This window comes from Salvia miltiorrhiza, chromosome 4 (genome assembly GCF_028751815.1).
Source record: "Salvia miltiorrhiza cultivar Shanhuang (shh) chromosome 4, IMPLAD_Smil_shh, whole genome shotgun sequence".
Taxonomy (NCBI): Eukaryota; Viridiplantae; Streptophyta; class Magnoliopsida; order Lamiales; family Lamiaceae; genus Salvia; species Salvia miltiorrhiza.
The window spans coordinates 4,626,001-4,741,971 of NC_080390.1; the positions used below are offsets into that span (position 1 = coordinate 4,626,001).

At 34.8% G+C, this 115,971-nt stretch overlaps 7 protein-coding genes and 1 long non-coding RNA gene across 16 annotated transcripts; 4 read left to right on the forward strand and 4 right to left on the reverse strand.

Annotated features, from left to right (window-relative positions):
- Nucleotides 1-2,033: 2,033 nt before the first annotated feature.
- Nucleotides 2,034-43,251, forward strand: LOC131022324 (probable glycosyltransferase STELLO1). The gene is made up of 4 exons (XM_057951773.1): nt 2,034-3,887; nt 4,442-4,520; nt 41,169-41,216; nt 41,284-43,251. The coding sequence occupies exons 1-4, from the start codon at nt 2,194-2,196 to the stop codon at nt 41,293-41,295; spliced, it is 1,833 nt and encodes a 610-aa protein (XP_057807756.1). The 5' UTR covers nt 2,034-2,193; the 3' UTR covers nt 41,296-43,251.
- LOC131022323 (uncharacterized) lies at nt 4,559-9,547 on the forward strand. 3 transcript variants are annotated; one of them, XM_057951772.1, is made up of 6 exons: nt 4,559-5,019; nt 5,092-5,241; nt 5,673-5,746; nt 5,858-7,636; nt 8,302-8,452; nt 8,546-9,547. In XM_057951772.1, exons 2-6 carry the CDS (start codon nt 5,100-5,102, stop codon nt 9,262-9,264), a joined length of 2,865 nt encoding a protein of 954 aa, XP_057807755.1. In that variant the 5' UTR covers nt 4,559-5,019; nt 5,092-5,099; the 3' UTR covers nt 9,265-9,547. The 3 variants fall into 3 exon arrangements, with proteins under 3 accessions (XP_057807755.1, XP_057807753.1, XP_057807754.1); XM_057951770.1 differs by having other exon boundaries at nt 4,559-4,997; nt 5,077-5,241; XM_057951771.1 differs by having other exon boundaries at nt 4,559-4,997.
- On the forward strand, nt 21,974-33,034 carry LOC131022325 (uncharacterized). Of its 3 annotated transcripts, none has more exons than XM_057951776.1 (3): nt 21,974-22,151; nt 31,524-32,341; nt 32,816-33,034. In XM_057951776.1, the coding sequence occupies exon 2, from the start codon at nt 31,598-31,600 to the stop codon at nt 32,333-32,335; it is 738 nt and encodes a 245-aa protein (XP_057807759.1). In that variant the 5' UTR covers nt 21,974-22,151; nt 31,524-31,597; the 3' UTR covers nt 32,336-32,341; nt 32,816-33,034. The 3 variants fall into 3 exon arrangements, with proteins under 3 accessions (XP_057807759.1, XP_057807758.1, XP_057807757.1); XM_057951775.1 differs by lacking the exon at nt 21,974-22,151 and adding an exon at nt 29,351-29,494; XM_057951774.1 differs by lacking the exon at nt 21,974-22,151 and adding an exon at nt 30,472-30,846.
- On the reverse strand, nt 41,808-43,683 carry LOC131022326 (thioredoxin-like protein Clot). Its single transcript, XM_057951777.1, has 3 exons — nt 43,586-43,683; nt 43,388-43,554; nt 41,808-42,249 (listed from the first exon to the last, which is right to left on the reverse strand). Exons 2-3 carry the CDS (start codon nt 43,530-43,532, stop codon nt 41,996-41,998), a joined length of 399 nt encoding a protein of 132 aa, XP_057807760.1. The 5' UTR covers nt 43,533-43,554; nt 43,586-43,683; the 3' UTR covers nt 41,808-41,995.
- Nucleotides 43,684-45,485: 1,802 nt separating this feature from the next.
- On the reverse strand, nt 45,486-56,367 carry LOC131022883 (alpha-N-acetylglucosaminidase). Its single transcript, XM_057952428.1, has 17 exons — nt 56,140-56,367; nt 54,750-54,990; nt 53,599-53,720; nt 52,922-53,007; nt 51,823-51,917; nt 51,530-51,611; nt 51,036-51,142; nt 49,939-49,969; nt 48,876-48,993; nt 48,257-48,307; nt 48,040-48,149; nt 47,773-47,875; nt 47,129-47,227; nt 46,890-47,000; nt 46,535-46,782; nt 46,213-46,450; nt 45,486-46,144 (listed from the first exon to the last, which is right to left on the reverse strand). Exons 1-17 carry the CDS (start codon nt 56,365-56,367, stop codon nt 45,740-45,742), a joined length of 2,475 nt encoding a protein of 824 aa, XP_057808411.1. The 3' UTR covers nt 45,486-45,739.
- Nucleotides 56,368-65,259: 8,892 nt separating this feature from the next.
- Nucleotides 65,260-75,141, reverse strand: LOC131022328 (phenylacetaldehyde reductase-like). 5 transcript variants are annotated; one of them, XM_057951783.1, is made up of 7 exons: nt 74,986-75,141; nt 71,953-72,086; nt 67,867-68,036; nt 67,538-67,729; nt 67,015-67,177; nt 66,747-66,930; nt 65,260-65,536 (listed from the first exon to the last, which is right to left on the reverse strand). In XM_057951783.1, the coding sequence occupies exons 2-7, from the start codon at nt 72,071-72,073 to the stop codon at nt 65,404-65,406; spliced, it is 963 nt and encodes a 320-aa protein (XP_057807766.1). In that variant the 5' UTR covers nt 72,074-72,086; nt 74,986-75,141; the 3' UTR covers nt 65,260-65,403. The 5 variants fall into 5 exon arrangements, with proteins under 5 accessions (XP_057807766.1, XP_057807763.1, XP_057807762.1 ...); XM_057951780.1 differs by having other exon boundaries at nt 67,867-68,046; nt 74,986-75,131; XM_057951779.1 differs by lacking the exon at nt 74,986-75,141 and adding an exon at nt 74,296-74,327 and having other exon boundaries at nt 71,953-72,286.
- An 11,432-nt stretch (nt 75,142-86,573) lies between these two features.
- LOC131022332 (phenylacetaldehyde reductase-like) lies at nt 86,574-113,143 on the reverse strand. Its single transcript, XM_057951788.1, has 6 exons — nt 112,997-113,143; nt 109,233-109,402; nt 93,350-93,541; nt 92,905-93,067; nt 92,330-92,513; nt 86,574-86,909 (listed from the first exon to the last, which is right to left on the reverse strand). The coding sequence occupies exons 1-6, from the start codon at nt 113,112-113,114 to the stop codon at nt 86,777-86,779; spliced, it is 960 nt and encodes a 319-aa protein (XP_057807771.1). The 5' UTR covers nt 113,115-113,143; the 3' UTR covers nt 86,574-86,776.
- Nucleotides 88,488-91,381, forward strand: LOC131022333 (uncharacterized). Its single transcript, XR_009101236.1, has 3 exons — nt 88,488-88,616; nt 90,472-90,538; nt 91,142-91,381. It is a non-coding gene; the product is annotated as an uncharacterized LOC131022333 (long non-coding RNA).
- Nucleotides 113,144-115,971: the final 2,828 nt, after the last annotated feature.

Consider the following 115,971-nt stretch of genomic DNA (forward strand, 5'->3'; position numbering starts at 1 on the left):
TTAATGTGGAAGGGTATTTTGGTAACAGTGGCCATTTTTTTATGTTTTTATCTTAGTGGACAATTTTTAAGTTTACTATTTCAAAGTGGCTATTTTCAAAATCCACTCTTCCAACAAAGTATAGAAAATTCATAGTTCAACAATTCAAACTTCAAATTACATTCCAAATCATATTTGAATAACTAACACAATTTCAAAATATTCAAAATTAAACAAGTCTATAATAAACCATCAAACTTGATCATTACTCAACGTTGAACACCTTCAACGAGTATGACCTACTTGATGACAAATACCATAACTTTTACGTCGACGAGATCCAGGAATTGGTAAAGTTTTAGTGCAACTAACCCGATAATGTCAGTTCCTATTACATCTTGAACACACTAATTTGAGAGATCTTGATGATGACTGTGATAAAGAAGCAACTCTAGGATTTTGTGCCACATTGACATTATCATTGAGAATACAACCTTGTTCCACATTGACCTTGTAAGCAGCATGTTGCATAGCATATGGATACACTTGTGAGTTAGCATTTTGAGCAGTTAATAAATGCACAAAACCATGATCCATCATAGGTTGATACATAACACGAGTTGAAGACTCTGCCAATCTAGGAATGATACTAGCAAAGATTTTTGGGACTTCAAACGAATCCATTATAAACTTAACATCACCATCATCCATTATATTCGTTTTTAAATTTTCACCTTCAGGAGACTTAACCACAGAGCGCAATACATAAGAATACATGTTCCTATCTGCACGAACAATGCCTTCAATTTTTCTTAAAATAGTAATATACGTGTAACCAATCGTTGGGACCCGCACAAATCTTCGTTCCCCACCTTCATACTTGTCATTCATCCATGATCCTCCATAGGATAGAACGATGCATACCGGACTCATCTATAATACATACAAAATTTTCATATTATAAACCACATATTCCAAATTAATTAAAACATGATTGAATTTAAAAAAATAAACGTATTTACATGCATTTTACACACAATTTTGCCCGCAAATATGTGTAATAATATAAAATTCGCATGTTACACACGTTATCATCCGAAAATGTGTGTAACAATATAAATTTTGTATGTTACACACATTATCGCCCGAAAATGTATGTAACAATGCAAATTACACTGTTACAAACATTATCGTCTAAAAATCATGTACCAGGATAACATTTACTGTTACACACATTTTGTCTAAGAAAATTTTAAAAAAATCATGTAGAGGTGAATTTTGTGTGTATGGTCAAAATTTGTGTGTAAGTATAAAATTTTATGTGTAAACATGCATATTTTCGTGTAACCAAGAACAACAAATCTTAAATCAATAATTATAATAAAACAATGTACTTCACAAATACTATAACATCTCTAATAAATCTACCGAATTAAACATTAAAAACATATTAATACATTTTCCTATCATCTAGTTTTGCCCAAATTTTTCATAAACTTCATCTTCAAAACATTTCAACATAAAAACTGAAAAATATAGGAGATCAAGAGGAAGAGACTCAACGGAAAGAGGGAGGGAAGGGCAAGTGATGGACGAGTCTCGCCGAAAAAGGGTGCAAGTGGATGACGATTCTCGCCAGAATCAGTCCGCTAGAAACGGGTCGCTAGAATTGGCAAGTGATGTTAGGAAAGAAGAATATGGTTGAAAGTGAGTGAAGAGTTTAACGCTAAATCTTTGTTTTTTTTTTTTAATTCTTATAATTAATTTTTAAGTTTTTTTTTTTCTTAGTATTTTTTTTATTCCAAAAATAAAAAAATTAATTAATTAAAAGAAATTACTCATCAAAATTTACCCTAGTTGAAATTTTGCATTTGATGCCTATTTTAACAAACAAAATTGTGTTCCCAAGGGGACACCAAACGGTGCGACTTCCTATATGTGAACAGTGAGGTCTCCGGTTGGGTTCAAACCTCACTGCTCTCCTCTCCAACTCTCCCGGTCAAAGAAAAAAAAAAACAAAACTGTCGGCTGTCGGCGACAAAACCGATACAGATTCCTCTTCATGATCACTTGCTGCCAATTGTTGTTGCAGCTCAAGCTCCAAAACCTACATCCTACACCAATTCACCACTTCACTCTGCGCGTGTGTGTGTGTGAGAAAAAAAGAAAGAATTACAGTGGTTGAATTGAATCCTCATAACTGATATTAATCAAATGATCGTCCAAGATCACCCCTCCACTAAATCCTCAAAACCCCATTATTACCCTCTCAATCTCAAAACTTCCAACAAAATCCCACTCTTCTCCCATACCAAAAGTCTCGATTTCTCCACATGGGCTTCCGACAACTCCTTCAAATTGTTCATAATCACCATCTTCACCTTCACAGTTGCAGCATTTTTCTTCTTCTTCCACACCTCCACTCCCCTCTTCTGCTCCCAGAATTCCCAAATTCCGCACAAACTCAAAATCCCTAAACCTAATTTCAATTCTATACACCCTATTCTGGATAAGTCCTCTCCCTACTCCTCATTCCACTCAGAGCTGTGGATTATAGTCTCCGTCTCCGATTATCCCTCAATTCCACTCCAAAATCTCGTCAGAACTAAAGGCTGGCAAGTTTTAGCTGTGGGGAACTCGAAAACCCCTAAAGATTGGAGCTTGAAGGGTGCAATATTCTTGTCATTGGATCAACAAGCGGATTTAGGGTTTAGAGTGGTGGATTATTTGCCCTATGATTCTTACGTGAGGAAGAGTGTAGGGTATCTTTTCGCGATCCAGCACGGTGCAAAGAGGATTTTTGATGCGGACGATCGTGGTGAAGTGATTGGTGGCGATCTTGGGAAGCACTTTGATCTTGATTTAGGGAGTGCAGTGGTGAAGCAGCAGAGGATTTTGCAGTATAGTGATGGGAATTCGAACAGGACCGTTGTGAATCCGTATGTGCATTTTGGGCAGAGGTCGGTTTGGCCGAGAGGGCTGCCATTGGAGAATGTAGGTCAAGTTGGCCATGAGGAGTTCTACTCTGAGGTCTCTGGAGGGAAGCAGTACATACAGCAGGGTATATCTAATGGGTTGCCGAATGTGGATTCGATCTTTTATGCAACTAGGAAGGGGGGACCGGAGGCGTTTGACATAAGGTTCGATGAGCATGCTCCAAAAGTGGCCACGTCTGCAGGTATAATGGTGCCGTTGAATTCTTTCAATACATTGTTTCATTATGATGCATTTTGGGGTTTGATGCTTCCTGTGTCTGTGAGTACAATGGCGTCTGATGTGTTGAGAGGGTATTGGGGGCAGAGGGTGTTGTGGGAGATTGGTGGTTATGTCGTAGTTTATCCCCCGACTGTTCATAGGCAAGATAGGACTGAATCATTCCCTTTCGTAGAAGAGAAAGATCTTCATGTGAACGTAGGACGGTTGATAAAGTTTTTGGTTGATTGGAGATGTGAAAAGAAAACACTGTTTGGGAAATTAGTAAACTTGAGTTATTCCATGGAGAAAGAAGGGTTTTGGAATGAGAATGATGTGAAATTAACCCTGTCGTGGCTGGAAGACTTGATTGCAATCGGGTATCAGCCCCCGGAGTTGATGGAGGTGGAGATGCATAAGCAGAATATGGTCGCGAGTGTTGCTGATAGAAAGGAATTTGTGCCTCGGAAACTGACTTCTATGCATCTTGGAGTTGAGGAATCGGGGACAGTAAATTATGAGATTGGGAATCTTATTCGATGGAGGAGGAATTTGGGTGATGTTGTGCTGATTATGTTTGTTAGTGGACCTGTTCAGCAAACTGCCTTGGAATGGAGATTGCTTTATGGTAGAATATTCAAAACAGTGGTTATTTTGTCAACACAAGCTGATGCAGATCTTGCAGTCGAGGAAGGGCAGTTGGATCGAACATACAAGTATGTCTCAATTTACGACTTGTTTGATTTGCATATTTATGAGTTGCTGCAAGGTTTGCATTATATACTACTTGCATAGGATATAATATGATCTATTCATGTGGCATCCTATATAGATCAACTGTCACTTAATGAGGATATATCTTGTTTCGTATAGTTTGATAAACACACATATTTTGCAGGATCAAGCTTTTTGTCTTTAATCATAAGTTCTTGAAAATTTGTTTGGATGAGAGAAAGATTTAAAATAATTTAAAATAAGTAAAACCATTTGACTTTGTTTCAAGTGATTTCCTTTCTCAACCGTGGCCTTCTTTAATTTTGTGACCATGACATGAGTTCATCAACCACAACCAGAGTGATCTCTTTTTCTTAATGGGAATCGTATTGACCCACCAAAATGCATAGTGTCCATTTACTTAGAACAATATTGAATAGCACGATGAATTCTGATTTCCGTTAAACCAAAGCGATATGAAATATCTCCCAATATTGTTGTCAACGATCTGATCTTTGAGCATGCGTCTACTCACACTTCACTTCTTCTGCAACAGGTATCTTCCCAAAATTTTCAATAGGTTCAACAACACACGAGGCTTCCTCTTCCTACACGACAACACAATTTTAAACTACTGGAGCAAATTGATCTTCTTAGTTTCATAGCCTTAAAGAATGCGGCTTATTTTTCGTATTTGAAGTTCCTTTTTTGGTTACATTTTTCTTTTTCTTTTTTTCTTTTTGTGTGGGTGGAAAAGTGGAGTTTGTTCACTGATGCAGCCTATTGATGTGAAGTTTAGTGTTAACATTTCGTAGTTTTCTGTTTCAGAGCAATGAGCTTTATTTTGTTTCCTTTATCACCCTCAATTTGTGCTTCTTTCTCTTTAACATTGCCAATTTGGGTGTTCTAGATTTGGTCCTTTCAAGGCAAATCTTTTAATTTCCGTTCGTTTGCTTGCCATTTTTTTTTTCACAATTATACTTTTCTGGGTGATGGGGGGTTTCTCTAGCGGCGGTGGTTAATTTTTTTCTAAAGTTGCTTTTCTGCTTTCAGATTGAAAGCTGCAGATTCCTGAAGTCCTTTCCTTGCTGGATATCTACCTTTTCTTCTGGGTATTGCTTTCTTGCTTTTGAGGTACTGTGATATACAGAGGAATCCGCCTTTTTTCTTATCTAATACTCCATGGTTTAGATATTATTTTTACAGGTATTGAGATGAATGGTACTTCAAACAATCACAAAAGTCGCAACTTTGAAAAGACATATCCAGGATGCTTGGGAAGAATGGTAAACCTGTTCGAGTTGAACATTGGGATATCTGCAGACAGGCTTCTCACTGATAAACCGCACCGAGATGGTGTACACTCGTTCCACTTGAAATTTCTTTTACGTTTTATATTTTCCTTACTGAATTCTAGAGTTCTCATCACTGGATGAATTATTTCTGTTGCAGAATTATCTTTTAAGGGTTTTTTGGCCCCTAAATGTAATTTTCCTGTGACTTTTATTCTGATCGATTGTATGTTTTTGAATCTTACCTAATTATTTTGGAAACGGTTGCTGGGTTTTAAATTTGTTGCTGATATGAATCACAATTTTAGCATCCAATTCTTAGTTGCTCTATTTTGAACATCTAAAATTCTGGGCGATATGCCTTTCTTTAGGGCCTCCCTCAACTTATTTATCTTCTTTCCTAAACGGCCCATTGAAGCTACATTTTTAGTAGCATTTCTTTAGTAGACCATAATGTGATCTTTGCTAACTTACATAGTTTCCATTTATTTGCAGGTTCGCCTGTCTCAAGGAGCAGATCAGATGTATCAAGTATGGGCCCTTCCCTTGATCAAATTGAAGAAAAAGTGGTAACTGAACTGTCTCTATGTCTGAATTAGAGAACTTTATGGATAATTATCCCCATATGTTTTCCAGATTTTGCATGGACGATATATTTTATTCTGGCGTGTGGATTGCAGATTGTATCTGAATATCCAGAAACTTTTTTAAACAAAAGAACAAATGTGACGCCTGTGAAGATGCTCATTGCGCAAGAGATGTGTAAAGAAGTGGATTCCAGACGTAGTCCACCTAATTTAGTTGCGAAGTTGATGGGGCTTGATTCCCTTCCACAACAGGAACCTGGCTCAGCAACGCAAAGAAACCATTCTAAAGGAGGTCATCCTCGACGTCATTCAGAGATACCTATGAGTAACTGGGAACAACAGAATGGATTTTTTCATTATGTGGAGCCAGATGAATTCAAGGATGTTTATGAAATATGGCAGCAATCAAAAAAACCAACACGTAAGGGAAGATATGATGAAACTACAAAGGACAGAAAGATGGCTTTTGTTCGTCAGAAATTTGTTGAAGCAAAACGCCTGTCTATGGATGAAAAACTTCGCCAATCTAAGCAATTTCAAGACGCGTTAGAAGTTTTGAATTCCAATAAAGACTTATTTCTTAAGTGTCTGCAAGAACCAAATTCCGCGTTTTCACAGCAACTTTACAATCTGCAGTCCATCCCTCCTCCGCCCGAGACAAAGCGTATCACTGTTCTTAGACCTTCAAAGATGGCTGGGAGTCTTGATGCTGCTGGAGCTGGGAATAGAGAAGAAAAACAAATGGAAAAGTGTGCCTTTGTTCAGCTGAATGGCTTGGAAAAAGGCCATCTGGGAAATTCCCCTTCTGCAAGTTGGAAGAATTATGAAAATCCTACTCAACCGACTCGAATAGTTGTTCTGAAACCAAGCCTGGGAAAAATACTTGATGATAAGGCTGTGGGCTCTCCACAATCCCAGTCAGCAAGGGTGCATGGTGAAGAGTTTTTCGGGGACGAAGAAGACAATGAAAATCAAGAATCGAGAGAAGTTGCAAAAGCAATTACCCAGCAAATGCGTGAAAAACTTGGTAGGCACCACAGAGATGAAACCTTGATTTCGTCAGTGTTTTCTAATGGCTACGTCGCTGATGAAAGCTCATTCAATAGATCAGAAATTGAGTATCCAGCTGGTAATCTCAGTGATTCAGAAGCTGTGTCACCTGTATCTAGGCACTCCTGGGATTATGTCAATAGGCTTGGCAGTCCATATTCATCGTCCTCTTTTAGTAGAGCATCTTATTCTCCAGAGTCGTCAGTTTGCAGAGAAGCAAAGAAACGTCTTTCTGAAAGGTGGGCCATGATGGCATCTAGTGGGAGCTGTCAAGAACAAAGACATGTTCGGAGAAGCTCCAGTACATTGGGTGAAATGCTTGCTCTTTCGGAGACAAAGAAGGTATCTTCACCTGGGGAAGAAGGCAGTTCCAATCAAGAATCCAAGGATGTAAATTCTCTCTTATTCAGTGAACAGAGGACAAACAGAAATGTGGATAGTTCAACGATAAATCTCACGAGGTCAAAGTCTCTGCCTGTATCATCTAATAAGTTAGGAACTGGGCTACATGCTGATGTTTCAGTTTCTCAGAAGGATAAAATAGAAGTTTCGAAGGAGGACAGAAAGGTAAGAAGTCCCAAATCATCATTCAAAGGGAAAGTTTCAAGCTTTTTCTCCTCAAGGAACAAAAAGGCTAGTAAAGAAAATTTCCTTGCATTTGATACCAAAGATGAATGCCGCTCTTGTCCTGGAGACATTGTCAGTGGTAAAACTGAAAGTCTTATTGACAAGGGTCATGACTCTGTACCAGCTGATCTGCTTGAGCCATCAATTAAATCATCTTCAAATCTAATTTTCAAGCAGGGCCTGATATCTCCGGAGGTAATTTCATCATGTAATATGCATGACTGCTTCAACTGTTTATCTTCTTGATGCATACTATGTGTGTGTTACAGGTGCAAAATTAGTTACATGAAATAAGTTACAGGATGCCTAGCTGTATCAATCACTTGCACCTAAGTGCTTCTTCACTCGCACCTAAGTGCTTCTTTGGACTTTCTACACCCATTTTCTTTAAGATTCTCTTAAATCCTGAAGAAAATTCTTATGGCTTCCATCAAGATGATAATTGTACTGTTTTCATGGGAGAACATATAGAGTTTTTGCAAAAATCGAGAACTGGCTTGGCTATTTGGTGATCATTAAGAAGTTATAGGATCATGGGTGGGACCAATGACAGGGAAGAATTGCTTAGAGAGTCTATCAAGATGATAAATAGTAGAGATGTAGCTAGTGAGGAAAGAAATATATAGAGTCCCTAAGTAACTTGTGATGTATGTTTATTAATTTTGCCTAAAGCTTTGCCTTACTACCTTACTGGTCATATGCAAATCTGTTGGTATTTGTCAAAAGTGGCTTTTTTCTTGCTATTTTTGAGTACTTAGTATTGCAGGATGCTACTCTTCTTTTTATAAGTTTTGATTACCAATATATTTAGTTTATTTAAACTGTCAGTGTAGACTTATCATGTGTTCCAACATTTGCAGGCAGAGTTTTCTGTGTCAGAACCAAATGTATCTGGAAATCTCACTGAAAATCAGGACCAGCCTAGTCCAATATCCGTTTTAGATCCACCCTTTGAGGAGTGTGATCGCACGATGAAAGTGTTTCCCCATTATGGCAAGCCTGATCAACATGGTACAATTGATGTTGCCTGAATTTTGCAATTGCTGCATTTTCCCTTCCCGACAGTATTCGTTGTTAATTATTTTGTCCGACCATCTTTTTCAGGATATGAGATGCCACTTAATGCAATTAGTTCGAACTTGATTGACAAGTCACCACCTATTGGTTCCATTGCTCGCACACTATCATGGGACGATTCGTGCATGGACACAGCTTCATCATACCCCATGAAGGAATCCTCAATTGCCCAAGGAACAGAAGAAGGAGCAAGAGAGTGGGTTCTCCTAGTCGAGACATTACTATCTGTAGCTGGGCTACAGGGTGAGGTGCTGTCGAACTCATTTTTGGCAAGATGGCACTCACCTGAAAGCCCTCTGAACCCATTGTTAAGAGACAAGTACATTGATCTAAATGACAAGGATACAGTGCATGAGGCGAAAAGGAGGCAAAAGAGATCAATGCAAAAGCTTGTGTTTGATTGCGTAAATGCAGTGCTAGTGGAGGTAGCAGGATACGGGCCGGGTACCGCCCAACGAGCCATTCCATGTATGGAGTCCCACACAAACATATTGGACAGTGCATCATCAACAATGTTGGAGGAGGTGTGGGCTCGGATGAGTGCTTGGTTTTCTAGTGAGGTGAAATGCGATGGTGGGGACGACAACAGCCTGGTGGTTGAGAGGGTGGTGAGGAAGGAGGTGGTGGGCAGTGGGTGGGTGGATCATTTGAGATTGGAGGTGGATAATTTAGGTAAGGAAATTGAAGTGAAATTGGTGGAAGAGCTTGTGCAGGAGGCAGTCATTGAATTGACAGGTAGAGAGTGACGAGGCATATATTTTTATTCTTTTAGCAATATGTATTTATACTCACCTTTTATTGTTTTTTGTATTGTGTTTCACACGACAATGGTCCCCCCCACCCCATCTCCAATTGTTCAGTTAAGTGATGCAACTTGCCCCAAATATGCATATCCCATATTGTGACCTCTTCTGTATATTATTTGTATAACTTGTTTAATAGTGATAGACATATGATATGATGTGTTTGTTTTTATCTCTGGATATTACCACACACTTTAGAAACTATAAATGTGGGATTGGATCCTCACCTGTTATCTTGTTATGTAAACTTTCATAAATCAAACAACTCGACCACTTAACGTCTCTCTCTACCTCTACGATGTGAGAGTGGGGGCCTATTTTAAAGTTTTAAGATTTGAAAAATGAAGAGAAGAGACAAGAATAGATATAGGTTGTCTTGGGTTTGAACCTGATAGATCACGTGAGGGTTTGCTACAAATTAATAGAAGCCGAAACACAATGCATTAAAGGAAGCAACGATTTGAATGTATACCTTTTTTCGGAAATGTCTTACCTACACCCTTCGCACTACACATCGCCTCTAGGATGCGGACACGTCGGCCCTTGAACAAACCATTCGGGTTACCGCTTTGAGCTTAGGAATTGGTGTGTGGCTTGGATGAAGACATGTCAAACTATGGACTATATAGGTATGAAATAGCCAAATAGCTTTGAGGTATTTTTTAAAAACTTTTTCGTCTGAAGGATTATTTTGTACTAGTTTACTTAATTTGTTTCACATTTTTTATTTTTCTGAAGAATCCATATTGAATATTTGTGTCCTCTTTCTTCAGTGCGGGAACATCAACCTTGAACACACGTCGGCCATCGGCTCACCGCGGTAGTCTCACGGGCGGTGGAGGGGAGGTTGGAGAGAAGAAATCCCTCGAAGGGATCCCATATATCGAGGCAGAATGGATTGCAGATGTTGTTGCGGCAGCTGCCGAAGAAGCTCAGAATCACTAGACATTTTTCGCTTTCTATTTTGGTTGTTAATGAATCTTCAGCCAAGACGAGGAAGGAAGAGCTGGGTGGGTGGAGGTTGAAGGGGGAAATACTGTACAGGCGACAGCGAGAGTAATCGGACGGCAGGGGACACGGGTCAGCGAAGTTACAGGATGAAGAAGAGAAAGAGAGAGAGATTTACAGAAGAGAGAGAAAGAAAGAGAGATTTACAGAATAGAGAGAGTTCACGTCTCTGTAGTGGAGAGGAGAGGAGAGAGAGTATTTAAAATCTATTTTTTAAATAAAATATTATTGGGATAATTGCATGAAAATACACAAATTTTGTCAAAAATTCATATTTGACGCGAAGTTAGAATTTTACATTTTAATACACAAACTTTCGTTGTTGTCTAAATTTGACATGACTTAATTCTTAAAAATTCAAAAAGTAACCCTTTTTTGTAAATAAATATACAAAGACCCACTTATGTTATTGTTTGGGACATTTAAACCAAAACAAGATATTTCCTTATGATGTTTTCTTTTAATCTTTGATCCGCGCCTAAAATGGTTTAAAAGAAAACATCATAAGGAAATATCTTGTTTTGGTTTAAATGTCTCAAATTATAACATAAGTGAGTCTTTGTATAATTATTTACAAAAAGGGTTTTTTTTTGAATTTTTAAGAATTAAGTCGTGTCAAATTTGGACAACAACGAAAGTTGGTGTATTAAAATGTAAAATCCTAACTTCGCGTCAAATATGAATTTTTAGCAATGTTTGTGTATTTAGGTGCAATTTTTCCAATATTATTAATACTAAACTATAGGATTTATGTAAATTAATGGTAATGTATATATATGTACATACGAGTATATCTATAATAATTATTCTCTTATATTTCTAATGATTTATACTTACATCAGATTTAGCATATATTTTAATTATTAATTAATCCTATTTATTATGAAATTTTATTATACGTATATAATATATACCTTGAATAACTAGTTTGTTTTTTAAGCAATTCATGAAAATTTAAATTTATGTAGTTATTTAGAAATTTCATCAATGCAATAAAATTTGAATGAAATGGTATGAATGAGTTCGAAGTTAATGGTACTCAATTAATTTAGACTATATATCTTAAGTTGCAATTAAATTATTTCAAACAGATAACAAGAAAACAAAAATTATTGATAAAAAAAAATAATAAAAATTGTTGGGAACCTTGTGGAATATTCTAACCCTTGTTTTGATGATACCAAAATTCATAGGACTTATTTGTAATAGACTAGAATCGTTTTAGAACTCAAGTGTTAGAGTTCGTTTCTAGTTTAGTTGCGGTGTCGAAGACTGAAGACTGAAGACTGAAGAACGAAGACTGAAGACCGCAGATACCAACTGAAGTATCAGTTGAAGAATTAGTTGAAGACTGATTATTTAATGCGCACAATGGACTGATACTAAAGTCAAGTATCAGTTGAACATTCCTCCTAGGACTGATCTTCCAACGTTCAGAGGAATCCACGTACGCACAAGTACAGCCGCATTAAATGCAGAGATCTCAATATCTTATCTCTGCAGAGGTCATTCCTATATGGTGGTTACTTTTCAGAGATGTCACATCTCTTGTCCATCAAAGAGAGTCGTTTCCACACAGACAAGGAACCTCGAAGATTGAAGCCTCAGCCCAAATTCGAATTGCTCTCCAACGGAAGAAATCTTGAGGACGATTTACGCCAACGGATCTATTCAAGAGTTCTCCTACAAATAACGCTCGAGGATCACTTCAATCTTCACCGATTCAACGACATAAGCTGAAGCTCTGCCGAAATTGCTACTCAGCCTAAAGCTTAAACGCCCAAAGCTTGAATCGAAGAAGAGAATTCCAAAGCCAAAATCAGTCACTGCTGATTACATACATTCTCTTAGACCCTAGGCATATATCTGTTTACCCAGAAGCCAAAGGTCAAACTTGCTTCAAAGAACTTGTTCTTTGTAAGTATAGTTGGCACTCGTTTAAAACCTCTCCCCCATAAGAGTGTTTGAGTGATTCGGAGTTCAGGAAGGTACTCTGAACTCTGAGTGAAAAGTCTGAGCACGAGGTGTGCTTAGCAGGGAAATCCTACGCGAGGTGTGTGGGTGCTGAAGAGGGGTTATCTTCAGTTTACGGTTGTGTGCACCAGGCAAGCACACGGGTACGGTTTGCAGTGCACCAGGCAAGCACTTGCGGAGTGGATTGTTGGTCTGATCAACCAGCCGTGGATGTAGGAAAGGGTTTTTCCGAACCACGTAAAAGTCTCTGTGTTATTTACACCTTTCAGTTTTACATTCTTACTTGTGCTATTTCAATTGATAAAACTGAACACTGACTAACAGCAAAGAGAAACCTTAATCCAACAACTTGCTCTAGCGAGGCTATTGCGAAACTAAGTTTAATTTCCGCTGCGTATGATATCAATCTGACTGAACTATCCTCTGATAGTAAGGAAGAGCGATATCATCTCTATCTTTGCAAACACGACTGAAGCCCTTATTTGAATCAGTTAAGTTCCAGCAACTTAACTGATAACTCATTACTGAAGAGCTTTCAGTATCAGTCGTCAACCCTGTTGGTCAAAACTGATTTCAGTAAAACAGGAGTCTTAGTTTGCGTGTAAAGTTTCGTTTTAATCTCTGACTGAGATCCCTCTGATTGAGGTCAGTAGATAGTTAGAAAAATAGCCTATAGGTGTATTTCCCCCCCCCCCCCATACACCTATTCGAGACCCCCCGGACCGATAAAAATCATGTGTCCGGTCGGTAAATTATGTGTCCGGCCGGTAAAATCATGTGTCCGGCCACCCACCGATCATATGTACTCTTGACTGATAGCTGTCAAATCGTTAACTTTTATGATTGATAGCTGTCAAATCGGTCAAATGTGTAAGACTTTCACAAAAAATCAAGCAAATCCATCAAATCAAAGGGTACTTAAAGAATAGGGCATAGAAGCATTGTATAATAAGAGAGGACATTTTTACAAAAAAAGATGAGGAAGTAGGCATTTTAAATTTTTACTCATATATATATGTGACTAACTCTATTTTCCCAATATAATTCTAATTAAAAAAAAAACTTAATTAGCTACTCATTCCCCCAATTCGTCCGCATCTCTCCCCATCTCTTCACTCTGCATCTCGCCGCCTCTATCCTCCGCCATTTCCCTCTCGTCGCCGCAGCGCCACCCGTCTCTAAGGTAAGCCAGCTCGAAAAATAAGAAACTGGAGAGCCTCTTCATTCTTCTTCTACCTGTTCCCAGCTCTCTTAGTCCTATAATTAACTCATTTCTTCTCCTTAGTCTGCCTCTTTAATTGTTAGTCTGCATTAGGCCTCGCAACTCAGATATCTCCAGAATTTTTTACATTTAACAAAATACAAAAAAAAGCATACCTACAAATGAAATGCGACCATATGGAGATAGAATTAAGGGTTTTTATATTTTCAACTGTTGATGCCTAACCCTACCTCAATTTGCTGCTTTCTTCCTAATATTTGGATTTTCTCTTTCTATTTTGGAATTGCTGAGAGCATATTGCAACATTGCTTTTAGATAATGGTGAAAGATGTTTCGTGAATGGTGTGTAAAGTGGTAATCCATAGGTTCTAATGGATGAGATCCCACTTATGTGAATAGTCTAATGCTACAGTCAATTGATTTGGTTCATGAACAGAGTCTCGATTGCATCGACTGATTTCTACATAGGTCTTTGTTGAAGATTGCACTTAATCTTCCAGTGAGCTATTGGCGCCCGTTTATACATATATATAAATATGAGATATTGGGGAAAATATTGAGATTTTAGGTGCACTATTGAGGCCCTAATTTAGTATTTGTGGATATGTCAGGACAAGTTACAAGTCATGGTTGAATTGTAGTTCTTTATAATATGATTATGGAATCAAGTTTGTGTCTATGCTCATCGTTGGAGCATATCTGAATTTCTATGGGTGGATTGTGCTGAGTATCTTTTGATTATGGATTACCACTTTGGGTGGCTAGATTATGTGTCCGGCCGGCCGGACACATGATTTTATCGGTCGGACACATGATCGGACCGATAAAATCATGTGTCCGACCGGTAAATTATGTGTCCGGCCGGTAAAATCATGTGTCCGGCCACCCACCGGTCATATGTACTCTTGACTGATAGCTGTCAAATCGTTGACTTTTATGATTGATAGCTGTCAAATCGGTCAAATGTGTAAGACTTTCACAAAAAATCAAGCAAATCCATCAAATCAAAGGGTACTTAAACAATAGGGCATAGAAGCTTTGTATAATAAGAGAGGGCATTTTTACAAAAAAAGATAAGGAAGTGGGCATTTTAAATTTTTACTCATATATATATGTGACTAACTCTATTTTCCCAATATAATTCTAATTAAAAAAAAAAAACTTAATTAGCTACCCATTCCCCCAATTCGTCCGCATCTCTCCCCATCTCTTCACTCTGCATCTCGCCGCCTCTATTCTCCGCCCTCTCCCTCTCGCCGCCGCAGCGCCACCCGTCTCTAAGGTAAGCCAGCTCGAAAAATAAGAAACTGGAGAGCCTCTTCATTCTTCTTCTACCTGTTCCCAGCTCTCTTAGTCCTATAATTAGCTCATTTCTTCTCCTTAGTCTGCCTCTTTAATTGTTAGTCTGCATTAGGCCTCGCAACTCAGATATCTCCAGAATTTTTTACATTTAACAAAATACGAAAAAAAGCATACCTACAAATGAAATGCGACCATATGGAGATAGAATTAAGGGTTTTTATATTTTCAACTGTTGATGCCTAACCCTACCTCAATTTGCTGCTTTCTTCCTAATATTTGGATTTTCTCTTTCTATTTTGGAATTGCTGAGAGCATATTGCAACATTGCTTTTAGATAATGGTGAAAGATGTTTCGTGAATGGTGTGTAAAGTGGTAATCCATAGGTTCTAATGGATGAGATCCCACTTATGGGAATAGTCTAATGCTACAGTCAATTGATTTGGTTCATGAACAGAGTTTCGATTGCATCGACTGATTTCTACATAGGTCTTTGTTGAAGATTGCACTTAATCTTCCAGTGAGCTATTGGCGCCCGTTTATACATATATATAAATATGAGATATTGGGGAAAATATTGAGATTTTAGGAGCACTATTGAGGCCCTAATTTAGTATTTGTGGATATGTCAGGACAAGTTACAAGTCATGGTTGAATTGTAGTTCTTTATAATATGATTATTGATTGGGCGTATTTATACGCATTTATTTGGGAGATTTTAGTATGTTTTCTATGCTTAATTTGTGTTAAATATCATCTTTTGGATATGATTATGATCTTATATGAATTTTGATGGTATTTGATAGATTTTGAAGAAAAGATTTTGGTTTTGAGAAGAATTTTGAAAGCTTGAAGTTATGAAGGATGGAGGTTTTGCTGAGAACACTTACAAGCTGAAATTTGAGCTATTTGGAATTGCTAAAGTGGCGAATATAATTGAGAGATGTTGAAATACCTTAAGCTTGTTTTGTGAGCTATGCAGCGTCATATTTTTTGGTTTAAGTTAATTGGACAAGTGAGTTAATTAGCTAGTGGGCCCATGCGCCACTTTTCTTTTCTTTTTCTTTAGTTAGTCAAGTTTTAATTTTATTAGTTAAGGGCTTACACACCATTTTTTTTATTTCCTTAGATTAGGTTAGTCTATCTTTACATATATATTAGTTATAGATTTTTGATATAAAACACAATTTCAGCCGCAACTTTTCGGGAGGAGCAGACATTGGACGAAACTTTGAAGCAATTAATCAGTTTATTTCTTTCATTCTTTTCGTTAATTTCTTTATTTATTTGTTTTGTTTAATTATTATGAGTTCTAACTAAATTCGTTTATTCCGGCAACGATTAGGGAAGCACTAGCGAAATTATTCTGTGAGATCTAATTGTTCTTATACTTTATTTTATGCTTGCATCTGCAATTCTCCATGTTTAATGTTATTAATTGTTTTAATCCATTAGATAGTTGCAAATATTTATTGGGTTAGAATTAATTATATAGCCAATTGAACCGGCCATCCGTAATTGTGGTTTAGGTTTGATTAGTGGTAAATTGACACATCAGGGTCAAGGGAAAAGCAGTCTTAATTCAATAATCCTGCGTCAGAGTTTATTGGTTTTGAATCGGGTTTCTCTAGATATTAATGCTGTCGGCTCATTAAACCTATAGAGCGTCTCTTACGGTTGTCAGTCGATTAGGGTAGTAATTAGTGAAGCGTCTTCCTGGTTACCGAATAATTAAGGAGAAATAAGATCACGTCAGAAGCGTCTTCGGTGGTTATAACTGGTTTGTTTGCATGAATTAAAGTTATTTTTGCATCGATGATCGGAATAATTGAGCTAGGGTGGACTTAATTGATTGCTGGAATCTTTTATTAATTGTTGGAATTTTCTATTTATTTATTTATTTATTTATTTATTTAATATTAGAACCATTGCAATTCTTATAGGTTTTATTTATTTATTTTTAGATTTAGTATTTTCTCATATTTTCCCCATAAATCTCGTTTCTGGAGTTTCTTTGCAGGTTGGATTTTAGGAGAATTCTCACCGATCCCTTGGGAGACGATTTTGCTTACTGCTGTCTGCGCAGTGTGGGCATACTGGCTGACTGTCGGATATTTTTGGTGTAAAACGACACACCAAATTTTGGCGCCGTTGCCGGGGATCGGTTTTTAAGTAGTAATTTTCCTATTATTTCGATTTGCCTTTTTATTTTATTTTATTTTTGTTTGATGTTGATCTAGAGCTGAAGCTGAAATATGTCTGAAGATGGGGACGATGACCGTGATGATTTTCCGCCACCACCACCATTGATAAGAGAGTTGGGCCGCCACAGGAGAAATCATCCTCTATGCATTGTGTTGCCCACAATTAATCAAAATGCTGAAATCAAGCCCGATTTCATTCAAGTGCTACCTAAGTTTGGTGATCTACCTCGAGAGAGTGCACACAAGCATCTGGCTGAATTTGATTTAGTTTGCACTACTTTACGCCCTCAAGGTTTTACTGAAGATCATTTAAGATTACTAACTTTTCCTCATACATTGCAGGGTAGAGCTCGAGATTGGTTGTTTGATCTATCGCCTGGATCAATCAGAACTTGGGACGACTTAGAGGAGCAGTTCTTGCGTAAATTCTTTCCAGAATCAAAGGCTGCAAATCTAAGAATAGCTATTAGTAGCATCAAGCAGAGGCAACAAGAGTGTTTGTCTGATTATTGGGAGAGATTTCAACAATTATGTCATAGATGTCCTAACCACGGATTTTCTGATTATCAGTTGCTCATTAATTATTTTTATCGTGGTATGTCTTCTTTTGACAGGAGGATTGTTGATGCTGCTTGTGGAGGAAGTTTGACCAACAAGACGATGGATGAAGCAAAACAACTGATTTTTGATATGGTCTCAAATGGTCAACAATATGAGGATGAGAATGATGATAGGTACAGGCTAGTCAACAGAGCAGAAGATGCACGTGTGAATGAGAAACTCGATGCTCTAACTTCCTTAGTTAGAGGCTTTGTTGGAGCTCAAATTCAGAAAGATAATCATCCAAATTTCAGCTGGAGTCATTCGCCTGAATTTTTCACCAGCGCACAGCCGCAGGCTGGGCGGTATGCCCATACCGACCGCCCAGAGCCTAGTATGAGTGATATTCTTCAGAGTCTGGCACAGAGCAGCCAGATTATTAACAATCTGGTGCAAAGTCAGCAAGCTTTCCAGCAAGAGACGCAAGCTGCGTTGGGTAGTATGGGCGCACAGATCACTCAACTCACCACTCAAGTGAACAAGTTGCAAGCCAATCATGGAAAACTTCCATCTCAAGAAGTACATCCCAAGGAATATGTTTATGCTGTGAATTTCATGAGTGAGGAAGACTTCTTCGATCCAAAGCCCATGGAAGATGAAAAAGAGAAGGAAGAGCAAGAAAATGCTCAAAATGATGAAGTTGTCAAAGAGGCACAACAATATGAAAATATCTCTTCTTCCGAGGTAAGTGTTGAATCTAAAATTTCTAATTCTAAAGCACTAATTCCTTTCCCTTTTCCTTTCAGGTTGGCCCAAAACAAGGAAACAGAATGTGGCAGGGAGATTCTGGAAATATTCACGATGAATAAAGAACCACCAGAATGTTATGATGAAATTCAAGGGTGTAAAGTGCAGTCGAACTCCACCAATGAAGTTCGCACTTGGCATCGGTCGCGCGGTATGCCCATACCGACCAGCACTGGACAGATTGTGCCTTCAATTGTGAAACTGCCAAAGCGGAAATTGAAACCACCTGATGATTGATTCAGTTTCAGGGAAGTTCTTTTTAGTTTTCTTTCGTTTTTATTTTATTTTAGTTTTTTTTCCTTATCTTTTATGCTTTCTTTGTTTTTGTGTCTTTGTTCTTAGTTTTTCTCCACACAATGAGGACATTGTGTTGTCTAAGTGTGGGGGGATGTCTTTGTTTTGTTTGTCCTTGTTTTGTTGCTCTGTTGGTTTTCGAGTCAGTTTCGAGTTCTTTGGCAATTTTTATGATGGATGATGTGAAGAGTTGAGATTAAGATATTGAATTGGTATGATAGGCTGTTGCTCTTGTGATGGAATTGTGCATATGTTCGTAGGTATTCTTGTATGAGAAAAATGTGCAAAATTTGATCAAAATTACTTGAAGCCTACTAAATTGTGAGGATTGAGCCTTAATGAGCACACATGAATAGCTCTTATTGTTTCTTTGATGAGTGTTGATTCGAACTTTAATGCCGAATTTCTGGTTTGCCCTGTTGCCATAGTCAAGACTGAGTTTGAGAACTTAATGCATGAAAATGATTAAGGCATTTAGGAATAACCATTGTTTGGCCTGAACATATTATCCGAACCTTCACTTTTCCCTTAGTGAGCCCGTTTGTGCCTAATTTGCTCCTGTTTTGTTGGATTAAAAACTCACATATATTAAGCCTAAGCCTATTTTAGCCTGCTTTTGTCCCTTGAAAACATGTGAATGCACTAGATTATGACGAGATGAGAAGATGAGTGCTCCTATCATTTTAGTATGTGAGTGATGATTCATTGATGCTATGGGATATATATATGTTGTTGAAAAAAAAAAGAAAAAAAAGAAAAAAGAAAAAAAAAAGAACAGAAAACAGAAAAAAAGATAAAGAAAGAAAAAGTGCAAAGAGAATAAAGGGCCTATTGTGTATACATTCATTCATGTTTATGCCCTATATGTATATGTTAGAGTTGATGCATATTTTTTGAGGATATTTTGAGGAGCTACTCTAGAGTTTTATTGATGGACGGTTTAGTGTGTTTGCATGTTTTCAATCATATTGAGCCTCTTTGATTCCCTTTTCTTGTTTATCCCACCTATACGTACCCTAGCCCCATTACAACCAAATTGCAAGACCTTTTGATTTGTGCATTGGTTCCATATTTTGGTGGAGATAGTGACATAAGGGCAAGCTGTGTTTGAAGGCATAAAGTTGTGAATTGTGTGAATCTATTCTGTCCATATTTGTCTTTTGAGAGAAATTGAGTGAACTTGGTGAGGCAGGATTGAATTTGCATAATTTTGACTTGAATGAAGAACATGGCATGATTTTTGAGCAAGAGCATGGTTAGCGGTTTGTGGATGATTAAGACTTTGAATATTATCTAGCATATTGTTGCCAAAGCTTTGTTTTTGCTGTTTTGAGTCTTCTTTTGTTCCTTCCCTGTCGTTTTGTTCTTTTTGGTGCTCGAGGGCGAGCTTTGTTTAAGTGTGGGGGGATTTGATTGGGCGTATTTATACGCATTTATTTGGGAGATTTTAGTATGTTTTCTATGCTTAATTTGTGTTAAATATCATCTTTTGGATATGATTATGATCTTATATGAATTTTGATGGTATTTGATAGATTTTGAAGAAAAGATTTTGGTTTTGAGAAGAATTTTGAAAGCTTGAAGTTATGAAGGATGGAGGTTTTGCTGAGAACACTTACAAGCTGAAATTTGAGCTATTTGGAATTGCTAAAGTGGCGAATATAATTGAGAGATGTTGAAATACCTTAAGCTTGTTTTGTGAGCTATGCAGCGTCATATTTTTTGGTTTAAGTTAATTGGACAAGTTAGTTAATTAGCTAGTGGGCCCATGCGCCACTTTTCTTTTCTTTTTCTTTAGTTAGTCAAGTTTTAATTTTATTAGTTAAGGGCTTACACGCCATTTTTTTATTTCCTTAGATTAGGTTAGTCTATCTTTACATATATATTAGTTATAGATTTTTGATATAAAACACAATTTCAGCCGCAACTTTTCGGGAGGAGCAGACATTGGACGAAACTTTGAAGCAATTAATCAGTTTATTTCTTTCATTCTTTTCGTTAATTTCTTTATTTATTTGTTTTGTTTAATTATTATGAATTCTAACTAAATTCGTTTATTCCGGCAACGATTAGGGAAGCACTAGCGAAATTATTCTGTGAGATCTAATTGTTCTTATACTTTATTTTATGCTTGCATCTGCAATTCTCCATGTTTAATGTTATTAATTGTTTTAATCCATTAGATAGTTGCAAATATTTATTGGGTTAGAATTAATTATATAGCCAATTGAACCGGCCATCCGTAATTGTGGTTTAAGTTTGATTAGTGGTAAATTGACACATCAGGGTCAAGGGAAAAGCAGTCTTAATTCAATAATCCTGCATCAGAGTTTATTGGTTTTGAATCGGGTTTCTCTAGATATTAATGCTGTCGGCTCATTAAACCTATAGAGCGTCTCTTACGGTTGTCAGTCGATTAGGGTAGTAATTAGTGAAGCGTCTTCCTGGTTACCGAATAATTAAGGAGAAATAAGATCACGTCAGAAGCGTCTTCGGTGGTTATAACTGGTTTGTTTGCATGAATTAAAGTTATTTTTGCATCGATGATCGGAATAATTGAGCTAGGGTGGACTTAATTGATTGCTGGAATCTTTTATTAATTGTTGGAATTTTCTATTTATTTATTTATTTAATATTAGAACCATTGCAATTCTTATAGGTTTTATTTATTTATTTTTAGATTTAGTATTTTCTCATATTTTCCCCATAAATCTCGTTTCTGGAGTTTCTTTGCAGGTTGGATTTTAGGAGAATTCTCACCGATCCCTTGGGAGACGATTTTGCTTACTGCTATCTGCGCAGTGTGGGCATACCGACTGACTGCCGGATATTTTTGGTGTAAAACGACACACCAATTATGGAATCAAGTTTGTGTCTATGCTCATCGTTGGAGCATATATGAATTTCTATGGGTGGATTGTGCTGAGTATCTTTTGATTATGGATTACCACTTTGGGTGGCTAGATTATGTGTCCGGCCGGCCGGACACATGATTTTATCGGTCGGACACATGATCGGACCGATAAAATCATGTGTCCGACCGGTAAATTATGTGTCCGGCCGGTAAAATCATGTGTCCGGCCACCCACCGGTCATATGTACTCTTGACTGATAGCTGTCAAATCGTTGACTTTTATGATTGATAGCTGTCAAATCGGTCAAATGTGTAAGACTTTCACAAAAAATCAAGCAAATCCATCAAATCAAAGGGTACTTAAACAATAGGGCATAGAAGCTTTGTATAATAAGAGAGGGCATTTTTACAAAAAAAGATAAGGAAGTGGGCATTTTAAATTTTTACTCATATATATATGTGACTAACTCTATTTTCCCAATATAATTCTAATTAAAAAAAAAAAACTTAATTAGCTACCCATTCCCCCAATTCGTCCGCATCTCTCCCCATCTCTTCACTCTGCATCTCGCCGCCTCTATCCTCCGCCCTCTCCCTCTCGCCGCCGCAGCGCCACCCGTCTCTAAGGTAAGCCAGCTCGAAAAATAAGAAACTGGAGAGCCTCTTCATTCTTCTTCTACCTGTTCCCAGCTCTCTTAGTCCTATAATTAGCTCATTTCTTCTCCTTAGTCTGCCTCTTTAATTGTTAGTCTGCATTAGGCCTCGCAACTCAGATATCTCCAGAATTTTTTACATTTAACAAAATACGAAAAAAAGCATACCTACAAATGAAATGCGACCATATGGAGATAGAATTAAGGGTTTTTATATTTTCAACTGTTGATGCCTAACCCTACCTCAATTTGCTGCTTTCTTCCTAATATTTGGATTTTCTCTTTCTATTTTGGAATTGCTGAGAGCATATTGCAACATTGCTTTTAGATAATGGTGAAAGATGTTTCGTGAATGGTGTGTAAAGTGGTAATCCATAGGTTCTAATGGATGAGATCCCACTTATGGGAATAGTCTAATGCTACAGTCAATTGATTTGGTTCATGAACAGAGTTTCGATTGCATCGACTGATTTCTACATAGGTCTTTGTTGAAGATTGCACTTAATCTTCCAGTGAGCTATTGGCGCCCGTTTATACATATATATAAATATGAGATATTGGGGAAAATATTGAGATTTTAGGAGCACTATTGAGGCCCTAATTTAGTATTTGTGGATATGTCAGGACAAGTTACAAGTCATGGTTGAATTGTAGTTCTTTATAATATGATTATTGATTGGGCGTATTTATACGCATTTATTTGGGAGATTTTAGTATGTTTTCTATGCTTAATTTGTGTTAAATATCATCTTTTGGATATGATTATGATCTTATATGAATTTTGATGGTATTTGATAGATTTTGAAGAAAAGATTTTGGTTTTGAGAAGAATTTTGAAAGCTTGAAGTTATGAAGGATGGAGGTTTTGCTGAGAACACTTACAAGCTGAAATTTGAGCTATTTGGAATTGCTAAAGTGGCGAATATAATTGAGAGATGTTGAAATACCTTAAGCTTGTTTTGTGAGCTATGCAGCGTCATATTTTTTGGTTTAAGTTAATTGGACAAGTGAGTTAATTAGCTAGTGGGCCCATGCGCCACTTTTCTTTTCTTTTTCTTTAGTTAGTCAAGTTTTAATTTTATTAGTTAAGGGCTTACACACCATTTTTTTTATTTCCTTAGATTAGGTTAGTCTATCTTTACATATATATTAGTTATAGATTTTTGATATAAAACACAATTTCAGCCGCAACTTTTCGGGAGGAGCAGACATTGGACGAAACTTTGAAGCAATTAATCAGTTTATTTCTTTCATTCTTTTCGTTAATTTCTTTATTTATTTGTTTTGTTTAATTATTATGAGTTCTAACTAAATTCGTTTATTCCGGCAACGATTAGGGAAGCACTAGCGAAATTATTCTGTGAGATCTAATTGTTCTTATACTTTATTTTATGCTTGCATCTGCAATTCTCCATGTTTAATGTTATTAATTGTTTTAATCCATTAGATAGTTGCAAATATTTATTGGGTTAGAATTAATTATATAGCCAATTGAACCGGCCATCCGTAATTGTGGTTTAGGTTTGATTAGTGGTAAATTGACACATCAGGGTCAAGGGAAAAGCAGTCTTAATTCAATAATCCTGCGTCAGAGTTTATTGGTTTTGAATCGGGTTTCTCTAGATATTAATGCTGTCGGCTCATTAAACCTATAGAGCGTCTCTTACGGTTGTCAGTCGATTAGGGTAGTAATTAGTGAAGCGTCTTCCTGGTTACCGAATAATTAAGGAGAAATAAGATCACGTCAGAAGCGTCTTCGGTGGTTATAACTGGTTTGTTTGCATGAATTAAAGTTATTTTTGCATCGATGATCGGAATAATTGAGCTAGGGTGGACTTAATTGATTGCTGGAATCTTTTATTAATTGTTGGAATTTTCTATTTATTTATTTATTTATTTATTTATTTAATATTAGAACCATTGCAATTCTTATAGGTTTTATTTATTTATTTTTAGATTTAGTATTTTCTCATATTTTCCCCATAAATCTCGTTTCTGGAGTTTCTTTGCAGGTTGGATTTTAGGAGAATTCTCACCGATCCCTTGGGAGACGATTTTGCTTACTGCTGTCTGCGCAGTGTGGGCATACTGGCTGACTGTCGGATATTTTTGGTGTAAAACGACACACCAAATTTTGGCGCCGTTGCCGGGGATCGGTTTTTAAGTAGTAATTTTCCTATTATTTCGATTTGCCTTTTTATTTTATTTTATTTTTGTTTGATGTTGATCTAGAGCTGAAGCTGAAATATGTCTGAAGATGGGGACGATGACCGTGATGATTTTCCGCCACCACCACCATTGATAAGAGAGTTGGGCCGCCACAGGAGAAATCATCCTCTATGCATTGTGTTGCCCACAATTAATCAAAATGCTGAAATCAAGCCCGATTTCATTCAAGTGCTACCTAAGTTTGGTGATCTACCTCGAGAGAGTGCACACAAGCATCTGGCTGAATTTGATTTAGTTTGCACTACTTTACGCCCTCAAGGTTTTACTGAAGATCATTTAAGATTACTAACTTTTCCTCATACATTGCAGGGTAGAGCTCGAGATTGGTTGTTTGATCTATCGCCTGGATCAATCAGAACTTGGGACGACTTAGAGGAGCAGTTCTTGCGTAAATTCTTTCCAGAATCAAAGGCTGCAAATCTAAGAATAGCTATTAGTAGCATCAAGCAGAGGCAACAAGAGTGTTTGTCTGATTATTGGGAGAGATTTCAACAATTATGTCATAGATGTCCTAACCACGGATTTTCTGATTATCAGTTGCTCATTAATTATTTTTATCGTGGTATGTCTTCTTTTGACAGGAGGATTGTTGATGCTGCTTGTGGAGGAAGTTTGACCAACAAGACGATGGATGAAGCAAAACAACTGATTTTTGATATGGTCTCAAATGGTCAACAATATGAGGATGAGAATGATGATAGGTACAGGCTAGTCAACAGAGCAGAAGATGCACGTGTGAATGAGAAACTCGATGCTCTAACTTCCTTAGTTAGAGGCTTTGTTGGAGCTCAAATTCAGAAAGATAATCATCCAAATTTCAGCTGGAGTCATTCGCCTGAATTTTTCACCAGCGCACAGCCGCAGGCTGGGCGGTATGCCCATACCGACCGCCCAGAGCCTAGTATGAGTGATATTCTTCAGAGTCTGGCACAGAGCAGCCAGATTATTAACAATCTGGTGCAAAGTCAGCAAGCTTTCCAGCAAGAGACGCAAGCTGCGTTGGGTAGTATGGGCGCACAGATCACTCAACTCACCACTCAAGTGAACAAGTTGCAAGCCAATCATGGAAAACTTCCATCTCAAGAAGTACATCCCAAGGAATATGTTTATGCTGTGAATTTCATGAGTGAGGAAGACTTCTTCGATCCAAAGCCCATGGAAGATGAAAAAGAGAAGGAAGAGCAAGAAAATGCTCAAAATGATGAAGTTGTCAAAGAGGCACAACAATATGAAAATATCTCTTCTTCCGAGGTAAGTGTTGAATCTAAAATTTCTAATTCTAAAGCACTAATTCCTTTCCCTTTTCCTTTCAGGTTGGCCCAAAACAAGGAAACAGAATGTGGCAGGGAGATTCTGGAAATATTCACGATGAATAAAGAACCACCAGAATGTTATGATGAAATTCAAGGGTGTAAAGTGCAGTCGAACTCCACCAATGAAGTTCGCACTTGGCATCGGTCGCGCGGTATGCCCATACCGACCAGCACTGGACAGATTGTGCCTTCAATTGTGAAACTGCCAAAGCGGAAATTGAAACCACCTGATGATTGATTCAGTTTCAGGGAAGTTCTTTTTAGTTTTCTTTCGTTTTTATTTTATTTTAGTTTTTTTTCCTTATCTTTTATGCTTTCTTTGTTTTTGTGTCTTTGTTCTTAGTTTTTCTCCACACAATGAGGACATTGTGTTGTCTAAGTGTGGGGGGATGTCTTTGTTTTGTTTGTCCTTGTTTTGTTGCTCTGTTGGTTTTCGAGTCAGTTTCGAGTTCTTTGGCAATTTTTATGATGGATGATGTGAAGAGTTGAGATTAAGATATTGAATTGGTATGATAGGCTGTTGCTCTTGTGATGGAATTGTGCATATGTTCGTAGGTATTCTTGTATGAGAAAAATGTGCAAAATTTGATCAAAATTACTTGAAGCCTACTAAATTGTGAGGATTGAGCCTTAATGAGCACACATGAATAGCTCTTATTGTTTCTTTGATGAGTGTTGATTCGAACTTTAATGCCGAATTTCTGGTTTGCCCTGTTGCCATAGTCAAGACTGAGTTTGAGAACTTAATGCATGAAAATGATTAAGGCATTTAGGAATAACCATTGTTTGGCCTGAACATATTATCCGAACCTTCACTTTTCCCTTAGTGAGCCCGTTTGTGCCTAATTTGCTCCTGTTTTGTTGGATTAAAAACTCACATATATTAAGCCTAAGCCTATTTTAGCCTGCTTTTGTCCCTTGAAAACATGTGAATGCACTAGATTATGACGAGATGAGAAGATGAGTGCTCCTATCATTTTAGTATGTGAGTGATGATTCATTGATGCTATGGGATATATATATGTTGTTGAAAAAAAAAAGAAAAAAAGAAAAAAGAAAAAAAAAAGAACAGAAAACAGAAAAAAAGATAAAGAAAGAAAAAGTGCAAAGAGAATAAAGGGCCTATTGTGTATACATTCATTCATGTTTATGCCCTATATGTATATGTTAGAGTTGATGCATATTTTTTGAGGATATTTTGAGGAGCTACTCTAGAGTTTTATTGATGGACGGTTTAGTGTGTTTGCATGTTTTCAATCATATTGAGCCTCTTTGATTCCCTTTTCTTGTTTATCCCACCTATACGTACCCTAGCCCCATTACAACCAAATTGCAAGACCTTTTGATTTGTGCATTGGTTCCATATTTTGGTGGAGATAGTGACATAAGGGCAAGCTGTGTTTGAAGGCATAAAGTTGTGAATTGTGTGAATCTATTCTGTCCATATTTGTCTTTTGAGAGAAATTGAGTGAACTTGGTGAGGCAGGATTGAATTTGCATAATTTTGACTTGAATGAAGAACATGGCATGATTTTTGAGCAAGAGCATGGTTAGCGGTTTGTGGATGATTAAGACTTTGAATATTATCTAGCATATTGTTGCCAAAGCTTTGTTTTTGCTGTTTTGAGTCTTCTTTTGTTCCTTCCCTGTCGTTTTGTTCTTTTTGGTGCTCGAGGGCGAGCTTTGTTTAAGTGTGGGGGGATTTGATTGGGCGTATTTATACGCATTTATTTGGGAGATTTTAGTATGTTTTCTATGCTTAATTTGTGTTAAATATCATCTTTTGGATATGATTATGATCTTATATGAATTTTGATGGTATTTGATAGATTTTGAAGAAAAGATTTTGGTTTTGAGAAGAATTTTGAAAGCTTGAAGTTATGAAGGATGGAGGTTTTGCTGAGAACACTTACAAGCTGAAATTTGAGCTATTTGGAATTGCTAAAGTGGCGAATATAATTGAGAGATGTTGAAATACCTTAAGCTTGTTTTGTGAGCTATGCAGCGTCATATTTTTTGGTTTAAGTTAATTGGACAAGTTAGTTAATTAGCTAGTGGGCCCATGCGCCACTTTTCTTTTCTTTTTCTTTAGTTAGTCAAGTTTTAATTTTATTAGTTAAGGGCTTACACGCCATTTTTTTATTTCCTTAGATTAGGTTAGTCTATCTTTACATATATATTAGTTATAGATTTTTGATATAAAACACAATTTCAGCCGCAACTTTTCGGGAGGAGCAGACATTGGACGAAACTTTGAAGCAATTAATCAGTTTATTTCTTTCATTCTTTTCGTTAATTTCTTTATTTATTTGTTTTGTTTAATTATTATGAATTCTAACTAAATTCGTTTATTCCGGCAACGATTAGGGAAGCACTAGCGAAATTATTCTGTGAGATCTAATTGTTCTTATACTTTATTTTATGCTTGCATCTGCAATTCTCCATGTTTAATGTTATTAATTGTTTTAATCCATTAGATAGTTGCAAATATTTATTGGGTTAGAATTAATTATATAGCCAATTGAACCGGCCATCCGTAATTGTGGTTTAAGTTTGATTAGTGGTAAATTGACACATCAGGGTCAAGGGAAAAGCAGTCTTAATTCAATAATCCTGCATCAGAGTTTATTGGTTTTGAATCGGGTTTCTCTAGATATTAATGCTGTCGGCTCATTAAACCTATAGAGCGTCTCTTACGGTTGTCAGTCGATTAGGGTAGTAATTAGTGAAGCGTCTTCCTGGTTACCGAATAATTAAGGAGAAATAAGATCACGTCAGAAGCGTCTTCGGTGGTTATAACTGGTTTGTTTGCATGAATTAAAGTTATTTTTGCATCGATGATCGGAATAATTGAGCTAGGGTGGACTTAATTGATTGCTGGAATCTTTTATTAATTGTTGGAATTTTCTATTTATTTATTTATTTAATATTAGAACCATTGCAATTCTTATAGGTTTTATTTATTTATTTTTAGATTTAGTATTTTCTCATATTTTCCCCATAAATCTCGTTTCTGGAGTTTCTTTGCAGGTTGGATTTTAGGAGAATTCTCACCGATCCCTTGGGAGACGATTTTGCTTACTGCTGTCTGCGCAGTGTGGGCATACCGACTGACTGCCGGATATTTTTGGTGTAAAACGACACACCAATTATGGAATCAAGTTTGTGTCTATGCTCATCGTTGGAGCATATATGAATTTCTATGGGTGGATTGTGCTGAGTATCTTTTGATTATGGATTACCACTTTGGGTGGCTAGATTATGTGTCCGGCCGGCCGGACACATGATTTTATCGGTCGGACACATGATCGGACCGATAAAATCATGTGTCCGACCGGTAAATTATGTGTCCGGCCGGTAAAATCATGTGTCCGGCCACCCACCGGTCATATGTACTCTTGACTGATAGCTGTCAAATCGTTGACTTTTATGATTGATAGCTGTCAAATCGGTCAAATGTGTAAGACTTTCACAAAAAATCAAGCAAATCCATCAAATCAAAGGGTACTTAAACAATAGGGCATAGAAGCTTTGTATAATAAGAGAGGGCATTTTTACAAAAAAAGATAAGGAAGTGGGCATTTTAAATTTTTACTCATATATATATGTGACTAACTCTATTTTCCCAATATAATTCTAATTAAAAAAAAAAAACTTAATTAGCTACCCATTCCCCCAATTCGTCCGCATCTCTCCCCATCTCTTCACTCTGCATCTCGCCGCCTCTATTCTCTGCCCTCTCCCTCTCGCCGCCGCAGCGCCACCCGTCTCTAAGGTAAGCCAGCTCGAAAAATAAGAAACTGGAGAGCCTCTTCATTCTTCTTCTACCTGTTCCCAGCTCTCTTAGTCCTATAATTAGCTCATTTCTTCTCCTTAGTCTGCCTCTTTAATTGTTAGTCTGCATTAGGCCTCGCAACTCAGATATCTCCAGAATTTTTTACATTTAACAAAATACGAAAAAAAGCATACCTACAAATGAAATGCGACCATATGGAGATAGAATTAAGGGTTTTTATATTTTCAACTGTTGATGCCTAACCCTACCTCAATTTGCTGCTTTCTTCCTAATATTTGGATTTTCTCTTTCTATTTTGGAATTGCTGAGAGCATATTGCAACATTGCTTTTAGATAATGGTGAAAGATGTTTCGTGAATGGTGTGTAAAGTGGTAATCCATAGGTTCTAATGGATGAGATCCCATTTATGGGAATAGTCTAATGCTACAGTCAATTGATTTGGTTCATGAACAGAGTCTCGATTGCATCGACTGATTTCTACATAGGTCTTTGTTGAAGATTGCACTTAATCTTCCAATGAGCTATTGGCGCCCGTTTATACATATATATAAATATGAGATATTGGGGAAAATATTGAGATTTTAGGTGCACTATTGAGGCCCTAATTTAGTATTTGTGGATATGTCAGGACAAGTTACAAGTCATGGTTGAATTGTAGTTCTTTATAATATGATTATGGAGTCAAGTTTGTGTCTATGCTCATCATTGGAGCATATCTGAATTTCTATGGGTGGATTGTGCTTAGAGATGGCAGTGGATCCTGGACCCGGTCCAGATCCGTGGATTCAGATCCGATTTTACGGATCTGGATTTCATTTTCTAAAACGGATCTGGATCTGGCTCTTAAAATTTGAGATCCGGATCTGACCCGTGGATCCGATTTTATTTAAAATATATTATTTATTTTTTATATTTATTTTATTAATAGTATTAGATATATTAAAAATAATAGAAAAAATAGAATAACTATCAAAATTGAAACCCTAGATTTCTAATTCTCTCTAACCTATCATCTCTCGTTCATCTCCAAGTCTCCCTCACTCTCCCGCCGCCTCAGTCACTCTCTCTCACTCCCTCGCCCAGCCGCCGCCCGCCGCCCCACCAGTTCGCCCGCCCGCTGCCGGCGAAGGCGAGGACAGCAGCAGCTGCAGAAGACGCGGCACACCGCACACGCCCTTCCTCCTCCAGTTCGCTCGCCGCCCCTCTTTCCCTTCTCGGACCACTCCAGCTCCAGCTCGCCGGCCACCTTCTCGGAGCACTCCAATTCGTCGGCGGTCGGCCTCACCGTGCCAGCCTCCCTCTCAGTTCGCCGGCGAAGGCGGAGTTACAGGTCGGCGACTCCCTCTTTCACACTCTCTCTTTTACTCTCTGCCCAACTCTCTTTCACACTCTCTCTTTTACAGCTCTCTCGACGCACGCACGCACCGGTCGCCGCTGCGCCGCACCATTTTGATTTTGTTAGATAAATTGTTGATTTCAGCCATTTTTGAGAGATTGAGTTTGTTAGATTCAGTCATTTCAGCCATTAAATTTGTTGATTTCGGCCATTGATTTGGCAGCCATTTTGTTAGATTAGATTATGGTTTTTGATTGAGTTTGTTAGATTCAGCCATTTCAGATTGGTTTTTGATTGAGTTTGTTAGATTCAGCCATTTCAGATTGGATTTATCGAAATTTTATGGTTTTTAAATTGAATTTGGCAGCCATTTTGATTTATCATGTTGACAGATTGGTTTTGGCAGCCATGTATTTATCATGTTGACAAATTGATTTTTGATTTGGCAGCCATTTTGGCATATTGGATTATGGGAATTTAAAAACTGCAGATCCATGGATCTGGATCCGCGGATCTGGCGGATCTGGATCTCATAGATAAAAACGGATCTGGATCTGGTATTGATGAGATCCGGTCCAGATCCGGCCCGTTGCCATCCCTAATTGTGCTGAGTATCTTTTGATATGGCGCGAAACTAATGAACAGTTGTTGTGCATTGAACTTTGGAATAGGTCTCGTTGTATTCGCTGAACAAGTGAAAAGGAGGTTTGCTATTGATTACACTAGTGAATCGGTGTGTTGCACGATGCTGAGCTCGACTGTTGTCAAGAAATTGAAGCCTTCAAACTCATCCTTGGATTCTCTAAGCTACCAGTTCCTGCAGAGATGCTCTGTCAGTGGCACAGCGAAGGGGAAAGGTAAGATCAAAACCGGGCAGCCTTTGAAGCGATCAAAGGTCACTACGAAAAAGGGGTCAGCATCCGATCCATCTGCGAAAGAAGGGCCGAGGAAGAAGAGCAATTTTGATGAAATGGTTGAGCAATGTCTGACTTCCACTGCACCACTGAGGTTCTTGAAGACCAAAGAAAAGGAGAGAGAAGCCGAGCGAGAGATGATGGGGCTCATAAGCAAGGCGAACGAGCAGGCAAAAGAGAAGCTAAAGAAACAAAAGGACGAATTCACTTCACCTTGGATCATAGGAACTTCGGGTTTGGATTATATTACTTTAGGGTTAGTCGATGCCGATAAGATCCCAAAGTACGAACTGACTGTGGAGGACGGACGGAGGCTTGCAAAGGAGTACAGTAGGACCTTGATGAGGAAACATAGAGCAAGGCAGGCGGCAGAGACAGCACTATTGCAGTGTAAGAAGGAAGCTATTGAGGCATTGCCCGAGCATCTCAAAGCGGCTGCTTTAGTCCCGGATTTGACTCCTTTTCCAGCGAACCGATTTATGGCAGCACTGACCCCACCAATCGAAGGCTATAGCGAGAAGATCAATGAGGCAGCACGGAAGAGTGTTGAAGGGAAGAAGCGCAGATGATAAGAGGTTAGAATGCTATTTCATAATTCTTTCACAATCAAATGCTATCATGTTTGAAGTGTTGTGAAGGGGAGTATTTACTTTGGGTGTTAGCTTACATAGATAACAATAATATAGGCTAATCCACTGCATACAGTTTGATGGGTTGAATAATTTTGAGCTTGTTTGAAAGTCCAATTCTTCAAATTCGCAATCATGTATTGTGAATCTCTTCCATCACCCATAGTAAACGCCCTCTTAAAGAATAATCGTAATCCCATTAGAGCTTTTAACTACATACATTTTGACCTTTAATTGCTAAAGAATATCTACTGTAGCTTAATAAACCTGCTGCTTGTAAGTGGCATTCAAAAAGCAAGACAAAGACTTATTAAGAAATCAAATAATTCTCAATTGTCTTTTACCGTGGTGAACTTTCTACTATATTTTTTTGGCCTATTCTTTATGTAGAAATGATTGAAGAATTTCTATTGTCACCAGGCGACGCCTCAGCGTGGGTTTGCAACTTCAATTTGCAGTTATCTTGGGCTTACGATGACTAATTTTCTTGCAATGGTTCGTTTCTATGTAGCTTTGGTTAGTTAAGTCACTATGCATTGCTGCAAATAAGAATTTAGCAGTAGTCATATTAGCATTCTTCAGTGGCTGTTTTGACTTGCTACTCTTTTTTGAATGGTAATTGCGAATCATTGTGGATCATTTTATTGCCTTCTTGGATCTTGTCATCTCATATTTAACATATTAATTATGAAACTATACATGAAATTCTAGGACACCAAAAATTTCTTTATTTGATTTGAGCTAGCGGTTCATGTTTGAAAAGGCAAAAAGAAGTATATTTTGTGTATAGTTGAGGGTTTTGCTTACATGTATATGCCCAAATAATAATAATTAATTTTAACATAATCGTCTTTAATTTACATTTATCAATGAGTAATTGGGTTTTGTAACATAATGCTACAAGCCTTATTTCGTGAAAATGTGACATGGCTTAAATCTATTCAGTATAAAGACTCTAGTATACTGGTGGATGGCTTGTGCAATGATGATCAATACATTTTCCATGTTGCATATGATGAAAGATAAAAGGTGTCATTTCAAACATTACTTGTAGTATTATTCTTATTGAGGGATTATGTAATGATAAAGTCACACAAGGAAAGGATTTGTTGGACGGACATATTGAGGCTAAAAATTTGATGATGCAAATTGCAAATAACAACTGCTTGTCTGATCGTGTGATGTACAATGTTTTTGTTCAATGTCTTTTCCAATCGAATAAGATAAAGACACCATTCTAGACACAATAACTTATACTATCCTCATCGAGGGATTATGCAATGACAATAAAGTCACATAAACAAAGGATCTATTTGACAAGCTTCCATCCAAAGGTATACAACATGATGCCATAGCATATACAATTCTTCTCGGTGCACTTTGCGCACATGGGCAGATAAAGGAGGCTAAGGATTTGATGATGCAAATGGTAAACACCACTTGTTTGCCTGGTAGTGTGACATATAATGTTTTTGTTCAAGATCTTCTCAAAATGAACAAGACGTGTGATGCAATCCCACTATTAGAAAAGATGGATGCAAGGGGTTTCACACTTTACGAAATTATTTTTTCGATGTTGATTGAACCTGTGGTAAGGGAAGGTAGAGATAGTGTTCTATTTGAAAAGATTAAGAAACTTGTATCAAAGGACCTCTATTCTAAATAGGTGTTCTTTTGTGTTAAAAGTTGAAGAATTATTCTATTTACTATGTTGATTGTCATCTGGTTTAACTGTAATATTCTAAATAGGTGTTATTTTGTGTTAAAAGTTGAAGAATTATTCTATTTATTATGTTGATTATCATCTGGTTTAACTGTAATTTGTCTTAACTTATGTTGTCCAATTAGTTATAACGATTTGACTTTCAATTTGATTACTAAAATTCTTTTAGCACCATCTAAATTATTGAAAGAGATTTGATAAGTGATTGTGAAATTCAAATGTCGAGCAATTGTTTATTTTGTGTATATATATATATATATATATATATATATATATAAGCAAAATAAATCATATCCTACGTGGCATCCTATAATCACTCTATTCTAATTGGCAAAATCTTGTGTACACCCGGGTGTACCGTACACCCGGGTTGTACCCTGCCCAAATTTGTAAATTGTCTGACCCGATTTTGTTAAGAAATAAGCGCATTTGTTTGGCTTCACCCCCTTTAGCGCATTTCCACTTTCTTATTCTTTTCTTAGTTTCTTTTCCTTCTTTACATAGCTTCTTTCTTAATTCAGTGCATTTCTACTTCATATTCTTCTTTTCTTAGTTTCTTTTCCTTCTTTACATAGTTTCTTTCTTAGTTTCTTTTCCTTCTTTTCTTAGTTTCTTTCTTAATTTTTTTTATTTTCAGTTTTTTTATTAAATGATACTATTATATTTTTATTTGAATTACACTTTTAATTATGTATAACAATACTAATTCTATTATTAAATTATACTATCTACATTAATTATTGATACTATATTTATATATGAATGACACTTTTAATATATCTAAATAATATTAATAAATAATACTATATTTATATTTAAATGATACTTTTAATATATGTATATAAATGACACTACTACTACGACATAGAAATGACATTATAAGATGGGAAAATGTGCAAATTGGCCCCCGAAGTAGTAGCCCCTATAGCGTATAACCCCTCTTACTCACTGTGTGTGCAACTAAACCCCTGAACTCCGAGAAAAGGGTGCAAATTCCCCCCTCTGACTAACGGCTGTTAACGACGTTAGGTCAGAGGGGGGAATTTGCACCCTTTTCTCGGAGTTCAGGGGTTTAGTTGCACACACAGTGACTAAAGGGGGTTTTACGCTATAGGGGCTACTACTTCAGGGGTTAATCTGCACATTTTCCCTTTTTTAATTAACTCTCATCTCTCTCACTCAGCCCTCTTTCTCTCTCGGCCACTGTACCGTCGCTAACGGTGGTTGAATCACCAAGTTGTAGGATCATCTTTTATCAGCAACACAAACGATTAATCCATCAAATCGACATTATATAGAAATAGCGAAAATGAGAAGGTTATGATCGTTACATTGTGAGAGGCGTCAAATTTGGCGATGGCGACGACGCCTTGCCAAACATCACAAACTTGCGAAGCTTCGAGGCGGCAAGCTTGCTTCTGCGGCGTGATTTGGGGGCGACCTTCGCGCTGTCTTTTGTTCAAGCAAAGCACAGAGGACGACCGCAAGTTTGCTAGAGAGCAGCCAGTGGTGATGGAGAGCGTGCGCTGCGCTCTTCGTTCGAAATTCGAGCGGTGGAGGCAGGTCGGTGCTAAGGTTCAATCCTTCGTCCTCTTCAGAGGATAATCGAGCAGGAGACGGCTCTCCGGCTGGGTGCGACTGCACTGGAGCCATGGATTGGCTGCTTGCCGGCCTTTTAGCAGCGGTGGAAATCGTATTTGAGAGAAAGAGGCGACTCCTCATCGAGAAAAGCTAGGGTTCGCGATCTGTCACAGATTGAGATAGAGAGCATGTGGTGGGTGTCATTGGCAGTAGGCGGCCGGTTTGCCGGATATCGCGGCGGCGATTTCGGACGGAAGGGGGGAATTAGGGCTCGCCCTTGACGTTGAGCGTGTGCAGCCGAGAGAGCTCCGGGGTTTAGGGCCCAGGAGAGAGGGAAAGGGGCAGCGCCCTCGGCCAGCCTTGTCGGAGCTTAAATCAGCGGCGGTGGCGATCAGATTTTGGAGGAGGAGGGCTCCCTGTTTGCACCATTTTCTCGGAAAATGTGCAGATTAGCCCCTGAAGTAGTAGCCCATATAGCGTAAAACCCCCTTTAGTCACTGTGTGTGCAACTAAACCCCTGAACTCCGAGAAAAGGGTGCAAATTCCCCCCTCTGACCTAACGTCGTTAACAGCCGTTAGTCAGAGGGGGGAATTTGCACCCTTTTCTCGGAGTTCAGGGGTTTAGTTGCACACACAGTGAGTAAGAGGGGTTATACGCTATAGGGGCTACTACTTCGGGGGCCAATTTGCACATTTTCCCTTTTTTTTTTTCGTTCTTTATCCTTTTTTTTTTCATTTTTTATCCTTTTTCTTTCGTTCTTTCCACTTCTCTTTTTTCGTTTTTTGTCTTTTTCTTTTCTGTTCTTTTCTTATTATGAATAATGATACTTTTGTTGTTAGTAAATTACACTATCTATATTATTAAATGATACTATTATATTTTTATTTGAATTACACTTTTAATTATGTATAACAATACTAGTTATATTATGAAATTATACTATCTACATTAATTATTGATACTATATTTATAGTGTCATTCGAAATCATGTAGTGTCATTCGGAATGTTAAAGTGTCTTTCAAAATGTTATAGTGTCATTCGAAATATTATAGTGTCATTCGAAATCATGTAGTGTCATTTGAAATCTCATAGTGTCATTCGAAACGTTATAGTGTCATTTCAAATCTTATAGTGTCATTCGAAATCATCTAGTTTCATTCGAAATGATCATCTAGTTTCATTCAAAATGTTATAGTGTCATTCAAAATTTCATAGTGTCATTCAAAATCATGTAATGTCATTCGAAGTCTCATAGTGTTATCTCAAAATCTTGAAGTGTAATTTTGAAATGTTAAAGTGTTATTTCAAATGTTGAAGTTTCATTATGAATGACATAGTGTCATTTCAAAATCTCATAGTGTCATTTTGAAATGTTAAAGTATCGTTACTAATCTTATAGTGTTGTTTGAAATCTTATAGTGTCACTCGAAATAATGTAGTGTCATTCGAAACGTTATAATGTTCTTTATAATAGTGTTAGTGTCATTTGTAGAACATAAAATTGTTCTTTATATATAATAATGTTAGTGTCATTTATATATAGTATTATTTGTATAACACGATAGTATTATTTATATAACATGATGATATTAGTGTCATTTTCATATAGTGTTATTTACTAAGAAAAATAGTGTCATTTAGATATATTAAAAGTAAATGTAAAATAATAAAATAAAAAAAGAATGTAAACTGAAAATTAAAAAAAAAATGAAAAAACTGTAATTGTGATAAAAAAAATTTGAAAAAGTTATAAATTGAAACTAAAAATAATAAAATAAAAAAAGAATGTAAACTGAAAATAAAAAAAATTTGAAAAAAACTGTAATTGTGATAGATTGATCCCAAGACCTTGTGCTTTAAATACACACAAGTTACCAACTCAGCTAAATGATAGATTACTACTCTATCTATCCATTAAATATATATCAACGTGAGTTTCAGATCCGGGTTTTGGGTGACCCGGGTGCACCGTGCACCTGGGTGCACCCAAGAGTGCCTCATTTTCTTCAATTCTCATTCATTATTATTTTTTTCTAAATTTTAATCAATTTCTATATCTAAAAACCATTAAAATCTAAAAAATCATGATATATTTAAAAACTAAATATCTAACAAATCATTATATAAATATTCCAACAAAATAAATTCTATCCTACGTGGCGTCGTACAATCACTCCATTCTAATTTTTCTCAATTCTCATTCATTTTTACTTTGTACTTTTTATTTTTTAATCAATTTCCATATCCAAAAACCATTAAATATCTAAAAATCATTATATATCTAAAAACTATTAAATGTCTAAAAATCTTTATATTAGTATTCCACTGATCAATAAAATTTATTTATATTCATACACGAAAAATAGAAAATATATATATTTGTAATTTTGAGGTTGTAATGATTATTGTAATATTATACTTCACAATATCCAACTCTCCAATTTCAATTTAAAAACGTACTTGATTTACTTTAATATATATGACTTTGATGTTATTAATTATATTTATATTCCCTAAAAAATTATCTTCGACCTCATGGGCAGACCAATTCAGGTTCCAACGTATATAATACTTTAATTGGGTTAAAATAAAAAACCACCCTTAAGATAAGAATGTAGAACTAATCTATACCCTCAATCAATAATACTTTAATGGACACGATTTAAAATTTATTATATTTTAATTTGCCTCTAATACTTATTTTATATTAGGAATAAATTTATTTATATTCATACACGAAAAATAGAAAATACATATATTTGTAATGTTGAGGTCGCAATGATTATTGTAATATTATACTTCATGATATCCAACTCTCCAATTTCAATTTAAAAACATACTTGATTTACTTTAATATATACCGCTTTGATGTTATTAATTCTATTTATATTCCCTAAAAAATTATCTTCGACCTCATGGGCAGACCAATTCAGGTTCCAACGTATATAATACTTTAATTGGGTTAAAATAAAAATCACCCTTAAGATAAGAATGTAGAACTAATCTATACCCTTAATCAATTATACTTTAATGGACACGATTTAAAATTTATTACTATAAAAAGAGATTCTAGATCCCTTAAAAATCATAACAAAGTTGATCTTAAAATGCGAAATTACATAAGTATCCTTAATAGGTATTTGGTTAAATCTATAAGCTTTAAAAATAATTTGTAAATTATTTAGGAGCTAATAAGTTCTTGTAATATAAACAATTTATAGGCGGTAAACTATAAGTTTCAATAATTTTTTAAATTTTCAAAAAATAAATTTTTTGATCCCAATTTATTTTTTCATAATTTTATAAAAAAAATAGTTATTATAAAAAAATTACCATACTATCATTCGTTATTTATTCTGTTCTTTCATCCTAACTAGATTTTCTATCTCAAATTCTAGTCCTGAGTAATCATAACATTTCCAAGTTCCTGAGTTTCTAACTGCAGATAGAGAAAATATGGCTTTAAAGGAGCACAAGCAGAGAATGATCAAAATTGGATGAAAAAGCTAATAAATAATCAAAATTATCCTACACAACTGCCACCACCCACAATAGAAGTCATGCCTGCTTGCTTTTGGATATGTTTGAATTATTGGAAAAGTGTAAGATAGAAATTAAGGATAAAAATATGAATAGATTCTAGCGGGAGGAAGGCCATATATGACAAGATAGGCACCATAAGATGTATCTGAAAAGGATTACAATATCACAGGATGACAACCACCATAACATGCATAAACCTGTAGTGGAGAAGGATTCCAATTTAGCCCACGTTTGGTTAAGTGTTTTTAGAGATTAGAAAGGGATTCAATTAATTGAATCCATTACTTGTTGTTTAGTTTGAGTAATGAGTTAACCATTACCCTTACTTGAGGGTAACTCAATCACCCAATTTGTTACCCCTCTATTTACAAAAGAAATAGAATCCCTAATATATAATTCATTTACATTGTTAAACCAAACAATCAATAAAAGTAATGATTATTGTTATTATTCCACTCTTTTATTTTATTTCATTCCCTTTCCATTCCTCTACTTGAACCAAACGAGCACTTAATATATGTAAAATCCTTGAAAAACTCTATTTTACATAGCACCATGCAAAATGAAGCATTTACCAATTTAATTAGTGTGCTTTCAAGAGCTGATAAATTTCTAGGTTATGTGAAGAAGTATCAGAGGTTAAACTATATCCTAATTGAGATGGACCCATATTTGAAAGTAACAATGTAACACATTCATAAGCACCTCAGACTTGCACTTCGTTACGTATTTTTATGATCCAAGAATAACTAAGATAACTCTAAAGTAATTGATTTTCATGCCACTCGAAGATTCTCTAGAAAGTAGACACTTGATATAGAATAAAAGAGTACATTCATAATTATTAATTATCATCACTTTAAATAAGGGTTATAGAGTAAAATTGGGACTATGAATAAAATCACCCGTCTAATATATAGGTTTGCAACACTGGCGGTTGTTGGGCTACTATGGGCCTCCATTCCACTGACTGAAGGTTGGGCTTTGGCCCATCTCAGTGTATAGATAACACCGCTTCATTGCTTTATCAATGCCACCTTGCCGCATTCCCTCATTAATTTTTTAACATGTCAATCAACTGAATCAAGCATATTTTGTTTCTTATAAAATTTAATCAACGTTCTATTTAAATATTCAATTTAATAAGATTAATATCCAAATTCGACAATGTGAATGTCTTATCAATAAGTCTAATTCTCTTTAAAAAAGTCTAATTAATATTTTTAATTACAATTTATCATTTATACATATCATATAAATTTCAAAAAAGTGCATGAAAAAACAAAAAAAGAAAAATCACTACTACTTACGAAAATCTGTAATCGTCTTACTTTATATATTATACACATATAAGAAAATTATATATATACACACAAATAATTAAGAAAATGTAGTTTATACTGACAAAAATGATGCATGTTTGATATTCATGTTTAAAAATGGTCATATTAATAAAATTAAAATAAATAATATACCTCCAAACAAAAAAAGGACCAGCAATCTCGTCATGTCGTGAGAAAGAAGCCCATATGAGGGCGTCAAGATAAATAATCCCACGAGCTTTGAGCTATTAATTTTGGATGTGGAACAATGAAATAAAATCGAACTTATCTGCTATTATAAGTTGACTTGTTAAATAAATTTCATCCGTCCATTGATAATGACTCGTTACTGTTCGACACGATTATTAAAAAAAGAGTGATTAAATGATAAAAATAATAATAAATGATGGAATTAAAAAAAAAATTGTAAAGTATTTTTTTCTAAAACAGAAAACTATTAATGAGACAAATGAATAAAAAAATTGAATCATTATGAATAAAGAAATATGTGCGGCCAAACGTCCACATAAGACTACATTATTTAATTATGTTACCGCACGCAAACATTATGATGAAATAATGTACATATGCGGATGGTATAGTGGAGCCTGTTGCAAGCCGACATGTCTAAGTTGTGGATTGCCAACAAGGTATCATGAATTAATGTATATCCAACACCTGCTATTCTCACTTGTCTAACAAGATCAATACACATAGGTGCCTAGTTGATGGTAAGGATTCGGCATGGTTTGCAAAACAAGCCGACATGGTAAAAGGAGTTGTCAGTACGATGCCAGCTCATCTACAGGTCAACTACAAAGAAAGCAGTCCAAGTCAGCAAAGTTTGGCTCTGTGTGGTTCTGAGGTATTCTATATTCCTCAGCAATTTGTTTCAGACTTTGTCGATTTAGTGGGCGAACTTGATATCCATCACAAGATTGTTGTGCCCATGTTCTGAATAATATGATCTACAAGGCAAACATTAGTTTCTACTCAGCTCAGGTACCGGCTGTATACCCACTTAACGTAAGGTTGATAGAGCTCATGGCAGCAGCCGATCCTCTTCTTATGGAACTCTTTTAGGATAATATTCATCTCTTCAAATTCCATATTTTCACTCTTCTTTGTTGGGTTACGAGTTTCAAGGAAAGCAATTTTTTCTAAATTCATCGCGTGTGTAAGTGTATTTCCTTTGAACAATTCATTTCACCTTAAATGTAAATGTATATCAATAACAATTCTTTGGTATGCAATGTCATATTATCATTCATGAAAGCACAATTGCACAAAGTAATCTGTAAATCTGAAAGAGCCAACTATAGATAGATATATGGCAGATGAGAGTTCTTGACTATAACCAGTGGAGGTTAGGTTATTTATTACTACTAGGCAACACAACTTTTGCTCAGCCATAATAAAGCAAGACTATCTAATCCTCAGATACAAGGGTGTCGATCTTTCTCTCGAGATGGGCCTCATGATCTTCGAGACGGGCCTTTACTGAGCCATTTTCCCATCGGATCAGTGTAGGAACTCCCGTAAGCTTGAACCTAGGGTCGACCCTCCACGGGTGCTGAGGGTTCCTCCATGTAGGCCTATCTCCAACGTAGGCCTTCAACAATGCCACATTACCTGAAGCCGCTTCTAGCTTCTTGTATATCACTGGTTCAGCTCTAACACAATCTGAAGTAGAAAACCAATGAAATAATTACCCAAGAGAAGAAAATACCTGATAACCTCAGAAAGTAGGAAACTCCACAAGCTGAGTAGATAGAAATTTTGATAAACACAAGCATCAATAGATTAAATCAAATATGGGGAAACAAGCTTATGGTTGTCTGGCTATAATGAAACAAATTGTGGAATGAAGATGTAGCAAGCACATGCTCTGCTCAGACTACAATGGGGAAAGGAGTCTGGAACCAGAGAACTCTGCTAACAAAAAGAGACTAGAAAACAACACTTTACACACACTCACACATAAATATTGAAACAAAGCAAGCAGAAGAGGTGGTGGTATCATCCAAGCCTAAGCAGCATAGAATATGTTTCTTCAAGTATAGAGATGTAATAATCTTTGAACAGAAATTGCACTATGAAATAAATATGACAGCAGACGGTTGAATTGATAACACTCTATGTAATAGTATTTTCTTCCTCTAAGTTGTGTGTGGAGATATGGAGTTTACTTTGCATAAACTGTTTGAAGTTTTAAGGAAAGTGAGAACAAAAATTTACATTTGGCTGTAATTAGATCATACGACAAAAACTTTCATCATGTAACACCGAAGGCCAGATAATCAAACAAAATGGAGCAGTGTAGTATGTCTATGATATAAATTCAAAGCTTCAGGCCGAAGTAGAAAACAACTAAACTTCATATTTACCAGACATTCAACTCAAGATGAACAAGAGAATATACAAGAGATGTAGTTTGATAAGACACAGAATGCTATAGTGATCCCCCAATCCTCCCTTAAAAGCAAAACTCTGCATATTTATAGAATAATTTTAGAAAGTGAATTGAACTCAAAAGAACCACTGCATAATATCCTACTAAATATGAATTTATCCACCCAAAGAAATCCATTAATTCATGCGGCATGTGTGAACTGACTTAGTTACTACATTTCTGTCAAATCATCTTCAGTCATCAGTAAACAAACCAATAGTTCAAAGAAAAAACCTTCAATAGATTGAATTGTGATAAATCAACTGCAATAATCTGAATAATACCAATCATCTCTTTCAAGCGTGTCTCGATAATATGTCATCACAAACACAAAGATGGAGATAAAGAGTAATCAGTAAAGCTGTGTACCAGGGCACCAACTAAGATTGGTGGACGGTTCGTTGTCAGCCAAGAAAAGGATAAAATTCGCCTTGTTATTGGCGGCTTCAGCCGTAAATTGCTGAAACACGCCATCAAATGTCGACAATGTTGCTTCCAACGCCTTCATCGGCATTTCTTTGCCCTCTGCTCCTGCAAAATTTAGGGGTTTTGCTATGTATAGTTTCTAATTGAAAATGAATATTTAGGCTTTAAATGCCGCCAAACTACTCGTGCACATTACGCAATCAAAGATAAAAACGATAATGGAAAAAACATCTGTCAAAATCGGCGTTTTCAACGTGGGCCTAAATAAATAGGCAATAGCTCACCGTGACGGCTCAAATAGTTAATCAAGGTTCTATAAGGGTAAACTGTTTTTTCTTAATTAAGTAGGCTTTATTAATTATTGTCTATAAACTATTCAGTCGCAATCTATACTATATTAAAACAGCAGTTTTCAATTAGAAATTGATTTCAAATCAATTTGAAATTGATTTGAATGGCAATTTTGATAATACTTTTAATATGAAGGTTAAAAAAAAATTATTAACACCACTAACTCATTTCACACGTTCACACTAATTCAACAAAATATATTAATTACTTAGAAAACACTATTCAAATATATTTATTCAATTTGATTTTCTTTTAAATTCATCAACTTTAATTTATAAAAAAATATTAAATATGGATGTTAAATTAAAGATAATGACGATATCTTTAATTTGATGTAAAAATTATAAAAAATAAATTTAAAACCAATAAGTTATTATAGTTTAAAGTCACCAAATTATTTTTTCTCTCTCCTCTCTCTTCTCTCCTCTATCATCTCCTCTCTCATTTCTCATTTTTTAAAATTCACGGTTCTTTCATTCCTTTTTCCATATTTTTTTATTTTATTTTTTATGTTTTTACTATAGATCAGTATTTTTTATATTTTACTATTTATATTTTTATTATATCAGTTTAATGCAATTACAATGATGAAACTTATATTTGTTCATTTTAGAAATCTTTAGCTTAAAAATATTTTTTTAAAGGTCAACTTTATATTAATATAAATTTGTAGATAAATAACTAATATATAGTATATCTTAAAAATCGAATTTTTAAGCTTCAAAATTACTCATTGGAAAATCAGTAATTAGAGAACCATTATCGATTTTCTTTAAAAATAAAAAATAAAAGTAAATTGAAGAGTTTAATTTCTTAGTAGCACATTTATTTAAATTTACTGAAATTGTATACATTTTATTTTGGAAAATGAACGACACATATCTCATGTTAAACCCTTTATTTTTTCACTTTCCAATTGAAAAAAAAAATGTATACATTGTAACTTTATTTTAAAATTTGAGCATAAACAAAATGACCTCATAAATATGCATTCGAAAACTATATTAAACTACAGTTATACTATATGTAAATAAATAGTTTTGTACATCTTAGAATATTATATGATCCATAATGATACTCATTATCATCTATACTTGCTTTTGATATTTCATAATTTATTTATTTATAAATTTATACACATTATCAATTAAATCAATTAATTGCTATTTCAATAATTGAAAATTCGAATGTTTTCAGATTGATATTTTTATTGAGATTATATTGTGAATAATTTATTTTTTATTGAGATCATTTATGTTTATGTTTACTTATATATATATATATATATATATATTATGTTTAACATTTTTATTTATTTATTTAAATTATCGTTCAATTTCGATGATGGTCGTGCATCGCACGAGCGGGCACATACTAGTTAAAATTTAATAATCACAAAGATATTTTAATTAGGATGAATGTAAAAGTGTACCTCAAATAAATATTGCTCGCCCCAAAATGGCAAATGGTTCCGGAATTTTCAAAGGTCTTTTTTTTTTTTTTTGTTATCTGCAAAAAGTAATGGAAAAAAGTAAATCGAATCAGCCCACCAAGTTTTAGACTAGACCTCTCGAATTGCGATCTATTCGATTATAATACCATCCTATGAAATACATGTGTAATTACAATTTTTTTTTTTGGTAAATTAATAATATTAAATAAAAAATTTAAAAATTAAGTCACGGTGAACTTGAACTCAAGAACCACTCTACCACCCGACCAATACGGTATAATTACAATGTTACTAGTAAGTGCAGACTTAAAATCAAAGCCTTACACTAATGGAGAAACATCACACTTCTCATCATTCAATGTAGATGGAAAAAATCACCATTTTGGCTTTGTCGCAACCAACAATTTATTCGCTGCACATTGATACAGTATAAGAAAAAATATGCAGCTGCGTTTGGAGATGCTCGTCGCCGGCGCCTCGATATCCGTGCCCTAGGCGAAGTATCTGTGGTAGAGCTCCTCCGCTACAGCAAGAGCATCGCCCTGCGCCTTCACGGGGTAAGCCTCGACTCCGGCCTGCCACTCGTTCGAGTATGCAATCCACTCTTTCCTCCACTCCAACAACTCGAATTTCTTGTTCTCGTTCAAGCTCCTCAACAGACGCGTAAAATACATGGATGCTCGTGGAAGATAGTACTTCTCCAACAGCCCGCTCCAAAACTTGTTTGCTGAGGTCCACAATTTAAAAAAAATAAGTGGTGATCGAGTTTTCACAAACACAAAAAGCTCGAGCAAACGAAGAAGGAAACCCGGCTCACCATAATCGTGAAGCTGGCTCTGCTCGTACTCAGTGTTGTCATACCACATTGTTACTTGCGTCCTTGCATTCCACTCGTACTAAATCAATCACAGACAATGGATAAGCGATTAGTTCATCAAAGGAAGGAAATTATCTGTCTCCTAACCTGTTTCCTCTCATCTGCATTGAGGGACAGCCCTTTTGCACTTTCGAGCCAAGGCCCGAGTAGGAAATTATCGTCCGTTGCAAGAAGTTTGTCGATGTCTTTGATGAGTTGGATGAACTTCAGAGAGTGGGAACTTAAAGCTTGCGCATCCTTATGCCGGAAAGCATATATTGCATTCAGATATACCTCGTTCGCAAGCTTTGAGAGCGACTGCCTAGTTAAGTCGACCAAATCATACCTGCAACGAATGCAATATTCAGCAATCTCGACGTAGCAAAATGCAATATTATTGAAGGGGTTTTGAGCAAATTAAAAAGTTCACCTGTACGTCGGGATGCCAGCAAGTTCGTCTCCAGCATCAAGGAATAACTTCAATGCGCTGATAGAGTCCCGATTGTCATACCATAAATGGGGCTGAGGCAAAGAAGGACTTGTTTCATGGAGAAGGAACCTTCTGTTTGGTTGCATACCAACGAGCCCGTGCCTCTTAACAAACTCACGTGCATCACGTTGTTTATTTATCAATGGATCCCAATCTGGAAATTTTACTATGTAATCTGTGTTATGGTCCTGCATCGGGAGATTTTGCGAAACAAACAGGAACTTAGTTATACACTGATGAAAGTGAAAGAACTGTCAAAACACATCAGAAGTGAATAGTCCGAGAAAAAACGTACTGCAATTCCATCCGTGCAGTTATATATAGAGCGATGAAGAATTTTCCATGCAGTCTCGACTTGCTTAACAGATTTACCATATCGTCTCCGGGAGTACTCTGTCAACCATTCCTGCAAGAGTGAAGATTGTAGAACAGCTGATTCTAGTTTTAGTAGCATAATCACTTTCAATCAAAAGGCATATGTTTCATTTATTTAGACAATCATACAAACTGCTAAAATAGGGATACTTGTTTTACCTGCAGGTCAAGTCGATCACCTCGAAACGCCATTTCCGACATCAGCTCATACACGACAGGATTGTGTTCTATCCCTTCCATGCACATGCCTACACCAATCTATGAGGAAAATATCAATGAATTACTATCTTAAGTAATCAGGAGGCACAATGAGTTTATAAGGATTTAAGGATCCAATTTCTACTTGTGATTTAACAATGGTAGCAATAGTTCCTAAACACAAAATGAAAGGTCACTGCAACATGCATAAGAATGTTCACTTCATATTTTAGGACTTCACACTTTATAGAATATACTCAAAACTGCAAACAAACTTTTGATTGTCCAAGTTCAACGTCATCGTCTACAAAATAAAAAGGAACTGCTTTTTCAAGATTAGGAAAAGGATATGAATAACAAGCAATACAATTTGGAATTAAAGCAATGGAAATTTGATGCAGCTTAATGTCTAGAAAATATCATAAAGTAAAGTTCTGAATTTTCCCTTTTCTTTTACGATTTAAACACTGATATTGGTTCGATAGAAAAAACAAAGAAATCCCGAGATTAGTGGTTTCCACAAGGCACATAACACAACTTGGGCTAACACAAACTGTGGTATAAAAGCATGTCGAAGGCACAAAATCTTGAGGAACAAAGCCTACCATGGTCGAATTCTTGCTAACACGAGCATCAATTGGGCCCGATGCCACTGCATCTAGAATGCCATACATCTCAATATTTCCACCAAAGTTATGCAACATGCACCTGTTATATACATAATAGATGTCATTAGATGATAAACATAAATTAGATCGAATCTAAGCAACTAGGAAGTTGATGGATGACAAAAAATCAGAAAAAAATAAAAATAAAAATCATAGCTTTGTCCAAGTAAAAGATAGATAAAGAATATTGAACAAGTTACATGCCATATATAAGGAGTGTCGTAAAATTGGGACGACGATTTCCAAATTGGTTTGACCTCCGCAAATAGATCAAGCACTATCATTTTCCCAAATGGAACAGAATGTAGGAGTGCCTGCAATGAATGGATTAGGTTCAGCACGATATGAGCAGATGGCTGCAATCTGGTGACAGAGAGATGAGAAGGTGGACATACTTTTCTAACTCAAGAGTAGCTCATACCTTCATTTGTGGGGGCTTCCAAAATGATGAATCTGAATAAAAGAGCCAACCCTAGAAGGACATCAAATGGTAATAATTAAGCCGTAGACCTGGAAAAGCAGAGATAAATACAGACATGAATAAATAAGCAACTACTTTCTCTTTTCTTTTCTTTCTTTTTTTCTTTGGAAGGAGGATGAAAAATGCTTAGCAACAAATCGTAAGATGAAAGAAAATACTCCCCCACTCTTTCTGATAAAGTATAAAAAATTGTGCAATTGTGGTCAATTATAATCACCAGCTAATTTCCAGTAGGGTTATAAGTAACAGTCATGATGCTGGCAACTTAAATGAGTAAAATAAATAATAATGAAAAAAAAAAAACACCAAAAAATCTACTATCTGCATTCTATTGATTCTTGGGAATCTAAATTTTGTTTATACAGAAAAAGGCTTTATTGGCTCCACCCATGAACTGACCTAGGAAATCCATGAACTCAATTCAACTCGTAGGAAATCCATGAACTCAATTAATTCGAGTATCGAATTAGAGAACTACAAAGGATCAATGAAAAAACCACCAAGGATATACAAAGTACAAACAAACCGGAGATTAAGTCAAAGCATGACTAAAGCATACCTGCATTAGCCACACTGCATCTTTGTCGGCTTTAGACATTGCCTTATATACTGCAGAACCAAGGGACGAGATGTACATTGGGTCATTGGTAGGTGGAGAGTTCTCATTAAATGTATCACTGCAACCAATAATTCGTTGTTCAAAACTAGGGATGCACCCTGGGGGGGGGGAGGCAGAATAAAACTTTTTGGACATCAAATAACAAGGAGATCTAATACATTTCTTTTTATAACATAAATTACTAAACACCAATACTGTATAAATACCACTGTCACCCCCCGCCCCAAAAAAAAAACACCACTATGAGATTTATGGATGCTGGAGACTGTTTTCACTTTGTCAGAGCCAGGTCAGGAAGAGCTGGTTCTATATTAACAAAGAGAAACAATAAACTTTTCACATTACCTAGAAATTAATTTAACCAGTGCTGCATGAATAAAAAAATGAATTCAGCAACTTATTGATCACCTGGTATTAGCTTCGGCAAATTAACTTAGTTTTACCCTTACAAAAGCCTGAGCAAAGTCTGGCGGTGTACCCTACTAGAGCCAATCAAATACTCAGTAATAGTTGCACCAATATCCCACAACTACTCAGAAGGTCAAGGTCATATGTTAAAAAATACTGCCATTAGGTGCTAAATTGATCATACAAACCCTATCAAACATCTAAACCAGTACCATACCATATATTCTCCAAATATTTCATGCAATGCCTCAGAAAAGGAAGCTATATTAATTGTGATGACTATGTAATGCAAACGATTGATATAGTTGTAATTAATATAAGTTATTTTATTATATCTAGACATTTGTGTGTGCTTTCCTATCTGGTTCTACTCTTTCCATGAACTAACTATGCCTTTTCAATATTAGGGTAAACAAAGAGTGAAAACACTAGCACAATTTACTATGGATACATGCCTCTTTTAGATAACAAATAATTGAGATAGATACCAAAATAAAAGCTGAGTCAAATAGGTAGGTCTAAAAGCCTCTCCACATTATTCATGCCAAAGAAAAAAAAATAAACAACAACAACTAGAAAATTGCAAGAGAAGTACCAGCTATAAATGTCAGTGACATCTCCATATTCTGCAGAATATGCAACCCATATAAGTCATTTTATGGATGTTAACAAGACATATTAGAGAATACAATACGAAGAAAATTGATAGAGCGAGGTACCAACAAAAAGAACCTATATGATCAAGCAGCTAGTGATAGGCATGATCCATCAATGAGTTATGACAATAGAAGGAGAATACCTTCATTTTACTAGGCTATGCCTTAGATCCATCTGCAAGACTATTTGTTGGAATACATATACAATTAAAAAAAAAAAATCTTATTAAAACATAGATCTCTTTTTCACCATAAAAATCAATTAATTTAATTTTTGTTAGCTTCTTTGCATTGATTCTTTGATAAAGAGGTACAGGTTGAAGTAAATAACAAAATGTAAATGCTAGAAATACACATTTGTGGAAATACCCAAAGAATATGAAAAATGAAGTACCATATAAAAATCGACATAATGCAATTAATGTATAAAACATTTAAGAACACTTATACTAGGCTCAAGTGTTCAACTTAAATCTATCCTTAAAGTTTGATAAACCTAAGCACCAGAAAATGTCATTTTACTCTACTTAACTTGCAAACAGTAACAGCAAGATCTATTATAGTTGCATGTGGAAGAAAGGATAAGATCAAGATTCAGATGATAGACCAAAACCCTGAAATGATAAAAATGTCAAAGTGACAAAAAGTAATAAATAACTTATAATAAATTTATGTAGCTAATAATGTTTCACAATCTTGACTAGTTATCTACAAATGTGAGCGATATAAAACTTGAGCACTCTACTCTACATCCAAGAATTGCCAGCAAAGCCAATTGCTATGGGCTCATCACATAAGATGCATCTCTTTTTCTTGCAACAATAGATCCACTATTTACTAGAAATTTAAATAACAGCTCTTCTGTACAGGTTTAAAAAATCGACAAGTTGAAATTCAAAAACACTTTGATATAATTTCAAACCACCAACGAAATCCAGACAAATTATCATTCATATTTATTATTACTGACACGAAATTATTGCACAGGGGCATAACATTTAGAACAAGTAACAAGAATAAGTAATACGTAAATTACCTTTAATCTGTTGTAACATGAACGCTTCTCCAATTTCTACAAATAAAGGATCAGAAGGATCTAAAAGATAAGTACAACACCATTGTGGATTGCCATTAACAGTGTTCCTGTAATTAAACAGAAAAATGACTTTCCATACTAAATATAATGAGCCGACATGTACAGAGTTTCTCTATATAGCATGTCTGACACAAATACAACGACCAAAGAAAGCAACACTAGAAAGAATTATAGCATGCTTTGAGAAATTCATCTCAAATTCAAAAGTATCATGTACAGTCCAAATATAGAACCATTTTTTTTTAGGTAGTTATCTTCCAAAAAGTACAATAAAGGTAGGTCCAAATATAATAACTAAAATCTACATTAATTGGAATCAATTTTATACATGTGGCTATAAAAGTAGTATTTGCAACGAAGGCAGTGAAACAAAACAAGTGATAAAAGGTAACATAATAACTCCCATGAAGAAGGGTGAAAAGAAAAGGAAATACCAGTCCCCTAGTCTGCTTATGTTTGCCGAGGGGAATATGGTTTTTAATGCAGCTGGAACATTCCCAGAAAATGACGGAAGAACTATCAAGACAACATTGTATGGATTGATCAGTGTAGGTTAACGTAAATAGAGAGGAAAATTGTGAACTGTCATCTTCAATTCTTTAGATACTGGTTTAAGCATAAAGACCCCACAGTGACTGTACACAAAGTGAAAAAAGAAAAAAAAAAAAAAAAAAAAAGAAGAAGAAGAAGAGGAAAAGGCATACAGGAGAGTGAAGTTGAAGCATACCTGGGGTCATCCCAAGCGCTAGCATTCGAAATAATATTTTCTTTTGCAACATTAACTGTTTATCTAACCAATTCTGAGTCAAGGGGCCACCCCATCTGCAATACAACAGTATGGAGCTAAACCTCTTGAACTAATAAAACCAAAATCTAGAGATAAAAATAAATTAAGTATAGTTGTTAACAATGTGATAGAACATTTATATTTCATCACTTCCTGACAAATCCGTGGAGAGAGAGAGAGAGAGGCCAATATATAGCAGCCAAAATTGCAAAGGTTGTGAAACAAAAACTCATTCCTGAAGAAAGAGATCTACAAGATATAACAATCAGCACAAACTTTCCCATAGGAATATTGCACAAGGTTCTAAAAAATAAACAATATTTTGTATTTATTACAACTTGCAACCAAACCAAGGAGTAACACAAGGAGTGATGTGTACAGAAAAAAAATATCGGTGCTGAAATTACCACTTCAACGATCCTCCACTGTTTCAAACTCTTTACCCATATATGAAATTGTAGATAGATCATAGAAACCGATATGAATATCTGCTAAGCGCAGGTAGAAACTTTTATTATATAAACTAATATCATCCCTGTAGTGTTATTCCATGGGCTCTATTTGTTTTTCTTTCTTATGTTTACTATTACTAGGATAACCAATCATGTTGTTCCTTTCTGGTACCCTCATTTCGTTTCTCCAAAATGATCAGTTTTCATAAGGTGTAAGATGCACAATATTCTAAACTTGTGCGATATATAACTCATTCAAGTATGAATATATAAGCTTAAGGACTGTACATATTTCAAGTGTTAAGACAGAGAAATTAACTAAATACCACTACAACTTTGATAACAAACTGCATCGTACTCCCCTAAGAGGGATTTCACCAATTACATAGGTCATAGAAAATGAAAATGGTAGGATATGCCTAATATCACCTCATTTAGTTATTTGACAATCATCTTATGTCCCTACATATAGAAGCAAAGCATTCGAAACAGGCCCAAGATAAAATAAGAATAAGAATAAAAATAAAAATAACAACAACAATAACAATAAAATCAATGAAAGCTAGAAATGCAAAAGAAAGAAATACCCATGTAAGTTGCCCATACGTGCCCAAGCAAGAAATGCAGGTCCCCCAAAGAAATCATTTAAATGATTCTTCGTAATATTAAACTCCTGCAATCAGAAAACAAAATCAGAACTTCTAGAATAAAATATAAGCATAGACTAATGCAGCCAAGTAATACATGGGGAAGCTTCACACAAGCAGTCACGAGCACTCAGATTGGTATCACTCACCAAGTTGTGAACTGGCCTTTTTTTTTTCTTTCTTATTCTATGGGTTGAGGGGGAGCAAAGACTGGACAAAACAACACATAGGTTCACCAGACCAGTAATAACGTGGGACGTTGAAACAATATAAACTAGTGAAGTCCATCACTAGTATCAATAAACATAATTGGGTTTACAGTGTGTACTTCATGTGACATTATTAATTTATGTACATAAAGCAAGGAATTAGTATAATCAATAGAAAAATCAGAGAATGCAAAACCCATGAACGAGGATAGAAGGTAAGCAACTCTCAAACAGAGTACATAAGTGACAGTCCGAGAAGCAAACTAACACACAGACATAATATCTCAGTAAGTTAGAAGGTCATCTTTCAATCAACTCCGTGAAATTGAAGGTGTATATGACTAGGTCAGTAAGTGAGAAACTTGAATGATAAGATAAATGGATTGAAAAAAATTGCCAAAAACATACTGCAAAAACTTTTTGCCAAATAGCTTCCTGTCCTGTGAATGCCAGAGGAAGGTTAACTCCTTGAAGTGCCATCCAATCGATCTCTTTCTCCCACCTTTCCCAATCCCACCAAACATAGGAATCTGTGGACAAAATCAAATCTGCTAAGCTATTGACAGCAGCAATTTTATGCATACACGGACACACAGAGATAAATAGATAAATCAACATATTACAAACTATGGCCTAACAACTCCGACATCCAAAAAGGCAAAAACTGTAAAGAAAAGTCCTTAAAGTACCAGATACTTGGCAACCTTTCAGAAAGAATAAAGGATGAAATACTCAGAGTGATTGAGCAAAGACCAAGAAAACATTATTACGGCAGCAACTTAATCTATTATTTCGCAGTAAAGACTACCCAAAACACATGTTCATCAATCATAGACACTATTCTACTTTAAATCTTAATTACTAATGATCAGGCTGAGAAGGAAGTATTATCCAGTTGACATGTCTCATGTATACAATATTCTACCACGTATTACATGAGCTTGCTGTTTTTCTCCACGAACCACGATGATTCTTAGGAGTTATAATAGGCGGAAAGTTGAAGTTGGAAAAACCAAACAGCTTAATAAATGTGAACCCACAGACAGCAGAAAACTTAGACCAACAACAAGCAAAAAACAATGACAAAAATATGACTTAATGACTGAAGAATTAGTCTGTACTGAGAAAGAATAAAATTACTAAACAAAAAAAAAAAAATCATATTTATTGCTCCAAGTAAGGGAATTCAAATACCCTGTATCTGAACTATAGAACCACCTTGGTTTTTCATGTGGATTCTTACTGAAATTGTAGATTATATTCAAACTTCCTAAACCTTGTTATTGCCTACTGGGAGTAGTGTAATGATTAAATGTGAAGGGTACAGTTTTCAAGATTACATTGGGATTTCTTTATAAATGAACATAAAAAGTTATATCAAATACAAAAAAGAATTATATATCTAGGACATCTCAAAAATGAACTATATGATTGGGATGGAGGCACGCTGCAGGATTAATGCATCTATCTGATACAGGTCAACCAAAATATCACTGATCAGGAAACTTAGAAAGTAATTGGTAATCGGATAATAATAATAAATAAATAAATAATCATACAGCTAGAAGTGACAACATTTTGGTAGTAGTTCCACGGCACCGGACGTTGAATCATCACACCCTCATCTTTCACGAGAGGGAGTGATCCTGGTGAGGGAACTGAACCAAGCTGTACGCCACCAGTCTTGTCCCAAGATACATGAGCACCACACCAGTATTTTAGATACCAGTGCAGTCCTGATGTGATATCAACTGCTGTAGTTCCTTTTATCCTGGATTGGCCATTAGAATGTATGAAGCACAAACACAATTAATCAAAGAAGTCTGATCATTTTATCTTTTTAGCAATGTAAAAGAAAACATGAATGCTTTGTTAAGACAATGTTTTTCTCCATTATCTTTTAGTCTCCGAGCAAGATCATAGTCTGTTGTCTAAATCTGAAGTGACATGTTAGAGAGATTTACGTAAGTATATATTGCTCATGCGTGATAGTTAGAACTTTAGGATAAATTTTAACTTCTGCACAAAAGTCTAAGACACAAAGGTTGACATCAATAAATTTTGTACAAGAAATCTTACCAAATCTGCAGTGAGTTCTTGTATGAACCAATATTACTGTTAGCTATTTTTACCAATCATATTTCATAATTTTTATTATTTTGATCATCAGCAAGAATGAGGAATACTCAAAGCGATAAAATGTCAATCCCCATTTCTTAAGAAGGTAATTATAGAAAAATTGAACCACACCAATTTATGAATATGAAGAGTGCTCAAATGGAATGAACCTCAACAAAAAAATTGTAAATAATCAGACTGTACCTACATTATTTCAGGTCAAATCTCTATTCGAGCTCTTGCAATTGCTAAGTTGGAAGCAGCTATTTCCATCACAGGCATCCTAGAATTATAGATGAATACATAAAATATCAAATATAGTTAAAACATGAAATACACAAAAGAAAAAAAAATCTTTTAAACACGGGTAAAACGACTCAAGAAAGTTTGTAAGTAGCTTGACAAAACCAATAACAAAAGAATCAAATCCTAAAAAACAAAAACAAGAAAAAGAAAGGACACATCCATCATTTCACAATCTATACCTGCACTAGAAACCAATCCTCCATATGAATTTTAACTAGCTTTTCAAGGGCTTAGTTTGAACAAATCGACTTTGAAATCACTTTCAACACAAGAAGTTGCAGCAGCATTGTTACACTAAAATAATCAATCACGACTACAATAGTTTCCACACGAGTGTTTAGTAACCAACACAATTCACAATAATTTTTAGACACTCCGTTATCAAAGAGACCAACAACTTTTATTTTTATTTCTGAATTATGATAGCGAAGCTATAAAGTTTATTTCTTTTTTTGTCTTTAGTAAACAAACAAAAATTCCCACTATGAGTAATTAGAATTCCAAGAAAGTTATACACAATCATACCTTTGCAATAATCTTGAAGGCAAAACTGGATAAATGAGTGGGAAGCAGTCTCTGAAGAACACCTCTGGCGGCAGATTCTTGCTCTGTTGGAGACGGCTTCTTGCTGTCCAAACGCTTCAGAATAGACTGTATAGCTTCGGATTCATGAACTGAATGCGAGTAACATAGCAATACTAAGTGTAGTAAAGTTGTCGCAAACAAGAAGTTGAAATTCTTGTTGGATTTCATGATTCTTGATTATCTCTGTGTTCTCTTGTTATTTTGATGTCATGGAAATTTTGATCTCTGCGAATTTCTACTTAAAATAAAAGAGGATCTTCCGATAAATTCGATACGGCAAATGTCACGCTGTCGTTTTCTTTTTGTTTTTTGTTTCTTTATTTCCTTCGTGTGTTAGTTTGATAAATAAATTTATGATGGGAAAATGAAAGATGACAAAAATTTATATCTTAAATGATTCCTTTATGTTTTCATATTTATATATATAAAAAAAAATTTATCATTTTTTCTTCTTATTTTATCTTCAATGAAGAATAATATTAAAAATGATGATTTTTTTTTGTATAAAATTGAAAGGATAATATTATCACTCCTTGAAGTGAAAATAAGGTTAAAAAAATGATGAATTTCTCTTTTATATAAAATGTGGGAAAATAAATGAGACATTTAAAGGCATAAATTTTTATTATCCCTCATTTCTCCATGATAAATTTATTTATCAAAGTAAACGTACCCTAAATTGATTTTGTGTGAAATCAAATGTATGGAAAAGACGAGTCTGGTCAGAGCTGGGGGCACAGGTTGGGCACGTGCTTGGCGAGCTTGGCTCAGACAGGCTGGACGCGGGCTGAAAAATAATTATTGTTATGATAAAAGTAATAATCAATCATATTACATTTCTTAAAATCAATGATTATTTTTTCTTACGATAATAATTACTTGCACCAAATAACTACAAAATAATAGAATTTTGTCTTCTTCTTCTTTTTTTTTTTTTTCAACATTTTATTTGTTTTATTTTTTTATATTTATTTCTACTTTTGTAAGTACATTACATTTCTTTTTTGTTTTCTTCTCTTTTATTGATTGGGTTTTTATTTATTTATTTATTTATTTCTACTTTTGTAAGAACATTACACTTTTTCCTACATTTTAGTTATTTTTTTATATTTATTTCTACTTTTATAAGAACATTACATTCCTTCATATCAATGGTTATTTTTTCTTACAACAATAATTATTTAATTAAATAACTAAAGAACTAAAAGTACAAGTTCTCGTAAAAAAATAACAATTATCGTAAAAAAAAACAAAAGATTGAAATATTACATTTCTTTATGTCAATAGTTACATTTTCATATGACAATAATTACTTGACCAAGTATTTAAAAATATAAATTTCCGCGAGTAAAATAACATTATTTCTCTTCATATCAATAATTACTTTTCTTACAACAATAATTATTTGACCAAATAACTAAAAGTACAATTTTTCATGAATAAACGTAATAATTATTGTGAATATAATAATTTTGAAACATTACTTTTCCTTCATACCAATAATTACTTGTTATTACGATAATAATTACTAGACCAAATAACTAAAAGTAACACATTTTTCACGAGAATTTGTATTTTAATCATGAACCAACTTTTGAGATAGTCATATTGAGCAATGGAACTCAATACTTTGTCATCTATATTAAAAACACAAAATTTGACAATTTTTTGCAATTTCGGACTGTATTGCCCTTAATTTGGGCGGATCAGATCGGGTTGGGCGCGCGGGTTAGGGTGATACTTTTGGCACTAATATTATAATTTGTACCAAAAGTACCAACATAAAGCAAAATATATAAATATATATATATATATATAGGGAGAAGTTCAATTGAGAAGACTATATATTGTGAGAATTGAGAAGAAATCTTAGGCGCTCATTTGCATTGATCTCACGATCCATCTTTTTTTTTTTTTTTCCTTTGATTTAGCCGAAAAGGATACAAAGGTAATTCCTCTTTATATGATAACGTGTAACGCCTATGAATATGCGCAACGAAATCTCTATTTATTTGGTAGAAAATAACGGTTGACATCAGATCTTTCATTAACCTATTTAGACATGAATAAAGTATTATGCATATTCAAAACAAGATTTATCAATAGTTTTATTTCTTGTACGATTAAATATAATATGCAATTCAACACTATTTTAGAAGCAAACAATTTTTTATGTTTATATAATTCTGTTAAAACTTTAGTTACATCTTCTCCAAAATTAATGTTTAATTACTTTTAAACAAAATAACTAAAATTAATGTTTATACATATGAACTTATTGGAACTTATCAATATCCATAACATTTTTCCGCATTGGAATTTCACAATTTGAATGAACTTATTATATATTTCTAATGAACTTATTGGAACTTACCAATCTCCATAACATTTTCCTGCATTGGAATTTCACAATTTGGGATGAACTTATTATATATTTCTAATGAACTTATTGAACTTATCAATCTCCAAAACACTTTCGTGCATTGGAATTTCACAATTTGAATGAACTTATTAGTTATTTCTAATGAACTTATTGAACTTATCAATCTCCATAACATTTTCATGCATTGGAATTTCACAATTTGAATGAACTTATTAGTTATTTCTAATTAACTTATTGAACTTATCAATCTCCATAACATTTTCGTGCATTGGAATTTCACAATTTGAATGAACTTATTAGTTATTTCTAATGAACTTATAACCAAATGGAGATTTATACTGTTAGTTTTCAAGTTGTCATTTATAAAAAACAACAAAAATGGAGAGTACAATTTATTAGAATATCTGGAGTAAAAAAAACTCGTATAAAAAATCCAATCAGAATACACAGACAATTCCACAATTCTCTGAACATAATCGAGCTTCGACACCTTCTCGGAAGGCTCGGCTGGAAAATCTTTTGCCGCCACTACTCCAATCAGGTTCCTCAGCCATGTCGCAGCTTCGTATCTTTTTATAAACATAAGAAAAAAAAATACAAGTCATAAAAACGCACATCAAATAATAACACAATTGTTTAATGCACATAAGACTACATTTCAATTAACAATATATAATTCTTTAATGTACATGCCAATTTCCTTCTCCTGCTTTGAAAGCGGCTTCCTAGTGCAAATTTCCAGTTGAATGTCGGTAGTTCGGAATTTTGAGATTTTCAGCATCTAAATCTTTGAATGGTTTCTACGAACTTGGACACCTTCTCGAACAACATTAAATGTTATAAAAAAACATTAGTAGATTGCTCAAACAACCACAAACTCCAAATATGTAAAATACAATATGAACATATAAAACATTCAATATAGAGTCATAGACATATGTTCTGGTCTAATGTGCTTAATGCCCCGTGCTCACCCTGTCCTTGTATTTGCACCTGTTCATAAATAAATAAATTCTTATAAAACCCAATTTTTTTAATTTTTAATATCATACAAGCTAAATTAATTACAATACGAAACAATATAAACCATATTGTTGCATTATCGAACATAACAACTAACACACACACAATAAGTTTCTCAACTATTGAAATCTTGTAGACTGAAATCTTAAAAACCCATATCCCTAGAGCAAAGAATTCATGCCAATAAACACATGGAAACTCAGGTTCACTAAACTCGGAGTTATGTTCATAAACGAACAGATAATAGTTCATCATCAACAACACAATAGACTTTTTAACAATTGTTACAAAGAAAATACACACAGTCTGAAGAACAATATAGCAAATCTTTAAATATGCATATACCTAAGAAAAAAAACCGTTCAAAGAAACACCACTTACAAATCAAAGACTACTAATTTATTTGCACGCTATAAGGTAAAGTCATTAAAACACTAAAAGAATTTAAAGAACAATTTACAGGAAAAGCTGGACGAATTTTACCAGATGAAAGTAAAACACAACAGCCGACGAATTGGTGAATAACAAGATTAACAAATTGAACCCAAAACAATCGAAAGGAAAAAACAATCAACGAACCCCAAATCCCAAAACCAGTATAGTGCCAAGCGAGATAAGATATTGTATGTAGAATATGGAAAATTTACTAAATCGAATCGCCATTTGTTGTGGAAAGCTCGAAATCTACGGGATTTGATTGTTAATCTAGTTTCTCTCTGCAAACAAAATGACGAACGAGCCCTTATCGCATGTAAATTAGAGACAAAATCAGAATTTGTCATTTAATAAACCCATATCTCCAATTGATCTTGGCCGTTCAGCGTATTAAAATCAATGGAGGTGATTTGTTCTTACTTCTTAATCTAAGAGGGTTTTTTCTATAGAATTAGACCCTATCTATATATATATATATATATATACACACACACACACACACTAAGTACATAATTTGGTACTTTTGGCACTAATGTTATAATTTGTGCCAAAAGTACCAAATTACTTAGAATAAATGAAAATATTAGTGTCAAAAATACCAACAGAAAAAAAATTACTTTTGGCACAAATGATAATATTAGTGTCAAAATTACCAAATTACTTGATATTTTTTTGCTCTAAGTAATTTGGTACTTTTGGCACAAATTATAACATTAGTGCCAAAAGTATCACCCAAACTCGCGCCCAACCGATCCGGTCGGCCTAAATTAAGGGCAATACAGTCCAAAATTGTAAAAAATTGTCAAAATTTATGTTTTTAAGATGGCTATATGAGTGCATATTCTCTTTAAACAAAGATTAATTTACAAATAAATATATCTTAAAGTCTTATTTAATTTTATGTAAAGTCTTATTTCTTGTTAAAAAAATATAAATGCCACAACTAGGAACTGAACCTAGTATCTCTAAATTTATAAATCAAGACATTGTATGATTATTGTTATAGACTTTATTTATAAAGTAAAGAGATAAATTATAAAAAAATATATGATAAAAAGTACAAAAATAACATAAAAAAATTATGCTACCATTGGGGCTCTGACAAAGCCGTCGTTTGAGCTTCAATCTTGTGCCCACAACTAGGTTAGCTAGTAGTAAGTCCAGAGTTGAATCCACAGGGAACTGAGTGTAATCTCTCCTGCAAGGGGTGTCACTAAATTAAAAAGGGTTTTGTTTCTGATAGTTCTGACCACAACTTGCTTATGGGCAGAACAGGGTTTCGGACTAAACTGAAATAATAAAAGTAACTTGATCGAATAACAAAAACAATTTTGATTTGGGTTTGATTCACTAAACATGAACTAGCTAGGCACTCGGTCATTGGTTCAAAGTTATTTCACTATACTTATATACCGGTTGGTTATAGGCAAAAGACAGCTACGCCCCCAATTGTCACGTGTCACGCACGTAGGGTTGTAATCGAATCGAATCGAAGCGAATATCAACATATTCGATTCGTATTCGTGAAATGAGACTAATATTCGATTCGTGATTCGATTCGATTTCGAATATTAAATTCGATTCGGTATTCGATTCGTTGATATTTTCGAATTATTCGATTCGATTCGAGTATTCGATTCGTCTTATAAAAGTACCTTAATTTTTTTTCGAATACTCGATTCGAATATTCGATTCGAGTATTCGACTTGTATTCTATATTATTCGATTCGAAAATATTCGATTCGATTCGAGTATTCTATATTATTCGATCTGTGATACTGTTTCTTCTCTGGCAACAGCGCCGCCGCCAGCGACATCGTCGAAAAACAGAGCCCAAAATCGCACACACGAAAACTGAAAAATAAACCCCATATCGAAAAATGCAGATCCCAAATGTAAATTGCAAACCAAATCTGCACAAAATATGACAACCGATTCAAGAAGATGCAGAGGAAAACTACCAAATCACTCAGTTCAAAACCCTAATTACGATTACAAACTCCAGCGGCGTAATAAATAGGGATCTCTGTACAGAAGGAGGAGGCGGCCATGGGGTCGCGGGAGATAACTGCGATTGCAGACCGGAGAGGCGGCCATGGGGTCGCGGCACAGACCAGAGAGGCGGCAACCATGGAATCGCGGCGCAGACAGAGGGAGATGCGAGAGGCCAGAGAACCCAAACCGGAGTCGGATTTGACGGCGGGGAGAAGACCTGCGCTACTCGAGAAGGAAAGTAGACCTAGCGAGGTCGAGGCGAGCGAGGATGGAAGCGGCGTGGGTGGAGACGACGAGCGACTGGGCGGCGCGGCGGCGAGCGATGCAGGCGACGAGCGACCGATGCAGGCGAGGCAGCGGGTTGCTAGCGGCCGGTAACGAGCGCTGCAGGTGGCGCAGAGAGCGATGGAGGCGACGATCGACAGGGAGAAGAGTGGCGCAGAGAGCGATGGAGGCTTGATTTTTTTCAAACCCTCAATTGTAATTTGGAAATGGGGAAGAAGAGGCGGCAGGCTGCAGCTAATTAGATTTAGGGCTACACTCTTTTTTTACTATTTTTTTTAAAGAGAGGGTTAAAAAATAAAAATAATACTTTAAATGTTAATATTCTATATATATAGTAGATATATACAATAAGAGTAAGAATTAAACATTATAAAATTTTAATTAAAATTATATATATATATATATATATATATATCGAATCGAATATCTACGAATATCGAATCGAATATCAAAATTTCAAATACGTATTTGAATAATAATCGAATCGAATCGAATATTTGTTATTGAATACGAATCGAATAATTTCGAATACGAATCAGGCAATTTCGAATCGAATCTCGAATCGAGCAAAAATATTCGATTCATTTACAACCCTACATGCACGTAACAACCCTCTGCCCAATCTATCCTTTCAGAACATAACCCCTTAGAAGTTATCAGCTAATGAAAGTTAACTATCCCAGGCAACATCCACTCCCTATGTTGGCCTCTCGCTTGAGAGTGCTTTGCCCAAGATGTATTAGGATTTAGATAAACCCAACTTGACTATTGCATGACATATTTCACACAGTCACGGCTCCAACACTCGTTGTACTCTCCGGAGGTCGATGGCGTTTCGCCTTTGCCCAGAGGTTACTTGTGGCCAAAACACTCTAGTTAACTAGTGATCAATTAATTAACCAAGTTGCCCAAACCATATTTTAATCAAACCTAGTGTATCGGGAATATACGCATGTTGTTATTATGCCCAAATTAGACCTCTCGAGTTAAGTGTTCATGCTTAGATCATCTCGCCCAAATCAGAATACAAAATTAGCTAGACATAGAGTAAAGATCAAAGACAAAAATAATATTAAATGACATGAAGGAAAAGTACTGAATTGAAATTACTTAAAGTAAATAAGTACTTACGGCCAAAAAGTGTCATTCCAAACATAAGCAAAATAAAACTATCTACGCCCACAGTCTGGGCAAAGCTTAAACTCCAGCAAAATAAAAACACTTGCGCAACAGCCGGTGTCTGAATGGATTACTCTCCAGGCGGAGCCCTTCGAGTATTACTATAGGCGATTAGGGCTAGGGAAGGCCCAACCCATGATGTTGCGGCTGGATCCAGAATCTTAGAAATGCGACCAAATCTTCAGGCCTAATCTTGAAGAGATTTCTTTCCTTATATGGACGGAGTGCTGGTTAGACCCCGTCGGCCTCTTTTTGGTCGTTGCCACCTTCTGCCCATATCAAGCCTCCACACTGAGTTCCTACCTCGTCTGTCTGCTGCGCTACTCTGACCTTCCTTCTTCCTCCTTCTCCTCTATGCCTGCTGGATCCCACGCGGTACTTATGGGCAAAGGATGGGTTTGCCCAACTTGCTGTTTTTAGGACTTTTGATCCTAGCTGATTATGCTCTCCCAAATCCCCTTGCATCAAAACTGTGCCACTTTCGTGGAATGCAGCAGCATCATGCCCCAAAATCACATCTTGCCCAAAGAGCGGGCTTGCCTTGAAACTACGCCCTCCCAGGCGACACGACGCTAACTAAACAAGGAAAAAGACTCTATCTAGACCTAGAACAAACACAAAAACATAGAACAAACTTGGGCTCATCAGACTCAAACCTAAATCAATGGGAAAAAGGTATCACAATCTATCCGCTAAGTCACAACCTCATTCACATATTCTAGCATGAAAATTATTTTTATATAAGTTGTTTCGTGTGATTGGTCTCATATATGAAATCATTTGCATGCAAGTATTTATCGTAATTTTAAAAATCGTATGACAACAAACTTAAAATATTTGTTTGAACATTAATCCTTTATTATTCCATCAACACATGCAAACAAAAGTGAATTAAGTGTTGGTGAAATTGAAGGATTAAGTTATTTTTACGCATATTATTCTGTTAAATTGAGATCTCAAAACATATTAAAATATAATAATAGACAAAAATTGATAGAATGTAATGAAAGCTAAATATTGGGTTAGCTATGTAGGATGATGGAAAACTTTTCAATTTTTTCAAAAGTGGGGGGGATTAAGGTTGAAAGCTAAATATTGTTTTAGCTATGTAGGATGGTGGAAAACTTTCCAGTTTTTTTTCAAAGTTGGGGGATTAAGATTCTATATTTCTTTAGCTTGAATTAAAATGCCCAATATTGATGGAGTATATGTTAAAAAAGTACCCATCTTTATAAAACCATATCAAAAATATTTATATTAACTATTATAATTCTAATGTCACTATCTTTCATAGTTGGAAATGATAAAAAAATTGACCAAAAGTGAATCCTCAAAATTATTGCTAATACATATCAATTAGTGGGACCCAATTCGACTGAGTGTTATAGTTTAGAAGGATAATCCGACTAGTGATGAATAATTTGACCATCGAGAATCAAATTATCCTTAAAAGTTGATCAAATTTCCAGTGATTATCATATGCATTGTATTCGATAGCTTTTAGGTCCTTTAGCGATCACTGGGGCGGAGCTACCTTATAGGTTAGCGGGGCAATTTGCCCCTCCTAAACTTTTTTTAGTATATGTATATATGGATAATTATAAAAATATGTATATTTTTGCCCCACCAAAAATTTGAGGAAAAAGAGGCAATCACTGTGATTGGCAAATGGACTTAACAAAATTTGATTCCATTATTTTTTTTTTGGTCATATATCTAATGGAGAGAGAAGATACAAATAAATAAATAAAAGATATATAGAAAGAGAAATTGTGGTTATCTTTTTCCACAAGTTTCCTTTTATCAAAAGAAAATATGAAACGATATTTTCTTCTTATAAATTATCGTAATTTTACTCTAGGTAATGACTTATATTCCACAGAATCTATATTACACAGAATCTATCAGAAATTGAGGAAGTTCTTCTCCTTCAAGCTTTCAACAGTATCCTTGAGGCTCACCTCCATAGCCATGAAACTCACTCCCAAACTTTTTGCTTTCTTCTTTGATACCACACCTATTGAATTCTCCTCCATGCTGCATTTTTGGAATTACAATTACATTTAACATTGAGCACTAATTACAATTTGTGCAATTTATAACATTTATATGACTCTAGGTATGACTGTCCTAGAAGGACAAGTGAACTAGCTACCAGACCACCACAAACAACATTGCTTCATAATTGCATAAAAATATGATGCACTTTACACATTAGTTTGTTTTTTAACAATAATTTTAAGGAAAAATATACAGATTGGCCCTCGAAATAGTAGCCCCTATAGCGTATAACCCCTCTTACTCACTGTGTGTGCAACTAAACCCCTGAACTCCGAGAAAATGGTGCAAATTCCCCCCTCTGACCTAACGCCGTTAAGTGTCCGTTAACGTTTGGGTTTAATTGCATCCTCTACTTCAGGGGTGGATCTGCACCTTATTTTTTATTTTTATTTTTTTATAATTTCAGCAACCCACCTCCGGCATCAACTTAACCGCCTCCGTACTCATCGATTCTGACTTGCACCTTGTCAGCTCGCACGCGTCCAATCTTTTTAAAAGAGAAAAAAGAATGGATCCGGGTTAGGACTCGAGACCCTGTGAATCTAATGGATCTGGACATGAATCTCATTTTTTTGGACCTAATGGATTTGGACCGGATCCTGACCTAAGTAAAAAAATACGGATATGGATTTGGACCAAGCAAGATTCGATCCAGGTCCACATCTGGAGTTGGTGATGCTGCTGCATGTCGGCGGTAAGTAGTCGATGATCAAAAGATTGAGCGCGTGCGAGCTGACAAAGTGTAAGTTGGAGCCGATGAGTACGGGGGGCGGTTAGTTGATGTCGGAGGTGGGTTGCTGAAATAAAAAAAAATTAAGGTGCAGATCCACCCCTGAAGTAGAGGGTGCAATTAAACCCAAACGTTAACGGACACTTAACGGCGTTAGGTCAGAGGGGGGAATTTACACCCTTTTCTCGGAGTTCAGAGGTTTAGTTGCACACACAGTGAGTAAGAGGGGTTATACGCTATAGGGGCTACTACTCTGGGGGCCAATCTGCACCTTTTCCCTAATTTTAAATAGACTATATTTAATATCATGAGTTTTACAATTTATTGGGTGACATTTTAGTTCTTTATCCCAATCTCAAATATATAATATACTTTAATACTCTAGTAGTCGTCATGGATATAGTATATGAGACATTAATTCTAAAACAATGAGAAGAAGAAAAAAAGTTGAATTACCTTGTTGGAGCATCGACGATTGATGGATAGAGTTTATGCAAGAGCTGCAGAAGTTGATGGTGAGTAAATGATTCTCCCACCAGAACGTACCTACCACTAGCCGAAGATTTCTCAAAACCCATAATATGTGCATGAGCCACATCTCTAACATCCACACATTGATAAAAGGGAAATCCAGACTTTCCTGATCAAATATCAAAAATTGGTCATACTTATAAATAAAGATGAATATGACTGGCAAGAACATCAATTTTCAAAATGTATATACCTTTAATAAGGTCCACAACAAACTGAGAAGTAAGATTGAGAGTTGGCTGAAGGAGAGGGCCTAACACAAGCCCAGGATTCATTACTACCAAATCAATGCCATTTTCATTTGCAAAATTCCATGCCGCTTGCTCTGCCAATGTCTTTGAAAGTATATACCATTCCTACAAACATGTTAACTTTCTTCACTACAAAATACCCATAATTTGCCACCTTAAAAGTGTTTAATTTTTTCTTTCCTTATCTGAATTGAAGGACAATTAAAAAAAAAAAAAACTTATAAAATCTTTTTCTCACTAAACCTCTGACAACTGCAGAAGGACGCCCACTACCACCATCCAATTTATTGGATAAAATAATTTGTCTGGATCTCAACTCCAACAGTATCACAGAGAAAAAAGTGAGCTTCACTTAAAAATGCATATATGAATAGTTCAAAGCTATCTCCACAATTTATTCACTTTGTTCGGATGCATTTTAAAAAGCTCAATAAAATCATTGTACAAACATAAACGAAATAGGACCTTATTTTCCTGGCAAAAAGCAGGATCAGAATGCCAGGTTTCATCGACAACAACATCGGGGCCAATAGCTTTTCCGTTGTAGACGACTGCAGCTGTAGACGATGTCAACACAACCCGTCTAACAGATTTTGTTTCGTGGCATGATTTCAACACGTTCAGAGTTCCCTTCACTGCCGGATCAATTAGGTCTGCCTGTAATATATTGAATGCAAATTACACTTTAAATTTCACATTGGAAGACTAACCAAAGGAGAAAGAGAAAAGCAACGGCAAATGCCACACACACATTCCATAAATTAAACAATTACTGATAGTATGCTTGAACTAACCTGAGGGTTTGTTGTGACAATGATAACAGGTGATGCTGTATGAAAGACGCCGACGCAGCCATGAATTATGGAATCAAATGAACCTTCCTCGACTAAATCAGCTTCCAATAACTCTAACCTCTCCTCGGCTCCTTCCATTGCCTTCAAATGCTCAGTTTTACTCGGATCACCTGTTTTGTACTATCGAAAATTATGCTAAGAAGGTTGGGATTTTTCTTACATTTTTTTTTTCAAACTTATATTTCTGAAAAAATTGATCAATTTTTCAAAAAAAAATATCAATGTTATGGACATAAATTATACCAGAAGTAGTCGAAAAATTACATGAAAGTTGATGTTATGAAACTCTGCCTTTTTCTTCCTTTTTTTTTCGATCACTTTCGGTGACTAAAAACTAACAATATTAATATCATTAGCTAGAGAGTTATTATCAAAAGGTTTTCAATGGTACTTTCGAATTATCCATTGGCCAGCGAACTTTTGGAGTCAGGCCAAATTCCAAATAATTAAAATTTATGTATTTTTTGACCAAAAAATAAATTTGGTTAAAATACCAAAATTTGGATATAATTAGTATATTAATAAAGAATTAATCCTTTAAAAAATAAATATAAAGTAAGGGTATTTTTCAAAATATCAGAAAAGTTCGAAAAACAAAATAATTAATAGTAATAGTGTTTGCTTTCCTTTTCTTTAAATGTTATTAATCCATTAAAATAAATTTCATATATAACAATGTGTACTATACATCTTGTACGCGGTGATAAATGTTTTACACCAAAAGTGTGTATGATGTCATTTTGGATTTTGGTGCCACGCCAAAATAGTACTCCATTTTTTTAAAAGTCACATTAATCCTATTTCAATATGCCAATACTTCAATAAAAATTTAATACTCATTTCGTTCACATTTTAGTATTTATATTTTCATTTTATTTTGTTCCTCAATTTAGTATCACTTTTAAATTTTAGTAAAACTATTCCCCACAACTCTTTAAAATATGATCTCCTTACTCTATTAATCACGTACTTTAACACTTTCATAAAGATGAAAAAGCTTTCTTTCACTCACAACACACTCAATCACTTTATTAAAACCCGTATGATTCTCAAATGATTATTAAATTGGAAGACAAATGAAGTATACAAAAAATATTTTAATATATAATTCATTATTTACATTATAACTCATAATACTCCATCAGTCCTATTTCAATACATCAGTATTTAATTAAATTTAATATATTACAAATATTTTAATATTTAATTCATTATTTACATTATAACCCATAATAATTATTTAGTCTCACCCACAATTAATTTATAAATTTAATAGCCCAGTAATCCCAAAATTTCTCACACTTACTTTATTGATTGAAATTATTAGAGCATTCACAGTGATGAGGACGAGAATACTCATCAGCGCTGCGCTTAGTAGTTTAAGTCTACTCTACCTGATTATTGCTATTATATTATCACAGGAACTAATGAGCACAGGTCTAACTAAAAAGACTTGCTAATAAATGAATGTGAAGAGTCAATCAGCCTTGACCAAAGTGCAGAGATGCTGTCTTGCTAAAGTGCAACACCACCAGCGCAGACCAGAGCGCAGAGCTGGCCTTGCTAGAGCCGGAGTTACCGGCTTCACCAAAGAAGGACAACGCAGATGGGTCAAATCAAGACTAAAGTTAAATGCATTAAGGCATTAAAGGGCCTAAATCCAATTATTATAGTTCATGGGCCTAAGGCCTTTAGGGCTCACTCTCACATCTATAAATAGAAGGTTAGCATTAGGATCATAGTTTATTTGGGAGCAACACACTTGTAAAATGTAATTATCTCGAAGTATAGTGGAAGAACTCGAAGATCTCCCGTAAACGTAGGTCTTAACGACCGAACCACGTAAATCCTATCTCAATTACTGCTTTTTAGATTAGGCGTTGATTTCATGCTTCACCACACAGCGCCTCCCTCATCGTGCCGGACCGAGTCGAGAGTGTTGGTGTGCCGCGCGCCCGCGAACTCCAATTTTTGCAATTCTCTCTTCAATTTCGTCAAATCTATCCCTTCAATTTTTATTCTCTCAAATTTATTTCAAGCAATTGATCACCAATTCGACGATTACATGCAGAAATACGCCGAAATGATGGGGGTTCGTACATTTCTCTCAAGCCTCCAATATTTTTGCTCCAGGCTCTCTTCCAACCTCGGCAACGCTACCGCCCGTTGTTGAAGTCAAAGAGGTGAAGCTAAAGTCTTCGAAGCACCGCACCGGGTACACGAGCGTCGAGACGGAGCTCATATGCATGTTGTGGGCGGAGGCTACCAACAATTCAGTTTTGGGAACGTCCCAAAAGGCTCACCAATATTGGGGAGCTATCACTAAGAGATTCAACACACTCAAACCAGAGGGAGCTCATGTTCATAAGAATAGGTATCAAATCTCACTTTCAACGCATCCAAAAAGACATTAGAGTGTGGGAAGCGATATTGAGGTAGCCGGATGAGTGATGACCAAATTATTGAACAGGCGCAAGAAATGTACGAGGCCAACCATGGAACCAAATTCAAGTATTTCAAAGTTTGGATGATGTTGCGCGACTGTTAGAGATTTGCATCTCAGGGCAAGGATGTACACTCTTCGAAAAAGTCAAAGGGCTCCAAGGGTATGATGCCCGAGGACGAAGTATGGTGTGATCGCCGGTGCAAAGAGGCACGGACAAGGAGCGGCTCCGATTAAGACTTCCAAGCGGAGGGGCGCAGGGATGAACCGGAACACACCCGAACGAGAGGGATTCCGAGAATATGTTCGAGGAGAGCTTAAATGATATGATAGGTGCTACTCATATCAACAAGGTGCATCTTTTTTCCTGGTGCCCACATGAAAGAAACTTCAAGGTTAAGCGTACTTGGCTTGAAGCAATTTCAGGATGGGTGACCCCCTGAGAAATTTCTCGGGAAGCGTGCGAGTGTGGACAAAGCACGCTAGAAGGTCTGTGGGGACAACCGTCAAATCTGGAATCGGGCTGTTACAAAGGGGCAAGCCATAACAACATCTTTGGAACCAAGTATCGCGATGAGGCCCCAAGGCCAAAAAGCGACAAAGCGCGATAAAGGCAAGGGGAAGAAGGAGAAATCCTCGACGGAGAAGGCGTAATACTTCAATAATACTTCAAAGCACTGGACCGTGTCAGAGCATCAATTAAAAAACATGCCATCCACACTGGTACCATCGCCGAAGCCAAAATAAAGGTTCAATAGTTGAAAAGGGAGGCGATTAATGTCAAAATCTTCAATGCAGACACGTCGAAGATGTCGGAGGCTCAATTGGCATTGCACAAGAGCATGCTCCAAGATTCACTCAAGCGTAGAGGATTGATGTAGGTAGATTTAAATTATTGTAATTTTTTAAATTAATGTTGAATTTCAAATTTTAGGAATTTAAATTATTATAATTTTTATTTTAATTAATGTAATGTTGAATTTTTTATTTTAATGAAAAACAGATTTTTAAAATGCAAGAGTAAAAATGAGATTAAATGAAAAAGAAGATTATAGCGCCACTTATAGAGCCAATGCATTTGAGATGTGAGGCGCTAAGGTGGGACCACCAATTAGCACATCTCCTTAGCTCCTCCCACTATGGATGCTCTTATTTTATTATAAACTACTCGTTTCTTAACATTCATATCTAAATTTTGAAGCCTATATAAAGAGGACGAACGAAGTATAATTTCTAATATCATTCTTTTTTTTCATCCAACCTAAATATTTGCATCAAATACCATGTCAAAATGAGTCTTTTATCTCATTCACAACTAATTATCAATATGCAAATCAAATAATATTCTCTAGAATATTACTTTCTTACTAATACCAAATTTGGTGTAAATCTAGAATGTCGTAATGCCTTTCGAATAAAAAAAACACACTTTAAACTCTGGATTTTCTGTTTATGGAACCCGCGATGCGAAATTAATTTTAATTCTAGTATGGTTCTTTCTTTTCCTGTGAGAATATTATTTACATATACACACACATATATATATATATATATATATATAGAAAGAGAGAGAGAGAACTGACTGAGGTTGCGAACGGTGGCTTTAACAGTGTAACCTCGGTGGAGCAGAAGTTTAACCAGCCATGATGCAACATATCCAGATGCTCCTGTCACGCACACCACTTCTTTTCCTCCTCTACTCATCTTCTCTCTCTCACTCTGCTTTGTTTTAATTTGAACACAAATAAGTGTGATATATATTCACAAAGGCTGTGTGAAACACACGTGTCTGATGCAATATCACAAATAAGTGGTTCAGAAGATTATATGCTTTGGCAAACTTTCGTTATTTTCAGTTTTTTTTTTTTTTTTTTTTTTTTTTTGAAACCGCTATTTTCAGTTGTTAATTGAGTGATGCTATTCATACATATTATGTATATACATAATAGGACATTTTAGTCATTTTCTTTATATAATTATTAATACTTAATTAATGCTAATTAACTGATATAATGTTTTACATACATACCCTAATCGTTTGTTTAGGTAAAAATGAGTAAAGTCAAACTTCTATCTTTACACAATAATTAAAGAACTTTTTACCATAAATATAATCTACTAATTAATTAACTTTTTACCATAAATATATTGTACTAATTAATTAACTAACTCACTAAGTTTAATTATGTTTTACTAATTATTTTAGTTTCATTTTTCCTTTTGATTGAAAGATTTCGATCAAGAAATTAAATTTTACTTATTTTGATTATTTCAATTTTTTAGTTACATTTATTTGATTAAAAAATTAATAAAAATAAAAGAAAGATAAAACCTAGCAAAAACCATGATAAATTACTAAAGTTATAAGGAAAAAGATAAAGTAATGACAATGTTGGGAAAAAAATTAAACTAATTTAATCGTATATGATTAATCTATTTTCTCTTCTTCTACGAGCTTCTATGTTGGTTTTGGTCCTAAAGCCAAAATGATTTTGATATATTTTTTTTATCTTAAATAATAAATCACATGATTTCATTATAAATGTTTCCAACAATTTAATCAATAATCTTGATTTATTTCTTTTTTTCACCTATAAATAATAGTTTATTCATATGAAATATAATTTTATGTAAGACATAATATGTTTGAATTATTAATAAAAAACTTACTTAATGTCACTATCATCTATAGTTAACTATTTTTAATATTATTTAAAAATTTCCATAAATTTATTAATTAATTAATAATAATAATAATAATAATAATAATAATAATAATAATAATAATAATAATAATAATAATAATAATAATTACATTATTCTAATCGTAGAGATACAAAATACAAAATTATAGTTGAAAAGGAAAAAATATAACTATAAAAAATTAAATTATAAAATATTAGGGACATGGATGTTCGCGGTTTGGTTTGGTGCGGGTTGACATCAAAACCAAACCAAAGCATAAAATACGGTTTGATATATTTTTTTTAAATCAAACCAAACTATATTAGTATCAAAACCATTTCAAACCAAACTGTATTAATGTGATTTGGTTTTCGATTTTTTATATATTTTTTACTTTCTTGTTTCAAAGTAATCAAATAACCTTCAAAAATAATAAAAATAAAATACGGTTGAATATATAGCCGAAACACACTAGAAACTATTCTAATACATAAATGAAATGACTTTATGTGTATTTTAAGAATAAGAATAAAATAACACCTTTTGCAAAAAATCAAGAAGTTGTATAAACTTCACATCTTCAACTTATGTGATAGAATCCACAATCCAACATGAACATTGTATGAAACAAAATATGACAATAATTAATAGCATATAATGAGTAATATCTATTTATGTACACCATTCCTTGCATCTTTCATTTTTAACATAGCAAAACATAACTACATATATAAGTGTGCAACAAATAATAATAATAATAATAATAATAATAATAATAATAATAATAATAATAATAATAATAATAATAATAATAATAATAATAATAATAATAATAAATGGTTTATGCTTTGGTTTTGTCTATAATTTTTAAAAACTAAACCTAAACCGTAAATCATATTTTTTTTTTAAATTATAAACCAAAACAAATCGCACAAAAACAAACCGTAAATCAATATGTATTTAAATATTGCTGAAAATCAAGATATTAAACAGAGTACATAGTAGAACTAATTAATTTTCTCATGACGTATGGTGTAGAACGAAGTGATGTAGATTTAGTTGGTAATTTAGGAATTAGGATTTGATCATGGAAATATTTAATTAGGATTTGATTTGGATGGAAAATTTTATTTACCATAATATTGAATAAGGGTAGAAAGGGAATACTTTAAAATATTAATTTTTAGGGGTATTATGTATATACATATTATGTATAGATAGATTAATTGTTGTTAATTTACTTGGTTTGAACATTGCTTAGAAACGTAATTGGTCTCTTATCTTATCTCTCAAAAGTAGACATCATTTAATAAAAGTATAGGAAGGACCGATGCTGACATATTGACCAATGTTCGGAGTATCCAAAGAAAAAAATGATTAAAGTTGTTAAACTTAATTAAGGGAGACTACAAAGCAAAAGAGCGCTAGATTAGCCGTCCAAGCGCTACTAATTATAATTAATAGATTCTAATTAAGATTGTGGATCTCAACTAAGTTCTCATCAATCATCATGTGTCGACAAAATCAAGAAATTTTCATTTTGAACTTGTCACTCCCCAATTCAACCACCACCACCCTCTCTCTCTCTCTCTCTCTCTCCTCGAAGTCTGGCAACTGCACAGCCATGAGGCTGCCGCCACCGACCACTGCTACCACCACGCACAGCAGTTTCCGCCACCACGACTCGACTCACACAACTCAACATACAACAGCCAACAAAGCCAAGACTCAAGCTCGATTTCTAGTTCGACAGCTTTGTTTTAAAACATTGTCTGTTCTTACTTAAATCTTTGTGAAGAAAATGGTATATGCAATATAAAGTTCATATCTTTACAATCTTTGCAAAAAAATTGTACTCATAGGTTAGTTTACCGGAATAAATCTTAATGACTGCAAATGCAAAACGAGTAAAGGAGTCCGAAAAATAAAACCTTGTGATGTTCAGTGGTTGTTTGGCTGGCGTCTGTAATCTCTTAAGCTTGAGCTCTTTTTTTTCTTCTAGCAAGGATGATTTGGGTGAAAAGAGAGAGAGAGAGAGAGGATTTTGGTGTAGTAAACTTTGAATTGGTTTAATGGTTTGAATTGATGTTAAGTGTCAAAGGTATGGCTACCATATATGGACTATGGAGGTGGTAGGGATTAGTTGAAAATGATGTGGTGGAATGATATGACAAATAAAAATCTTTTTGATCAACAAATAGATCGGTAAAAATCTATCAAGATTTTAGCTAAATAAATAACTCGATCGTCATTTTTTAATACTCAAATTTAAATAAATATACAATGCATAAGAATTTAAATAATTAAAATTTATAAAAGATTTTAATAAATATTTTTGTTGGAATTAAAATAATTTCACTTTCAGTTTCTGGTCGTGAATCATTTTAAACTTTCAAGTTCAAAATATTCTAAATTTAGTGAGAAAAGAACGGGATACTACAAAACTCAATTTTAAAATTGAGTGGAAATTTTGTGATTACAATAAAATTAAAGGTTTATTAGTGAACTAGTATTTTCCCTCGTACGATGCAAGAAAATAATTTTGTATATATATTATAAATATTAAATCAATTATAATAGTTATAAATATTTGAAAAATAATAGTTATATAATTTTTTATAATTAAAATATTTGTAGTAGAATATATGATCAAATATGTAATTTTCACAACGCTCATATTTTAGATTTTGTAGAGCATTTTCATATAAATATTAAAGCATAACAAAAATAACAATAATATTATATAAAAATTGCATCCGAATTTCATAAGTTCTAAAAGACTTCTTTGCATGCAACGTTGATAGTAGTCGTATTACCACTATCTTTATCAGAAATGAGGATTGTTAACCATTACAACTACGAACTCTTGAAATAGCAATATACAACTGATCATGTGTGAAAATAGGTAACATACGAAATAGATTGGCCTCGACTTTTGTTGGAAGTAATTTCTCTCATATGCGCAAAAACTTGGGTGAGGTCAACCTCACCGTACGAGACGGGTTTGACCCGTTTGACCCGACCCGCGTGAATTAATATAGATAGCAGTGTTTAACAAATATATATAAAAATGAGAGTTGGTGCAATGGGAATAGTCGCCTGCTTTTTCTTATCCCAAAGGTCTACAGTTCGAAGCTCTTTGCTCTCTCATTTTGTTCTTCTTTTTTACGTTTTTTTGGGTTTTATTTTGCTGATTTTGTTTCTTTTTTTTTCTTTTTCTGTTTTTTTTGGAATTTTATTTTTTGCATTTTTTTGTACATTTTCCTTTTCTTTTCAGTATATTTTTTTTTCCTTTTTAGCATTTCTTTTTATTTTGTTTCTATTTTGTTTTTCATTTTCTTTTGCATTTTTTTATATAATTTGGTTTTTTTTCTTTCAGTATTTTCTTTATTTTTTTATTTATTATTTTTCTTTTGTATTTTTTATATATTAATTTAATACTTTTAAAATATTATATTTCTTCATAACAATAATTACTTTAAAATATTATATTTCTTCATAACAACTATTTAGGGTTTAGTATTCAGTATTCAGGTAATTACAAAATATAGAATGACAGGAAATACTTATAGAAACATAAGTATACATCTGTACAAAGAAATGTATATGTTAGACTACATAAAAGTAAATATTTCCATTAGGGTTTAGCATTCAAGGATTAGGGTTTAGTATTCAAGGTTTAGGGTTTAGTATTCAGTGTTCAGTTAATTACAAAATATAGAATGACAGGAAATACTTATAGAAACATAAGTATACATTTGTACAAAGATATGTATATATTAAACTACATAAAAGTAAATATTTTCATTAGGGTTTAGTATTCAAGGTTTAGGGTTTAGTATTCAATGTTCAAGTAATTACAAAATATATAGAAACATAAGTATACATTTGTACAAAGAAATGTATATGTTAGACTACATAAAAGTAAATATTTCCATTAGGGTTTAGCATTCAAGGATTATGGTTTAGTATTCAAGGTTTAGGGCTTAGTATTCAGTGTTCAGTTAATTACAAAATAAAGAATGACAGGAAATACTTATAGAAACATAAGTATACATTTGTACAAAGAAATGTGTATATATTAAACTACATAAAAGTAAATATTTCCATTAGGGTTTAGTATTCAAGGTTTAGGGTTTAGTATTCAATGTTCAAGTAATTACAAAATATATAGAAACATAAGTATACATTTGTACAAAGAAATGTGTATGTTAGACTACATAAAAGTAAATATTTCCATTAGGGTTTAGTATTCAAGGATTAGGGTTTAGTATTCATTATTTAGGGTTTAGTATTCAAGGTTTAGGGTTTGTATTCAGTGTTCAGTTAATTACAAAATATAGAATGACAAGAAATACTTATAGAAACATAAGTATACATTTGTATAAAGAAATGTATATGTTAGACTGCATAAAAGTAAATATTTCCATTAGGGTTTAGTATTCAAGGTGTAGGGTTTAGTATTCACTATTTAGGGTTTAGTATTCAGTGTTAAGGTAATTACAAAATATAGAATGACCGAAAATACTTATATTAACATAAGTATATATTTGTGATAAGTGCTAACAAATGTATATTTTATACTTATTAATGATTGTTCTTGTTTCTTGAAGATGAACATGAATGCTATACAAACTGTCGTTTAGAGAGCCTTTTGTTATTTAGTTATTTAGTCGAGTAAATATTGTCTTAATATAAAGTAATTATTGATACGATGAAGAGTAATGTTTTAAAAATATTGCATTTTTTCACATTAATGTTTATTTTTATTCATGAGAACATTTACTTTTAGTAATTTACTTAAGTAATTATTTTTGTAAATAAAAATAATTATTAATATGAAAAAAAGTGATGTTATTACCACTCATAAAACTTTTTTTTTAACAATTTGGTCAAGTAATTATTATCATAATAAAAGGTAATTATTATTACAATGAAAAATAATGTTTCTAAATTATTACATTTGTTCACAACAACTGTTACTTTTATTCTTGAGAATTTATACTTTTCGTTATTTGATCAAATAATTTTTATTTTAAGAAAAAATAATTATTGATATGTATAAAAGTAATATTATTTTTACTCGTTAGAACTTATAATTTTGTATATTTGATCTAGTAATTCGTAATAAAAAGTAACTATTGATGTGATGAAAAATATGTTTCAAAAATGTAAAATTTTAAAATTATTACATTTGTTGTAATTATTATTGTAATTAAAAATTTAAAAGTAATTATTGTTGTAATAAAAAGTGATTATTATTATAAAGAAATGTAATGTTTACATTTGTGGGAACAAATGTATACAATTGTGGGAACAAATATATACCTTATAACTAATTAAAAGTAAATATTCCTATTGGGATTCATGATTTTAAAAGTAAATATTCCTATTATGATTCATGATTTAATATTTAGGGTTTAATATTCATGGTTTATGTTTAGTTTTCAGGGTTTAGAGTTTAAATAATATAATACTTTATATTGAATGAAAGGTAAATTATATTAACATAAATATACATTAATTGTAGTAACAAATGTATGTATTTTATACTTATTAAAAGTAAATATTCCTATTAGAGTTTAGGATTTAGTGTTTAGAGTTCAGTGTTCAGGGTTTAAGGTTTAGAAAATATACTAATATTTTATATTAAATGAAGATAAATACTTATATTAACATAAATCTACATTTGTGATAACAAATGTATATTTTATACTTATATTTAAATAAGTATACATTTGTGCGAACAAATGTATATCTTATGCTTATTAAAAGTAAATATTTCTATTAAAGTTTAGTGTACATGGTTTAGGGTTTAGAAAATATAATATTTTATATTAAATGAAGGTAAAATACTTACATTAATTAACATAAGTCTATATTTGTGCTAACAAATGTATATTTTATACTTATATTTAAATAAGTATACATTTGTGCGAACAAATGTATATCTTATGCTTATTAAAAGTAAATATTTCCATTAGGGTTATTAAAAGTTTGTGCTAAGTGCTAATAAATGTATATTTTATACTTATTAAAAGTAACTATTGTCTTAATAAAAAGTAATTATTCATATGAAGAAATGTAACATTTCAAAATTATTACTTTTTTCACGAAAAATGTTATTTACACTTACGAAAACTTGTAATTTTAATGACTTGGTCAAGTAATTATAGTTGTTTGAAAAAATAACCATTGATATGAATAAATGTATTTTTTTTAAAAATAAAATAAATGAAAAAGAAAAAATATATAAAAAATTTTGAAAATAAAAAATTAAACGAAAAAATAAAAGAAAATAAATAAAAATAATTATTATTGTAATAAAAAGTAACCATTGATATGACAAAAATGAAAAAAAAATATAGTATAAACGTAATTATAGAAGAAGAAAAAAAGAGGAAACAAAATGCAATAAGAAACACAAAAAACGTAATGAAAAAAGAGAAACGGAAACAATGAAAAAAAATATGCAAAAAAAAAAACACAAATAGAAAAAAAGAAAAAATAACGCAAAAAGATAAAAAAAAAAAAAAACAGAACAAAAGGGAAAAAACAAAAAAATGTAATAGACAAGAATCGAACTCTGGTGGTTGATGAATGGGAACTTTCTCCAACCACTGAACCAAACTCGATATTGTTAACAAAGAAACAGTTTTCCTATATTAACATGCAATTCCAGATCAGCCCATCCCACACCCTGACCCGCCAGACCCGCGCCCAAACCCACCCGACCCGCGTCCCGACCCGTCTCATGGGGTGAGGTTGACCTCACCCAAGACCAACTCTTTCATATGAAATAATAAGAGAAAATTGACGCTGGTGGAACTTAAATGGCAATCTTGGATATGTTGGAGTGAGCGTCATTCTTGAAATTTTAACATTACAATATGCTTGTATTTAAAAATTATAATAAAGAATGTATAACTTTATCAAATTTTCTTCAAATATATATGCCAAATTATCAGTATCGAATGAATCAACATGTGATATTCGTGCAGTTTCAATATTGTCACATCTTTCTATGAATGAATTTGAAAAGATTAACATAAAATTCATAAAAAATAAATAAAGATTATTTTACTAAACCAAACACATACATTAAAAGAATAAAAATTAATTGTAAGCTAGTAATAAACTTATCACCTAGATTTTGCATACCGAAAAAGCCTCATCAACAGTTATACAAAAATTACATTTAATTGCATGTTATAGAAAAAGTGCAATAAAAAATAAATATTGTACCGATTTCAATATTTATGTCGAATAACAAATTACTATCTATACGACTCCTCCAATGTTGAATCAACATTTCCATCAATATAATTGATGAAATTGAGGCTTGAAATAATTCCGTCAATATAATTGATTTCTTTAATATTGAGTGGACAAAATGTGCATCTAAAATTAAATAAATAAATAAATAAACATTAATATGTATAGTGTACCCAACTAAACGTCATTATTTTTTTTTTGAATATGTACGTTAGTTAATGCATCAGCTAGCATCTAAAACTTGCAAATTACTCATTTCACATTAATTTTTAAGATTTGTATTAAAAATGGATCAACAAATTCAAGTAAAAATATATAAAAAAATAATTTTGTAATGTTTATGCAATACCCTTGTTATATCAATAAGTCCATCATCTTCGAACGAAAAGTTTCTATCCGCTTCGGCATTTGCTTAAATTAATATCAAATAATTGTGTTCATGTGAAATTAATCATACATAAAAATCAATAAAGTAACATAAGAACTAAAGCGAATAAATTATTTGAAATTATTTATGTAATTACTTGCCACACATACATTTTAGTAGTTGTTATTCAGTAATTCATAACTAAATATGCTGATGGGTATGACATGGACATCATTGTTCATGTGTTTTTTGTTTATGAACAAATACATAAAACACATGAACAAAAAATAGTAAGACACATGAACATCTTTTTACATGTGTTTTTTTATATATGAACAAATACATAAAAAAACCATAGGTTATATGAACAAAAACATGAAAGCTCGTGAACAATAACACAATTCACATAAACAAAAATAGAAAAGCATGAACAAAAAATATAAATTACACGAACTATGAATATGAAAGAATGAACATTTCCACTTCTCCATGAATCCTTGCATCATCCTCATAGCTGCTCCGTTATGTGCACCAAAAAATCAGAAAACAAATTGTTAATGCATATGTTCAAATTGTTCATGTGAATATTCTAAAATTTCAAATAGTATTAATCTACAAAAAGAATTTAAATTAAATGCATTATTCCTGTGAAATAATAACACTACTTGCTCATTGGAATCCCATAAAAGAATTTGTAAGATGTGTGTAAACACATCAAACTTGGAATTATGATTAAACTAATCACAATTGATGCATTGTTCATGAACTAATAAATGTGTAGTGGTCCACGAATACCAATTACCACCACACAAATTCTTTTGAATCATATTCGTGACTACAAAATTTATTCAGAATTCTATTTGACAATATGGGGTAAATGCCTATTAAAATAATGATGGTTCATTGTTCATACCTTTTTTTCCACAAAATCACCGGCGATTATCTCAAACTCGTTGCATATTATAATTATCTTCTTGCGTTTTTCATGAATTGATATGAGCAAAGTGATGATTCTGTACTATTTCTCATATTTATGGCTACTGCAATTTTTTTGGAAAGCGAAATTATAGGGATTTGAGGTTATTAGGGTGTTGATCGGCTGAGAGTGAAAGTAAATGCTACCCTTTTCTTATTTAATTGCTAATGTCATATTTATTCATATGTTTTTTAATGTTTTAACAACCATTTGATCTCAACCATCTATTTAGTGTATATCTAGGGTAGATATTAGTTTTTAGTTCTCATATTTATTGAAATTCTTACTTGAATCTAACCATATATATATAGGAGAGCGCTCCAATGAGACCCCCTATTTTTAGTGAGATCTTAGACACGATCTTGTGCGTTTATTTTATCAATCCTATGGTTGATATTGTACCTAGAAGACGAATTTTTCTCAGGGTTCGAATCTTGGAGAGAGTGAAATATTTTAAGTTTCGTTATTCATCATTATATACTACAGTGTTCATCAGTATATACTTCCTTGTTCATTAGTATATATGTCTTATTCATTATCAATTTTTTAAATTTCGTTATTCATCAGTATACTGTCTTGTTCATCGGTATATATGTCTTATTCATTGAAAAATAAGGGTCTCATTGGAGCGCACCCCTATATATATATATATATATATATATATATATAGGGGAGGGCTACCGTGAGAGCACCTCTTAAAATAAGAAATAAGAATTAGGAAAAGTGTATGAATTTTACGTAGAACACATATGAATTCGTTGTATAAAGGGTATGAATTGTGAAAAATAAATTTTTGCTACCTTTGAGATTCGAACTCAGGACCATGAATTCATCCAACAGATGATGAATCAACCGTAGATCTTGATGATCTAAGGGCTGCAAATGATTCTTATTTTATAACTTAAGAAGTGTACTTATTTTAGCCTTTCCCTATATATATATATATATATATATATATATATATACTAAGAATGCTATCTTTTGTGAAAAATCAAAATGAATCAACATGAAATATTAAAATCTTATGGCTGATATTTATTCAAATTTATCGTGTAAAATGAAATTAATGAACAAGTCAATAATATCTACAAATAAATCAATCTAACACACGAATAGCATGGGTTTGAATCCTGAAAAGAACAAAAATTTCACCGTATTAACTAAATACAGTTGTTCGTGCATTAAATTAATTTATTTGTAAATTTTATTGACTTATTCGTTATTCTCATTTCTTACAATAGATAACATTTTCGGGCTGCCGCCGCCTTTGATGGCTTCCTCTCAGTCCGGTGATTCTTCAGCCGGCGACAGGTCCGGGCTGAACCTGCCTCCGGTGTCTTCCAACTTCCAGCCACTGACTTCTCCTTTGTCCAGCGTCGGGGTTCCTCATTCGGACAGTTTTGGGTTGAAGCCACCACAGATGAAGTATCCTCTGTCCGTCAAGCCGTCTTCCATGTTACAGTCTCCGTTTATTGATGGCGGTCACGTTTCTGCTTCAGCCAGATGACCTTCGCTAAACCCTAATCCTAATAGGGAAGCAAATGACGTCGGAGATGTTTCGGTTACCAGTTTCGGCAGTCCATCTAATGCCGGTGGTTCTATTTCGGTTAGAGGTATCGGCTCTTGCTTCGGTTTGGGTCAGGATATATTACCTCCCAATCGAGTATTGGCATCTGGAGCTTTTAACGGGTATTGGCCATGCTATTGGATATCCGATAAAATTCGATGGACCTACTGCTCATCGTGAAGTAGGGAATTTTGCTCGCATGTTATTTGAAATTGACATGTCTTTGCCGCTTCGCGATTATTTACTCATTGATGGTGAGGATTATGCTTTCAATGTTGAAATTAGTTATGAGAGTTTGCCTCTTTTCTGCTCGAAGTGTATAAAATGTCGCAGAAGATTGATTAAGGACAAAGGCAAGAAGGCTATTGTTCCTGAGAAGGCTTGGCAGGCTGTAGTTTCTGCTAAGCAACTGAGTCTTCAGGCTCAAGACAATGCAGCGGTCACATCACGAGACTCGATTTCTCCTCCAAGGGTTTCGCGTCAAGTGCAGAATTCTGGGGGGGGGCTGAAACCTTAGTGCCTGTGATAGCTTTTGTGCCCGATAGGGAAGATTCAGAGGATGGGACGAACATTGAATGTGATCAGCCAGTCGTTGAGGCTGATTCCACAGTTACGAGCATGAAGACTCAGACGGGGGTACAAGACGTCGATTCGAAGGATTCAGGGGCTGCCAATGCGGATGCTAGCAAGAATTCCCTGGTTCCAGAGGATATTGCTAGTCGTATTAGTCGGTTAGAGGAGCAGGTTAGTCAAGGGATGAAAATGCTCGTTGATCAAGCGCCGACTAAGCGTGCTTGGGGCCGCCCTCCGAAGGGTATGGAGCATCCACGTGTACCACAGGCTTCGGAGGATAGCATAGAAAGTCATCTTTGAAATGCAGAGGAAATGGGTTATAAGTCGAGGAACTTTATTGTTGTTGATTCTAGTAGAAATGCTAGTTTGTGTGCTATGAATAATGTTGCCAACGGTCGTTGGTTGCATGATATGGAGTTGGATGATTTCCATGCCGCTATGGGTTTTCCTTATGGTTAGATGTTTGTGCGTATGGGTTTTTAGTTTGAGTTTTTTTGTTTTGATGTTGTTTGAATGAGCTCATTTTCGAGTTTCGGGCCTTTAGTCTGTGTTTTTGTGCTTTCATGGGCTTTTATTTTTCTTTTTTCCTCTTTTTATACAATAGATAACATTTTCAATAAATCTCAATCTTATAGATATCGGAAAAGTGCTATGAAATTGTGTGATTTCACGTCACTATGAGAATTTTGCTTAAATATTGTTGCAGCTTTCTGTTATGTGTAAAAGACATAGAGGGATTCATCAATCCAAGTCTGTTTCTCTTTTATATTTCCTTCATTTATCCTTTTGTTTTTATGTCTAGTTTATTCTAAGTTAAGATTTTATCAACCTTTAGTTTAATTCAAGTTTACCAAAAATCAACCAATTGATTTAATGTTTTATTTGATTTTAGTTTTCAAGTAGTTCTTAAATTGTTTGTTTCCTTGTAGTTGAGATAGTTTAAGTTCTATTTTGCATTCCCTGTGGAGACGATCTTGGAATATTTTTGTTTATTACTTGTTCGTGTACTAAATTATGTTAATCCGATTCTTATTGAACAAGTTTTTGATCATGTACGTATGTGAAAATCTTTCAACTACATCATTCCTTACTACAACGAAAAGAATTCAAAAAAAAACATCGGATCAAAATTTGAAGAAGACTCTATCCAATGGCTAGATTCAATCTTCAGTCTATATATATAATATATCGAAAGAAACATACGCGTGGTGGCGGTGGACCGGTGGTGGAAAACAGTAAGTTGTTATGTAGGTTTAAGATACATCCTTAGAAACTAGCAAACTATCATGACTAGGAACTAGTTCTTCATTGTAAATTCCAGGTGAATAATTTGTTAATACATTTGTAGTTTCTAGACTAGGCGTTTTCATTGTAAACATTCTAAGTCTAGCATTGAACACCCTGATCTTTAGATATTGTTCTTCATTATAACAATGTGTTCATAAAGCTGTAAAGACAAAGTGAAAAAGTAAGAAGAAGTTGACGAGTAAGCTTCAAGTGTGAAGTCTCAAAGTTAGCAAAGAACGGGATCATAACTGTGAAAATTGTCAAGTAACATCATCGCAACCACATAAATTTCCTACGGGACTGCAACCGTGAAAATTGCTAAGTTCGGGAATGCAACTGTGTAAATTGCTAAGCAATGTGATCACAACCACGAAAATTGCCAAGTTAAGGTTAAGGGATTACTCTGTGGACTCGGGTCGTGGATGTAGGAGGAACCACGTAAAAATATTTGTAAGTTGTATTTACGTTTTCTTTTCTTGTTTTGTTGCCTGCTTGTTTATGTTGCCAAACTTACTGAGGTCTAAGTTGTCAAGACTTAGGGAAAAGAAAACTGATTGAAGGTTCACAATCTGTACATGGGTTTCAAACTTGCCTTACATGCAAAACCTTTCAGCTACCTGACTCCATGCATCACAAATTGCACATGCTCAAACTGTTTATCAAAACCACATCGAACTGATCCCAGTCCTTTGATGTGAGAATTGAAAGAAAAGATTTTCTACTAAGCGAGTCTCGTAGTCCACCGAATTTCACATGATCAATTGAACATGAACTATTGCTTGTCTAAACTGATTGCAGTCAACTTGCTTGATGCACCGGTAAGCTTTCCTATAATCAGGAGACTATTTCTTTCACTTACTGACTCATAATTAGTAAGTTGTTCAATACTTTGAGGAAATGAGAAAATAACAAAAAGCTACAATTATACTCGTCCTAGGACCAACATAATTGGTGTATTCCCCCCCCATACACCGGTATATACTTGTCCTGGGACCAACATTAACAATTATAATCATAATGTCATCATCTTGCTTACACACTGTCATAAGAAATTTTTTGAAACGATAAATAATTGGCCCAAAGTGAATCCTTAAAATTATTGCTCATATGTACCAAATAGTGTGACCCAATTTGATTGAGTGTAGTTTACAAGGATAATTCGATCAGTAATGAATAATTCGATCGTCGATAATTATATTATCCTCAAAAGTAGTTGATCGATTTTTTTAGTGATTATCATATACGTTGTATTCAATATCTTTTGGGAAATTATCGAATCGGTGGAAATCCGACAATCAGATTATCCTTTAACATGCATGTCTAACTAGATTTTGGAGGATAATCCAATCGACATACATTAATTGGGTTTAGCACACATGTATGATTGGATTATCCTCCAAACTGCTTATTTGATTTTAGTAATTCACTTGTGACGTGAAAATACATTAATTGGGACAAACTCATTGTGATACGAATATGCATTAGAATCCATATTTTAATGACATATTTGCAATTGCATGTATTAGTATTTATAATTACAACTACATCATTAAATATAGTTTGTAATTTTGACCTGTAAAATAGCATAACACAAATTTTATTTAAATATCAATTATGATCTATTTGGTTCGACTTTAGGTAATGACTTATATTCCACATAATCAATTATTACATCTATCAGAAATTGAGGAAGTTCTTCTCCTTCAAGCTTTCAACAATATCCTTGAGGCTCACCTCCACGGGCATAAAACTCACTCCCAAACTTGCTGCTTTCTTCTTCGATACTTCGCCTATTGGATTCTCCTCCACGCTGCATTTTTGGAATTACAATTACATTTAACATATTTGTTCAATTTATAGCATTCATATGACTCTAGGAGCACAGTGAAATTAACTAATATGACTGCCCCAGAAATACATGTGAACTAGCTATCCGACCACCCAAACAACATTGCTTCTTAATTGTATGCAATTTACACATGAGTTTGGTTATCTTAACAAGACTTTTAAATGGACTATATATAATATCATGAGTTATACAAATTTTTCTCGAAATTCAGTGACATTTTAGTTCTTTATCCTAATCTCAAATATATAATATACATTAATTTTATGAGTCGTTTATTTTGTATGATTGATAAGATGCATGATAGAATATTTTTATTTTTAAGATTAGGATTTCTCTAATCTCACTCTTTTATTATGAGTAACTAAGTTTATATACCTGATATGGGCTAAGTTGTTGGATATGGGGGTAATAATCCGTGAGGTCTAAATTGGACTTAATAACTGTGCAAGCATGTTTCTGAAGCATTAGGCCTGAATCAAAAATAACTTAACAATACTCGGAATATTATTAGGCTGATAACGTCTGGGCAAAATTAAGTTACAAACAGTACGCAGGCAAAAGTGTGGAGATCATCCGTATAGTGTGGCTAATATGGGTCGTGGTAGTATGCCTTTGGGCATGCCTGTGACCATTTAGGTCTGCTATTCAACAATACGTTCTCGGCATACCGGCATAACACAAATTTTGTTGCGGGGAATCTACCAGTGCAGAGGGAGGAAAGTACACCACTTCCACCCAATACAAAGGGCACAGATGAGGGCTGGATGAGCTTGTGTTCTTGACATCACAGAAAAAGCCTGCCGTGTAATACCCGGGCTTTTGATGACGTGTTAATTGCTTGAGTTTGAGTAATTAGGGTTTAGATCCCTTGTTTGATTTACTTTGTAAAGAGATGAGGAGTTATATGAAGTTTTCTTGTTATTTTTTTTAAGATGTTGAGATGTTCTTTCGATGATGTGAGAATGATGTGGGATTTTATATCCGTATTTGAGTTTGAGTATTTGAATAATTCGAGATAATTATTTGAATGAGAACGATGAACTCGGAAGTGAGATCTGAGTCCGTTAAGACGTTTTTCAAAATTTTGACTTTTTGACGATGAATAGTAAAATACTGCTATTTCGTCTTTTTGTCGACTTTCAAAATCTTACGTGCACGTCGTCGAGAAATATTCTTAGTTTTTCGATACGAGTCCAATAATGAAAGTTTTTATTTTTGGACGACGAGTGAATAGTAAATCGGGATTTCTCGATAAACGAAATGAGCTCGTTTATCAGAATTTCGAGAACGAGCTTGTGTTTTCTATATTTATATAGAATTACGAGTGCAATGAAAGTGAGTAGAGGTTGAGAGGGCGAGTAACAAAGAGTATGGATTGTTAGTTGTTAAAATGAGACGAGACGAGATATTTAACGACTAACGGGTTAATATCTTAAATATCTAACCTACCCTACCCCTAACCACCCCCAAACCTCCCAAAGCCCCTTTCCCTATTAAAGTGTTGGCTGCTACAACCAAACACTCTAAACTCACGCACAACACACAAACTCACACACACAACACCCAAAACACACACTATATTCAACGTTAATACCATTTAAGCTTTTGACCTCCGATTTGAGCACCGAGACGAGCGCCGATCATCTTTTCGATCACGTATCTAAGTAGGTAAGATCTCTACCTACGTTTTGATGGTTTTCTTTTCGATTTTCGTCGACGTCGAAAAACGTCGATTCTCGACTTTATTTTGAAACGACGTCGGATCGTCGTGAAATTTTAGTATGTTGTTCTTGGGTAGATGTTGAGCATGTTTAATGAAGGGAGTAAGAACGGAACGAACCGTAGCTATGAAACCCATGAGGGCAGCCCCGTTTTTCACATATTAGCTTGTCTTTCGATTTTTGTTTGATCGTTTTGACTTGATATTTGTGCTTAAGGGTATGCTAGAATCGATATATATTAAATTCGTATTTTTCCAAGCACGAAAATTGTATAAGTTTTTAGAGTATGATTATTTAAATTCGTGAAGTTTGGGACGTTGCATAATGAATATTATTGCGTATATGTGTTCTACGATATCACATGAGCATGCTAATTGATTTACAATTTATGGATGATAATTGTTGAACGAAATTAAAACTGGAATTCTGTCAAAATTTTACAGCAGTTTCAAGCTTATGTTTCGATGAGTTTTCATTGCTTGATGGCTCTGAAATTTTAGTATGTTTATCTATGATATGTGTATTTCGTCGCTGCAAAATTTCATGTCTTTTGGATGATGTTTGGTATTTTAAAGATATTTTGAAACAATCCTTGACAGAATCTGTCAACTGTTGGTAGACTTCACAAAAACGTTTATATCTATTAATCCATGAAGGATTTTGCATCACCGTTTTTTTTAAACGAAACTAGACTTCAATACTTTTCTAAAAACATACGATTTCGATTTTTATGACCTCTGAAACAGAGCAGTTTATTATTTCAAAAATGCCCTGTTCTGCTGTCATATTTTTCCAACAGTAAATGTGTATGAGTTTCATTGTTTATTTGGCAGATCATATGAACGTTTTCTCTTGTGAAATTTTAACCAAATCTTCAAGGATACCTTTAGTTTTGGCTGATTAAATTTGATGGAATTTTATTAAGGTTTGCCTTGGTTTCTAATGGCCTAAACAAAATTGGCAGAAACTGTCAATCTTTGACAGCCTGCACTAAAAGAGCAATATCTCCAAAAACCTTTAACCTTTTTGGTTAACTACCATTTTTAGAGTGAACTACACTTCATGGAGTTTTTGAGATCAATTGGTATGAGAGTTTATGATGATTGAGTTGGTTGTTATGAATTTTTTAAAGATGACACAAAAACAGCAAAACTTTCTAGAAAACAACTTGATTATATTTGTTTTGATGGATGATACGATATGACTAAATGGTGTGAGTTGTGAGAGTTATGATTAACGCACATAAATGTTGGTATCTGACACTCGAACAATTGGTGTCGAGTATAAATGATAGTTTACTGATAAAGAGTTTTGATGATTTTGAATTGTTTGGTTTGCGTTGAAAAGATGTCAAGATGTTAAGTTTTGAGTCGAGAGACGAGTTCACGTAGTGAGATTCACGCGTTGAAATCTCGTGGCTGACATTATATATGAATAGGTCATGTCGAAATTTTTAGTGAAATTAGAATTTGAGCATAGTCAATTCTTGTTGACCTGTGACTCAAATACATACCTAATGGAAAATTTAACTTTCTAATTGGTTAATTAGACGAGATGAGAGCGAATAGATCTGCTAAGAAAGTGGACTTTTCGATGTGTTAAATATTTCTTTTAATTGAAGCGCTGCTAATTATAACATAAGGATGTTATAATTAATGAGTAATGACGAGAGATAATAATTGTTATATTGATTAACAATCAAGAGAGATGAACATTAGAGATACTAATGTTTCATAAAAGAGATTAGATTATTAATCGAGGTTTCTTTTATAACTTCTCACCAATTCTTCATAACGATGAAGGTCCTTTTGGGAAGTAACGACTTGAGGGAGAGAGTGACGTTACTCATTGATACAGAGACACAACGAGGTGGGCATTACTTTTACTATACGTATATAGAGATCCCCTGCGTGTCGTAGGCCTCTTATACGAATGAATGCATGAGATGATTTAACTGTTAATTTCAGTTTTATATATCTATCAAACGAGTTTAATGCTACCTTTGAACAAGTTATTTCGTTACAAATCTTTGAACTGAAAAATATTACAACTGTTGTCTTGCCATAAAATGTTTAAATTTTAGTATGATATCTATCTGCTTTGGCTTTGCCAATGATGCAATCGAATTCGGGTCCTGAGCAGTTGATAGCTATCCTGCCAGGGCTAGTGTACACCAGTGACCGTGAGTCATCTAGCGGGTTGGCCGGTCAAGTGACCGTGAGAGGTGGCCACCTCTCCGGCACACAGTTTCAGATATGATAGATTACAAAAGAACTTAGTCTGATCAGACGAACTTTAAGAATCACAAATGAACTTAGTAAGCTTGGGCCTTTTTAGCGAAAAAATCCCTTGCTGTACTGTTTATGATGGCATGACAATTTACAGTTTTGAAGCATGTATTTTTATACCTAGGCATACGTGCCCACTGAGTGCTTTTGTACTCAGCCCTGCATATGTTTTCTAAATGTGCAGGTTGAGCTGATGTGATGATGGTGCTGCAATGAGCAGAGTCTCCAGGGTTGTTAATAAATAGTTAACCTGTCTAGAATATGTCTTCATACATATGTCTAGCTACTTTCCGCTGCAAGATGTTGTTGATGTTATAGTATGTTATGTCATACTTTGAGTCTTAAGAGAATGGTTTCATACGATGTATAACTTGATTAATGATATTAATTAAGTTTTATGCTGTCTTTCATAGACTGTTTTCAATTGAGTATTAATGAATAAAAATGACGAGTTTTATTAAGATGAGTAAGTTTTACGGCTATAAATGACGCCCCTTTTCTTCCCCTTCTTCTTTAACCCCATCCCTAGTCGTGGATCACTCGGCCTAACTATCCATAGTTAGGGCGGGCTGTGACATGCCGCCACTGATGCCCACTAAAACACCCTTGCCTCTCCCCCGAGCCGATGTCGCTGCCGACCCAACCTTCTTCAAAGAATCCCACAGCAAAGCCACCTTCGACGCCCACTAAAACACCCTTCTCCCTCCCTCCCCCACACTGATGCCCCCTACCCCACCGCCGGTGCCCCTTCCCCCCCAACCACCCACACTGAAACACCCCCCACGGCCCAAAATATCAATATCAATATAAAAAAAAAAAACTCAACACCGTCTAAGAAATAAATTCTTGAAAAAAAAAATACTCATATCCCTCTTCTTTCTTGAAAATCCAAATGACCCAAAACAAAAAAAAATCCAAAAAACCCAGAAATTCTTGTTGTCGTCCAACAAGTTCTAGTGTTCTTGAAAACACAGAACACCAATATATATATAAAGAAGGCGAGATTCTAATCAAGGTAACTTTGAGAAATATAAATGTTATCTGCACTCAGATAAGTTATCTGAGGGGAGTGGAGAAATTAAAATTCAAATAGTAACAGTGAAACAAGGTCGGGCCTTGTTTTACTCATGGTCTGCCTTTATTAATAATATGGGATACCAAACAAACGCCTACATAAGATCAAATTACTTAGATATCTTACCTTATCACCCCTATCAAAATACAACCTAAGTAAAAAAAGGATTAATCTTATTATTTTTATCAATCAATGTTAATCCTCAAAAGTAAACGTTCACTAGTAGTTGTCATGGATATAGTATATTATACCTTAATTCTAGAACAATAAGAAAAAAAGAAAAGAAAAGTTGAATACCTTGTTGGGGCATCGACGTTGGAGGGATAGAGTTTATGCAAGAGCTGTCGAAGTTGAAGGTGAGTCAATGATTCTCCAACCAGAAGGTACCTGCCACAAGCTGAAGATTTCTCGAAGCCCATAATATGTGCATGAGCCACATCTCTAACATCCACGCACTGATAAAAGGGAAATCTAGGTTTTCCTGATCAATACCAAAATTTGGTCATACATATAAATAAATATTATAAGGGTACATTTATTTTGATGGAGAATGAGAGAACACATATATTTTTCACCATTTTACATGTTTAATATGATAGAAAATTTTCTCCTAGAAAGTTGAATATTTTCTCGGGCAATTCCTTTTCACTCATTTTCTTTCCAATGATAATATTATTTTAAGGTAGTGGTGTGACAATATTTTCCAACATTTTTCAATATTTTCATCTTTAATAAACATATCATAAAAATGGAGGAAAAGATAATATTTTCTCAACTTTTCTCACCCATCATTTTCCAATGAAAATTTTACAACCAAAATAAATGCACCCTAAGAATATAAAGATGAACATCAATTTTCAAATTGTATGTACCTTTAATAACGTCCAAAACAAACTGAGATGAAATATTGAGAGTTGGCTGAAGGAGAGGGCCTAACACAATCCCAGGATTCATTACTACCAAATCAATGCCATTTTCATTTGCAAATTTCCAGGCCGCTTGCTCTGCCAATGTCTTTGAAAGCATGTACCACTCCTACATCCATGCTAACTTTCTTCACTACAAAATGCTCATAATTTTCCACCTTAAAAGTATTTAATTTTTCCTTTCAAAAAACCAATTTATTCGATAATTGGTTTATTAGAATAATTTACACAGATCTAAACTCCAACAGCATCACTAGGAAAAAAACTGAGCTTCACTAAAAAAATGCATATATAAATAGTTCAAAGTCGTCTCCACAACTTATTCACTTTACACATATGCATTTTTAAAGCTCAATCAAATCTTGGTTAAAAAACAGAATTGAAATAGGACCTTATTTTTCTCGTAGAAAGCAGGATCAGAATGCCAGGTTTCATCGACAACAACACCGGGGCCAATATATTTTTCGTTGTAGACGATTGTGACTATAGAGGATGTCAACACAACCCGTCTAACGGATTTTGTTTCGTGGCATGATTTCAACACGTTCAGAGTTCCCTTCACGGCCACATCAATTAGGTCTGCCTGTAATTTATTGAATTCAAATCACACTTTGAATTTCTGATAACACTCACTTTTCTATGGGTTTTAATATTCTTAAGATGTCAATTTTATAGGGAATTGAGTGTTTGATAATTGCTTCGTGCTTGAATTGCTTTATCTTGTGAAATATGATATTTACTCGTACTTTGGTAAAATTTACAGAAATATTGAAGCTGAATTACAAAACTTGGCATGAATGAAAGTTATAGATCATCTTGATACGAGTTTGTGGACGTAAACGAATTGCAAATCAAATTCAAACAAGAGTGTAACAACCCGCTCTTTTATTATATTTAAATCCAGTAATACGATAATTATTATTTCATCTTTCAGTAAATCAGGCCCAGTAATTATTAATGATTTAAATTCAGCTTATGACACTGAATTATTTTCTAATTGAAGCATGGTTATTATTTTATTTCTAAGCCAGTTAGCTTTGCGTAAATAAAACCGCGATAAAAAATTATTGGATAAACCAATAATTATTCATTTCAGATTCATAAATGACTTAGCTAAGTCATGTTATTTATTAATCACAATAGAATTATTTTTCTATTTTTATTATTATTTCTTGAGTCGTGAATTTATTCCGGCTTATGAAGAATTAAATCTACGGATTTAATTTAGAATTATTTTAGCTAAGCACGGAAGCATGATATCGAGTAATTTTATAAACACGCGATATTAACAAAACCCGGGAGTTGTTTTTATTTAAAAACGCAATACAATATTACAGATATAGAAATTCCAAGACAAGAATTATTGCTTCTGTTTATACTTCACTTTACAAACCCCTATTTTTCTATCTATCTACCAACATTAAAAAAAAAAAAATGGAATAGTGTATGTGTGTGAAGAAAATCTGCAGATATCCTTTAAGCATGCTCAAGCATGCTCAGCCACCTATTGACAATTGTTTTTGACTCCAGCTCCAGCAGCATATCTGCAAAATTTTCACACCCGAACACCTTCATTGGTTTCAGTTTGCAGCAAGCTAAATCTCAAGTATTCAACAGACAAATCTAATTTGTCAGCAGCAAATATAATCTCATTGAATTCTTCAACCACGCCTAAACTTAGCCGCACTATTCACCATATTTTTCACACTAGCAGCTTCAGTATTTACTCCCTATAAAAGGCATCCTCACTTACCTAAAATCCTTAGCAGCTGCAAAGAATTTTAGACGAAACAAGATCACCATATATAACTCAGCAACAACAACCAACAAACAAAACTTTCAAGGTATTCACTATCTCATTTGCACGCTTCGGTTTAATTAGGAATACAGAATGGTAGAGAACCTACATATGCATAAATGGACATAGCAAATATAGCAAACCATTCGTTTCTGTGATACATAATGAGCTATGATAGGTTGTAAAAATAAGAATACAGAAAATTAAGTTTTCATTCCAAAAATCAAGTCTTTATACAAAGTTGAATTTTCTGAAAATTATTCAAATTTACGAACCTATCGTGAGTGATAAAACGAGAGAGAAAGGATGGTGGATTGTCGGAGCTCTGCGACTCACGGCGACGGCGACACCAGGAGAGGCGGCTGCCGGATTCTTGCTGCCAACGGCAGCGGCTGACGGCGGCGCTCCTCCAGCGAGCTGCTGGCCGTCGATCGCAGGCAAACCAGCGGCGACTCCCGGCGAAGCAGCAGCGGACTCCAGCGGCTCACTCCAGCGGCTCCCAGTCGACGGTTTCAGGCGAGAAGCTCGCCTCGGTGCTCCACGAGCAGTCAGCGGCAGCAGCTCCACGCGGCGGCCTCGCTGGCGACCGGAACGGCCAGGACGCAGGGAGGAGATGGCCGGATTTCGGAGCTCTGCAACTCCAGGCCGCGACTCCGGGAACAGCAGCAGACGGCGGCTTATCGCCGCTGCTTCCCGGCGAAGCTTCCGCAGCGGCGGAGCTTTGTGAGAGAGAGAGAGAGAGGCGGCTGGATCGAGCGAGAGAGAGAGATGTTGGGTAGTGTCCGATTCTTGAGAATTTAGAGAGATGATGAATAGTGTGTGAGTGTGTTGTGAGAAAGAGAAAGAGAGAGATGCAGCGTTTTTTTTTGTTGTTTTAGGAGATAGGTTCTGTTTTAATAATTGAGAGAGAGAGAAGGTTAAGCTTTAAAAAAAAAAAGGGGAGAACCGAATTATTATGAGAGAAAAACATTTCACTTTAATAAAGATAGAGAGATAGGCGTGATTTGTGATAGAAAATAGAGAGGGACCGAGATTGAGGGAGAGGGATCGAGATGATGAATTTTGTTGGGCCAATCCTTGGCTAAATCTTATTTTTATTGTTTTGGGCTTTCTTTTGGGCTCCCATTATTTATTTAATAGGCTTCAATTTTATATAAATGGGCTTCTATTATTGGTTAATAATGGGTTTCGAATTTTATATTACTTGGACTCCTACAATTTAATTGATTAAGTCCAATGAAATTTATTTATTTAACCCAATAAGAATTTTTATTTTAGGCCTCTTCATTAATCCTAATTATTTTAATTAGTGATTAATATTAAAATTTACTAATTATGTTAAGGGTGATGATGGGCTCACTTATTGGGCTTCATGATTTTATTATCTTGGGCCTCATTTGTTGGGCTCTAGAATTTAATTGATGTTGGGCCTAATATTATTAATGCACTGGGCTTCGAATTTGTTCATTTGGGCTCGAATTAAATTCCTTTTGAGCCTAGTTTATTTTATTGGGCCGGAGATTAATTCAATTGGGCTTTGCTTATTTTATTTCCATTGGGCTAATACATATATTGTTTGGACTCTTTTATAAATGGGCTCTTATTATTTATTTTTGATTGGGCTTCTATTAATTATTAATAATGAATTTATTATTTTTATTAATTGAACTCCTACTATTTTAATTGATTAAGTTCAATGAAATTTATTAGTTAAGCCCAATGAGATTTATTAATTTAGGCCATTATTTAATCCTAATTATTTTAATTAGTGATAAATTTTTAAGACTTACTAATCATTAATTAGTAAGTAAATTAGATTATTTTAAGATGAGTAGATTATTGAAGATTAATAATCCGTCCTCATAAGACGAGCTTTATTTCCTTAAATAGGATTAACATCTCATAATTTAATTAAAGGAATATGAGTCATGCATAATCATTTCACGCATCCTCATTTATTGAGATTTTTCGAGAATTAGAATCTTATTTTATTTTCTCGGATTAAAGGTCAAGCACCAGAGTTAGAGCTAAATCGTGAGTCTGCTATTCAGGTAGGCTTTCTACGTATAAACTAAAATTATATATTAGAATTGTTAAGACTTTATGCTTATGAATTTAAATGATATTGTCAATGCCTAAATGCTTTATGTTTTATTATTAATTGCCTATCTGATGTTAATCGAATTCGGATTCTGGATGGGACCGCAAATCCCTTCGGAATTAGTGTACACCTTGTGATCGTGAGTCATCTAGCGGGTTGGCCGATCATAGTGTCCGTAGAGGGAGGCCTCCCTCTCGGCACGAGTTACTGATATGGTGATTAATGATATAAAATACCTGCGCGGGTTATTGATGAAAGAAATGATATTATGTTTGGTAAATACGAGTCTTTAAAGGAAAACCCTCGTATCTTACTACTATTGAAAGGCTTGACAATAAAATATTATGCATGTATGTAAATTTCGGCAAGTGTCCACTAAGTACTTTTGTACTTAGCCCTGCATGTATTTTTAAATGTGCAGGTTGAGCGGTGATTGAGGATGTAGTGTGCAAGCGGAGCTTTGTCAAACTAGGATGATTACCTCAGAGTAGAGTATATGTCTTCATACATATACTCAAATTGTTATTCCGCTGCGAACACTGATTATGTTAAGATATTATGTCAAACAATATGTATTATTTAATAATGTACTAAAACTATTGAGTACCCCGTTTTAGAATAATATTATGTACGGTCCCCTTGTGGCCTTCATTGATATCTAGATATTTCGATTGATTTCCTTATACAAGTCGAGTCATCAAGAAACCGAATATGCCCCTTTCTTACTCCCGCTCCTAAATTCCCTCCCTTAGTCGCGGTTTCCCCGAATTTGCTATCCTTAGCAAGTGCGGTCGTGACAGAATGGTATCAGAGCATTTCTTTTGCTCTGAGTACTAGTCATTCCTTCTAAGTTGAGTCTAGATTAAGTAAGTAAATACACTTTGAACTAGTTGACAAAAGCTTGACACTACATCTCGTCACGCTCAACGGAGGTTATGGTAAGTACTTTCAAGTTTTAATTAAGTTAATTTCTTGAAATGTATGAAGCATGAATAAGTATGACTATGGTATGAATCACAAGAACTTAGAACTGTTAAGTTATATAGGCTCACTCTCACGACGGAACATAGAAGAGAACTTAGGGAGATGCCTTAACTTTTTCTTCATGTTACGATGACATCGACAATAATGGTCGAAATAGAGAAAGAAGAATTACACGAAGGGTCGCATGATGAAACCACGAGCATGAAGATTGAGCAGCGTAACGAACACCAATAGTACGTTGATGGCATGGGCATAGCTTAAATATTCGAGTGTTTTTCTACGATGAGATCTCGAATTAGCCTGGCCTTTTGAACTTATTTTGTTGAAACTTTTAGTGCTCGTTGCTAGATTTAAGAAAATATCATCATCACATAACAAGCCCTAAGTTCGGGAAACAACGACACTAGAACTATATGATAGTCGAATTGGTAATCTGTGATTAAGTATTAAGAACCTGTATGGCTTGTGTAAATGCTAGATTTAGATGATGAGGTATTTTTGCACGTTATGGTTATTGAACCGAACTTGTTTTCCGATTTTAGATATTTAGAACCTTATCGCCTTAAGTTACTTGTCGTGTGCTACTTTTGACGATAGAACTTCCTTTGTTAGATGGCGAGGACTGTTTTCACCCGACGACGACCACTGCCCCCATGGGCTAGTCCAGAGGAGGTCGAGCGGTCCTACCGCACCTATGCTCCATGTCACGGGGATAACCTCGGACAGTTCCTCGCAGGTTTTCACAGACACTGGGTCAAGGCGAGTGCACATGGAGTATCAGGGTATGACGGTATCCAGAGGTTGATCTTACTGTTACCTTCCGAGTGGCAGGGATGGGCTAGGCAGATCTCTGCCCACTACATCTTTCGCCGAGAAGATTACCACGACCTCATGGGAGACTTCCCTAGCTTTATTGCGGAGCTTCAGATCTGTTTCACCTTGTGGGGCCGCGCCCCTCTAGGGCCCTACATCCTTCCGGGAGACTATGTACAAGTGGGGACGCCTTTGCCAGCGGAGACACCCGCTACTGCCCCTGAGTCTCCGATGGCCTTGCCACGAGATTCTCCACCACGTGCCTCAGTTCTAGGGCGCCGTGGTAGGCACGATGACGAGGCAGGCCCTTCTCGTCCACGGGCTCGCAGGGATTTCCCATCGCCTCCTGACTCATCAGCCCGGGCTGCTACTCCTCCACCACCAATGATACCTACGGCAGAAGCAAGGCTTTCGACTGCCATGGCCAACGCTGACAGGGTCATGTCCAACCTGAGGGAGTTCATAGATAGGGGCAAAGCCCCTATACAGGAGGATGATGGTACAGTACCGTATGGTACAATGAGGAGTACTCATCCCGAGCCCGTGCCAACTCCAGCTCCGATCAAGCCTCGTGCCACGGCCAGGATCAGCACCAGAGACGATCCGATCCGTGAGATTGCGGACGATATCTTCCGCTCAGCCCAGATCATGCAGGAGACAGGCGAGGGCCAGGGAGAGACTCCGTTGCCCAGCTGGGAGCCGGGCGAGGATGAGGAGGAAGACCCCGAGGAGGATCCAGAAGAGGACCCCCTGGCGTCACCGAGGAACAGTCGTACCGCGACTCAGAGTTCACAGATTTGATAGTTTTTTAGCTTGTGGATGTACTCCGGAAACGATAATTTGTTCCAATGACTATGTTTTTATTTATGTTGTTTCTAGCTAAGCATTAGTACGGAAATGTTGGTCTCTAGGACGTTCCGTGAATTAAAAAAACCCTTTTATGATTGCTTAACTAGTAAGCCGATACATCATAGGGAGTACTAGATAGACTTTACTTACATTTTGGGTTGACGATGTAAAAGCCCTCGATGAGGCAATATTCCATGATATATATATGACCCTAGCATGGGTTTTCTACGACGATCTCGTGTATGTTTTATGTTTCTCTACGGGTTTTATTCTTCACGAGTCAGTTAAGAATGTAGTAACTTTGAGTAATGTGACTTGTGTATGCAACGGTTCCTGTTAATATCTTAGTTTTGGAGTTATGATAAGTTAAATTTAACAAACAGTTCTTTATTAATTGCCTTAGAGATTCCTGTATAGAATGTATTAAAAAGGGTGTTTGTAATTTGCAGAATGCCGCCTAAACGAGGTCGCCCCCCTAGGAGAAACGTTAACAATGATGGAAATCGCGATGAAATACCTGAAGGGCGGCGAAACGACAGGGAACCTACCCCACCCCCTCCACCCCCTGCTAGAAGGACTGAAGAACTGTTTCTTCGACAGAATCCGCCCACATTCACTGGGACAGGCGACCCAGCCGAGGCCGAAGCTTGGATACGCGCCTTAGAGCGTATCTTCACTTTCCTACACTGCACAGAAGAGGAGCGACTCTCGTGTATGTCTTTCCAACTAGCCGGATCGGCTGACTTTTGGTGGGAAGCCCACCGAAAGACTCTGACTCCCGAACAATGGGCAGCATACACTTGGGAAGACTTTAAGACGGGATTATATGATAAGTATATTCCCAAAAGCTACAGAAAGAAGAAGGAGGCTGAGTTCTATAGCCTGAAACAAGGGAAGAAGACGGTGACAGAGTATGACAGAGAGTTCTGCGATCTATCGCGTTATGCTCCACAACAGGTGGATACTGATGAGAAAATGGCGGAGAAATTTTGTGCCGGTCTGAGGCACGAGATTCGGATGACTCTAGCTAGTCATGGTGGACTCTCATACACTGAGTCTTTGAACAGGGCACTGGACATCGAAGCTGCGATGCCAGTAGAAAGGTTGGCTCCACCACAGACCTCAGCGCCAGCCAACCCACCTGCACGCCCTCAGAACTTTAAAGGGAAGCGCAACTGGAACGACCATAGAGGAAATGAAAACCAGACTAACAAGAGGCCATGGCAAGGAAATGCGCCGTTGGGACAATATCAGCAACAAGGACAAGGGAAGCAACAGGGTCCTGCCCCAGCTGGAGGCAGCCAAAGACAAAATGAAGTTCCCCTTTGTCCAAAATGCCACAAACCACATCGTGGTGTCTGTAAGGCTGGAACTGACAGTTGCTACACGTGTGGCCAGAAGGGCCACTACTCCTCACAATGCCCCAACAAACAGCAGGGCGCGGCAATCAGGGCCACTTATGCCCAGCCCCTGCAAGCAGTTCAAGGGCAACACCAGCCCCGCCAACAACAGCCATACCAGCAACAATACCAATACCAGCCCCGCCAACAACAGCCATACCAGCAGCAATACCAACACAAGCACCAACAGCGCCAACAGCAACAGAGGCGGCAGCAACCATTGCCGCAGCAGGCGAGAGCCTTTGCTCTCACCCAAAACCAGCCCGAGAAAAACCAAGGAAACCTGGCAGGTATGGGCAAGCTTAAAGGTTTTTCCATAATGATTCTGTTCGATACTGGTGCCTCGCATTCTTTTATATCTGCCCCTTGCGTAGATACCTTAGAAATCGAATCAGAACGAGCTAAGTGTGCCTTAAGAATCACTACACCCTCAGGAGGAAGATCTACCACCACACATGTTTGCTCGAACGTAGAATTTGAAATAGGAGAACTTAAGATGGTAGCGAACAATCTTAATATTCTGCTTATGTGGGATGTAGATATAATCTTAGGAATGGACTGGCTAGCTGAGAATCACGCCACCATCCTTTGTAGTGAACGAAAAATTTCTATTCGACCACCTGGAAAGGAACCGACGGAATTTCACGGCATAGGTATGAAGAAAAGAGTACCAGTGATATCCGCATTACAAGCCAGAAAAGAGATGATGAAGGAAGGAAGCACAGCTTATCTCGTCTACCTAAACGGGGAAGCTAGTGAAGACAAGAAGGTGGAAGATGTGGCAATAGTACGAGACTTTCCAGAAGTTTTTCCTGAAATATTGCCAGGACTACCTCCAGACAGACAACTAGATTTCACCATTGATCTAGAACCTGGATCTGCCCCAGTATCAAAGGCACCGTACAGGATGGCCCCAAAGGAACTACAAGAATTAAAGGTGCAACTACAGGAACTCTTGGACTTGGGTTTCATCAGACCCAGTGTCTCGCCTTGGGGAGCGCCTGTACTCTTTGTCAAGAAGAAAGATGGAACCATGAGAATGTGCATTGATTATCGAGAGTTGAACAAACTGACGCTTAAAAACAAATACCCTCTTCCAAGGATAGATGATTTGTTCGATCAACTCAAAGGTGCCAGTGTATTCTCAAAAATAGATTTAAGGTCTGGTTATCATCAACTGAAGATCAGACCAGAGGATATATCTAAGACCGCTTTCCGCACAAGATATGGTCACTATGAATTCATTGTCATGCCATTTGGTCTAACCAATGCACCGGCAGTATTCATGGACCTCATGAATCGAGTTTTCCATCCATACTTAGACAAATTTGTCTTAGTGTTTATAGATGATATCCTCATCTATTCTAAGAATGACCAAGAGCATGAAAATCATTTGAGAATCATCCTGGAGACATTAAAGACGGAGAAGTTGTTCGCCAAATTCAGCAAGTGCGAATTTTGGTTGAAAGAAGTAATGTTTCTAGGGCACATCGTATCAGCAGATGGAATCAAGGTGGACCCCCGCTAAGGTGCAAGCAGTGCGCGAGTGGAAATCACCAACCACACCTAATGAAATCCGGAGTTTCTTAGGTTTGGCGGGATACTACCGGAGATTCATCGAAGGATTCTCTAAAATAGCGAGACCAATGACGCAATTACTTCGCAAAGGAATCAAGTATAAGTGGAACGAAGAGTGTGAAGCCAGCTTCCAAGAGCTGAAGAAGAAATTGACAACTGCACCAGTGCTAGCAGTTCCAGCAGCCGATAAAGAATACGTGATCTTCACGGACGCATCCAAAAATGGGCTAGGTTGTGTGTTGATGCAAGAAGGAAAGGTCATTGCCTACGCCTCGCGACAACTAAGGCCACATGAATTGAACTACCCCACTCATGATCTGGAACTAGCAGCAATTGTGCATGCTCTGAAAATTTGGAGACACCATCTATACGGAGTTAGATGTGAAATCTTCACTGATCACAAAAGCCTTAAGTATTTTTTCGAGCAGAAAGACTTGAACATGAGACAGAGAAGATGGCTCGAGCTCGTGAAGGATTACGATTGCGGTATCAACTACCACCCGGGAAAAGCTAATGTAGTAGCTGATGCTTTAAGTCGTAAAACTCAATCCGAGTTAGGACTTCTTCTCACTCAAGAGAACACGCTTGTAAGGGATTTTGACAAATTGAAGATAGAAGTGGTTCAGCCACCGGCAACGACAAGAGCAATTATTGCAACTCTAGTAGCCGTCCCAGACCTCAGAGAAAGGATCGTCAGTGCCCAGAGAGCGGATGAAAGCTTGGAAAAAGTTCGTCTCAAGATCCGAACAGGCACGCCAGGAGGCTACCAAGAGGCAACGGATAACGCAGTTCTTTTTGAAGGAAGATTGTGTGTTCCCCATAACGAGGAACTCAGAAACGAGATCATGAGTGAAGCTCATGACACGCCCTATACCGCTCATCCCGGAAGTACCAAAATGTACCAAGATCTAAAACAGAAGTTTTGGTGGGACGGGATGAAACGAGATATAGCCTCGTTTGTAGAGCGTTGCCTTGCATGCCAGCAAGTGAAAGCTTTACATCAACGACCATATGGGAAATTACAGCCATTGGAAATTCCAGAATGGAAGTGGGAGCACATAGCGATGGATTTCGTGACGGGTTTACCCAAGACAAATAGAGGCAACACAGCTATTTGGGTAATAGTAGACCGTCTCACGAAGAGCGCTCATTTTATACCGATTCCAATTACCCATGGATCGGAGAAACTAGCCCAACTGTACATTCGTGAGATTGTACGGCTACATGGAATACCAATATCCATTACTTCAGATAGAGATTCAAAATTTACTTCTAGATTTTGGATCAGTTTGCAGAAAGAGTTGGGAACGAGATTAAACTTTAGCACCGCCTTTCACCCTCAAACAGATGGACAATCAGAAAGGACAATTCAGACCCTTGAAGATATGTTGAGGACAGTGGTGCTAGACCGAGGAGGAAGTTGGGAATCAGTGCTGCCGTTAATCGAATTCGCCTACAACAATAGTTACCAGGCAACCATTGATATGGCACCTTATGAGGCGCTGTATGGAAGGAAGTGTAGATCACCACTTTACTGGGATGAAGTAGGTGAAAGAAAGATCCTTGGGCCAGATGCAGTAAGCGAGATGATTGAGACCATCCGCCAGATTAGAGCAAGAATTAAAGAGGCCCAGGACAGACAGAAGTCTTATGCTGATACCCGACGAACTGAATTACAATTTCAGATTGGAGACAAGGTTTTCCTTAAAATATCACCCTCGAAAGGGATCGTTAGATTCGGTGTTAAGGGTAAGTTGAGACCCCGTTTTGTAGGACCTTATGAGATCCTAGAAAGAATAGGTCCCGTAGCGTATAGGTTGGCACTGCCACCTAGCTTTGGAAACGTCCACAATGTGTTCCACGTGTCACAGCTGAGACGATACGTGTTTGACCCCAAACACGTGATTCACCAAGATGAGATGATTCTTAACCCAGATTTGACGTACGAAGAAAAACCTGAAGCCATTTTGGACCGAAAGGTGCAAGAGTTGAGGAATAAATCGATCGCGTCAGTCAAAATACTATGGAGACACCATGGACCGGAAGAAGCAACGTGGGAACTTGAGGACCAGATGAAAGAAAAATACCCAGAACTTTTCACATAGGTATGCAAATTTCGGGACGAAATTTTTGTTAAGAGGGGTAGTATGTAACAACCCGCTCTTTTATTATATTTAAATCCAGTAATACGATAATTATTATTTCATCTTTCAGTAAATCAGGCCCAGTAATTATTAATGATTTAAATTCAGCTTATGACACTGAATTATTTTCTAATTGAAGCATGGTTATTATTTTATTTCTAAGCCAGTTAGCTTTGCGTAAATAAAACCGCGATAAAAAATTATTGGATAAACCAATAATTATTCATTTCAGATTCATAAATGACTTAGCTAAGTCATGTTATTTATTAATCACAATAGAATTATTTTTCTATTTTTATTATTATTTCTTGAGTCGTGAATTTATTCCGGCTTATGAAGAATTAAATCTACGGATTTAATTTAGAATTATTTTAGCTAAGCACGGAAGCATGATATCGAGTAATTTTATAAACACGCGATATTAACAAAACCCGGGAGTTGTTTTTATTTAAAAACGCAATACAATATTACAGATATAGAAATTCCAAGACAAGAATTATTGCTTCTGTTTATACTTCACTTTACAAACCCCTATTTTTCTATCTATCTACCAACATTAAAAAAAAAAAAATGGAATAGTGTATGTGTGTGAAGAAAATCTGCAGATATCCTTTAAGCATGCTCAAGCATGCTCAGCCACCTATTGACAATTTTTTTTGACTCCAGCTCCAGCAGCATATCTGCAAAATTTTCACACCCGAACACCTTCATTGGTTTCAGTTTGCAGCAAGCTAAATCTCAAGTATTCAACAGACAAATCTAATTTGTCAGCAGCAAATATAATCTCATTGAATTCTTCAACCACGCCTAAACTTAGCCGCACTATTCACCATATTTTTCACACTAGCAGCTTCAGTATTTACTCCCTATAAAAGGCATCCTCACTTACCTAAAATCCTTAGCAGCTGCAAAGAATTTTAGACGAAACAAGATCACCATATATAACTCAGCAACAACAACCAACAAACAAAACTTTCAAGGTATTCACTATCTCATTTGCACGCTTCGGTTTAATTAGGAATACAGAATGGTAGAGAACCTACATATGCATAAATGGACATAGCAAATATAGCAAACCATTCGTTTCTGTGATACATAATGAGCTATGATAGGTTGTAAAAATAAGAATACAGAAAATTAAGTTTTCATTCCAAAAATCAAGTCTTTATACAAAGTTGAATTTTCTGAAAATTATTCAAATTTACGAACCTATCGTGAGTGATAAAACGAGAGAGAAAGGATGGTGGATTGTCGGAGCTCTGCGACTCACGGCGACGGCGACACCAGGAGAGGCGGCTGCCGGATTCTTGCTGCCAACGGCAGCGGCTGACGGCGGCGCTCCTCCAGCGAGCTGCTGGCCGTCGATCGCAGGCAAACCAGCGGCGACTCCCGGCGAAGCAGCAGCGGACTCCAGCGGCTCACTCCAGCGGCTCCCAGTCGACGGTTTCAGGCGAGAAGCTCGCCTCGGTGCTCCACGAGCAGTCAGCGGCAGCAGCTCCACGCGGCGGCCTCGCTGGCGACCGGAACGGCCAGGACGCAGGGAGGAGATGGCCGGATTTCGGAGCTCTGCAACTCCAGGCCGCGACTCCGGGAACAGCAGCAGACGGCGGCTTATCGCCGCTGCTTCCCGGCGAAGCTTCCGCAGCGGCGGAGCTTTGTGAGAGAGAGAGAGAGAGGCGGCTGGATCGAGCGAGAGAGAGAGATGTTGGGTAGTGTCCGATTCTTGAGAATTTAGAGAGATGATGAATAGTGTGTGAGTGTGTTGTGAGAAAGAGAAAGAGAGAGATGCAGCGTTTTTTTTGTTGTTTTAGGAGATAGGTTCTGTTTTAATAATTGAGAGAGAGAGAAGGTTAAGCTTTAAAAAAAAAAAGGGGAGAACCGAATTATTATGAGAGAAAAACATTTCACTTTAATAAAGATAGAGAGATAGGCGTGATTTGTGATAGAAAATAGAGAGGGACCGAGATTGAGGGAGAGGGATCGAGATGATGAATTTTGTTGGGCCAATCCTTGGCTAAATCTTATTTTTATTGTTTTGGGCTTTCTTTTGGGCTCCCATTATTTATTTAATAGGCTTCAATTTTATATAAATGGGCTTCTATTATTGGTTAATAATGGGTTTCGAATTTTATATTACTTGGACTCCTACAATTTAATTGATTAAGTCCAATGAAATTTATTTATTTAACCCAATAAGAATTTTTATTTTAGGCCTCTTCATTAATCCTAATTATTTTAATTAGTGATTAATATTAAAATTTACTAATTATGTTAAGGGTGATGATGGGCTCACTTATTGGGCTTCATGATTTTATTATCTTGGGCCTCATTTGTTGGGCTCTAGAATTTAATTGATGTTGGGCCTAATATTATTAATGCACTGGGCTTCGAATTTGTTCATTTGGGCTCGAATTAAATTCCTTTTGAGCCTAGTTTATTTTATTGGGCCGGAGATTAATTCAATTGGGCTTTGCTTATTTTATTTCCATTGGGCTAATACATATATTGTTTGGACTCTTTTATAAATGGGCTCTTATTATTTATTTTTGATTGGGCTTCTATTAATTATTAATAATGAATTTATTATTTTTATTAATTGAACTCCTACTATTTTAATTGATTAAGTTCAATGAAATTTATTAGTTAAGCCCAATGAGATTTATTAATTTAGGCCATTATTTAATCCTAATTATTTTAATTAGTGATAAATTTTTAAGACTTACTAATCATTAATTAGTAAGTAAATTAGATTATTTTAAGATGAGTAGATTATTGAAGATTAATAATCCGTCCTCATAAGACGAGCTTTATTTCCTTAAATAGGATTAACATCTCATAATTTAATTAAAGGAATATGAGTCATGCATAATCATTTCACGCATCCTCATTTATTGAGATTTTTCGAGAATTAGAATCTTATTTTATTTTCTCGGATTAAAGGTCAAGCACCAGAGTTAGAGCTAAATCGTGAGTCTGCTATTCAGGTAGGCTTTCTACGTATAAACTAAAATTATATATTAGAATTGTTAAGACTTTATGCTTATGAATTTAAATGATATTGTCAATGCCTAAATGCTTTATGTTTTATTATTAATTGCCTATCTGATGTTAATCGAATTCGGATTCTGGATGGGACCGCAAATCCCTTCGGAATTAGTGTACACCTTGTGATCGTGAGTCATCTAGCGGGTTGGCCGATCATAGTGTCCGTAGAGGGAGGCCTCCCTCTCGGCACGAGTTACTGATATGGTGATTAATGATATAAAATACCTGCGCGGGTTATTGATGAAAGAAATGATATTATGTTTGGTAAATACGAGTCTTTAAAGGAAAACCCTCGTATCTTACTACTATTGAAAGGCTTGACAATAAAATATTATGCATGTATGTAAATTTCGGCAAGTGTCCACTAAGTACTTTTGTACTTAGCCCTGCATGTATTTTTAAATGTGCAGGTTGAGCGGTGATTGAGGATGTAGTGTGCAAGCGGAGCTTTGTCAAACTAGGATGATTACCTCAGAGTAGAGTATATGTCTTCATACATATACTCAAATTGTTATTCCGCTGCGAACACTGATTATGTTAAGATATTATGTCAAACAATATGTATTATTTAATAATGTACTAAAACTATTGAGTACCCCGTTTTAGAATAATATTATGTACGGTCCCCTTGTGGCCTTCATTGATATCTAGATATTTCGATTGATTTCCTTATACAAGTCGAGTCATCAAGAAACCGAATATGCCCCTTTCTTACTCCCGCTCCTAAATTCCCTCCCTTAGTCGCGGTTTCCCCGAATTTGCTATCCTTAGCAAGTGCGGTCGTGACAAAGAGAGATATGACAGAAACAAAAACGTTGCATAAAGCATCAGGTTCCATGCGATCACGCCTGCAGCCGCGGGCCTAACCACTACCATTCTTCACCAAGATAGAGAGTTCCTGCAGCCGCTGCCCGTGATCATGGGAAAAAGACAAGAAACCTTCAAAAGTGGGTTCCAGACATGTTTTTATCTACTATTTCGAGTTTTGTCCTGTATTTTTCTCATGTGCCTATATATATGTGCTTTTGTTGCCTATTAGACACCTATCTTCACACACCTTTCATATTTTTAGTTGTTAGCTTTAGAATTTATGACTATCATAGTTTTGGTTGTTTAGATTTATTTTCTGCAATATTGAAGATTCAAATTGTTCATTCTGAATTCTTAATAGGTTTTATCAGTTTTATTTTATCCAATTGCTTTTCTTTTAATTTTGTCTTCAATTTATTTCAATTATGCCTAATTAGTTTTCTTTTCTGATTCTAAGATTAATTTGCATAGTTGTTGAATTTATGTGACTTATTTATTAATATTATATTGCTTCCAGTTTCAGATTTACAATTTATGATACTTATTACTTGTGGATTCAATTGCATGTTTAGTTATTTAGTTTGAGACCTAACAAAGATAATTGTTTAGCCGATTCAGGAATGTGTGATCTGATTTTAACCTTGAGACCGAGTTGAGATAGATGGATCATAGAGAAAAAGCAAAGCAACCGACAGATGGCGCACACATATTCCATAAATTAAACAAATAGTGATAAGTATGTTTGAATTAACCTGCGGGTTTGTGGTGACAAAGATAGCAGGAGATGCTGTGTGAAAGACGCCGACGCAACCATGAATTACAGAATCAAATGAACCTTCATCGGTTAAATCGGCTTCCAATAACTCTAACCTTTCCTCGGCTCCTTCCAATGCCTTCAAATGCTCTGTTTTTCTCGGATCTCCTGTTTTGTACTATCCAAAATTATGCAAAGGAGATTGGAATATTTCTTAATTACAATCTTTTTCAAACTTATATTTATGAAAAAATTGATCACACTTTCTAAAACATATCAACGTTAGGGACATAAATTTTACCGGCTCTGACACTTAGGTGAGAAAAATTCTATGTAACTTTACATAGAATTTTTCTCACCTAAGTGTCAGAGCCGGTAAAATTTATGTCCCTAACGTTGATATGTTTTAGAAAGTGTGATCAATTTTTTCATAAATATAAGTTTGAAAAAGATTGTAATTAAGAAATATTCCGATCTCATGTGAATTCACATGAGATCGGTCAAGCCGATTCATCATTTCAGGGTCAAATTTTGAATAAGAGATATTTTTTAGAATATCGTGAAAGTTGAGAGTTTTTGAAAAATAAATATACATTGAGAGTATTTTTCAAAAGGGTCAATTGCCCCTAAATACACCACCTTTCCTTGAATTCTACAATTGCACATCACCTTTAAAATCTGCCCCTAAATACACCACCTTTCCTTGAATTCTACAATTGCACATCACCTTTAAATCCGCCCCAAAATACACCACCTTTATATTTTTTTTCTGTTTTTGCACATGACTAAAAAATCCTCAAGAAATAAATTAAAGTGTTAATTTATAAATTTAAATATCTTTTTAGAAGTAGAAATATAATAAAATAAAATTCTTTATTTATTTTTATAAAGAATTTTATTTTATTATATTTCCGCTGCTAAAAAGATATTTAAATTTATATTTAACACTTTAATTAGATTAGGGTGTTACCACTTTAAATGACGTGGCTTTCAGATTGGCAAAACTGTGTCATTTTGAATATTATGATCGTATGTATTACCATTTTATTAACGTGGATAATAATTGCATGTTCCCACACTAAGTATACTATGTATGCTTATCCCATATTTAATATTTCAGGTAAATGACATTGGAGGCGCGTGGAGAGTCGAATGAGCGCGTCGAACCTCTTTAAAAAAAATTTAAAAATGTTTCTTTCAAACTCATTATATTATTCATGTGGTACTTTTGATTATTGTAACTCTAAATTTCAAATTATATCGAATTCGTGTGAAATTTATTAAAATAAAGTTTCATTTTATTTTCTTAATGTCATGACTTGTTTATTTTTTTAATTCAAGTTCTTTCTAAAAATTTATTAGAGAATTTATTTCTTTACAAAAATACTATATATATATATATATATACACACACACAATTTTAAACTTTATAAAGAATTTTATTTTATTATATTTCCGCTGCTAAAAAGATATTTAAATTTATAAATTAACACTTTAATTTATTTCTTGGGGATTTTTTAGTCATGTACAAAAATAGAAAAAATATAAAGGTGATGTATTTTGGGGCGAATTTAAAGGTGATGTGCAATTGTAGAATTCAAGGAAAGGTGGTGTATTTAAGGGCGGATTTTAAAGGTGATGTGCAATTGCAGAATTCAAGGAAAGATGGTGTATTTAGGGGCAATTAACCCTTTTCAAAATATCACGAAAGTTCGAAACACAAACTTATTAGTCTATTAAAATAAATTAGTACGTCTCCCCGTGCGATGCACGGTGAAAATAAAAAATAAATAACATATTTTAATGAATAAATATTAATATTAAACATAATTAAGATATAAGCAAATGCAAAATTAATATATCTTAAAAATAAAATAAAATAATACACATCAATTACTCAATAAAAAATTGAATTCGAAAACGTAAATTTTCAACTTTGTATAAAGTGTAATGATAATTCTAGTTATTAAATAACTAACCATAATGAAAATTAACACTACAGAATTATTATAGAGTATCATTCACTTTCATAATAGATAAATTAATATTTTCATGCACAAGAATAAATGAAAAGTCACATTTTTTATATATATAACTAATTATTCATTTAAAAAGTTATATTAAAATTAATACAAATAAATTAGTTTTAAAAAATAGTTATAAAATGAATCAATATATTTTTCTTCGCCTTTATTACATTTTAAACTATTATAATTTAAAAAAATATATGTAAAACACAAAGCATGATATCCACTTATTTTGCCTTTAAAACACACAAAAAAAAGGAAATAAAATTAGTATAGTGGGAAAAAATTAACATGTCATTAAGGAGAAAAAAAACATTAAAAGAGTAAAGTAGACAGAGAAAAAAAATGTTTTAAAACTTTAAATTACCATAACGTATTCATTCTAATTATTTTAATTTATGATTTTTAAAATTAAAGAATCTAAAATGGATCAATATAATTTATTTCTACTTAATTGCAGTATTCCTATTTCAATATGCTTGTACTTAAATAAAAATTTAATACAATATATAACAAATATTTTAATTCATTATGTACATTATAACCCACAATAATTATTTAATCTCACCCAAAATTAATTTATTAATTAGTATAGCCCAGTAACCCCAGAATTTCTCACCCTTACTTTATTGACTGGATTTTTTTTAACAAATTAATATATCTTAATTAAAAGAAATTACATTCTCATTCTTGTATTATTATAAATTACTTGTTTCTTAATATTCATATCCAGACTTTAAAGCCTATTGAAAGGGGACGAAAGACATATAATTTCTAAGATCAAATTTTTCTTCATCCAACCTAAATATTTAGGTCAAATATCACATCAAAATGAGTATTTTATCTTATTCACAACTAAATATCAATATGCTATTATATTAAAAAAAATATTCTCTAGAATATTAGTACTTTCTTACTAACACCAATTTTATTCTCTAGAATATTACTTTCTTACTAACACCAATTTTGGTGTATATTTAGGTATAATGAATCAAAGTAATAAATCTAGCATTGTCTATGACATTTAATAACGGTTGGAACAAATTGTATGTCTTCTATTTTACTTTGAATAATGAAAAATAATATTATGAATACAAGTACGATGATCACAACAACAACAACAACAACAACAACAACAACAATAACAATAATAATAATAATAATAATAATAATAATAATAATAATAATAATAATAATAATAATAATAATAATAATAATTTAAATTAAGATAAAAGTAAAATATTACCTTTAATAAAATAATATACTATTATTTATGAAAAGTGATCGATGTATAGATTGGCCATAAAATTTTAGGATAGAGTTATATAAAAATAAAAATAAAAATAAAACTATCTATTATTTATATATAATTGGAATTTGGATCCATGGGTCGGATTTGAGTCTCAAAACTCTTGCTACAGATCCATCAATCTCAGGAATAATCAAGATTCGATTAAGATCCACCGATATTGGGTCCATTTTTTGTAAAGTCCAAACTCAAGAAAAAATATCTAAAGACTAAATCCCTGGATCTGAATCAGGTCCAAATCCACTGTCATATATCCCTACATGTATATATACCATACACAAGTACTCTATATAACTGAAAACTGAATTAACGTGTGTATATGCATAAAGCAACATACCATATCTAGAGAAACATATGGTTCTTTCTTTTCCTATGGGAATATTATTTATATATATATAGAGAGAGAGAAAGAGAGAGAGGACTGACTGAGGTTGCGAACGGTGGCTTTAACAGTGTAACCTCGGTGGAGCAGAAGTTTAACCAGCCATGATGCCACGTATCCAGATGCTCCTGTCACGCACACCTTCTCTCCTTCTCTACTCATCTTCTCTCTCCCTCTCTCTGCTCTTGTTTTAGTTTGAACACAAACTAGTATTTTGCCCGTGCGATGCACGGGTATTATATTTTTTTAGATATTATAATTTTTATTTTTTTCTTTAAAAAAATTATTATATTTTTTATTTTATATTAGTATTAAATTATATATTATATAAAAATAATGTGATTGTGATGAGTTAATATTATTTTTTGAAGTGGTATAAATTTAGGAATATATCTTTGTAAGTGACATGAAATCACCAATCATATACTATATCAATAGTTTGAAGTGAAATTGTCTAAAAAAAAGTTTAAAGTGAAGTTAACTAAACGATGAGTTGCGATCATATTTATTAAGCTTCACTATTATGTACACATCATTTATTTTATACACTTATTTTAAAATTTAATAATAATTATGCAAACAATAATTTATTATTGAAATCCATAAAATTAAACATATTTTGTTGTTGATTTTATCATAGCCATTAAAAATAATGTATTTACAATTTTTTCAATGAACACATGATCTGCTTTTATATCACGCTCAAATACAAACCCGCTTCCTGATTCAAACCTTGTAAATGACACTATTCAGTTATACAAATGACACTGTCTGTAATTGACTCTATTCGGTTATACAAATGACACCACGTATAATTGACATTATAATATTGTAAATGACACTTCCTGTGATTGACATCATAAATTGTAAATGACACTATAATGTTTCAAAATGTTATAATGTAATTTGTATAACTGAATAATGTCAATTATAGGCGGTGACATTTGTATAACTGAATAGTGTCATTTACATGATTTGAATCAAAATGCAGGTTAAAGTCTGAGTGCGGGTGTAACCCGATTCTACAGTGCACCCAATAGCACCTAAGTTTTTGTGTTCTGTTTAATTGTTTACCTATTTTTATAAACGAAAAATTAGTGTTGCTGATTATTTTGTTTCAAAATCTAAACAATTTAACAATTATCATCTAATTTCATGAAGAAAATGCATACTACCTAAAAAAAAATACTCTATCTTAACTATTTTTTTCCATGTCATCGTTTTCAATTTTAGGGTGAAATTGATTTTTTATTTTTTTTAATCTTTTAACCTATATAAATAATTAAATATTTTTAATTTTATTTATGTCTCAGTGAACATATTTTCAACTAACTTCCTATCCATATAATCATTTTACACAAAAACAATTTTTTATATATTTTGACGATAATTATTAAATTTAGAATAAATTAATGTGGTTTAAGAACCTAATGTTATTAGTGTATTATATGAGAGGTTATTTTTTACCAAAAAAATATTATTATACTTTTGTAGTATTGATTCTCATGAAATCCAATATTTTAAGATAAATATAAATGCTAATTCAATTGAGCATTTATATTGAAAATGAGAACAAATTATAGTAGTAATTTAATAGATCATAAATAGAACTTTCTAGTATAAATAAAAATCAGCATTAATTATGTAAATAAATGTTGAAATTAATATTGAATTGTGTAAATTAATTAATTTAGGTTAAAATTAATGCTACACTTTGGGCGGGAAAATAGTATAGGCATATTGGTTCCACTTTTTATAGATATATAGATATAGATATAGATGAGCGATATATATATATATATATATAGGGGAGATTAGTATAAGAGAGAGAATGAAGAATTATTATAGAGCGTTGGATTTAACGCATCTAATGGTTATTATTGAAACTGATTTCCAAATTAAAAATTCTGAATATTCATTAAATATGTATTTTATTCTTACTAAGTGCTCGTTTGGTTCAAGTAGAGGAGTGGAAAGGGAATGGAATCAAATAAAGGAATGGAATGGTAACAATAATCATTACTTTTATTGAGTGTTTGGTTTAACAATGGAAATGAAACATTAGTAAGGGATTCCCTTTCTTTTGTTTCCCCTCTATTTTGAGGGGTAACAAATTGGGTGATTGGGTTACCCTCAAGTAAGGGTAATGATTACCTTATTACCCAAACCAAACAATAAGTAATGGATTCAATTACTTGATTCCCTTTCCAACCTCTAAAAACATCCAACCAAACGTGGGCTAAAGGGTAAAACAGTAACTCAAATGAACGTGGTAAATATTGTATCCCAAAATTCCTCCATGATTTTCGAATATTAATGATTCATCTTCCTCATGAAACCTACACACACCAGCACACACAGTAACATACACACACGCACGCACAAAGCGCCGCCCCCTTCTACCCCAACGAAGGCACGACCACCGCCTTCACGCTTCGGCCGCCGCCGCCGCCTCCTCTCTCTGCCGCCATAGGCGAAGCCACGACCACTGCCTTCGTCCCAGCCATCTCCCTCTCGAACTCACCTCCATCATCTCTGTCTCAAACCTTAAATCCCCAAAATTTTCACCGGCTCCACCTCCTTTAATTCTAGGCAACGATGCCGCCATTGCCGACGCGACGCCGCCTTCGCCTGGATCTCCTCTGTCCTCGACTGAACAGAAGCGGCAGAGCCACCGTCGTGCTCTAGCCAAGAAATCTCTCGCTCTCTTCCAAAATTCTTCTGCACCCAAGAAATCCTTTGTGAAAGAGAGCAGAACTGCTGATTTCTGGTTGATGGAGTAGGAGTTATAATAATTAGGATTTTCTATTCTTTGTTCATTTAACAAAAAAGTTTATTCAAAATAATTATGAATGTTATTCATGCAAATTTGGTGGATGATGACTTGCAGATTTATGCAAATTAGGTGGATGGTGACCTGGTCAATTTGATAACCTGCTCAACTTATGCAGATTCATGTAAAATTTGCATATTTATGCAGATTTATGCAAATTTGCTTCGTTCAATAATTAATTTGATG

Coding starts and splice junctions, on each gene's coding strand:
- LOC131022324 (XM_057951773.1), top strand. CDS start 2,194: ATGATCGTCCAAGATCACCCCTCCACTAAATCCTCAAAACCCCATTAT. Junction 3,888..4,441: donor CAGTTGGATCGAACATACAA/GTATGTCTCAAT, acceptor CTTCTGCAACAG/GTATCTTCCCAAAATTTTCA. Junction 4,521..41,168: donor ACAACACAATTTTAAACTAC/TGGAGCAAATTG, acceptor CGGATGGTATAG/TGGAGCCTGTTGCAAGCCGA.
- LOC131022323 (XM_057951772.1), top strand. CDS start 5,100: ATGAATGGTACTTCAAACAATCACAAAAGTCGCAACTTTGAAAAGACA. Junction 5,747..5,857: donor ATCAAATTGAAGAAAAAGTG/GTAACTGAACTG, acceptor TGTGGATTGCAG/ATTGTATCTGAATATCCAGA. Junction 7,637..8,301: donor AGGGCCTGATATCTCCGGAG/GTAATTTCATCA, acceptor CAACATTTGCAG/GCAGAGTTTTCTGTGTCAGA.
- LOC131022325 (XM_057951776.1), top strand. CDS start 31,598: ATGCTGAGCTCGACTGTTGTCAAGAAATTGAAGCCTTCAAACTCATCC.
- LOC131022326 (XM_057951777.1), bottom strand. CDS start 43,532: ATGCCGATGAAGGCGTTGGAAGCAACATTGTCGACATTTGATGGCGTG. Junction 42,250..43,387: donor CAATCTTAGTTGGTGCCCTG/GTACACAGCTTT, acceptor TTTCTACTTCAG/ATTGTGTTAGAGCTGAACCA.
- LOC131022883 (XM_057952428.1), bottom strand. CDS start 56,367: ATGAAATCCAACAAGAATTTCAACTTCTTGTTTGCGACAACTTTACTA. Junction 54,991..56,139: donor CCTTCAAGATTATTGCAAAG/GTATGATTGTGT, acceptor TAATTGTGTTTG/TGCTTCATACATTCTAATGG. Junction 48,994..49,938: donor GTCACTGACATTTATAGCTG/GTACTTCTCTTG, acceptor TATTGGTTGCAG/TGATACATTTAATGAGAACT.
- LOC131022328 (XM_057951783.1), bottom strand. CDS start 72,073: ATGAGTAGAGGAGGAAAAGAAGTGGTGTGCGTGACAGGAGCATCTGGA. Junction 68,037..71,952: donor AGCCACCGTTCGCAACCTCA/GTCAGTTCTCTC, acceptor AGTACAAAACAG/GTGATCCGAGTAAAACTGAG. Junction 67,730..67,866: donor TTGTCACAACAAACCCTCAG/GTTAGTTCAAGC, acceptor AATATATTACAG/GCAGACCTAATTGATCCGGC.
- LOC131022332 (XM_057951788.1), bottom strand. CDS start 113,114: ATGAGTAGAGAAGGAGAGAAGGTGTGCGTGACAGGAGCATCTGGATAC. Junction 109,403..112,996: donor AGCCACCGTTCGCAACCTCA/GTCAGTCCTCTC, acceptor AGTACAAAACAG/GAGATCCGAGAAAAACAGAG. Junction 93,068..93,349: donor CTTTCTACGAGAAAAATAAG/GTCCTATTTCAA, acceptor GCATGGATGTAG/GAGTGGTACATGCTTTCAAA.